This window comes from Bombina bombina, chromosome 5 (genome assembly GCF_027579735.1).
Source record: "Bombina bombina isolate aBomBom1 chromosome 5, aBomBom1.pri, whole genome shotgun sequence".
Classification (NCBI taxonomy): domain Eukaryota; kingdom Metazoa; phylum Chordata; class Amphibia; order Anura; family Bombinatoridae; genus Bombina; species Bombina bombina.
The window spans coordinates 619,054,347-619,198,525 of record NC_069503.1 but is presented as its reverse complement, the minus strand read 5'-3'; positions in this window follow the sequence as shown (position 1 = coordinate 619,198,525).

Here is a 144,179-nt window from a genome sequence, read left to right as displayed (position 1 = left end):
TTGCCTCTCTTCACCCCCCCCTATACCTCCAGACTGAGGACTGGCCCTGCTCCTCCACAGTGTGTTACCGATATGAGAAAGATAATTGACACAGAGCCGGCAAAGACAGGTAGCTTCACTGGCAGCTTCTAAGAGGGACTTACTCTGTGAATTGATGGCATACCTAGCAGCTTATTAGCCTCCGTCGGACTATAGCGCTTTGCTTCTTTGCTACTTATGCCCCATTGGACTCTCTTCACCCTCCCAGGTCAGCCAGACTTAATATACCTATAACTATAAGTACATATACCGGGGAGCTATGCCAGACTGCTTAGTCCAAAAACAGAAAGTTCACTTATACTCCTTAAGTGCGTTGCATATAGTAACTGATCTGTCTGTGGCCAATAGACATTATTAGGCCTATGTTAGGTTTTACCGGTCCAAGCTATGATGTTAGCTAGCTTGTGCGGCCTCCCTTCCGAATTGCTCCGGCTGTACCTCAGACTGGTTACCCCTGCCAAGAGATCTTGAGGCCGTGGACAAGAGTAGGTGTGCGTGCTTCAGCCAGTCCCAGGCTGCTTCCTTCTTGCCTCCGAGTTTGCTGTATATGCTGGCCGTGAGGAGCCCGAGGCGTAGTGGCAATCGGCAGTTCTAAAATTGCTGCTTAGGGCTTTTACCACTCTCCTCTCCGCATGTAGCTGGCGTGCTCGGTCGTACACTGCTGCCTCTGCTCTTCCATGCGCACCTACGTCACAGCGTGATCAGACGCCGTTACCGGAAGCCATCGAGTGTCCCCAACAGATAACATCATATGTCTGGGTGGACAAGTTTTCAAGGCACCATTTGTCAGTTAAAATATAAAATGTATACTGACAATCTGTCTCTGAAAATGAATGAACACCAGGCCAATGACTTCTCTAATTGGATAACAAATGTACAATGAGGAAATGTTTACTGATTTTGTTTTATTTTGTTATTTGTATGTGTCGGTATTGATAAATAAAGATTATATAAAAAAAAAAGAAATAGATTTGTCTGTTATCAGCATAAAGATGGCACTGGAATACAAAGCAGGTAATTCGATTTCTATGTTAGGAGGTTTAAATGGAAAAGAGGGGGACTCCAACAAACAAGGGAAGTGCAGAGAAATATACAGTGAAAGACCTCTTAGAGATGTAGAACTTGTAGTAGGAGAAGGCAGTTTCACACATTTCAAGGGCTCTATGAAGTTACAATATTCATAGGCATTAAACGGAAATGATCAATCTAAGTAGAAGTATAGACACATGGACTATATTTTCTCAGTGATAAGGCAATTTTGGACGTTAATGAATGTTTCTTCAGTGGAATTGAATGAATGGAAACAAGGCTGCAAAGAATCCAAAATGAAACTGGAGGACAGAAAGTGGATAAGGTGTTTATAAACTGCTTATACACTGCACAGGGGAGAAAGAGAGAGGGAGTGAGAGAGAGAGATAAAGACACACAGAAAGGGGGGGAGAGAGAGAAAAACGAGGGGGGGAGAGGGAAAGGCGCAGAGGGAGGGGGGAAAGAGAAAAAACTGAGGGAGGGGGAGAGAGAGAAAGGCACGGAGGGAGAGAAAGAGAAAGTGAGAAGCACAGAGGGAGGGAGAGAGAGGGAGGGGGGATAGAGAGGCACAGAGGGGGGAGAGAGAGAGACAGGGAGAGACACAGGTGGTAGAGAGAGACATGGGGGAGACACACAAAGAGGGGGAGAGAGAGACACAGAGGGAGGGATAGACACACAGGGAGGGGGAGAGAAAGGACACACACAGACAGAGGGTGGAGAGGGACAGACACACACACGGGGAGAGAGAGACACACACACAGGGGGAGAGAGACACACAGAGGGGAAGAGAGTGAAAGACACAAAGGGTAGAGAGAGAGAGACAGAGGAGGGAGAGAGACATGGGGGGACAGACACACACAGAGGGGGGAAAGAGAGGCACAGAGGGAGGGAGAGAGAGACACATAGATGGAGGTAGAGAGAGACACATGTAGGGAGAGAGACACACAGACAGAGGGGGGTTGAGAAAGAGAGACACACATTTACCTTTAGTATTGAGTGCAGTTCTGGGGACCGATCGCAAAAAAATATATAACAGAACTAGAAAAAGTTGGTCTTTTTTCTTTAGAAAAAAGGCGCTTGGCGGCTTGAGAGGTGACATGATTACTTTATATAAATATATTCAAGGCCCATATACAGAGATGGCAGAAGCTCTGTTTATTCCAAGAAAATTGTTTCTGACAAGAGGTCACAATTTAAGGTTGGAGGAAAGGAGATTTAATCTCCTGCAACGGAAACGTTTTTTCACTGTAAGAGCAATAAAATTGTGAAACTCATTACAAAATGAGGTAGTGAATGCCAATACCCTAGATACATTTAAAAATAGTCTGGATACATTTCTGTATATAAACAAAATTCATGGATATGATTGCTAGTATTAAATGGATCACCTTTTAGTGGGGTTATTTAAGCTTAACTGGAGCTTTTTGTTAGTATTTTTGATTTGTATATGTTGAACTCAATGGACTTCGGTCTTTTTTCAACCTCTTACTATGTTACATGGGGGAGAGAGACACAGAGGAGGGAGAATGAGAGACACACAGAGGGGGGAGAGTGAGAGACACAGAGGGGGAGAGAGTTAAAGGGACAGAGGGGGGAGAGAGACACACAGAGGGTGGAGCGAGAGACAGACACAGGGTGGAGAGAAAAAGAGACACAGCGAGGAGACAAAGAGAGACACAGAGGGGGCAGAGAGAGTGAAATAGAGGGGGAGAGAGAGAGACATGGAGGGGGAGAGAGAGACAAAGGGAGAGAGAGAGAAACACAAGAAGGTGAGAGAGATAGACAGAGGGGATGGAGAGAGACACACACATTTACCTTGAGTATGGAGTGGGGACCAATCGCAAAAAAAGATATAACAGAATTAGAAAAAGTTCCGAAAAGGGCCACAAAGCTAATAAGGGGATTGGAGAATTTAACCTATGACAAGAAGCTAGCCAAACTGGGTCTGTTTTCTTTAGAAAAAAGGTGCTTGAGAGGTGACATGATTACTTTATATAAATATATTCAAGGCACATATACAGAGATGGCAGAAGCTGTGTTTATTCCAAGAAAATTGTTTCTGACAAGAGGTCACAATTTAAGGTTGGAGGAAAGGAGATTTAATCTCCTGCAACGGAAACATTTTTTCACTGTAAGAGCAATACAATTGTGGAACTCATTACCAAAGGAGGTAGTGAATGCCAATACCCTAGATACATTTAAAAATAGTGTGGATGCATTACTGTATATAAACATAAATTCATGGATATGACTGCTAGTATTTAATGGATCACCTTTTAGTGGGGTTATTTAAGCTTAACTGGAGCTTTTTTTAAGTATTTTAGATTTGTATATGTTGAACTCTATGGACTTCGGTCTTTTTTCAACCTTATCTACTATGTTACTATGTTACATGGGGGAGAGAGACATAGAGGAGAGAGAGTGAGAGACACACAGAGGGAGGAGAGTGAGAGACACAGAAGGGGGGAGAGAGTGAAAGGCACAGAGGGGGGAGAGAGACACACAGAGGGTGGAGCGAGAGAAAGACACAGAGTGGAGAGAAAAAGAGATACAGAGCGAGGAGAGAAAGAGAGACATAGAGGGGGAGAGAGAGAGAGAGACATGCAGGGGGAGATAGAGACAAAGGGAGAGAGAGAGAAACACAAAAAGGTGAGAGAGATAGACAGAGAAGGGCGGAAAGAGACACACAAAGAGGGTGGGCACACACACTGCGGGGGAGAGAGACACAGAGGGGGGGAGAGAGACACAGAGGGGAGAGAGAGACACGGAAGAGAGACACAGGGGGAACAAGAGAGCGACACATGGGGGGAGAGACATGGGGGAGTGACAGAGGGGGGAGAGAGAGAAAGACACAGGGTGGAGAGAAAGAGAGACACAGAGGGGGGAGAGAAAGAGAGACACAGAGGGGGAGAGAGAGAGAGAGACATGGAGGGAGAGAGAGAGAGACAAAGGTAGATAGAGAGAGAGATACAAGAGGGGGACAGAGATAGACAGGGGGAGAGAGAGACACACAGAGGGAGTGGAAATGAGAGAGGCACGGGGGAGAGAGGGACACGGGGGGAGAGAAACAGGGGGAATGAGAGAGAAACACCCGGGGGAGAGAGAAAGAGAGAGACACACCGGGGGGTGAAGAGAGACACAAAGGGGAGAGAGAAACACAGAGTGGAGAAGAGACACAGAGTTCGGGAAGGCTAACTGTGTCTAATCAAGTGTCTACTTAAGTAATGAGTCTTGAATCACTCCATATGAGGCAAGTGGTCTCTGGAGTTTGATTACTTAAATAAATAGCAGGGAACAAGGCAATCATACATTCATTTTGTTCACACTCATCTTGTAGGTTAATTTATTACAAGACAGTATTGTACATTCCATAAATAATAAATCATTTTTTGTTTCTTTTTAATTTAAATCATCCTGTTTAACCAATCTCTTTGTTTCTGATATGTATAGATGTCTCATCTCAGTCACTAGCTAGCTGTAAAGCTGTAAATCCATTCTCAGGTCTATAATATGACTTATTCTCATAGCAACACCTGTTTAGATGGATACTAGTGAAATCAAGCAGCATCAGCTACTGAAGCGCAGAAACATAGGTTGGCTTCCCAGTGTGGATTACCAGATGGTAAACTTCCTCTAAGCACCAAGGTTGAAAGTGATCAGTGATACAGAATTTCAAACAAATGTCTAATTGCCTACTATATGCTCAATCTCATTCTAGTTTGTCAGTAGATCATTTTGCAACAGGATTGTCCACTTGCTAACAATACTATGCTATTTTCCCATCTGATTTTTTTATTTCAGACTTAAATTCTGATTTCTACCCTTTCTAATGCTTTTAAGGATTCTTTGGCTGCAGGCCACCTCCAAAACATCATTAATTTCATCCTTCAGGGTCAATTTATGTAGGTGCAAGCGGACATGATCCGATATAGCGGGTCATGTCCGCTGCACATCGATAAATGACGACAGCATATGCTGTCTGTATTTATCATTGCACCAGTAGTTCTTGTGCACTGCTAGTGCAACAGTGCCCCCTGCAGATTCACGGCCGCTAGCAGGGGGTGTCAATCAACCTGATCATATTTGATCAGGCTGATTGCTGTCCGCCACCTCAGAGGTGGTGGCCGAGTTAAGGAGCAGCGGTCTTAGGACTGCTGCTTCTTAACTTCCGCTTCAGGTGGACCTGAAGCGGAGTGGGTCGGAAGCAGCATCCGCTGCTTCCTAAATCGACCCCTTCGTCTTTACTTACTCAGTTCATTTATGTATACCACTCTGATGTGTCCTAACATAATTACCTGCATCTTTGTATTTCAAAATATCTTTTCAATGCTAGGCACTTTGGGATACCTAACCTATGTCTAGTCACTATTTTTTTTTAGATTCACTATTTTTTTTAATTTTATTTTAAAAGGAAGTTACACCCATTCAGCTTCCCATTCCTCTTGTTCAGTCTTAGCATATGTCGACTTTGTTGCCGTTGTGTAGGACTTTAAAACACTCATGCCTAGATTACAAGTGGAGCACAAAAACATTAGCATTAATGAGAGCTAACTCTGCTCAACTTAAATTAAAAGTGCCATTAATCTTCCACTTGAAAGTAGAATGTTAGCCAGCGAGTGAAAGCCCGAGGCGCTCTTACATATGGGGGTTTGACAGCACAGCCATGGAAAATTCCTTTCCCCTCAAACTTCTATGGGGTGCGCTACAAAAGCCTTTCCTGGCATTCACTCTCAAAAACCGAATGTACATTAAGAAATGCTTCAAATACCCATGTTCTTCACTTAGAAGAAAATTGTATTTATAAATATCTATATATTTATGTATGAATATTTTTATATATATATATATATATATATATATATATATATATATATATATCGAATATATATCAGTAGCTATATATATCTATGTGACTATATATATATATATATATATATATATATATATATATATATATATATATATATATATATATATATTTCGAATATATATCAGTAGCTATATATATCTATGTGACTATATATATATATATATATATATATATATATATATATATAATGTTCTGAGAAGATCAGCACACACCATCAATATACAACTTCCCGGTGCACTACCAAGTAACATGTAGCCAATACCTTTTGACAATCTGGATGCGGTGTAAATCACTGTGGATTCTCAAATAACGTAGGCACTCTGGGTATGAATCAAACACCTTAAATACATAAAAAGCATGCTGATATTCCATCACGTTTCGGCCCCAATCATAAGCCTTGTTCACAAGGAGGCAAATAAATATATGTACAATACACACCAAACAAGTCCTTATATATACCACTAAGTGTTACCTAAATTGGATCATGGGCCCCGCGAAACTGATTAAAAATTGGAAACACCTGTGTATCAAACAGGGGCACAGATGTCATCACTAAGTGATCGTTGCTATGGAGACGGTAAACAACCTGTCAGTGTTAGTTGCACAACACTCGCAACATGTAAATGAAAAATTGTCCGATGTCTCAAGCTGATGACATCATCACCGGGTGCCGTAACTATGGCAACCTCATAACAAATTTTCACATTAGCAACGCCATGATGAAATTACAAATAGTTTTGCGGGTTCCCATGACCAAATTACTAAACCTATAACAAACTAAAAAATATATATGGAACCACATGTTGCACTAACTAATAGACATAATGGCTACAGTATCACTGTCACTAGCTGATTTACTAAGCGCAATGTTATTAATGTTATACTTAAGTCATATCAAGTGGTCCACCAATTAAAAACAACGTGCCACAAGGACATGGTAGAAACCTCATAAGTAGAGGAGGGGATGCCCACAGTCTCATTTGTAGAAAAAACTGTAATCCACCATTGTGTTTAGCCCTCTGGGTGTTAATGTATCCAATGTGTGTATCCAATGTGTGTATCCATCTTGACTCCAACCTTAGCAGACCTTTCGCTCTATCACCAACACGTCTTGCTTTTGGAATATGGTCAATCAATATAGTCCTAATTGAGGAGATGGCATGGCCAGCTTGTTGGAGATGTCTTGCAACTGGTTGGTCAGACCCTCTTTTGTCAATTACCTGTAGAATGGCAGACTTGTGATTGGCTAGTCTTTTTCTGAAAGTGGCTATTGTTTTACCCACGTAATACAACGAACATGGGCAGAAGATGATGTAGACCACAAACTTGGAGGTACATGTTAGCCGATGCCATATCCAGAATGTCCTATTAGTGTGTGGGTGATGAAATCGATTACCTGTGATCATACCATTACATGTCGTACAATTGCGACATCTACGATATCCCTGCTTTCCTTGTTGTAGCCAAATGCACTTTTGATAGCATTGTACTGGGTCAGTTTTGACCAGTATGTCAAATAGGTTTCTCGATCTTTTATACACCATTCTTGGTGGTAATGTATCTACAAATGGTAGACTTGTGCACAAAACAACTATTGGCCAATTCTGTTTGATAATCTTCTGAATGGCACGTGTGTGTGGTGATAAAGTTGAGTCTGGTATTGTCTGGTTTGGGTTGTCTCTGGAAGAGATCCCTCTGTGTTAAACCATTGGCTTTATCGCATTGTTGGTGTATCAGTGTCCTTGGGTAGCCCCTATCCAGAAGGCGTTGGGACATCTTGTCCAATTGGATCTTCTTGTGGGTATCCTCTGTTATTTCGGACTACTCACAGTAGCTGTGAGGAGCTGACCCCAGTTTTTTTTAAATGTAGGATGAAAGCTTGAGAACTGTAGTAAAGAATTCTTATCAGTAGGTTTACTATATAGTGTAGTGTGTAACCTCCAACTTGTATGTGCTTCAACTTTATATATTTCAACATCAAGGAAGTGAATTTTGACCAAATCACTTTCCAATTTGAAGTGAACAGTAGACTCAAGCACATTCAAATAGTTAAACCACTGTGTTAATGTATCTATACCACCTCTCCAAATTAAAAACATTTTGTCGATATATTGACGATAAAACCTAATGCAATGTTGATTCTGACAAAGAATATTCTCTTGTTCATACATTGACATGTAAATATTGGCAAAAAAAATAGTTCATGATCCGTAGGTATGATGAATAAAAATAGACTTTATTGGTAACATCCATTAAAACACATGTTAGAATAAAAGACTAACAGGTTTTACGCGTTTCGGCAGGAGCCGTATTCATAAACCTGTTAGAACAAATGCATCACAAGTTTAAAAAGCATGTTCTCAGTAACTATTGGCCGGTGCTGAACACTCCTTCCAATAAGTTTAACTCATACCACTCCAAAGTCACATATACAAAACTAGAAGGTTGGATACAAAGGGAAACATCAGATAGAGGATATTAACAATGCATATATGACTGAACAAATGAATAATTGAATAAATAAATACATTCATTACAAAACAATGTTATGATAATAATAAATGAAAAACTGAAAAAAGTATGAGATAAACTCATAATTAATTAATTAATGTCATTATCATTTCAACCTTATAATTTCAAAATATCAAAATATCACTAAGTTATCAAAACAATATTCAAAATTCAGAAAATAAAAATTCAATCTGGCATATAACTGTCTGTGAGTGAATATATGATTAGTGATAAATATACATATATATAAGATATATATATATATATATATATATATATATATATATATATATATATATATATATATATATATATATATATATATATATATATATATATATATATATATATAAAAGGATGAATGTATGTAAAGCATAGAGACCTGAAAAAAGACATGAAAAAACAGCATAACAAAACTAAATAATGAGATGATAATATCAGTAAAAGCATCAGTGTTTGTGGAACACACAAGGATGGTTAACACTGTACGTAAAGCTCAGAACCTTAATACTCCTAGTGATAAAATTGCATATATATGTATCCACAAACTAAAAGGTGCTGATTATCAAGTCTTCATACTCAACACAAATGCATCAAAAAGATAATCATAACAATAAATGATAATGTATATTCACTTGTTTATTTCCAATGATTGATAATATCATATTCTGAATTAAAACCATGGGGGATTTGTGTTTTTAATTTCATAATCCAATAGACTTCTTGACGTGCTAAGATTTGATCTTTATCTCCACCTCTGGTGGGTAATGTTATTGCCTCAATTGCTCTCCATTTAAAGGAAGTAACATCCTTTTGATGTACTTCCAGAAAATGCCTAGACAGTGCTGAACAGGGTTTGTCGTATTTAATGTAGCCCAAATGTTCACGTATACGGGTTCTAACGTCTCGACTAGTCATGCCAACATACTGTCTTGAGTGTTCAATACACTCAATTAAGTAAATGACATAGCTAGTCGAGCATTTGACACAGCCTTTTGTGAGAAATGATTCGCGTGAGACACAAGAATAGAATTCTCGGCCCTCAGTCAGAAAATCACAGGCTTTACATCTATGGTTACCACATTTGTATGTTCCGTTTACTAATAACCAAGACCCTGTGTTTCTCTTCAAGCTTGGTAACTGGCTGGGGGCAAGAATGTTGCCCAAGGTAAGATTTCGAGAGTATACACACCTAAACCCTTTTTCAACAGTATCTTTTAAACCGATATCCCCCAACAAAATAGGGAAATATTTTTTTACAATATCACAAACTGAAGTATAATCAGAAGAATATTTTGTGATGAAAGATAAGTCCTTATCTTCAGTATTAATTCGAGACTGGTTACTTAAGGGAGGTCTGCCATCTTCCAGAGTTTTTTTAGCTATGTGGTTAAGCATTCTAAGCGGATATCCTCGTGATTTGAGTCTATCCTTAATGTTTGTACTTTCTGTTTCATAATCTTGTTCTCTGCTGCAAATCCTACGTGCCCTAAGGAATTGACCTTTGGCAATCCCTTTGAACACGTGTGAAGGATGAGCGCTTTTATTGTGCAGAATAGTATTGCCAGAGATTGGCTTCCTATAGAGTGTTGATTGAATTTTGTTACCTACATTGCCACCACTTAAGGTGATATCCAAGAAATTCACCTTATTCTTTTGCCACTCAAATGTAAAATTCAATCCATTATCACTGGCATTTAGATACTCAACAAATTCAGAAGCTCTAGCCTCTGTTGATGACCAGATGAAAATAAGATCATCTATGAAGCGTTTATAGACAACTATTTCTTCCCTGAAGGGGTTTCTCTCATCATACAGAAACATGTATTCAAGCCAGCCCATGAATAAGTTAGCAAAAGAGGGGGCAAATTTTGCCCCCATGGCTGTGCCCTGTTGCTGCAGATAGAATACCCCCTCAAAGAAGAAATAGTTGTGTTCCAAAAGAAATTGTGTTACTCTCATCAAAAATTCAATGGTTGTTTCACTCATGCTGGAATCTCTATGGAGAAAAAATGAAATAGCCTCCAAACCCATGTCGTGTGGAATACTGGAGTACAGCGAGGTCACATCAATGGTGAGCCAACTGTACTCCTGTCTCCATTCAATGTCATCCAGAATCCTCAAGACATGCGTAGTGTCCCTAATGTAACTGGGTAGTACAAGGACAAAAGGTTGTAAAATCTTGTCTAACCAGTCACAGAGGGGCTCCAGTAGTGAGCCAATACCTGATACAATTGGTCGGCCCTTAATGTCATTCAAACTTTTGTGGACCTTAGGCAGATGATGGAAGACCGGAGTAAGCGGATGTTTAACATATAGGGCATCTGCTGTTTGCTTATCCAAGATGCCCATGGCTACTCCGTCGTCCAGGATCTGCCCCAATTCATATTGAAACTCACTACTTGGATTCCTTTTCAAAACCAGGTAAACATTGGTGTCACTTAATTGACGTAAAGCTTCACCAACGTACTGTGTGCGATCCATGACCACCACACTACCTCCCTTATCGGATTGTCGTATCACGATCGATTCATTATTTTTGAGTGAGGCAATAGCCTCATTTTCCCGTTTAGAGAGGTTGTGTGATGGCTTGGTGTTATTTTCATTATTGAGAAGATGTAAATCTTCAATGACTCTTTTATGGAATGTTTCCAGAGCTTTTCCCCTATTGTGTATTGGGTAAAAGTCTGTACTTGGCTTCAACTTGGGTAGTTGACCATTAGTAGATTCTAAGTTGGTATCTGACTCTGCTGCTAGACTTTCCAAGGCTACCATACTACAAGCTTCAGTGAACCCAAAATCCGGATATCCAACACCAGAAGGAGTATTTTCTCTGATGGATTGGTCCGGATTACTTTTCGAAGAAAAATGTTTTTTAAGGGTTAATTTCCGGACAAAACGATTGACATCTATGATAGTTTGAAAGATGTCAAACCTTCTGTCAGGACAGAAACCCAAGCCATATTCGAGTACTTGTATTTCCATTTTATTAAGGGTATATGTGGATACATTAATCACATTACTTGATTTCATTGTGTGTTCATTCTGTGTTGTTGTTCCCTCAGTGTATAACGATGTGGTTGTGTCAACAATTGTTTTGGGGGAGGTTTTTGTGATTTTTGTTTTTGTTTCCCTCCTCCTCCTGTGTGTTTCTGAGCCACTTGAAAAACCTGAGGTGTTTGTTGTGAATTGGAACCCTGTTTAGATGTTATGGAAAGTGGTAAAGAATTCTTCTGTATGGCCCCCAATTTTGATTGTGTAGTATCACTGTTGCAGGGATCAAATGAGGAGGGCCCTTCTTTATCAATATCATTAAATGATTCAAATTCTGAATCAACACCTGAGCCCTCGTCACAAGATGTAGATGCAGCTTGAGATGACTGATCATCATCAGTCATTTCAGGATCTGAGAAGGTCACCTTTTTCTTATGATTCTTAGATTTGTTTTTCTTTTTCTTTGGTAAAGAAGAATCAGATTCTTCCCCTGAAGTAATGGCCAATGGTTCATTAGAAATATTGGTATCATTATTTTTATTTCTATTATTTTTAGTTCTATTATTGCCTGATTTCCTAGAGAAATTATTTCTGAACCTCTTATATTTCTGCCATATAAATACCTGTCCATCATTATAATCCTTTTGGTCGCGCAGGAATTTAGAATGTTTAATATGAATAAGGTCAGTTTTAGAAGTTTCCACTACCTCTCTGAGCATCATATCAAACCTTCCATATTCAGCACTATCTCTGTAGCAATTTAAATCAGATTGTAACTTAGCAATGTTATTCCTGACACAGTTTAACTGTTCTGTTTTATGTTTAATTAACATGGTCATCAATCTTAAGGAGCATTCAGAGAGGATGCTATTCCATTCCCTGATAAATTCAGTGTCAATTACTTCAAAATTGGGGATTTTTTTAACTCTCAAACCTCTGGGAACCATGTGTAATAGTAAGTATTTGTTGAGGATCCATGAATCTAATTTTAAGCGTGTTTCTTTGAGTCTCAAGATCTCAAGGTTATGAAATAAATCCCCCAATTTTACATCCTTAGAAACAGTAGAAAAGAACTCTTCTAATTCTAACCCTTCTAAATCCAAATCATTCATATCCTGCAATGAATAAAATTGGGTGGTATCGTGTTAATTCCATAATAAATAATAAAGGATGAAAATTACAAATAAACCAAATAAATTGTGTTAATTATAAAAATAAGCACAAAAATACAAATATAGAATTATGTGTCTATGTTTATATATCTCCAAAGTAAAGTAAATTTGCAGTTCAGTTAAAGTTCCATAGGGTGCTTTTCCGGTATGTATCCACGATCAAGGAAAAGGCAAAAAAGGAAAAGAAAGTACAAGGATACACATCCGGTAGATCACATCCAGCAAAGATATATGTATCAATGATGACAGTTCCCCATGAATGATCAATGGTTAAGTTCAAAAACCCGGCTAAATGCAGTTCGTAGAAAAATACGATGCTCAGTGTGCGTTAGCACAATATATAGTAAGGAACCAGTAGAAGCCACTCACCCACGTCTATACGACCAAACCCGGTGAGCATCCACTGCAGCGGAATGGTGCCCTTGAAGCTCCTTCTGCTCACCAGGCTTTGTTCAATCCTGTTGGTTGGAGACCGGAGATGTATCTTGCCACAGCCTGTTGAGCGAACACACAATCTCTCCGTGCGTGACCAGGCTCTGCGGCGCAAACTTTCTTCCGGTGCACTTCCCTGTGCAAATCTTCCAATCGCTCGAGATGACAGCGGTCACGTGGGTGGGGTGTCAGCCAATCAAAGTGGATGGTTCGTTATCCGGGTAAGATGATTCCATGTGGGGGTAGTCAGGAACAGAGAACCGCAAAGTGGAGATAAATGTCCCTACGGGATCAATGAAGGAGGAAGAACGCCTTGTCGTTCTTGTAGAAGCATAAACAAAAAAAATAGTTCATGATCCGTAGGTATGATGAATAAAAATAGACTTTATTGGTAACATCCATTAAAACACATGTTAGAATAAAAGACTAACAGGTTTTACGCGTTTCGGCAGGAGCTGTATTCATAAACCTGTTAGAACAAATGCATCACAAGTTTAAAAAGCATGTTCTCAGTAACTATTGGCCGGTGCTGAACACTCCTTCCAATAAGTTTAACTCATACCACTCCAAAGTCACATATACAAAACTAGAAGGTTGGATACAAAGGGAAACATCAGATAGAGGATATTAACAATGCATATATGACTGAACAAATGAATAATTGAATAAATAAATACATTCATTACAAAACAATGTTATGATAATAAATGAAAAACTGAAAAAAGTATGAGATAAACTCATAATTAATTAATTAATGTCATTATCATTTCAACCAATGTAAATATTGGCATAGGATGGGGCCATATTAGACCCCATCACAGTGCCTAAGGACTGCAAATAAAAATGATTCTCAAGCGATAATAATTCTTCTCCAGACAGAACTCCATCAGGTTATCAAAAATTCAATTGGTGAACCTTTATAGTGTTTATTCTGTTTCAGGATCCTCCTAGCCATCTAAAAAAACATGCTTATGAGGACTGATTGTGTATAAATTGAAAACATTCATTGTCACCAAGATGTTTGTCGATTGTATATAATCTAATAATGTTATCTGGGAGATGAGTTCAGAAGAATCTCTAAGATACGAAGAAGTGGCCTGAACTACAAGTTGCAAAAAATAATCAAAATATTCAGCTAACGGTTGAAACAGTGACCCCCTGGCAGACACAATTAGAAGCCCAGGGGGCTTATTTAAAGATTTACGAATCTAAGGTAAGAGATACAGTATAGGGCACATCTGTTTTTTATTGTTTAAAAATTGCAAGTATTATCATAAATAATGTTTCCGTTGTAAGCCAAACCCAAAATTCATGAACCTGTTTCTTGACATGTTGGTGGTATTATGTGTCTATTCCCAATACCAGACGGAAGACATACGACAACTTGAGGATGGACATACCTATCATTAACTGACACATAATCCCACCAACACATTCAAGAAACAGGTAGATGAATTTTTGGGTTTGACTTACAACGCAAACATTATTGGTAATGAAACTTTAATTTTTTTAACAGTTAATAAACTGATTTGCCCTATACTGTATCTCTTACTCAAGATTCATAAATCTTTAGATAATCCTTCTGGGCCTTAAATTATGTCTACATTATTTGAGAATCGACAGGGATTTACACCGCATCCGGATTATATATATATTTCAAAGTGTTTGACTGGGAAGGGCTCAAAATGATGTATATTTACTGTATATATGTATATATGTTTATGTGCACATACATTTTTACACATATAAACACAAAATATATATGTATACATACATGCCTACAAATATATAGACACATATATACACTTTTGAGCCCTTCCCAGTAAAACACCTTGGCATATACCATATCCCCTTTTATCCCTTTTTATCCATTTATTTCAATATTAAACTTATATGTTATATTAAATGTGTGTATCTCTCTCTCTCTCTCTCTCTCTCTCTCTCTCTCTCTCTCTATATATATATATATATATATATATATATATATACAATTTTTTATTTTAATGTTTTATATGTGTTTTGTAAAACTTTTATTCTAACCCTAACACTTTACTTAAATGGACATTAAACACTAAACAATTGCTAGATAGAATGATGCATTCAGACAAAAGATTAGGCTATGAATAATATGTAGATATATTAATTTATCATTTTAAATTTCCTCAAAGTGTTTAATGTCCCTTTAAGGTCTTAAGTCACTTTACACTTTCTAGTGCTGTTATGTGTTGTGCTCAAGCGCAACATATAACTTTCAACTTATAATCAGCAAGATTACAAGTATTGCAGTACGGCTATACTGCTTAAAAATTGGCCACTGCGCATGGAATATGCAGGTCTCTCGTATTACAAGTCGCTGCGGTACGGCTATACCACTAGCATTTTAGCCTTTACGCAACTCTGCATTCCGCACTCAAAAAATTACTTTTGAGTGTGGAATTTTTATTGCGCTCGTATTACAGGTTGTGCGGCCCGAACGATAGGTTTATGGCTTATACCGCCGCAATCCATTCCGTGATCTAAGACCAGTAGTTATGGATTTTGTGAAACAAAAATGTTTTACAAAACTCATAACAAAAATGTTACAAAGTACACTAACACCCATAAACTACACTATTAAACCCTAAACCGCCATCCTCATCATCGCAAATGCTATATAAAACCTATTAACCCGTAATCCGCTGCCCACCCACATCGCCAACGCTAAAGTATTAACCCTTAATCCGCTGCCCACCCACCAACATCGCCAACACTAAAATAAAATATTAACCCCTAAACCGCCATCCCCCTGCATCACAAATACTATAATAAACCTATTCACCCCTATACCACCACCCACGCACATCGCTACTACTATAATAAACCTATTAACCCCTAAACTGCTGACCCCCACATCGCTAATACTAAAGTAAAACTATTAACCCCTAAACTGCCAGCCCCCACATCATAACACACTAAATTAAACTATTAACCCCTAAACCTAACACCCCCCTAACTTTAATTTAAACTTACAATATAACTACCTTCAAATAAATAAAAACTTACCTGTAAAATAAAAAAAAAACTAAGATTAAGCTATATTCAAATCAGCCAATAGGATGAGAGCTGCTTAAATCCTATTGGCTGATTTGAACAGCCAATAGGATTTACGCAGCTCTCATCCTATTGGCTGATTTGAATATTTCAGCCAATAGGAATGCAACGGTACCCCAATATAAAAGTACCTTGCATTCAAACTTGAGTGTGCTGCGGACGATCGCATGCAGAGGATCCATGTCGCTGGAGACCACCGCCGCCGCAAAAGGGGACTAGCGCTCTGGATCCTCGCATCGCTGAAGACACCTCTGGGAAGAAGATAGAAGATGGTGCCACCATGGAAGAAGATCTTCGCCACCTGGATGAAGACTTTGCTCCGTCTGGACTTCAGGAACGGTGAGTACATTTTCTGGGGTTAGTTTTAGGTTTTTTTGGGGGGTTTTATTGTTTGTTTTTTTTAGATTAGGGCTTTTTTATGGGAGCAAAAGAGCTGATTGCAATGCCCATACAAATGCCCCTTTAGGGGCAATGGGTAGCTTAGGTTTTTGTAGACTTAGGTTTTTTATTTTTTGGGGGTTGCTTGGGTGGGGGGGGGGTTACTGTTAGGGGGGGGACTTTGTTATTTTTAGGGAAAAAAAGCTGATTGTTTCAGGGTTATACCCTACAAAAGGCCCTTTTAAGGGATATTGGTAGTTTATTGTTAGATTAGGGGGTGTTTTTATTTTTGGGTGGCTTTTTTTTAAAAAATAAATAAAAAAAACTAACATTACAAAAAAAATACACTTAAATTACAAAAAAATTAAAAAAAATCTAACATTAATAAAAAAAAAAACCACTAAAATTACGAAAAATAAAAAACGAAATTACCCCAAATAATAAAAATTAAACCTTATTTACCTTTGTAGATTAGGTTTAATTTTTATTATATTGGGTAATTTTGTTTATTATTTTTTGTAATCAAACCGCTAGATTTAGAGTTTTGTGGCCAAAGGGGTGCGTTAGCTACGCATGCTTTTTTTCTCCCGCACCTTTTAAATACCGCTGGTATTTAGAGTTCACAGAAGGGCTGCGTTAGGCTCCAAAAAGGGAGCGATAGAAGACTTCAGCCAGATGATGGACTTCTTCAGCGCCCGCTTGGATCAAGACTTCAGCCCGATGATGGACTTCTTCAGCGCCCGCTTGGATCAAGACTTCAGCCGGATGATGGATCTCTTCAGCCCCCGCTTGGGCTTGGATGAAGACTTCGGAGGCTCCTCTGGACGGATCGGTGATACCCGGCGTGGTGAAGATAAGGTAGGGAGATCTTCAGGGGCTTAGTGTTAGGTTTATTTAAGGGGGGTTTGGGTTAGATTAGGGGTATGTGGGTGGTGGGTTGTAATGTTGGGGGGGTATTGTATGTTTTTTTTTTACAGGCAAAAGAGCTGAATTCTTTGAGGCATGCCCTGCAAAAGGCCCTTTTCAGGGCTGGTAAGGTAAAAGAGCTTTTCTATTTGTATTTTAGAATAGGGTAGGGCATTTTTTTTATTTTGGGGGGCTTTGTTATTTTATTAGAGGGCTTAGAGTAGGTGTAATTAGCTTAAAATTGTTGTAATCTTTTTCTAATGTTTGTAAATTATTTTTTTATTTTTTGTAACTTAGTTCTTTTTTTATTTTTTGTACTTTAGTTAGTTTATTTATTTGTAGGTATTTTATTTAATTAATTTATTGATAGTGTAGTGTTAGGTTTAATTGTAGGTATTTTATTTAATTAATTTATTGATAGTGTAGTGTTAGGTTTAATTGTAACTTAGGTTAGGATTTATTTTACAGGTAATTTTGTAATTATTTTAACTAGGTAGCTATTAAATAGTTATTAACTATTTAATAGCTATTGTACCTGGTTAAAATAAATACAAAGTTACCTGTAAAATAAATATTAATCCTAAAATAGCTATAATATAATTATAATTTATATTGTAGCTATATTAGGGTTTATTTTACAGGTAAGTATTTAGCTTTAAATAGGAATAATTTATTTAATAAGATTTATTTCGTTAGATAAAAATTATATTTAACTTAGGGGGGTGTTAGGGTTAGGGTTAGACTTAGCTTTAGGGGTTAATAAATTTAATAGAGTAGCGGTGAGGTCCGGTCGGCAGATTAGGGGTTAATAATTGTAGGTAGGTGGCGGCGACGTTGGGGGCGGAAGATTAGGGGTTAATAAATATAATATAGGGGTCGGCGGTGTTAGGGGCAGCAGATTAGGGGTATATAAGTATAACGTAGGTGGCGGCGGTGTGCGGTCGGCAGATTAGGGGTTAAAAAAAATTTATAGAGTGGCGGCGATGTGGGGGGACCTCGGTTTAGGGGTGCATAGATAGTTTATAGGTGTTAGTGTACTTTAGAGCACAGTAGTTAAGAGCTTTATGAACCGGCGTTAGCCCAGAAAACTCTTAACTCCTGGCTTTTTGCTGCGGCTGGAGTCTTGTCGTTAGATTTCTAATGCTCACTTCAGCCAAGACTCTAAATACCGGCGTTAGAAATATCCCATTGAAAAGATAGGATACGCAAATGGCGTAGGGGGATCTGCGGTATGGAAAAGTCGCGGCTGCAAAGTGAGCGTTAGACCCTTTCATGACTGACTCTAAATACCACGGGCGGCCAAAACCAGTTTTGACGGCTAACGCCAAACTCTAAATCTAGGCGTTAGTGTTTTTTATTTAATGCTAGGTTTTTGAATTTTTTGAATTTTAAGTGATTGTTTTTGTAATGTTAGTTTTAATATTTTTTCGTAGTGTTAGTATTTTTTAAAATTGTAATTTAGGTTATTTTATTTTTTAAAATAGTAATGTTATGTTAATTTATAGTTTAATTTTAGTTTTTTTTGTATTTCACAGGTAAGTTTTTATTTATTTAAGGTAGTTATATTGTAAGTTTAATTTAAAGTTAGAGGGTGTTAGTTTTAGGTGTTAATAGTTTAATTTAATGTGTTGTGATGTGGGGGGCCGGTGGTTTAGGGGTTAATAGGTTTATTTTAGTAGTTGCGATGTGGGGGGTCAGCGGTTTAGGGGTTAATAGGTTTATTATAGTAGTTGCGATGTGGGGGGCCGGCAGTTTAGGAGTTAATAGGTTTATTTAGGTTTTAACGATATGGGGCGACAGTTTAGGGGTTAACAGTTTTATTTAGTGTCGGCGATGTCGGGAGCTGCGGATTAGGGGTAAATAGTGTTATTTAGTGTTGGCGATGTCAGGGGTCGGCGGATTAGGGGTTAATGTCTTTATTTAGTGTTGGCGATGTTGGGGGCAGCGGATTAGGGGTTTAATGTTAGGGTGCTAGGTTTTTACATAACTTTTTTTTTCCAATTGACATCAATGGGGAATGCGTTATAGCGATCGCAATTCCACACTCGCAGGTGTTAGGTTTTTTTTCTTTCTCTCCATTGATGTGTATGGGGAAAACGTGCACGAGCAGGTTAATTCAGGCCTTGGCTTTTGTGCGGTATGCAGCTTAACGCACCATATCGCACAACAAAAGAAGGTTTTTGTGAAACTTGCAATGGCAGCGCTATGGAGGGTGCAATACCGCTCATTTATTTGCGTTATTAACACACCGAGTTTAGCGCACAACTTATAATCTTGGTGAATATGAGCAATTTTTAGCACCGTTGCAATATCCATTAAAAGTATAGGGCGCTCTAAGGGGATGTCGTCGATGCTAAACATTCCCTTGCAATTTTTCTTTACCATGGACTTGTAATATGAATTTGCACATTAATCCTAGCGCTGTTCAGCGATATTGATAGCACACCCTGCACTATTAATAGCGCTTACTTGTAATCTAGCCCTAAGTATTTCAAAATCACTGTGATTAATTGCCAGATGCAACACAACCAATGATGTTCCTAAAATGTGACATGCTATAAAGTCAAATCGCCACACATAATGCGGCAATATTTTGCGTGAAACAGAAGCCAGGAAAAATTTTGCATCTTGCAGTATTACATCAGTGGTAAGCAAAGTCACAGCATAACACAAGGTTAAAGTTATGGCTAGGGTTAAAGGTTACAATTAGAACTAGAGTTTTGGCTACAGTTACAACAGCAATTTATTTCTTTTAAATCTATCACATTGTTATAATACCAAAAAATTATGCAAGAGAATCTGCTCTTAAAAAAATCCACATGATTCAATGAATTCATAGAAACCAAACATTAAGCATTTTTTTTAGGTATAAAAGAAAAACAAAATTGTAGTGGAAATAAATCAGGCTTTTTAATTATTGTTGCCTTCACGAAGCTGCTTTTGCTAAGAAAATAAAGCATTAAAACAAAGAAAATATCAAGTGGTTTCAGAATCATCAGCTATGTACATTTCCTACTGGAAATATGTGCGCAACTTGTAATTAGAAGAAAAAATATAACAGCTCATAGTTTCAAACAATATAATTCTGTAGTTCATTTCACGAGCTTATAATTTTGGAACATGTGGTTATAAACGTGTAGGCAATTACCTTTACAGAAATAAATGTGTGGTTTTGTCACTGTTTATTTGTTTTTTGCTGTATTAAACAAAACAGTTTCACATTGCGAATTAAAGTATAAAAATAAACCATATTTTTTAATCACTGTCAACATTTGAACACATTTTTCTTTCATTGCTTGATTGTAAAATGATCTTTTTTACATAAAAAATAAATAAGTCCTGTCTATCCAGTGAAAACCATTTCAAACCCTTTTGTACATTTTTTACATAGGCACTAAGGAATAATATATGATTTAGAAAAAAGATTCTTTGTAATAGATCATTATCTAAAGCTGTCAATATGTGTGCCTATGAAGATTAAAGATTAGATTAAATATTCTAATCAAATATACATGCACTTTTGTCTTTCTCCATTTGGTAAAGTCAACATATTTAGTGCTAGTTTTGATGAATTGGTAGTAGTGGTATTTTTGATTAATTGGTTTTAGTATTTTGGTTACTACAGTGTTCCACAATCTGTGGATTTGTATGTATGTATTTATATATATATATATATATATATATACACACACACCCATACATACACACACACTGTGGAACACTGAAGTCATCAACATACTAAAACCAATTCACCAAGAGTTAGTTACAGCATTTGGCCAAATGGTGATAGGCCCAGAACCACATCAAGGTTTCTCCCCCCCCCCCCCCCCCCCCACCAATTTGGGTCCTTAACCTTCAGCCATACAGTTTTTAATCTAGCTGTGTGCTTGCAGGAGAATGCCAGGCTTTCTATGTGTTATATATATAGTGTATATACTGATAAGCCACAACATTAAAACCACTGACAGGTGAAGTGAATAACATTGATTAGTGTCTATAAGTGCAAAAACACAATCACCAAAAATAATGAATATTTTTTAAAAACAGCAAAAAGTCCAATTGGCAAGAAAGGGAATAGTGTACAGCGCCAGAAGAATATACATACAAGCTCACTTAGATCTAAACGATTACCTAACTTAATTGATTAAAAATGAGTGTTAAAGGAGCGCCAAGAATTGGCTTAAGTGTGAAAGGTTAAAAAGATATACTTATTTATTCAACAACAAAGTTATGCATAGAAATTAAAAGTAAAGAATGCAATCTGAAGTATATTATGTTAATAAAAAAATAATGGTTTTAATGACCAGTGATCACTTGGTATGTGAAAATCACCCAAATAGGGTGTGTGCACAAAAAAGAATAGTGCTGTGTGAGCACCAATAGAAATCTGTAGAGATATATACAGATAAAAAAATATATAGAGTCCCAGAATTTTGACTCCCACTTGCCCATATATAGATTTGCATAGCTAGGTGCAAAATTGGTCCCCATCAAAGTCTTAAAGAGTCGTTTGTAGAAATTTCAGTTAAAATTGAAATAGTTGTGCTTTAAGATGTATTCTATTCCCTTTAGTATAAAATCTTTCTGGATAGAAGGCATATTGGGGTCTTTATTTAAGAAAAATTCTACAGCTGCTATGCCTTCTTGGTGGGGTATGTCGTATACATACCTCTCTAGTCTAAGGGCTGTCACTAAATGAGTGTTTAGCAACAGATGTATATGTATGATTCTCGCAAAAGAAGATAAAAATGAGATGCTTGTAAGAATTATTCTTAATATGGTTTAATTTCGCCTTGGTTAGACAAAACCCTAACTATAGACAAATATTTAATCTGGGTTATCTAACAGATTACATTAATACTCATATTTATCAAATATTAGTTGACATAAACTATTTATTAATCACAGCAAGATTAATTACATACCTTGAGATCTGAAGGCAGAAGATAACAATAGCTTCATACAAAGGCAAAGCTTATATACACATTTTAAGCCAATGAAATCAAAGCATACCATAAATGAAAATGCTATCTTTGTATATTTTAACTTCCTTAAAAGACTTTATAATTTTGGCTGACATATAGAAAATACTATTTTAACTTGTTCATGCGCAGTGCATTAGAGTGTTAATAATACTATGTGTCTAGCTAGCAGTATAGGTGTTTTGATTGACAACAGCAACTGAATGTAAATGTCACAGTTTTAAATACATTGTCTTTAAAACACTATTTAACCCATTACTAACTAAACTGACTAATCCTTTCTAAGTTAATTTAATTTATAACTTTTCCATATTCTATATCTTAATTTATATCTAAATGTTTTATCTATGAATAACATATTTAATGTGTAATTCTTCTTTGAAATTGTATATTTTCCTAATCATGATTTTATAATTTATTCTAATCATGATTTTATAACTCCACAGGGTATACAGGTATAAAGGGAGGTTACGTCGCACATAACTAAAATGTATTCTTTCTCCCATAGGGTATTGTTAAGGATATTTGTGACTTTGGTGGAGTCTCTTATATAGACGGGTAATTGTGTGACATATTTTTTAAGGTGTTTATCGATGTATTTAGACAAATTGCTTGAGATAAACTCTATCCCCGAGATTATAGGTCTACCGGGAGGTTGAGTTAGGGATTTGTGAATTATAGGTAATTGGTAGAATATAGGTATTTTAGGATGATTAATATTTTAATATCTATATATCTTTATCATTAATGATATTTGTATTCTTTGCTTCTAGTAGAAGCTTATCTAACTCTTATTTAAAAGGATTAGTTGGATCGAATCTGAGTTGTTCATACGTGTAGCCATCATTAAGAATTCGGAGTGATTCTTTAATATAATCATCTTTGTTAAGAATCACCAGACCTCCACCTTTATCGGCAGGTTTGATGATGATATTTTTATCTGTTTCCAGATTCCTTATGGTTTCAGTTTGTTTTTTTGGTAGGTTGTGTTGTCTATTGATGGACCTTTAAATCCCATAGGAAACTTGGGTTTCAAGTCGGTATGGATAAATTGATCACCTATTTTGGGTATGATTTTAACTTGGCTGTTTTTAAGAGGGGATCTGAGGAATAATCTCTTGAGAGTTAGTTTTCTCACCAGTTCCTTAGCACTTAGATATGTCTTAAATTTGTTTAATTTGGACGAGGGTGCAAAAGATAGGCCTAGACCCAAAACCTCTCTTTCTTTTATTGAAAGTTCTAAACTGCTCATATTGAAAATACCTATATTGGTATTTAAGGAATCTTTTTAGAACTAGATGTTAAATTAGAGTCTGAGGTATTAAAGATGGCTGGCTCTGTATTGTTATCTTTATTTTTAGTTCTGGTTCTTACCTCTTTCCTCCCCTTCTTCCTCTATGAACCTTCTTTTTTGTATGGTTTCTAATAGTCCACTTTTTCTTTTTGTTAATCTGCTGGGGACTATGATTGAACCATCCCCTAAAAAGGGGAATCTGAAAGAAGTGTTTTCATCCCTAAGGTGTTTAGCTGTATTGTTTTGGTTATTTTGAAGGTTATCGTCATCAAGTACTCTATATCTATTTGGAGTGGCTCTATAGGAGTCCTCCCAATTAGTATATTTATATCTTTGTGTCCCCTGTTGTCTCCAGTTGGGGTTATAGGAATAATTAGACCGATCATTTTCATAGTTCTCTGCGTTATTCCAAATATATTGTCTCCTTCTAGGGTAATAAGGGGCTGCATAATCCTTGTTAGTCTCATATCTGTTAGTGTGAGACCCATAATAGTTTTTATTATGTTTATGGTGTATCCTTTGTAGGTGGTATTGTTGTGGACCAGAGTATACTGGAGGGGAATATTGGTTGGAATGTGATGTGGGGTGTTGGTTCCTTCAGCAGGTGTTGGGGGTATTCTGAATTTTTAAAAGTCCCACGGTTATCTCTATTGTTTACATGTCTGGTGTTATTGGTTTCATTCTCTTCCCAATTGACATGTCTGTTATTTGATCTATGTATATGATTGGCCATTTGCCAATTGTCATCTAAACTTACATTCTTGCTTTGTAAATAAAGATACCAAGAGAATGAAGAAAATTTGATAATAAGAGTAAATTAGAAAGTTGCTTAAAATTGTATGCTCTATCTGAATCACAAAAGAAAAAAATTGGGTTCAGTGTCCCTTTAAGTGTATTCTCTCTATATTTAATAATGAGTCTCATTACATTTTCGGATGCTTCATGTGTGATTAGTGTCCATTCATCTGAAAATTTAGTAGTAGTGTTTGTGAATGCACATTCCTTATTGATGGCTAGTCCTTTAGGAACTAAGTTTAACTCTAAACACTTTTTGAGGAATGATACTTCTATATTAAAATACAAAAATGGGGTTTGTAGTTACCAAGCGCTCAGACGTGAATGCCTGTGCACAAAAGGCCTCCTAACTAGCCAAAGAAAGGTGAGAAGTAAAATTGATGTGTGTACAGCGCCTATGGCCAAGGGTATGGATAGTCAGAAAAAATGTGTTGTCTGACAGGTAATGTCAAAGAGTATTTATTAAAAATATTTATTAAAAATATGTCAAAGAGTATTTATTAAAAATAATGTCAAAGAGTGTTCTGTTCATGGATCCATGATAATGATATACATAAAAACTTAAATACTTGATTGTAAATACTTGATTGTAAATGTGGATTAGAATTAATATATTGAACCCAATAAATAATCTAAAATGGTAGCATTCACAATAAAAAATTGCACTGTTATCTGCACATGACTCTAGTCGCAAGAGCACTTGAGAAAACTTGAGAAACTTCAAGATGTTTCACATATGTGGTAATAACATAAATTGCAACAGTGAAATACAACAATGAAAAGTCAAGTGGGTATGAGTTGGCAAATCGTGCGGTCAGTGGTCAATAAAAAAGTAGGGGTATCAACCTTAATACACAAATAAATGGAAATAGTGCCCAAATAAATTAATGTGACAAATATTCAAACAGTACAATGGGTGGAACAAATGTTCATAAAAACAGAAAAAATAACAACAAAAATAGGAAACATCAAGATGCAAAAAGCAAAAAATCAAAAAGCAAAAAATAGTCCAGTGCATATAAAAACAAAAATGAAATCCAATAACAATAAAAATTCAAAATGTGGAACCTGTATACTTGATAGAGGTAATCCTCAAGAGAACCTGAGGGTCTTTAGAACTCCATGTCCAATTGCCAGTCTTGATAAAGGCCTTAGTAAAGGGCCGAAACGCGTTGACCCACCGGTAAGCACTACTCTTTTTAACTTTCAATTTTTGGACATATTACACTATTTTATGATCCTTTACAGGGACTATTTCTAAGGACAAGCAATTGGACATGGAGTTCTAAAGACCCCCAGGTTCTCTTGAGGATAACCTCTATCAAGTATACAGGTTCCACATTTTGAAGTTTTTATGGTTATTGGATTTCATTTTTGTTTTTATGTGCACTGGACTATTTTTTGCTTTTTGCATCTTGATGTTTCCTATTTTTGTTGTTATTTTTTCTGTTTTTTATGAACATTTGTTCCACCCATTGTACTTTTTGAATATTTGTCACATTAATTTATTTGGGCACTATTTCCATTTATTTGTGTATTATGGTTGATACCCCTACTTTTTCATTGACCACTAACCGCACGATTCGCCAACTCATACCCGCTTGACTTTTCATTGTTGTATTTCACTGTTGCAATTTATGTTATTACCACATATGTGAAACATCTTGAAGTTTCTCAAGTTTTCTCAAGGGCTCTTGCGACTAGAGTCATGTGCATATAACAGTGCAATTTTTTATTGTGAATGCTACCATTTTAGATTATTTATTGGGTTCAATATATTAATTCTAATCCACATTTACAATCAAGTATTTAAGTTTTTATGTATATCATTATCATGGATCCATGAACAGAACACTCTTTGACATTATTTTTAATAAATACTCTTTGACATATTTTTAATAAATATTTTTAATAAATACTCTTTGACATTACCTGTCAGACAACACATTTTTTCTGACTATCCATACCCTTGGCCATAGGCGCTGTACACACATCCATTTTACTTCTCACCATACTTCTATATTAAATCTTGTTTCTTTTGTCAATAATTTTCTAGATTTAAAAAGACAGTGTTAATGTCTATAATTTGGTTATTATTACTGTTCTCTTGCCCTAAGGCAGTGAAAATAACTGAACTTAAATCTTTCCTAAAATTTCTGAGAGAGGGATTAGCCTCATTCATAGTGGACATCTGCATAAAAAGAAAGGAAAAAGGAAGAAAGGGGAATATAGAAATGCTCTCACGGCTGCTATAATACTACTGTTAGGAAAAACCTAAGTTTACAAGAAAGGGAATAGTGTACAGTGTCAGAAGAGTATACACACAAGCTCACTTAGATCTAAACGATTACCTAACTTAATTGATAAAAAATGTGCAAAAGGAGTGTTAAAGGAGCGCTGAGAATTGGCTTAAGTGTGAAAGGTTAAAAAGATATACTTATTTATTCAATAACAAAGTTATACATAGAATTTAAAAGTAAAAAATGCAATCTGAAGTATATTTTGTTAATAAAAGAATAATGGTTTTAATGACCAGTGATCACTTGGTATGTGAAAAATCACCCAAATAGGGTGTATATATATATATACATAATCTTCAATATAACAGGAAACCAGCCAGGATTTTTTTAAAAACAGGGGTCAAAATTTTTTGACGTTTCGGGGGGAAAACTTCCCCTTCCTCAGAACATAAAGTGTACAAGCACACTGCACCTTAAATGAGCAAACAAATACAAAAACACCTCCCACTTCCTGTTCAGAAAGAGCGCCAAAAACACACTACTTCCGGTTTAACATGCATGACCCAGAAGTGCTTAATCGAATTACTCCAGTGTACATATCCTAATAACAGTAGTGCCATAAAAGTAATAAAATAAATGCCCACACACTATGTATACATTCTGTTTCTCTTATTGTGTCCTTAACATATTATAACATTCTGATCACATATAAAGCTCGTAAACCTTAGTGTGCATCATGACGATGTGTGTATATCCACACCCGGAAGTTACACAATCACTTTCAGTATGCCGTGACTAACGTTCTCTGTGCCTTACTTCTAATTAACATGTTGATCAAATGTGGTGCCTTACTGTGATCTAGTCTATGTGTCAATAGGGTCATAATCCTCGTAAAAGACCAAGGCCTAGATTTGGAGTTTGGCGTTAGCCGTGAAAACCAGCGTTAGAGGCTCCTAACGCTGGTTTTAGGCTACCTCCGGTATTTGGAGTCACTCAAAAAAGGGTCTAACGTTCACTTTTCAGCCGCGACTTTTCCTTACCGCAGATCCCCTTACGTAAATTGCGTATCCTATCTTTTCAATGGGATTTTTCTAACTCCGGTATTTAGAGTCGTGTCTGAAGTGAGCGTTAGACATCTAACGACAAAACTCCAGCCGCAGGAAAAAAGTCAGTAGTTAAGAGCTTTCTGGGCTAACGCCGGTTTATAAAGCTCTTAACTACTGTGCTCTAAAGTACACTAACACCCATAAACTACCTATGTACCCCTGAACCGAGGTCCCCCCACATCGCCGCCACTTGATTCAATTTTTTTAACCCCTAATCTGCCGACCGCCACCTACGTTATCCTTATGTCCCCCTAATCTGCTGCCCCTAACACCGCCGACCCCTATATTATATTTATTAACCCCTAATCTGCCCCCCTCAACGTCGCCTCCACCTGCCTACACTTATTAACCCCTAATCTGCCAAGCGGACCGCACCGCTACTATAATAAAGTTATTAACCCCTAATCCGCCTCACTAACCCTATAATAAATAGTATTAACCCCTAATCTGCCCTCCCTAACATCGCCGACACCTAACTTCAATTATTAACCCCTAATCTGCCGACCGGAGCTCACCGCTATTCTAATAAATGTATTAACCCCTAAAGCTAAGTCTAACCCTAACACTAACACCCCCCTAAGTTAAATATAATTTTAATCTAACAAAATTAATTAACTCTTATTAAATAAATTATTCCTATTTAAAGATAAATACTTACCTGTAAAATAAATCCTAATATAGCTACAATATAAATTATAATTATATTGTAGCTATTTTAGGATTAATATTTATTTTACAGGCAACTTTGTAATTATTTTAACCAGGTACAATAGCTATTAAATAGTTAAGAACTATTTAATAGCTACCTAGTTAAAATAATTACAAAATTACCTGTAAAATAAATCCTAACCTAAGTTACAATTAAACCTAACACTATACTATCATTAAATTAATTAAATAAAATACCTATAATTACCTACAATTAAACCTAACACTACACTATCAATACATTAATTAAATACAATATCTACAAATAACTACAATGAAATAAACTAACTAAAGTACAAAAATCAGCCAATCAGATTGAGCTCGCATTCTATTGGCTGATCGGAACAGCCAATAGAATGCGAGCTCAATCTGATTGGCTGATTGGATCAGCCAATCGGATTGAACTTGATTCTGATTGGCTGATTCCATCAGCCAATCAGAATATTCCTACCTTAATTCCGATTGGCTGATAGAATCCTATCAGCCAATCGGAATTCGAGGGACGCCATCTTGGATGAAGTCCTTTAAAGGAACCGTCATTCTTCAGTTGGACGTCGCCGGAAGAAGATGGGTCCGCGGTGGAGGTCTTCAGGATGGAGCCGGTCGTCATCGGATGAAGATAGAAGATGCCGCTTGGATCCAGATGGTTGCCGGTCCGGATCGCCTCTTCTTCCCGGATAGGATGAAGACTTTGGACCCTCTTCTGGACTTCTTCAGTGGATGTCTAGCCCCCGCTTGGGTTGGATGAAGATATCGGAGCCAGGACGGATCGGTGATACCCGGTGAGGTGAAGACAAGGTAGGATGATCTTCAGGGGCTTAGTGTTAGGTTTATTTAAGGGGGATTTGGGTTAGATTAGGGGTATGTGGGTGGTGGGTTGTAATGTTGGGGGGGGTATTGTATGTTTTTTTTTACAGGCAAAAGAGCTGAACTTCTTGGGGCATGCCCCGCAAAGGGCCCTGTTCAGGGCTGGTAAGGTAAAAGAGCTTTGAACTTTAGTAATTTAGAATAGGGTAGGGCATTTTTTATTTTGGGGGTCTTTGTTATTTTATTAGGGGGCTTAGAGTAGGTGTAATTAGTTTAAAATTGTTGTAATTTTTTTCTTATGTTTGTAAATATTTTATTATTTTTTGTAACTTAATTCTTTTTTATTTTTTGTACTTTAGTTAGTTTATTTCATTGTAGTTATTTGTAGGAATTGTATTTAATTTATTTATTGATAGTGTAGTGTTAGGTTTAATTGTAGGTAATTGTAGGTATTTTATTTAATTAATTTAATGATAGTATAGTGTTAGGTTTAATTGTAACTTAGGTTAGGATTTATTTTACAGGTAATTTTGTAATTATTTTAACTAGGTAACTATTAAATAGTTCTTAACTATTTAATAGCTATTGTACATGGTTAAAATAATTACAAAGTTGCCTGTCAAATAAATATTAATCCTAAAATAGCTATAATATAATTATAATTTATATTGTAGCTATATTAGGATTTATTTTACAGGTAAGTATTTAGCTTTAAATAGGAATAATTTATTTAATAAGAGATAATTAATTTCGTTAGATGTAAATTATATTTAACTTAGGGGGGGGTGTTAGTGTTAGGGTTAGACTTAGCTTTAGGGGTTAATACATTTATTAGAATAGCGGTGAGCTCCAGTCGGCAGATTAGGGGTTAATAATTGAAGTTAGGTGTCGGCGATGTTAGGCAGGGCAGATTAGGGGTTAATACTATTTATTATAGGGTTAGTGAGGCGGATTAGGGGTTAATAACTTTATTATAGTAGCGCTCAGGTCCGCTCGGCAGATTAGGAGTTAATAAGTGTAGGCAGGTGGAGGCGACGTTGTGGGGGGCAGATTAGGGGTTAATAAATATAATATAGGGGTCGGCGATGTTAGGGCAGCAGATTAGGGGTACATAGGGATAACGTAGGTTGCGGTGGTTTACGGAGCGGCAGATTAGGGGTTAATAATAATATGCAGGGGTCAGCGATAGCGGGGGCGGCAGATTAGGGGTTAATAAGTGTAAGGTTAGGGGTGTTTAGTACATGTTAGAGTGTTAGGTGCAGACGTAGGAAGTGTTTCCGCATAGCAAACAATGGGGCTGCGTTAGGAGCTGAACGCGGCTTTTTTGCAGGTGTTAGGTTTTTTTTCTGCTCAAACAGCCCCATTGTTTTCTATGGGAGAATCGTGCACGAGCACGTTTTTGAGGCTGGCCGCTTGCGTAAGCAACTCTGGTATCGAGAGTTGAAGCTGCGTTAAATATGCTCTACGCTCCTTTTTTGGAGCCTAACGCATCCTTTATGTGGACTCTCAATACCAGAGTTATTTTTATGGTGCGGCCAGAAAAAAGCCGGCGTTAGCTACGCGGGTCGTTACCGACAAAACTCCAAATCTAGGCCCAAGCTTGCATTGTTGATGCCTACCTCCGTGTTCACCTACGCTTACGTGTCCTGTGACCGCCACCGGAAGTTACATCACTCATTGCTCGTATTACAATGTTAAGCATGTCAAGTAGTGTAAATTTTGTATATCATAGCCTGAACAGGTACCTTACATTTTACTCATATAAATAGGGTGTTTAACAGCAACCATAGTGATAAAAATAAAAAACCACATTTGATCAACATGTTAATTAGAAGTAAGGCACAGAGAACGTTAGTCATGGCATACCGGAAGTGAATGTGTAACTTCCGGGTGTGGATATACACACATCGTCATGATGCACACTAAGGTTTACGAGGTTTATATGTGATCAGAATGTTATAATATGTTAAGGACACAATAAGAGACACAGAATGTATACATAGTGTGTGGGCATTTATTTTATTACTTTTATGGCACTATTGTTATTATGATATGTACACTGGAGTAATTTGATTAAGCACTTCCGGGTCATGCATGTTAAACCGGAAGTAGTGTGTTTTTGGCGCTCTTTCTGAACAGGAAGTGGGAGGTGTTTTTGTATTTGTTTGCTCATTTAAGGTGCAGTGTGCTTGTACACTTTATGTTCTGAGGAAGGGGAGGTTTACTCCCCGAAACGTCAATAAATTTTGACCCCTGTTTTTAAAAAAATCCTGGCTGGTTTCCTGTTATATTGAAGATTGTTTACTACACAGAACCTTCAGGTGGTTGGCTCATGGAGGGCGGATTCACATTGTGTGTTATATATATATATATATATATATATATATATATATATATATATATATATATATATATAAAATGAAATAAAAATAAATATGAAAATGTTGTTGTCAGCAAATTTTGATTTAGTTTTAGTCATAGTCTTTTGACTAAAATGCCATTTTAGTTTTAGTCATATTTTAGTCATCAGAATTTCTTTAGTTTTATACTCATTTTAGTCTAGTTTTAGTCGACGAAATTAACACTGCTGCCAGCTCTAGAGGTTGGATTATTATTTATAGGGCTCTGAGCCTATTAGAATAGGAGTGCGGGTTTTTGGAACACTCTTCTAGCTATTTTTGAAACTCTATTTTTTCATTTTTTATATTTTTTTTATTTCATCATATATATATTTTTTTTATCTGAATATATCTCTACAGATATTTCTATTGGTGCTCACACAGCACAATTCTTTTTTGTACACACACCCTATTTGGGTAATTTTTCACATACCAAGTGATCACTGGTCATTAAAACCATTATTCTGGGGGGACTTCCGGGCAGCGGCCATCTTAGGTCGCATATTTTGAGCTGCTCCTATCGTCTGAGAATTTTTATTAAATTAACCTACAATATTGGGAACCAAGAGGGTTCGGGACCTCAGAACCGAACGTATATCAGAAGTCTGCTTTGATTAAGCCCTTTATTGTTTTATCACGCAGCCCCAATATACCGGGATCTATTTTGTGGCCTCCGCCTCCATTAACCCCCCCAGCAGGAACTTGGGAACCCCTGCTGTACCGCAGTCTTTGGAATAAGCTGCAATCTCCCGACTAAGCATGGAAGAGATCTATGTGGCAATACAGACTTGGATGACTGACTTTGAGGATATGATGTGCGCTAAATTGGACTGCCTTATCTACTCCATGGGACGCACTCATGAGCAGATGGGGATAACTGAGTCTCACGAAAGCCCTCATACAGAAATGGAAGAATCGGAGGCTATACAAGTAAAAGAGATTCCAACCTCAGATGTTTGTGCACAGCGGCATACCGGGGGGGGGTGCAGACAAGAAGAAGATACCAGGGAGCAAGAGAGAGGTGAACGCAGAACACTCCCAATGTTGTGGTAATGTGCTGGAGGACTGGGACCCGCATGCTGCTACAGATATGCAGGTCAGTGTGAAGCAGGGACCCTGTGCAAGCTCCCTGTCTGCTCTGGTCCCTAGCCGGGGAGATGCGGCCGGCTCTCTGGTGGGGGATAGAAGCGAGAAGCCATTGCTCTGCCAGGGCCCTGGATTGCCAGAGGGTCTCGGAGTCAGATCGGTGTCGGATACCTCTTGGAGTGCGGTGAGACTTTGTAGACCTCCGGGCAGGATAATTACGAGTCCCTACAACAGGCAAGGTGTGGGCTAGGTTGCCGAAACGCCTCATGGAGGATTACAGATTTAGTGCCCTCATAGGACTTTGCTATTAGGATATCCTGGTCAAATTAAGTATCTACAAGGACCCGTGGAATGGAAATATGAGACTGTTATAATGTCCCCACTATTAGCTAGGTCACCTATTTATAAATCTACACTATGCTGGAGAGACATTCTCAGTGACATTTTCAATATAGAACATAAGTTAGGCCTCCACAAAATTCTTGGGTGCACCCCACTGCAGCGTATTATATTATGCATAGAGCCTGATAGCCAACTAGGTAGTTCTTAAGGTGGATTGTTAGTTTTATTAACTTTACTGCCCATTTGTTTAGGCTATATGTGAGCTCAAATTATACAAACATGATCGCTACCATTGTCACAATGAATAGAGTCTAGCGATATTATGTTGTGCTCTGTGAGGGGGTGCACATCTAAGTATGTGTTCAGTTGGTTTTCTCCTTTTTTTAATATGTGTTTAGCTAATATTCCTATAATGCAAATAGTCAGACAGTTATTTGTTCCACTATAAGAGGGATAGAATTGTACTGAACATAAAACAATTTTGAAGGGGTTGAGTGGGGTCTATATTTGTATAATTCTAAATATGCAGAACTTCTGGATCATTGTGGGAAATGATTTCAGTGTGGAATCTAGTCTGTCTTTCTTTAGAGCTCTGCCGCTGTTTCTATATTACAGTCATATTCAGCTGCCTATTATATACACTACTACCTGGTCCCATTCCTCACCTAGGCACACAACTGTCATTTTCATACTAGATGTCACTAATTAATTTTAGATCACTCAGTCCCCAGGCTTATATGTTATTCTATTCTGCTAATTGTGTATGAATAGGTTGGCCGATCAGTATAAGTTGTTAATTCATGTTAAATATATAGGTCCAAAAGTGACTTCTTTAATTTTTTCTCGTTCTGTTACATTTACCAGGGACAAGTTCAAGCCTATATATGCTATGACCTGGTCACTGACAGTGGGCTAATTCTAAGTTGACTGTCTTACCCTATGTTAACAGTCCTTAAAGAGAAATGGTGGTCATATATGCTATAGAAATTAGTAGATAAAGTCTACCTCATGGTAGAGAATAAGATGCTTATTATTATTGCCCATGTGTAGAGTCTACTGACTGTTATGTTAGGTTACTTGCTACTGCTAAGAGGTTAATGGTTTGATACCCCACATAACTATATAGTAATCTATCCGCAGACTTAGGTACGGGGCCTCTGAGTGGAGTCTCGGGTCTCACAGAATCTATCAATTTTCGTGGGTACGCCACTTAATTTATATTTTGACAAGAGGGTTATAGCTGTAACCTCAGAAGCTAATGGGCACAATTTAATCTCTTTGGGTATATTTAGTTGCATTTATGGTATGGACATATAAGACCTAATTCTTTAATTAGAGAGCTCTGTTACGAAATCTAGGTCGAATGATGATCACTTGTCATGTTACTTTTTCATGTCCATGTTTCCATGTTAATGTAGAAAAAGAGGTGCCGCACACGGCCCACTGTAACTCCTGTTGTGCAGGATCTCATACCGCTTACAGTTCTATGACATGCATGCGAAACACAGGATTTGATGTATGTATTTAGGCATGTTGCCGTGACACTGTCTGATGTTATTTGTATTTCATTGTTACCTCAATAAAAACTATTTTAAAAAAAAAAAAAAAAAAAAAAAAAAACATTATTCTTTTATTAACATAATATACTTCAGATTGCATTTTTTTACTTTTAATTTCTATGTATAACTTTGTTGTTGAATAAATAAGTATATGTTTTAACCTTTAACACTTAAGCCAATTCTTGGCGCTCCTTTAACACTCCTTTTGCACATAAAATCCAATTGGCTCACATGTAATTATAAGCACTGAAATAGTGCCATCCAGTACTATTATAGACCAATTAAGTCTACTTTAACAACAGTCCCGAATATGCAGTTAAATCTGCACACAGGCATCACTAATTGCTTGCAGCTCTTTGGTTGCAATGCAAACAATTGGGGGATGCTTGAGCTCTGTGAGTCAGGAGCCTAATGGAAAATAACTATACTACACATGATATAGGTGGTGCATACACATATGGGCTAACCTAATTTAGCATTAAATACCTAAAGAGGTAAAAGTGTCATATAGGATCATAACCATATAGCAGGGATTAACTCTTAGAGGTTGGATTCCGTACTCCAGCCATATGCTAAGTCGCAGTTGAGCCACCTTCAGGACACCTCGCATTTGCTGCTCTCCCTGGAGTAGGTGGTATGGCAACAAGGCTATGCCTGGATGGTAATCGATATAACATCCCTCTATACATCCATCCCTCAGAACCTAGGTATAAAGGCTGTTGAATTTTTTATGCAAAGAGATTCTTCTTTGGAAAAAGTTAAAATTCAGTATATTTGTGAGGTGCTCAGATTTAGTTTGTCACACAATTATTTTATGTTTAATAATGAGTATTTTCTCCAAACATGCGGCACCGCGATAGTTGCAAAATTTGTGCCATCATTTGCAAACATATTTGTGGCATGGTGGGAGCAACAATACATATATACCCTTGATAATCCTTGGTGTGAGGACATAGCACTTTTGTGCATTGTATAGATGGTCTGCTCTTCATTGTTAAAAAAACAGTAAATGACAAATTATTTTTGGAATCTTTGACCTTTTGTAATGACAATGAACTAGGTCTAAAATTTACTGGTGAATACATTGGAGAGCAGGTAAACTATTTGGATCTTACCCTTCAGATTGCTGACAAGAACATTGTCACTAAAACCTTCAGAAAACATACAGCAGGCAACACCATACTGCATGCGAAATACCAACATCCAGAACATCTTGTTCAGTCTATCCCTAAGTCTCAATTTCTGAGACTCAGAAGAAATACAGATGCTGTCTATGAACAACAGTCCATTGAACTTAGAGATAGACTGATCAAAAAAGGCTATAAATTTCATAGATTAGAAGAATGCAGAAATGCAGTTAAAACACAAGCACCTAGATTACAAGTTTTGCGTTCGTGTTTCAACGCTGAAAAAATGTCAATTTCCGCGTTAAAGCAGCACCGCAGCCATTACAAGTCTTGTAGGTATAGTTGTACCGCAAGCCTTTTAGCCTGTACTGCAACGTCAGTCCCGCACATGTAAAAATGAAAATTCAGAGAAGTTATTCATGAAACATGTATTGTGATACATAACATATTTTCTTAGCATGGATTCCATACCAACTCAAATATCACCCAACATTTTTACTATGAAGAAATTCAGGCACATAACATTTCCTTGGGATATGTCAGTAGGGAATGTTTTTTGTCATGGATGCATTTTGTTCAGTCTATCATCACACCACACTATAAAAGGGTAAATCATTTTTATTAAGGGGTACACTGTGAGTGCAAGATAATGGATGTTAAGCTAAGGGGGAGGTTAAGAGAGAAAGAAAGAGAGAGAGGGGAAAAAAGGTAGAGTATGACTAAGTAGGGACATAATTCAATCAGAATGTCCCTGTAGAAAGTTCCGCAGGAGACCTACTAGTTCTGCCCCAAACCTCCCCCTGGACACTGCCTCCATTGGCTCGATATGTAATAGTATTGACAGCACCTGGCCCCACCTTGGGCCCTTGCGTTGGCGCCATGCCCTGGAAATTGCCAATTTGACCGCCATGGAGACATATACACATAGCTGTCTAATATGACGGGGAAATTTGTTGGGTTGCAAATGGAAGAGCACCAATTGGGGACATTTCTGGCCTTCTACACCCAGGCTTTTATAGCAGTGAAAGGCTCTGGACCAAACTCGTTGAATTTTAGAGCATTCCCACCACATGTGCAGGGGGGTACCGATTTTGCCACAGTCCCTCCAGCACAGGGGGGAGTTTCTATCTGAGATTTGAAATAGTCATAATGGTGTATAATGCCACTGAGTTAGAACTTTAAAGTGAAGTTTGTATAAGGTGGTGCAATGCACTGACTTCGTTGTGAATATGGTTGCCAGTGGTCCTTTGTTGCTTCAAATTTCAAAGATCTTTCCCAGTTTTTAATATAGGCATTTTTATAAAAGGGGGGTGAATTTATGATGTCTGAATATGCTAGGGAGAATATTTTCATAGGTAATTTCCCAGTCACCCAACGGGATTCCTATGCAGTTAGTTGTCTTAAAGGGGCGGTTAGAAAGCCGCAGGATTTCAGAAAGTTTTTGAGCGTGAAGAAATCAAATTTTAACAATGGAGTTGGGGAGAATTTGTTTTGTAACTACATATCCTTGAGTATAGAGCCCTCTAGGGATAGGTGTCTTATTTGTGTAATGCCTAGGGCTGACCATGCAGTTTGGTGTTAGTCTGAGATAGCTTGAAGTAAACCTGAAATGTGATGAATCGGAGAAGGGTGTGGTGATATTCTACTCCCATGTCGAATTTTATCCCACAATTTGAGGATGGATGAAATGATATAGTTTAGTGAGAGATCTGTACCCGTGGGTGTTTTGGTATCCAAATGTGGTCCCTAAGTGTGATTCCCTTTGGGAGTGAGGCTTGTTCAATTTCAGCCCACCTACTGGTAGGGGAAGTCTCACCCCAGGCTGATATGTGTGCTAAGCGAGATGCTTCATGATAGGTAAGCAAGTTGGGCATCGCTGCCCCACCTGCATACACAAGGGTGGATAGAATTTTCTTAGCCACTCTTGAGCGTTTATGATTCCATACAAATTCCTTAAGTAGTTTATGGAATTGCGTAATAATGGATTTAGGTATAGGAATTGTCAAGCATCGGAAAAGGTAGGTCAACTTTGGCAAGAGGTTCATCTTAATAGCAGCCACCCTGCCCCACCATGATAAGTTTGGTGAATTACACCGGGTTATATATTCTTTAAATTTACTTAGCAATGGGTCAAAATTAGATGAAATGATTGTGGATATCTTGTGAGATAGGGTTACCCCTAGGTGTCTTAGAGCAGTAGTGGACCAGTCAAAGGGAAACTGCTGTTTTAATAGGAGAAGCTCCGGGTCTGGAATATTTAGGGCAAAAGCCACAGATTAGTGTAATTGAGTTTGTAATAACTAATCTTAGGAAATTCTTCAATCAGTGAAAACAGTTTTGGGAGCGATTTAAGAGGATCAGAGACTAAGACTGTCAAATCATCCACGAAGAGTGCTACCTTCTGTATAGTATTATGGAGCTGTATCCCTGTGATGTCCGGCGAACTTCTAATAGCCGCTGCCAGAGGCTCCATCACAAGAGCAAAACAGAGTGGGGATAATAGACACCCTTGACGGATGCCATTAAAAATTTGGAACTGAGGTGAGCAAATGTCGATCCCTCTCACCATAGCAGAGGGTACAGAATACAATGCCATAATTTGAGTGCTGAACTTAGACGAAAACACGAAGTGACCCAGAACCTCTCTCATGTATAGCCAGTCGACTCGGTCAAATGCTTTCTCAGCGTCCAAAGAAATAACTACGCACTGATGAGCGAGCCGACTGGCTTCTAGGAACACATTTAACATTCTCCTTGTGTTATCTGGGCCCTGTCGTCCTAACGTGAAGCTAACCTGAGGTTTAAACAGAATCATTCCACCAGGTATGAAATGATTCTGTTTAAACGGTTTGCAAGGAGCTTCGCATATAATATGTCGTCTATATTTAGAAGGTAAATGGACCTAAATGGTTTGGGTAAGGTGATTATGGAAGCTTGCAAGAATTCTTCTGGGAAGAGTTCCTTATTTCCCGCCAAACTAAAGACCCGAAGTAGTATGGGCACGAGTTGCGGACTAAAAGCTTTGTAAAAAGTATCAGTGTACCCGTTTGGACCTGGGGATTTCCTCTCTTTTAGTTTTGATATGGCCTTTGCAATCTCCTCCTCAGTAAACGGGTATCTAACGATTCTATATGTGCAGGGGTCAGCTTTTTCAGGGGTAAAGGTGCCAAAAAGGCACGTATAAGATCAGGGGTTGGAATTGCCTGTTCACTAGTGGTAGGCAGGTTATATAGCTGGGAATAATAATTAGCAAATGTAGCACCTATATTCTTTGGGTTAGTGACCATGTGTCCTTTAGTGTGCAGAGCAGATATCCTGGCTTGAGCAACCCTCTCACGTAAATGACGTGCAAGAAGATAATCCGGTTTATTGCTTTTAGAGTAAAAGAGGCATTTGGTTTCCCTAAATTTATCCTGAACTTTCTGATTCTCCATGACCTGAAGTTTTTTTCTAGTAGATAGGATTGGCCTGAAGTTTAATAAAAAGCCCTCTGAGAAAGGCTTTCAATGCCCCCCAATGGCAAAAATCATCAACATCCCCTTTGTCATTAGACTGGAGAAAATGCTGAATCTCTTTAGTTATATTGTCAATGGCACCAGGAATCTAAAGTAAAGAGTCCCGCAGGCGCCAGGGTGGTCTGGGGGTGGGAGACAATAAACCAGACATACGAATAATCACCGGGTCGTGAACTGACCAAGACACATTTCCCAGTGTTGAGTTTTGTATTTTATCAAGCAGCCCTGGATTACAGAAAAAAAATATATCCTTAAATAGGAGTTGTGGACCTGTGAATAGTAAGTAAAGTCCTTTGCTGTGGAATGCAAGGAACGCCAGATGTCATATAAATTGGCTTGGGCTAGAAGGGAATAAAATGTATTTGATGTGTCCAGAGTAGCTTTATCTGGAAGTCTAATTTTGGAGAGCCTCTTATCTAGACTGGGGTCTACCACCATGTTAAAGTCCCCTGCTAACAAAAGGAGTCCCTGTTTAGTTTTGTCTAGGTGGTACATAATTTTTAAAAAATGTCTAATTTGAGAAGTATTTGGGCCATAATATGATACTAGCGTGTACAAGTTACCATCTAATTTACAGACTATAATGAGAAAGCGTCCCATGGGATCTGCAACTGTGTGTATCCCTTCATAGCCAACATCTTTATGGATTAGGATGGCCGTACCCCTTGATTTTTTGGAAAATGAAGCTGTCTCAACTACTGGAAAAAGAGGGGAACGAATAGGAACTGGGTCTCCCTGTCTCCAGTGGGTCTCCTGCAGAAAAACTATCTAATATGGCTTGTAAGTATTTAATCAATCAAAATAGTAGGTATTGTTTAGTGGGGGAATTAAGACCCCTCACATTATGTGAGGTACATATAATGGCCATGGGGGAAGAGCCAGGGCGTGAAAAAAAAGGGGGTAGAGAGGGGAGGTGAAAGTCAGTCTAGGGTGTACTCAATAGCTCAACTTTCCAGGAATGTCTACCATAAACAGTTATGGTGGAAACTATATATAGAAACAGAGGAATAATCTCTTTGTTGGGAAACAGGTTAATTATTGCAGAGATTGCAAGGGAAACCGCACCTTTAGTCTCTGGCTACGATATAGGCCAGAGAACTATAATTTTAATGCAAAAAAGAAGGTAGTCCAGTGTAGCCTTAGAAAATTAAATCACCTTTATTAAACGTAATAAAAATGTAGTGGAGACATCAAGGAAGGAGCCTCAAAAAGTAGCCAGCAAAAAGTCTGACCGGTTTTGGTCGCAAAGACCGTAATCATAGACACAAATTAATACACATGTTCACTTACTTTTAAAAGGGTAAACACATACACCTAGATTATGAGTCTTGCATTAGGCTTAAAAAGCAGCATTGGCCGGTCCCAACGCTGCTTTTCAACACCCGCTGGTATTACGAGTCTTGAAGGTACAGTTGTACCGCTCACTTTTTTGTCCAGACTCGGAAATACCTCAAATCCACTTACGTCAATTGCGTATCCTATATATTCAATGGGACTTGCATAGCACCGGTATTACGAGTCTGCCAAAAAGTGAGCAGTAGACCCTCTCCTGTCAAGCCTGGTACCGCATTTAAAAGTTAGTAGTTAAGAGTTTTACACTACAACGCTGTAGCATAAAACTCTTAACTAAAGTGCTAAAAAGTACACTAACACCCATAAACTACCTATTAACCCCTAAACCGAGGCCCTCCCACATCGCGAACACTAAAATAATTTTTTTAACCCCTAATCTGCCGAACCGGACTTCGCTGCCACTATAATAAATATATTAACCCCTAAACCGCTGCACTCCCGCATCGCAAACACTATTTAAATATCATTAACCCCTAATCTGCCGGCCCTAACATTGCCGACACCTACCTACATTTATTAACCCCTAATCTGCCACCCCCAACGTCGCCACCACTATAATAAAGTTATTAACCCCTAAACCTAAGTCTAACCCTAACACCCCTAACTTAAATATAATTTAAATAAATCTAAATAAAATTACTACAATTAACTAAATAATTCCTATTTAAAACTAAATACTTACCTATAAAATAAACCCTAACGGCTAGATTTGGAGTTTTGTCGGTAACGACCCGAAAATCTAACACCGGCTTTTTTCTGGCCGCACCATAAAAATAACTCTGGTATTGAGAGTCCACATAAAGGCTGCGTTAGGCTCCAAAAAAGGAGCGTAGAGCATATTTAACGCAGCTTCAACTCTCGATACCAGAGTTGCTTACGCAAGCGGCCAGCCTCAAAAACGTGCTCGTGCACGATTCCCCCATAGAAAACAATGGGGCTGTTTGAGCTGAAAAAAAACCTAACACCTGCAAAAAAGCCACGTTCAGCTCCTAACGCAGCCCCATTATTTGCTATGCGGAAACACTTCCTACGTCTGCACCTAACACTCTAACATGTACCCCGAGTCTAAACACCCCTAACCTTACACTTATTAACCCCTAATCTGCCGCCCCCACTATCGCTGACCCCTGCATATTATTATTAACCCCTAATCTGCCGCTCCGTAATCCGCCGCTACTTACATTATCCCTATGTACCCCTAATCTGCTGCCCTAACATCGCCGACCCCTATATTATATTTATTAACCCCTAATCTGCCCCCCACAACGTCGCCTCCACCTGCCTACACTTATTAACCCCTAATCTGCCGACCTGAGCGCTACTATAATAAAGTTATTAACCCCTAATCCGCCTCACTAACCCTATAATAAATAGTATTAACCCCTAATCTGCCCTCCCTAACATCGCCAACACCTAACTTCAATGATTAACCCCTAATCTGCCGACTGGAGCTCACCGCTATTCTAATAAATGTATTAACCCCTAAAGCTAAGTCTAACCCTAACACTAACACCCCCCTAAATTAAATTTAATTTACATCTAACGAAATTAATTATCTCTTATTAAATAAATTATTCCTATTTAAAGCTAAATACTTACCTGTAAAATAAATCCTAATATAGCTACAATATAAATTATAATTATATTATAGCTATTTTAGGATTAATATTTATTTTACAGGCAACTTTGTAATTATTTTAACCATGTACAATAGCTATTAAATAGTTAAGAACTATTTAATAGTTACCTAGTTAAAATAATTACAAAATTACCTTTAAAATAAATCCTAACCTAAGTTACAATTAAACCTAACACTATACTATCATTAAATTAATTAAATAAAATACCTATAATTACCTACAATTAAACCTAACACTACACTATCAATACATTAATTAAATACAATATCTACAAATAACTACAATGAAATAAACTAACTAAAGTACAAAAAATAAAAAAGAACTAAGTTACAAAAAATAAAAAAATATTTACAAACATAAGAAAAATATTACAAGAATTTTAAACTAATTACACCTACTCTAAGCCCCCTAATAAAATAACAAAGACCCCCAAAATAAAAAATGCCCTACCCTATTCTAAATTACTAAAGTTCAAAGCTCTTTTACCTTACCAGCCCTGAACAGGGCCCTTTGCGGGGCATGCCCCAAGAAGTTCAGCTCTTTTGCCTGTAAAAAAAAAACATACAATACCCCCCCAACATTACAACCCACCACCCACATACCCCTAATCTAACCCAAACCCCCCTTAAATAAACCTAACACTAAGCCCCTGAAGATCATCCTACCTTGTCTTCACCTCACCAGGTATCACCGATCCGTCCTGGCTCCAAAATCTTCATCCAACCCAAGCGGGGGCTGGCGATCCATCATCCGGTGGCTGAAGAGGTCCAGAAGAGGCTCCAAAGTCTTCATCCTATCCGGGAAGAAGAGGCGATCCAGACCGGCAACCATTTTGATCCAAGCGGCATCTTCTATCTTCATCCGATGACGACCAGCTCCATCCTGAAGACCTCCACCGCGGACCCATTGAGCTCGCATTCTATTGGCTGATCGGAACGGCCAATAGAATGCGAGCTCAATCTGATTGGCTGATTGGATCAGCCAATCGGATTGAACTTGATTCTGATTGGCTGATTCCATCAGCCAATCAGAATATTCCTACCTTAATTCCGATTGGCTGATAGAATCCTATCAGCCAATCGGAATTCGAGGGACGCCATCTTGGATAACGTCCCTTAAAGGAACTGTCATTCTTCAGTTGGACGTCGCCGGAAGAAGATGGGTCCGCGGTGGAGGTCTTCAGGATGGAGCCGGTCGTCATCAGATGAAGCTAGATGATGCCGCTTGGATCAAGATGGTTGCCGGTCCGGATCGCCTCTTCTTCCCGGATAGGATGAAGACTTTGGAGCCTCTTCTGGACCTCTTCAGCCACCGGATGATGGATCGCCAGCCCCCGCTTGGGTTGGATGAAGATTTTGGAGCCAGGACGGATCGGTGATACCTGGTGAGGTGAAGACAAGGTAGGATGATCTTCAGGGGCTTAGTGTTAGGTTTATTTAAGGGGGGGTTTGGGTTAGATTAGGGGTATGTGGGTGGTGGGTTGTAATGTTGGGGGGGGTATTGTATGGTTTTTTTTACAGGCAAAAGAGCTGAACTTCTTGGGGCATGCCCCGCAAAGGGCCCTGTTCAGGGCTGGTAAGGTAAAAGAGCTTTGAACTTTAGTAATTTAGAATAGGGTAGGGCATTTTTTATTTTGGGGGACTTTGTTATTTTATTAGGGGGCTTAGAGTAGGTGTAATTAGTTTAAAATTGTTGTAATATTTTTCTTATGTTTGTAAATATTTTTTTATTTTTTGTAACTTAGTTCTTTTTTATTTTTTGTACTTTAGTTAGTTTATTTCATTGTAGTTATTTGTAGATATTGTATTTAATTAATGTATTGATAGTGTAGTGTTAGGTTTAATTGTAGGTAATTATAGGTATTTTATTTAATTAATTTAATGATAGTATAGTGTTAGGTTTAATTGTAACTTAGGTTAGGATTTATTTTACAGGTAATTTTGTAATTATTTTAACTAGGTAACTATTAAATAGTTCTTAACTATTTAATAGCTATTGTACATGGTTAAAATAATTACAAAGTTGCCTGTAAAATAAATATTAATCCTAAAATAGCTATAATATAATTATAATTTATATTGTAGCTATATTAGGATTTATTTTACAGGTAAGTATTTAGCTTTAAATAGGAATAATTTATTTAATAAGAGATAATTAATTTCGTTAGATGTAAATTATATTTAACTTAGGGGGGTGTTAGTGTTAGGGTTAGACTTAGCTTTAGGGGTTAATACATTTATTAGATTAGCGGTGAGCTCCGGTCGGCAGATTAGGGGTTAATAATTGAAGTTAGGTGTCGGCGATGTTAGGGAGGGCAGATTAGGGGTTAATACTATTTATTATAGGGTTAGTGAGGCGGATTAGGGGTTAATAACTTTATTATAGTAGCGGTGCGGTCTGCTCGGCAGATTAGGGGTTAATAAGTGTAGGTAGCTGGCGGTGACGTTGAGGGGGGCAGATTAGGGGTTAATAAATATAATATAGGGGTCGGCGGTGTTAGGGGCAGCAGATTAGGGGTACATAAGGATAACGTAGGTGGCGGCGTTTTGCGGTCGGCAGATTAGGGGTTAATAAGTGTAGGTAGCTGGCGGCGACGTTGTGGGGGGCAGATTAGGGGTTAATAAATATAATATAGGGGTCGGCGGTGTTAGGGGCAGCAGATTAGGGGTACATAAGGATAACGTAGTTGGCGGTCGGCAGATTAGGGGTTAAAAAAAATTAATCGAGTTGCGGCGATGTGGGGGGACCTCGGTTTAGGGGTACATAGGTAGTTTATGGGTGTTAGTGTACTTTAGAGTACAGTAGTTAAGAGCTTTATGAACCGGCGTTAGCCCAGAAAGCTCTTAACTACTGACTTTTTTCCTGCGGCTGGAGGTTTGTCGTTAGATGTCTAACGCTCACTTCAGACACGACTCTAAATACCAGAGTTAGAAAAATCCCATTGAAAAGATAGGATACGCAATTTACGTAAGGGGATCTGCGGTATGGAAAAGTCGCGGCTGAAAAGTGAGCGTTAGACCCTTTTTTGAGTGACTCCAAATACCGGAGGTAGCCTAAAACCAGCGTTAGGAGCCTCTAACGCTGGTTTTCACGGCTAACGCCAAACTCTAAATCTAGGCCTAAGATAGCTACAATATAACTAATAGTTACATTGTATCTAGCTTAGGGTTTATTTTTATTTTACAGGCAAGTTTGTATTTATTTTAACTAGGTACAATAGGTATTAAATAGTGATTAACTATTTAATAACTACCTAGTTAAAATAAAGACAAATTTACCTGTAAAATAAAACCTAACCTAAGTTACAATTACACCTAACACTACACTACAATTAAATGAATTACCTAAATTAAATACAATTAATTACAATTAAATAAAATTATCTAAAGTACAAAAAAAACAAACACTAAATTACAGAAAATAATAAACAAATTACAAGATTTTTAAACTAATTACACCTAATCTAATCCCCCTAAAAAATAAAAATGCCCCCCCAAAATAAAAAAAAACCCTACCCTACCCTAAATTACAAATAGCCCTTAAAAGGGCCTTTTGCAGGGCATTGCCCCAAAGTTATCAGCTCTTTTACCTGAAAAAAATTACAGATCCCCCCAACATTAAAACCCACCACCCACACAACCAACCCTACTCTAAAACCCACCCAATACCCCCTTAAAAAAAAATCTAACACTAACCCCTTGAAGATCACCTTACCGGGAGAATTCTTCACCCAACCTGGCCGAAGTCCTCAACGAATCCGGCAGAAGTGGTCCTCCAGATGGGCAGAAGTCTTCATCCAGATGGCATCTTCTATCTTCATCCATCTGGCGCGAAGCGGCTCCATTTTTAAGACATCCGATGCGGAGCATCCTCTTCGGCCGACGTCTTCTTGCTGAATGAAGGTAGTGACGTCATTCAAGATGGAGTCCCTTAGATTCCGATTGACTGATAGAATTCTATCAGTCAATCAGAATTAAGGTAGAAAAAATCCTATTGGCTGATCCAATCAACCAATAGGATTGAGCTTGCATTCTATTGGCTGATTGGAACAGCCAATAGAATGCCAGCTCAATCCTATTGGCTGATTGCATCAGCTAATAGGATTTTTTCTACCTTAATTCTGATTGGCTGATAGAATTCTATCAGCCAATTGGAATCTAAGGGACGCCATCTTGGATGACGTCACTTAAAGGTACCTACATTCAGCAAGAAGACGTCGGCCGAAGGGGATGTTCCACGTCGGATGTCTTGAAGATGGAGCCACTCCGCGGCGGATGGATGAAGATAGAAGATACCGTCTGGATGAAGACTTCTGCCCGTCTGGAGGACCACTTCTGCCCGTCTGGAGGACCACTTCTGCCGGATTTGTTGAGGACTTCGTCCCGGTTGGGTGAAGACTTCTCCCGGTAAGGTGATCTTCAAGGGGTTAGTGTTAGGTTTTTTAAGGGGGTATTGGGTGGGTTTTAGAGTAGGGTTGGTTGTGTGGGTGGTGGGTTTTAATGTTGGGGGGATTTGTAATTTTTTTTACAGGTAAAAGAGCTGATTACTTTGGGGCAATGCTCCGCAAAAGGCCCTTTTAAGGGCTATTTGTAATTTAGTGTAGGGTAGGGCTTTTTTTATTTTGGGGGGCTTTTTTATTTTTTAGGGGGATTAGATTAGGTGTAATTGGTTTAAAAAATCTTGTAATTTGTTTATTATTTTCTGTAATTTAGTGTTTGTTTTTCTTGCACTTTAGATACTTTTATTTAATTGTATTTAATTGTTTATAATTTAGGGAATGTATTTTATTATAGTGTAGTGTTAGGTGTTAGTGTAACATAGGTTAGGTTTTATTTTACAGGTATATTTGTATTTATTTTAGCTAGGTAGTTATTAAATAGTTAATAACTATTTAGTAACTATTCTACCTAGTTAAAATAAATACAAACTTGCATGTAAAATAAAAATAAATCCTAAACTAGCTACAATGTAACTATTAGTTATATTGTAGCTATCTTAGGGTTTATTTTATAGGTAAGTATTTAGTTAAATAGGAATATTTTTATTTTTTTTAAATTCGCTTTTTATTGAGATATTAAGTAGATACACAACATAACTTTTGTCCAATTACATCTATGAAAGAGAAAAAAAAAGAAAAAAAGAAAAAAGGTATGCATGACATATGCAATGGCTAATATGAGAAATAAATGGTTACATAATATAGTAGTCGGCTTATTATGACAATGGATATAACAAACACAAGTACTTTCTCAGAACATGGATGTCTATAGGGAGTGTCTTAACTGGAGTAGTAAACAGATTTTCAATTCAGTGCAGATATACTCCTTTATACTACCATAAATGACTATGTAAAGATGTAATAAAACCTTTTTAAATAAATTGTTTCCATTCAAAGCTATTGATCATTCCTGTCCTTGAAGATGTATATGGACTAAGGATAATGAGATCTCATTTTTTAATTGGGTTGAGATTAAGTACGTAATAATAGATGAAAAATTAGGGGGGTGTCTGCAGTCCAGAGCTGCACATATGTTTTAGGGATAAGGATGGGGGTACGTGTCCGGGAGGTCTGATAAACCAGTAAAAGAGGGAATCTAACTTGGGCTCAATAAGGAACAGCTCCCTGTCTAGTATAAAACATTATTGAAGTGTGAGTTTATGAGCCAAATAGTCGATTTTCTAAAAGTGGGGTGATGTTGAGAGGCATTTCCCCCTGGGGTTATATAAAGGGTTAGGTATAGTAGTGTCCAGATGTGAAAATGGGTCTTGCTATAGGTCCTATGGATCTCAAGAGGCTCGATGTGAATGTTATTAATTTTAAGCAGTGAGATAGGCCTTAGGGTAACAGGAGAGGTCAAGTTCTCTAAAGTATAGGGCATGAACCTACACATAAGAAGTGTAGGAGTAGATGTATCTAAAATCTTATCGCCCATAGCTGAGCGAATATAGTGAGAGACTTCATTATGACCTCCAATTATCATTTCCGTCGTGTGTACCAGTTGTGTAAACTTTTTATTTGTGAGAAATCCTGAGAAGAGCAAATAGTGGAATTAAATTAACTCTTGTGTTGGCTATATCATTCATTCAGGCTATACCTATCTATCTCGGCTAGAGACAGAGTTCTCAATGGGTAAAATAGTAGAATATTATCCAGTTACATAGATATGCCTAACATATTTAAAATAAGTTAATCTCAGGACTTTGAATACCTAGGGAGCATGGTGTTTGTGTTAGCAAGGTAATTTGGAAAAGTTACAATAAGAATCAAGCGGGGGATAAGAAATATAGCCTTTCGCTGTTATAGTTAAATGAGCCATGTACTTTAGAGAGAGTTCAGTTGTAAAAAGCAGATATAAAACCAATGTAGTTATAACTCAATAAAACAACAGTTGAAACTTAGTTGATACGTACAAATAAATCTTCTACAGGATAGGAAAAAGTATAATATGTAGGCCTATAAACAAGGCTATTTTCTGACATAGCATGTAGAAAGCTACCTCTAATTTTGTGCAAGTGATCTATACACCATTACCCTACTCTTGTTTTCCTATATTCCATGTAAACTGGACTGCAACTTAATTGTAAATAATAGAGTTTTGTACATTAACATTTGGAGGGGAGATAGGAGGTATGCTATAATATTCCTGCAGGTCATCGTTCTTTGATACATAGAAAAGGTGAGTCTTTTCAGGTTTAAGTCTCTGCAAGGTAATCAGGAAAGTTTCAAATTTGCTGCATATGGTCTAATTAGAACTCTTTACTGTTGGGCGCTATCGTTGTATAGAGGTGTAGTTTCAGCGCCATGTCCAGTTATAGAGGTGTAGTTTCAGCGCCATGTCCGCCCAGAAAGAGCAGAAGGCACTCTACAGTTATCAAGGGACCTCAGCCCAAACCTTCTTTAATCCAGGCAGGTGAATAGGGAAGAAGGGAACACCAGCTCCTTGTATAATAGTGCCCATATGAGATTGTGTATGTCAGGGTTCTAAAAGGGAACATCCATGCTTCGCTTAGGAATAGATTACCCCTCTGAGTGTCCCTCAAATTACCAGTTGTGGAATCTTGAATCTTAAGAGAGAGGCCAGCACCTCCGTAGCCAATGCGGCTGGAATGTCCGTTCCACCGAGGATCCCTTATTGCTGAAGGTGTCCACAGACTGCTGGGCCTCAGCAATAGGAGGGGTCGGAAAATCCAGTGACATCTGAGCGGTAGGTAAGGGCCCAGCAGACCGGTTGGTGGTTTTATACGGGTTTGCAGCTTGCATGTCCGTTTGAGGGTCCGCTGCGTCACACGCCTGAGGGCTGATCGCAAACCCCTCTGTGCGTGCTATAGCCATGTGTGGGAACTGTGCTACCCGGGAGGGCAATTATGGGACATCAGGCTCTGCTCCCCTTCTCCTCTCTGTAAGTATCGGAAGATCCTTCTGCCGATCTAGGTGAGTATCCCTCTCTGATATGTGGCTCGAGGGAGATCGAACTGTACTGGGATAGTGTTTCTTCCAACTCTGCGCCAGATCCCTCAGCATTTTCTGTATGTCAAGGTAGCTTTCCTCGCTGCTGAGTTCCATGGTCAGCCTTTATGTCTAGATCCGGTGGTGGTGCTTTAGGTTATTCTGTTAGGAGTGAGGGTGCTTAGGCCTTCATAAGCGCGGCCACTGCTAGGCTGGATTGATCCAACTTCTGCGTTAGTGCTTCTTGTAAATATAAAATCATTAGTCAGTTGTAGATATTATATTATACTGTTTTCAAGCTTAGATTATAGAATGCATATCCCATATTTGATGAATATTCAGGATCGTTCTTAGCGGACAAGTAAAATGCTGGCAGCCATGACAGTGATCCGGACACGCCCCCTTAAATAGGAATAATTTATTTAATGCTAGGAATATTTATTTAGATTTATTTAAATTATATTTAAGTTAGGGGGTGTTAGGTTTAGGGTTAGACTTAGATTTAGGGGTTAATAAATGTAATATTGTGCCAGCGGTGTGGGGGGTGGCAGATTAGGGGTTAATAAGTATAATGTAGGTAGCAGCGGTGTAGGGGGCGGCAGATTAGGGATTATTAAGTATAATGTAGGTGGCAGCGGTGTAGGGGGCGGCAGATTAGGGGTTAATCAGTATAATGTAGGTGGCGGCGGTGTAGAGGGCAGAAGATTAGGGGTGTTTAGACTCGGGGTACATGTTAGGGTGTTAGGTGTAAACATTACCATAGGAATCAATGGGATATCGGGCAGCAGAGGACATAAGCTTTCGGTGCTTTCAGACTCTCATTGATTCCTATGGTATCCGCCGCCTCTAGGGCGGCGGATTGAAAACCAGGTACACTGGGCCGGAATAGTGGCGAGCGTACCTGTTAGGTATTTGTTAACTAGCAAAAGTAGTCAGATAGTGCCAAATTTGCATTCAAAACATCTGTAGTGACGTAAGCATCAATCTGTGTCGGACTTTGCCCGGCGGATCGTATGTTACGTCACAAAATTCTACTTTTGCCGGTCTGTAGGGTTTGATAACTAAGGGGAATCAGGCTCGCCACAAATACACTGCGGAATTCCAGCGTATTTGCGGTTGCTGGCTTGATAAGTAGATGCCATTGTCTTGTGTCTGACTTTTTATTTGGAGATTATGTTACTTTGAATGAGCTGAAGTACCTGGAGGGAGGCCAGTTTGGCCCCTGCGACTATGAGGCTCGATCTCCTACCAAAAAGTCCTCTGATTTCTACCCTGTACAGTCTAGGGGTCAACATTTGAATCTCACATCAACAGAAAGAGATGCTTTGCATACACTTAGATCCAATGAAGACATAGTCATTAGACCATCTAATAAGGGTGGTACTGTGGTGGTTATGAACAAAAACGTATATACTTCGGAAGCTAATCGCGCCAATTTAGAGATACATCTAAGTATAGACGACTACATAGAAATGCTACTCATTAATTTAAAGTCAAGTTGCAACAGTTACTAGATCAAGCTGTAGCGTTAGGAGTAATGACACATGACCATGTTAGATTTTTGGTTCCTGAATATCTGTAATGCATGTGAATTCTGGAAATCAGAATACATGTGTGAACCATAACTACGGAGAAACTAACCTTGGCACATATGCATTTTAACAATTTTAATTTTAACAGTTGCTAATTTAGAGACATTGCAACATAAGTAGTAATTATTGATATGTAGCTCAACCAGTGTGAAGCAAATTTTATTTTGCAGACAAACATATCTAAGAGTTAAATCTTAGTTGTATGCAAATAGTAGCATTTACTTTACTGTGAAATTACTCACTCACACTATTGCTATGGACACATTAATAGTTGGATAGATACAAAGTAGTGAGGCTGATAATAATTATACTGTGAATTCTAAAGAAATTAATATAAATACGGGTTGACAATAAAAACGAAGCGGATAGTTGAAAAGAAGCCGGTTCTATCTTACTGTGCTCCGTGAGTGAAAGACTGCAAGGAAGCTGTGTGGAACTGATACAGTGTGTCCGCTGCGGATGAGGATGGCGTCACAGGAGGGAGTTCCAGATAAGTGTTGAGCTAAGCGTTGTTTAGGTCTGTACTGAATAATGCTTATTTACTTAGGCAAGTTTTATGGCTGTGCTGTATTTTACCTTCATAGCCTGAGGGAGTATAACTGTAGCAGATTTATACAATGAGAGGAGCTCTGTGGAAATGCTCGTTACCAAGCTGAGTATCTTCGTAGTAAACAGAGTTTAGATAAACTGACAGGAAGGCAGTTAGAGTATACAGCTGAACTCTACAGGAAAAAGGAAACAGGGTAAACTAAAGGAGCTACAAACTAGTATACACAGCTTGGAGAGAAAATGCCAAGCAGTGATGATTAAAAATGGGCAGGCTTCATAGTGCTGATTTGTCATGGAGACCTCCCATATTTAAAGGAGAAGGAAGATAAAAAATTATGATATGACAATATCCTTTGATGCCTATTTTTCACCATTTGCCCAAAACCCATAGGAGTCTTTCTTTACCACCAGGCCATCCGATTATCTTGAGAATTGGTTCTTTGTTTGAACCATTATCGGAGTGGGTGGGCTCATTACCTCAGCCATTAGTAAAACATCTGAATAGCTATTTGAGAGACTTCACCCATCTCCTGCAAATTTTGCAGAATGTGCAATGGAATCATGAGTATAGATGGATTGTGGTGGATGCCACTGTTTGTATGTTTAACAATGACAACCTTCATGTTGTGGCACCGCGATGGGGGGACATTTGCCCCATCTTTTGACAATTTATTTTTTGGATGGTGGGAGAATTTCTTTTTGTACAATAATTCTAACCCTTTTGCTAATCAAATTATTAAATATATGAGATTTATTGATGATTTGATATTTATAGTAAAGGCACCCTTTGACTTTGCATTGTTTTTTAATTATTTGAACAACAACAACCTTAATTTGAGATTTGTGGGTGATTTATATTAAAGTAGCGTGAATTTTCTGGATCTCACTCTCATGGGTGATGTGGGGTCGGGTAAAATTCTTACAGATACGTTTTGTAAACCAAAGTCAATCCTGCATTCGAAGTCTTGCCATCCACCACATTTGATTCACTCAATCCCTAGGGGTCAATTTATATACCTGAGAAGAAACATTTATTATAATCTATTCTTTGATAAACAAGCAACAGCACTAATAAACAGATTAAAGCAAAGGGGTTACAATGATGAAACATTAAGAAATACTGCTACAGAGGTCAGAGACAAAACACAGAATGAACTTATGTATAGATCAGAGAGGAAACGTACTCTATCTCAGCAATCTGTTGTATTTTTAACCGAATATTCCAATCAGTTTCAAAATATTTGTTATATACTCAAAAAGAACATGCATATATTTCAAGATGACAAGTCTTTAGCAACAATTGCTGGTTCATGTAAATCTGTGCCCAAGAAACCTCCGACTTTGGCCTCAAGGCTGGCTCCTAGTCTAGTGTGCTCCAGAAGTCAAGAGCAACTGGATAAGGAAGAAGGGCACTTTTAGTTGTGGTACAGGCTCATGTATTACTTGCAGTGTTCTCCATATTGGTAGTTCTTTCACAAGTGTAACATTAACTTATTTCATTGTATCTGTTTTAATGTTATTTCATGTTTTTTTTTTAATTGATTTAAATTTGATTAGCAATTTCACCTTTAAATAGGGGGTTGTGCTATGCTTGTTATTCCTATGACTAAGTGCCAAGTGTCGGCACGAAACACATAAGGAGTAGCACATTACATGTCTCTGTGCATTTTTAACTATGCTCAATAAAAAGTTATTTTTTAATTTCATGGGAGCCTATTTTTTAGTGCAGCCGTTTTCTTTTTTTTTTAGTGCCATCAATAACCTTCCAATTTCAGCATGAAGGTCCGTAGTCTATCGTGGAAATTACAAGTGGCGCACTGACTGCAGGTGCGTGCAATAAGTTTTGTCTTTAGGCTCCCTCAAGTGTATTTAGCCTCCTTAGCCTTGCTAGTCATTATGTTATTAAACAGTATTTAATAACATAAGGACTGGTGAGGCTAGAGAGGCTGAAGACGCTCAAGGGAGCCTAAAGAAAAAATATATTGCACGCGCTCTGCAGTAAGCGCGCAACTTGTAATCTTGCCGTATGTGTGGTGTCACACCTTACATCAAATTGTTCAGTGAATAGCTGCCTATAGAGTTTATGCTTAAATTGAGTAACAGATGGGGCTTTCCTAACTGTCCAAAGACACAAAATACATTTTCTGGCTAATAGCATTATTAAAGTAAGTAGGTTATACAATTTATTAGATATTCCCTCCCACCTGAACATACATATCTGCTCTATCTGTAGGGTGACCATGATTCCAAGTGTTTTTTGAATCCAGAAATATAGTCAGGACCAAAATTGGTAGATCAACGGACAGTAGGCAAAATAGTGAAAAACATCAGGGGCCCCAAAACCACATTTAACACATCTATTTGCTAGCATTGGTCTCCATTTGGAGAGGCAATTAGGAGTGATGTAATCTAGGTGTAGCATTCTAATTTGTGCTTCTCACAGAGGAGCAGCAAGGTTGGCTTTTTTGGTCAGTTCTGGATATCTTGTACTGAAATCTCTTTGCCGGCCACATTATGCCAACTATCCATTAAGGGTACACATATCTTTTTTGTAGCATTACGTTGAAGAATCTGATAAAAGCCTGATAGGGAAAAGATACCAACTTTGAAGCCCATCTGGGATATGCCAACAGGAGGGTTATTCCAAATGTTTGGATAAGCTGCTTTAAGATTGTCAATATAATCTCTCATTTAAAGATATGCATAAAAGTGTTTATTTGGGATTGTATATTAAAGGCTTAGTTCATGAAAGGTTTTTACCATGTGCTATCCTGAGTCCAGGGCATCCCTAATTATTCTCAGTCCCAACATGCCTGCCGGAAAGTCAATATTACCCACCAATGGAATAAATTTATAAGATAGGCGATCAGCTCCCATATATCTATGGGCAGAGTGCCAAGCAATATGAGGATCCCTATATAGGATGGAGGATCATAGCTGGGGGCTGAGGATCTCACTCATTTTAGCATACGGGAGATAGGAGATGTCAAAGGGTTTTACTATTGACTGTTCCAGGTCAAAGTCACTAAAGTATTTGGTATTTAGCTAACAGTCCATGACTAGCCGCATTAGTGCTGCCCAGTTATAAAATGTAAGATTTGGGAGAGCCAGGCCACCAGTCACATAAGAGGGGTGATGTTTATGGCAATCCAGGGCTTACCTCCATGCCATATGAATACCCTAATAGCCTTGTTCATCATGGAGAGATCACATTTAGTTAGGAGAAATGGGGGCATAAGTAGAGGGTAGAGAATATAGGGTAAGGTGACCATCTTTACCTGACTAATTCGGCCCATGAGTGAGAGCGGCAGATTTCTCCAGTGTTGTAACTAATTACAGAGAGTAGAACATTGCATGGTGACGTTTAAGTCATACCAGCGATGTGGATTTCAGTGAAGCTGAATGCCCAAGTAGGTGAACGAATTCTCCACCTCTACAAAGGGATATTGGGTGGCTTTATTTGTGTGCTTATTCAGCCAGAGAATCTCCAACTTAGTCAAACTAACCTTATAGCCCAAGAAATTGCCTAAATCTTCTATAACTCTCAAGATGTTGGAAATGTGTAGGGCTGGGTTTTCTACAAATAGTAACATATCATCAGCATACAGGGCCAACTGGAGAACTGTGTCCTGTCACATAATCCCTGGAAAGCATTGTCACAGTTTGAGGGCTAGGGGCTCCAGAGCAAGATTGAAATCAGGTAGCAAAGAGGACATCCCTGCCTAGTGCCCTGTTGTAGCATCACTTCATCAGAGAACATTCCATTTACAAGGATGCGGGCTAGTGGTTGAGAGTAAATGTTCTGGAGTATCTCAAGAAACGTGCCTTTTATATGAAAATGTTGCATCGTGCCAAACAAATTGGACCACTTGACACGGTCAAAGGTCTTCTCATCTAAAGAGAGCAGGAAGGCCTCCGGAAGATCATTCCCGTGTCCCCCTTTCTTGCACCGCCAAAAATGATCAATGACATGTAGGACCCATCTAAGATTGACCACTGAAGTTGTCTTATAAACAAAACCTGTTTGGTCAGCATGTATAAGCAATGGTAAAAGCTGCTTCAGATGATTTGCTAGAATGGACATAAAGATCTTTTAATCCAAGTTTAAGAGTGATATGGGGTGGTATGACCCAGGTAGGGAATGGTTTTTTTCTACCTTGGGAAGCAGAGTTATATGGGCAGCTGTGAAGTTTTTCGAGGGTCGAATTCCATTTTAAAAATAGTCATTAAACAATTTGGTAAGAGTTTGTGATAGTTTAGGATGTAGCAAGCGATACAATTTAATAGGGAGGCCTGCCACCTTTCCCCAGAGCCAAGGAGGAGGGTGCGATTTAGCTCTTCAACCGAGATGGGGGAGTTAAATTGAGTGTTATCATAGAAAAAAAATATTTTGCGCTTAAACAAATAGACACTATCACACTGGAGGTATACTGACAAACTATGAAAAGTGATGCGTTAAAAATATAAAGAATATACGCCTAGATTTAGAGTTCTGAGTTAGCCATCAAAACCAGCGTTAGGGGGTCCTAACGCTGGTTTTTACCGCCTGATGGTATTTAGAGTCAGTCAGGAAAGGGTCTAACGCTCACTTTCCAGCCGCGACTTTTCCATACCGCAGATCCCCCTACGCCAATTGCGTATCCTATCTTTTCAATGGGATCTTTCGAACGCCGGTATTTAGAGTCTTGGCTGAAGTGAGCGTTAGAAATCTAACGACCATCTTCAAGCAGCCGACGCGGAGCCATCCTTCTTCACCGACGGACTAACGACGAATAAAGGTTCCTTTAAGGGCCGTCATCCAAGATGGCGTCCCTCAAATTCTGATTGGCTGATAGGATTCTATCAGCCAATCGGAATTAAGCTAGGAAAAATCTGATTGGCTGATTGAATCAGCCAATCAGATTCAAGTTCAATCCGATTGGCTGATTGGATCAGCCAAACAGATTGAGCTCGCATTCTATTGGCTGATCGGAACATAATTGAACTTGAATCTGATTGGCTGATTCAATCAGCCAATCAGATTTTTCCTAGCTTAATTCTGTTTGGCTGATAGAATCCTATCAGCCAATCGGAATTCAAGGGAAGCCATCTTGGATGACGTCCCTTAAAGGAACCTTCATTCGTCGTTAGTCCGTCGGTGAAGAAGGATGGCTCCGCGTCGTCTGCTTGAAGATGGTCCCGCTCCGCGCCGGATGGAAGAAGATAGAAGATGCCGCTTGGATGAAGATGTCTGCTGGTCCGGATGTCCTCTTCTGCCCGGATAAGATGAAGACTTTGGACCTTCTGGAGGAGCTCTTCTTGCCGGATAGGAGGAAGACTTCGGACCCTCTTCTGGACAGATCGGTGATACCCGGCGTGGTGAAGACAAGGTAGGAAGAGCTGCAGGGGCTTAGTGTTAGGTTTATTTAAGGGGGGTTTGGGTTAGATTAGGGGTATGTGGGTGGTGGGTTGTAATGTTGTGGGGGGTATTGTATTTTTTTTTTACAGGCAAAAGAGCAGAATTCTTTGGGGCATGCCCCGCAAAAGGCCCTTTCAAGGGCTGGTAAGGTAAAAGAGATTTACAATTTTTATTTTAGAATAGGGTAGGCCATTTTTTTATTTTGGGGGACTTTGTTATTTTTTTAGGGGGCTTAGAGTAGGTGTAATTAGTTTAAAATTCTTGTAATCTTTTTTTATTTTTTGTAATTTAGTGTTTGTTTGTTTTTGTAATTTAGTTTAGTTGATTTAATTGTAGATAATTGTAGGTAGTTTATTTAATTTATTTATTGATAGTGTAGTGTTAGGTTTAATTGTAACTTAGGTTAGGATTTATTTTACAGGTAATTTTGTAATTATTTTATCTAGGTAGCTATTAAATAGTTATTAACTATTTAATAGCTATTGTACCTGGTTAAAATAAATTCAAATTTGCCTGTAAAATAAATATTAATCCTAAAATAGCTACAATATAATTATTATTTATATTGTAGCTATATTAGGGTTTATTTTACAGTTAAGTATTTAGCTTTAAATAGGATTAATTTATTTAATAATATTTATTTTATTTCGTTAGATTAAAATTATATTTAATTTAGGGGGGTGTTAGTGTTAGGGTTAGACTTAGCTTTAGGGGTTAATACATTTATTAGAGTAGCGGCGAGGTCCAGTCGGCAGATTAGGGGTTAATACTTGAAGTTAGGTGTCGGCAATGTTAGGGAGGGCAGATTAGGGGTTAATACAATTTATTATAGGGTTTTTGAGGCGGGAGTGAGGCGGATTAGGGGTTAATTACTTTATTATATTACCGTTGTGGTCCAGTCGGCAGATTAGGGGTTAATAAGTGTAGTTAGGTAGCGACAACGTTGGGGGGGGGGGCAGATTAGGGGATAATAAATATAATATTGGGGTCGGCGATGTTAGGGACAGCAGATTAGGGGTACATAGCTATAACGTAGGTAGTGGCGGTGTACAGAGAGGCAGATTAGGGGTTAAAAATAATATGCAGGGGTCAGCGTTAGTGGGGGCGGTAGATTAGGGGTTAATAAGTGTAAGGTTAGGGGTGTTTAGACTAAGGGTACATGTTAGGGTGTTAGGTGCAGACATAGGAAGTGTTTTCCCATAGGAAACAATGGGGCTGCGTTAGGAGCTGAATGCTGCTTTTTTCCAGGTGTTAGGTTTTTTTTCAGCCCAAACTGCCCCATTGTTTCCTATGGGGGAATCGTGCATGAGCACGTTTTTGAAGCTGGCCGCCTCCGTAAGCACCGCTGGTATTTAGAGTTGCAGTGGCGGTAAATTATGCTCTACGCTCCCTTTTTGGAGCCTAACGCAGCCCTTCTGTGAACTCCAAATACCAGCGGTATTTAAAAGGTGCGGGGGGAAAAAAACACGCGTAGCTAACGCACCCCTTTGGCTACAGAACTCTAAATCTAGGCGATAGAAATTTATAAAATAAATATATAAAAATTCTCTTCACTTTGAAGCAATAATGAAAAACTCTCTTCACTTTATAAAAAACAAGAGATTTTACTTAAACAATAGAATCAATTACAAATACATATTAAAAATTAAAAAACCACCGGTGGTGTAGGATTATACCAATTCTAAAACTTATAGAATATCTATCTACAATACAATTATTAGCAATATAAAATATAAAGTGCAATATCAAACGAAGTGCATCTTTAAAGGGACACTGAACCCAAATTTTTTCTTTCTTGATTCATATAGAGCATGCAATTTTAAGCAACTTTCTAATTTACTCCTATTATCAATTTTTCTTCGTTCTCTTGCTATCTTTATTTTAAAAAGAAGGCATTTAAGCTAAGGAGCCAGCCAATTGTTGTTTCAGAACCCTGGAGAGCACATGTTTATTGGTGCTGTCCAATCAGCAAGGACAACCCAGGTTGTTCACCAAGAATGGGCTGGCATCTAAACTTACATTCTTGCTTTTCAAATGAAGATACCAAGAGAATGAAGAAAATTTGATAGTAGGAGTAACTTAAAAAGTTGCTTAAAATTGCATGCTCTATCTAAATCCCAAAAGAAAAAATTTGGGTACAGTGTCCCTTTAAGCAAGGTGCAACTAAATAAAGGGCATCTTATGAATGCGCAAGTAAAACAAAACATATCTCCACTGCCTGATTCTAAACAAACAACCTATGCGTATATAAGAGCAGATAATAAACACTCCCTTTTGGAGAGAACAGTAAAAGTCTCTTAAAGTGTCTCTTCAAAAGCTCCGTTATATATCTTTTCAGATGAATGTCTTAAAACTCCAAATTTGGTAATGTTCCAAGTTAACAGACTCCAGTCTGATCAAAATATGACAGAAAAAAACGTAGTACAACATAGTATCTTCAAGTATACACCTTCCCTCCGTTCTTTACAGATCACTTACCTCTTGTTCCACTTTGGGTATTGGTTGTGTAGTGGTATAAACCTGTATTTGACAGACCACTTACCCACCTTCCTGTGTGATCTAGGTATTTAGTGAGAGCTGTCTTCTCCGGAGTGGTGCAGTGACTCAGCGGTGCAGTTACTCAAGTTAGCATTCTCCTCTTGTCTCTCGTCAACTCCTTCCAGGTTTGTGACGTCACTTAGTTACGTGATCTTCTTACAGGAAATGGTGGTGCTTAAATTCGTCAAGCAAACAACAGAGCGCTCTGTTTGTTCGAATTTCGGACCTTTGAGTACCATCTACGCATTTTAGCCTCAGCCTTTAGTGTGGTCCTTTGCTTCTTTTATAAGTGTTTCTTCATAAGTGGCTTTTTTCAGTTAGTAGCTAGCTCCAAGTAGTGCAGTCTACGTTGTCAAATAACTCTTTCTCGTCACTCATTCACCGTCAGTTGAGTGTTCTTGGGTGAGCACAGGAGTTGTAGTGTGGCCCAAAAAGCCTCATGCGAGGTGGTAGAGTCCCCAGCCTGGGAGGTATAAAGGTGGGAGTAAAATTGAGTAAAACCATTAGTCTCTTCCAGTGGGGAAGTATAAAATCTGCCCTGATATTTAAGGGAGGCGAAGTCCCTCCTTGCTGTTTGTTGTCTCACCCAAGAGACAAGCAGTTTGCCAGAGCGGTTACCAAATGGGTAAAATGTTGCTGCTGTTTTAAGAAGCCCTGATGCTTTAGGAATGCATCTAGGTCCTCATTGCTCATGATGTAATGATTATAAGACTCTTTGGTTCGGAAGGCGCAATATAGTTGGTACGCTGTGCTGAGTTGTTTTTGAAGAGCGACATATCGTTGCTGAGTGCGATGGTGGAGGTTAGCTACATATGAGATAATATTACCAGTTAAGACTACTTTTGCAGCTTCCCAAAAAACTTGTGTGTCATCAAAGTGTACATCATTGTCTGTACAAGAATTGGTCCAAGATTGATGGAAGATTTTTTTTTTAAAGGAATCTGAGGAGGGGCACACAATTTTAAACAACTTTCAAATTTACGTCTATTATCATGTCTGCAACACAATATGGCAGCAGTTTTGCTACAATGTTATACATAAGCATGAGCACTAGATGGCAGCACTATTTCCTGTCATGTAGGGCTCCAGACATGTGCCCGCTACGTATCTAGATTTCTCTTCAAAAAAGAATAACAAGATAAAAAAAATTGAATATAGAAGTAAATGGGGTTTCATGTCTCTTTAATGTCTGCTATATGAAGAAGCCTTGATATTTTTATGCATGTAATACTAATGTGGGTTAGCCCTTATATATATGTACCACCAACATCATAGGTAATAAAGTGAAGCTATTTTTCATTAGTGACTATTACTGATTGAATTCAAGACTCATGACTCACAGAGTTCTAGAAGTGCCAGATTGTTTACTTAGCAGCCAAAGAGCTGCAAGCGATTAGTGATGACTGTGTTCAGATTTGACTGCATACTCAGGACTGTTGTTAAATTAGGTTTATTTGGCGCTACAATGTAGTACTGAATGGTGCCATTTTAGTTTCAGTAGAGCCAATTATACTATATGTTGTTAAAAATATGAATTGTTTTTGGTGATAGAAACCACTTATAGACACTATTTAGGATATCATGTGTTCATTTGGGGTTAGGAAGGAGCAGGTTTGCTCTGTCACTGTCTCTTTGTATACTATTCTGTAAATAAACTTTACAGCCTATTATATTACGGACCATTGAGTGCATATTTCATGCTTTTACACACACACACACACACCACCACACACACCCACACACATATATATATATAATTAGGTAAAGTGGCACACACCATGTATCCAGCAGCCTGGTGCACTGCAACAGAAGTAAATACAGGCGAAGTCCAGAACACAAACCTGGCTTAAGGGTATATTGTGTCCAGAGAAAAGCAGACAACACAGGAAACTTTGTAACAAGCCTTTTAATCCAGGCTTTTAAAAGGCTTGTTACAAAGTTTCCTTTGTTGCCTGTTTTTCTCTGGACACAATATACCCTTAAGCCAGGTTTGTGCTATGTACTTCGCCTACATATATATATATATATATATATATATATATATATATATATACAAAACGAGGAAAAAGGAAAGCTGAGTCTTGAAGTAAGTTAACAGAGTTTATTAGGAGCAGGCTTCCATAAGACACAGGGTAAGCTCCTATCTAACGCGTTTCATGCATGGGCACATGCACTTCATCAGAGATATTAGTCTCTGCTGGTCAGGATCCTTATAAAGGTGGAAGGGGCCAATCAGAGGGTGTGTGGTATTAACCATTTAGGTGTGTGAAAGACCGTTGTAAGATTGGATTGTAAAAAGCATCACACTCACTTGTTATATGGGTCCTGGGCAGCAAGAGACATGCAAGGACAGATAACTTCTATAGCAATTGCCAATACATAACACTTATTTACAGAAAATGTGTTAGTTGTAGGCCAAAAAGTTAATGTGTTCACTTAATGCATTTAAGTTGGATGTTGGTATATATATATTTGTAGATAGTAGGTCGAAAATTGCAATTGAGCAATTAGAGCGATTAAGTGAACACATAGTTAAGTTTTTCTACTTATGCTAGAATAGACCTAAATGGTCAGCATTCAAGGTAATCAAGAACATGTGGACAACAATAAAACAAAAGCAACATATAATACATAGTTATTGGTTAAAATGATTAATAACATTCAGAGATAATGTAAAACAAGCATTGTAGGGGCTCTAGAGTATACATCTCTATATATGACTCCTAAACTAGTGTTAGACTTTTTTTTATTATTATTTAGTGTTTAGTGTGTATCTCATGACTTTATTTTAAAATTTCATGAGAGACAGTATGGTTGTCATTATTTTTTAATGAGGGAAATACACTCAAAGTCTTTTACTAAGTGAGGAATATTTTAGAGATAAATGCTGGAGTGTATTATCTAAATTGTCAGCAGCTAGAATAGAGGTAACAATGCAAGATGGAAGATTATAAACAATACATTGATTAGGTAAAAACATTTTCTTATTAGGTAATTGGCGAAAACTATAGTTATAGGAGGAAGGGTTGGAGCAACCCCTGGGGGTGATCTGGGAAGATTCATTCATTGGCTGTAAGATTATGGTATATTCTGTCAGATTCTTGCCTAACACATTGTATGGATAAGTGGGCTAGAGTATTATGAGAAAAATGGGGGGGAAAATAAAAGCTGGTTTTGTGGATTACATTGCAAGTTGATGTAATGGATAGTGCTATTGTAGCTGAAGAAGAATAATGGGGTAACACTATAACTGAAAATCTATGGACAAAGAGTTATAGCATGTTGTTTTATCCGTATCAGATAAAGGTCCGGTCAACAAGGAACAATTAGTATAAAAACTAAGTTTAGCGTGTATATACCAGGAGAGCCAGGACTAAAAAGATAGGGAAAAAACACCATGCTAAGGAGTTTTTTTATTATTATTATTTATTTAATTAATTAATTAAAGGTGGTTAACTTTATGTTTATAATCTTGTTGTGTGTAGTTTTATTTTATTATTTATATGTTATGTATAGTTTTATTTTATTGTTTGTATATTTTGGGGAGTGGAGTACTGGAGAAGGATAGGCGTACCTTAGTTAATATGAATAGATTAACATCATATCTCTTATTCATGCCTTGTGGTACTCTAGTTTGTAGTGTGAATATCCAGTATACTTCTCTTTTGGATAGTGTCTTGTTCCTATCTCCCCCTAGTGGATTGTTTGTTATTTGTTCTATAGCCTTGAATGAAAAATGAGTAAGTTTGTGTTCATGTGTGTGAAAGTGTTTGGCCACTGGTGTCCTAGGGAGTTCCTCTTCTATTGATAAGAGATGTTCTCTTATACGATCTTTTAGTGGAGTGTCGTTATGCCTATGTATTGTTGTTGGCAATGCGTACACGTAATTAGATATATAATATAGGTGGATGTGCAATCCATTCTAGTGGTTATGGGGTATGATTGTTGGTTTGTGAAGAAGTAAAAGTGAAACTTTTGTTGGTATATTTGCAGCTTTTACACGGTACATGACCACATTTGTAGTTCCCTTTAGTGGGGGTTAGCCAATTGGTAATAGGTAGGATTTTGTTGTGGAATTTTTGTGTGATCTTATCACGTATAGTTGGTGCTTTTTTGGCTGCAAATCTTATGTGTTTTTGTAGTTTGTTTCTCAAGATGATGTCACTATTAAGAACTGGTAAATATTTTGTTATGATTTTTGTAATAGTATAAAACTGATTGTTGTATTTGGTTACAAAACATATGTCTTCCCTAGGTGTAAGTTTTTTTTTATCGCTGATGAATGTTCTTTTTACTGCTTTATTATTTAGAAGTGTAGTCCTATCCATCCTTGCTACTTGGGATTTGATTTTAAGAAGAACACTCCTTTTATAGCCTCTGGCTATTAGTCTGTGAGTAAGTTCCTCTGCTTGTTTAATGTACAGGTGAAGGGAACTGCAGTTTCTCCGCAATCTTAGATAGTTGCCCTTAGGAATGCCTTTTTGCATATGTGGAGCATGGCAAGAGTCTGCTCTAAGAATGGTATTTCTTGATAAAGGTTTTCTGAAGGTGCTAGTTGTTATTTTGCCTTCGCTATTATGTTCTAGTGTAAGATCCAGAAAGTTAATCATATGGTCATTGTTTTGATACGTGAACGTCAGATTTAGTGTGTTGTTGTTAAAGAAATTGATGATCTCCTGAATAGTTAGTTCAGTATTTTTCTTGTAGATAAGGATGAGATCATCAATGAATCTACCATACACCACTACTTTGTCGTCGAGGGCCAATCCACCCCCAAAAAGATAAAGGTGTTCAAAGTACCCCATATACAGGTTCGCATATGCGGGGGCAAACTTGGCCCCCATGGCCGTACCACATTTTTGGAGGTAGTAGTGGGCCTCGAAGACAAAGTAGTTGTGTGTTAGAAGAAATCTTGGGAGTTCTTCAAGAAATATGATAAATTCTTCTGGATAGCTGGTGTGTCTTTTTAGCATATATGTGAGAGCTTTGAGGCCTTCCTCATGGGGAATGCTCGAATAAAGAGCTGATACATCAATGGTAAGCCATGTGTAATTTTCCTGCCATGTGATTGATTGGATTTGCTGTATGAGATGTGTGCTGTCACGTATGTACCCTGGTAGGGACTTAACAATAGGTTGTAGCACATTGTCTAGCCAATTCCCTATCCTTTCGCATAGTGAACCTCTGCTGGCCACAATGGGCCTGCCTGGTGTATTAATGAGGGTTTTGTGTATCTTCGGTACTATGCGAAAGGTAGGGATGATGGGATGTTCGACTAGACAATGGTCTGCTATTTCTTGATTTAGAAATCCTTCTTCCACTGCAGAGTCTAACAATGTGTGAAGCTCTTTTTTATATTTATTGGTTGGATTGAAAGTCAGTTTTTGATATGTATCCCTATCACTCAATTGTCTGTAAGCTTCTCTTTTATAGTCTTCGGTGTTAAGGATGACTACGGCTCCCCCTTTGTCCGCCGGGGTGACTACTATATCCTTATTATTGCTAAGTGACTTAAGTGCTCGTTGTTCACTAATTGATAAATTGTGCTTGCTGATGGGATTTATGGTTGTAGTGGATGCAGACTCTAAAGTAGAGTGCAAGCTAGTGAGTTCTAGTTCTATGAGATTTTGAACATCTCAATTGCTTCACTCCTACTGTAAACTGGATAGAAATAAGATTTGGAGTGAGAAAGAGTTTTAAATGTAGGGATAGTGTCATAAGTGCTAGCTTCTCTGAATGTTGTAGCTTGTAGTGAGATGAGCGTGTTCAAGTCACATAGATCAGTGAACTGTAGACCTATGGGGTGTTCAGCTTTATGTGCAGTATTTTCTATTGGTAAATTGTTGTTTTGTTCACTTGTTGTGTGTGTTATTTGTGAAAAGTGTTTGTAAAAGGTGATTTTCCTAATCAAGGCATTGACATCTAATATAGTGGAAAATAGATCAAAGTGAGTAGATGGTGCAAAGGATAGTCCTTTGTTTAATAAAGTGATTTGTGGACTAGTGAGAGAGGTGCTAGACAAATTTATTACTGATCCTACTTCTTCTGTATTGTCTTTTTTATCCTGCTTGGATAGCGTAGTGGTAGGTCCTTTTTGGGTGTACTACTGGTGATAGGTGTTTGTACTAGTGTTGATAATTTAGTCCTGCCTTCTGAGGTGCTAGGGCTAGCTGTTTCTTCATTGGAAATATGAGCTTGTGTATCTTCTGTAGTCAATGAACCTTCTGTATTGTCTGTATCAATGCTCGAGAATGTTACTCGTTTAGCATTGGGTGTGTGATTAAAGGTGCCCTTTCTTTTATTTTTGTTTTTGTTCTCATTTTTATGATTGCTGTGTTGGGGGTGATTCTTTTGTCTATTTGGTTTATTTTTTTGCCATGAATATACAATGTCTAGTTCGTAATTTTTTACATCCCTTTGGTATTTACTGACTTTTCTTTCTGACAGTGTAGAATCTAATTGTTGCATAGTGGAATCTAGTTGTGTTTTGTAGTCTATGTATTTCTTAGTTTGTTCAAATGGTTTGAGTGACTCAACAATTTCTTCAATCTGCACTTATAGGGAATCCCTTTCTTCTTTTTTATGTTTGAGCAGCTGCTTCATCAAAATGATGGAGCAGTTGGTCAAATCGTTGTTCCATTCATCCATGAAGTCTGGGTTATGTAGTGCAAATGAGGGATATTTTTTCATCCTCAGTCCCCTAGGGACTTTTCTTTCGTTAATATAGAGTTCTAAAAATTATATATCCCACCAGAGGTTGCTTTCTTTGTATTTCTTATTTTCTAAATCAGAGAAAATAGTCATTAAATCCCCCTCCAAAGGTTCATCTGTTCTAATGGAGTTACCTTTTAGTGCTGTGTTCATTATAAGCTTTCTTCTATCTATGTCCACTACCCCTGTGGGAATATTACTTTCAGCCATAATGAATAGCAAATGTGTCTATGTATACTAATATACTTGTGTGTGAGTAAGAATAAAGAAAATGAGGCATTATGGGGAAGCCTGGAAAAAGTAAGAAACTAAAGAGGCTGAAGATCCTTACGAAGGGATCAGAAATAATAGTTTCTTAACTAGAAGCTGGCTCACTATGTGTGAGGTTAAACTGGCAGCACAAGTGATGGAAGTTACTACTTAATTAGTTGTAATTAGAGGCTCATATTATTGAGATAAGCTACATATATATTGGTGTAGTTACTTAATAGATTTGGGTGAAAGATTACACCTCCTTTGGTTTAATACTATATAGTTAACAATGATAGCAATATTAATCAGTTTGAGTAGGAGTTGGTACAGTTGATAACATAAAGGTACTTAGCTATAAAACAAGGCTATTGAATTACTGTTTTGGAATAGGCTGTCGGTGCAGAGCTAATGGTAAAAACAACCTATTCCTTCAATAACACCTGCAAAGAGATGCAAGGTTAGAAAGTTTATATCAACTCCAGTGAACAGTCCTGCTCAGTAAGTAATAAACAGGATGTCCATAGTTTCACAAGGGCTCTGCACACAGGGCTCTGCACACACTTTTTTCATTACAACTGCCCAGGGTGAATTTAAATAAAAAATCCAGCGTACAAAAGTAGAAAGCACTCACCAGGTCTTCACAAATAAATAAACATTCCATTTATTAAATCATAGCAGTGACATTTCGGGGATATCATCCTTCAGACCATATAAAAAAATAAAAATAAATGAAGACCTGGTGAGTGCTTTCTACTTTCGACTTTTGTACGCTATATATATACTGTATATATATATATATATATATATATATATATATATATATATAAAGTATATATATATATATATATATATATATATATATATATATATATATATATATATATATACAGTATATATATATATAGGCACCTATTTATCAAAGGTCTTGCGGACCTGATCCGACAGTGCGGATCAGGTCTGCGAGACCTCGCTAAATGCGGAGAGCAATATGCTCTCCGCATTTAACATTGCACCAGCAGCTCACAAGAGCTGCTGGTGCAACGCCGCCCCCTGTTGACTCGTGGCCAATCAGCCTCCAGCAGGGAGCTGTCAATCAACCTGATCGTACTCGATCGGGTTGATTTCCGGCGATTCCTGTCCGCCTGCTCAGAGCAGGCAGACAGGGTTATGGAGCAGCGGTCTTTAGACCGCTGCTTCATAACTTGTGTTTCTGGCAAGTCTGAAGACTCGCCAGAAACACGGCCCTTCAAGCTCCGTTCGGAGCTTGATAAATATGGGCCATAGTCTTAGAATAAGATAGCACTCACAGAATTTAAAGTAAAACTTAGCTTTTATTGTAGTAGATCAGTATAAAAAATGTCCCATGACGTTTCGGTGCCAATTAGCACCTTTTTTTCAAATGGATCAACCGTTCATCAGGCAGATGACATAACCTGACATTTTTTATACTGATCTACTACAATAAAATCTAAGTTTTACTTTAAATCCAGTGAGTGCTATCTTATTCTAAGACTGTTTGTACCAGTGATACAGCACCCTGGTGGATAATTCTCAATATCTGAGACCTGGAGTGCAGGCCCTTACTTGCTATTCTATATATATATACATTTAAACTACTGTGCAAATTTTAGCAGGTGTAAAAAAATGCTGTAAAATCTATATTTTTTAAAGCATTCTTACTTTACAGCATTTTCACACACACATATATATACATACATACACTTTTCATATAGATGGCACACTCCTTTGCAACACAACACTCCTGGTGCTCATGCCGTTTCAATTACTGTCCACATACAGAGCCTCTGAGGGATAGCCACTTTCTCATTAGTGAAATCTCCAAAGTAAGCACTCAGGATAGAAATTTCAAGCGTTAATGATATCAAAGTTGTTCTATAGCATTTCGATCCCAACTGGAACCTTTTGTCAAATGGAACAGATAAAAATTCATGTCAAACAAACAAATAACCTCACCTTTATAACCCCACACATAATTCAGACTGTTGCACGCATTCTGGGTCTCATGATCACCGCATCAGACTTACACCATCAAAACTAGACCATTACAAAAAAATCACAGAAACCAAAAGAAGCGCTTCAGTCTAATATTAGAATATGAGACAATGAGATCAATTTATCAAGCTCCGTACAGATAATGCCCTGTGTTTCTAAAGACTGCTGCTCCATAACCTGTCCGCCTGCTCTGAGGCGGCGGACAGAAATCAACCCAATCGTATACAATCGGGTTGATTGACACCCCCTGCTAGCGGCCGATTGGCCGCAAATCTGCAGGGGGTGGTATTGCACCAGCAGTTCACAAGAACTGCTGGTGTAATGATAAATGCAGACAGTGTGTGCTGTTGGCATTTATTGATGTGCAGCCGACATGATACGCTACATTGTATCATGTCCGATCGCACTTTAGTAAATTGACCCCAATAAATCAATTTCTTTTCAACACTGTAACAGTCTTACTTTGAGAAGTATACAAAGTTCGGTAATTCAGTGGTAGATATTACTCTTCATTACCACCACTACATATTTCACAGCACACAAAATCGCCCGGCAAACTTGAAGCTGCAGCTCCAAGAGAAATGACTGCTTATCCTACAGCCAGCAAAAGTACATCACAGGGGAGATCTAGAGCGCAGGATCAAAAAAATACCACAAGATAGTGTAAGATCAAACAAACACCTTTAATATACACAAGATTAAAACTACTTGCAAGCATAAATGCATAAAAAGCGTTTCACAAGTATCAACTTGTATCAATTGGATAACCAGAGTGCAGAGGATCTCCAGAGTCTGAGATAGATACAGCGGTGTCGACAGTACCGGCGTGCAATGTCACCACCTGGATAAACAGCGTGTTGGCCAGACTTCACCTTCTCTCTCAGATGCACACTGGAAACCGTCACTCACAGTCTTAACGCGTTTCCCCGCCTCCACTGGCGGCTTTCTCAAGAGTACTGAGTAACTGTCATGAACCGGCTTTTCAATGATTGGGATAATACTTCCCTCTATTGTACATCATTAGTTATCATTACAACTTACACTATCACCTCTCACAAAAGCATTACAAAATTAATCAATTTGTTAAAAGCAGATGATTAAAAATAAACTTAATAGTAATATCATCCTATTGTAAAATTACAATATAGGCACTAATATTTTAACATGTTAAAAAATACATACAATTTATTAAAACAATTTAAATCCTAAAAAGTCATTAAAAATCTTATATACCACTACTTAAAATATATTTAAAAAACATGAATGCATATATAAAACACCAAAGAAATTAATTTGAGAGGAAAATGAATTGACATAAATACACTAATAAATGAATTAATTAGTTAAAACCCAAACATATATATAACAACAGAGAATAATTCATTATATGAATGCAGCAATGTCTATATCCACATTAAGACCCGCAGGTGTAAGGGTCCCTAGTTTGTGGATCCAAAAAGTTTCTCTCTTCCTGAGAGACAACAGGCGGTCTCCACCTTTAGGGTCTTTTGGCACAATCTCTATCCCTTTAATGGTCACTATGGATGGATCACAATTATGCTTTTCACCAAAGTGTTTAGGGACACTGTTTGAATAGGGGTTTCTTAATGTTGGCAAAGTGTTTACTAAAACTTTTGGACAGGTGTCTCTTTGTGCGGCCTACATATTGTAGGCCACACCACATTGCAATAAATAAACTACGTATGTACTTTTCCAGGTAATAACATTTCTAACTTTAAATTCCTGTCCAGTTTTTTTAGATACCACTAGTGATTTGCAAATCGGGCACCTGCTCTTATTACATTTGTAAGTTCAATTCAATTTCAAAAAGTTGTAATTTTTATTTAAACAACACTTATCCTTTAGTTTACTAGGAGCTAGCAAATTCCACAAGTTAGTATTCTTTTTAAAAACCAAATTAGGCCTACTATCAAGAGAGCCATTTAATAAAGGATCACTGGTTAATACGGACCAATATTTATTGAGGATACCTTTTACTTTCCCTACCCCTTCACCATATTAGGTTATAAATATAACCGTAGAGGGATTTTGTTTGCTGTACCCTTGGCTTTTTTTTGTTTGTTAATAGCATATCCCTGTCACTTGCTTCGACTACAGACTTACGGCTAGATTACGAGTTTTACGGTAACAGGGGTGCGGGGCTAACGTGCAGTTTATTGTCACCGCTCACTTACATGCAGCACTGGTATTACGGGTTTTTATAAACCCGGTGTAAACAGACAAAAAGTGAGCGTAGAACAAAATTTTGCTCCACACTTCACTCCAATACCAGCGCTGCTTAAGTCAGCAGTGAGCTGGTTGAACGTGCTCGTGCACGATTTCCCCATAGGAATCAACGGGGAGAGCAGGCTAAGAAAAAGTCTAACAACTGCAAAAAAAGCAGAGTATAACTCAGTAATGCAGCACCATTGATTCCTATGGGAAAATAAAATTTATGTTTACACCTAACACCCTAACATGAACCCCGAGTCTAAACACCCCTAATCTTACACTTATTAACCCCTAATCTGCTGCCCCGACATCACGACACCTAGATTATACTTATTAACCCTTAATCTACCGCTGCGGACATCGCCGCCACTATAATACAAATATTAACCCCTAAACCGCCGCACTCCCGCCTCGCAAACATTAGTTAAATATTATTAACCCCTAATCTGCCGTCCCTAACATCACCGCCACCTACCTACATTTATTAACCCCTAATCTGCCGTCCCCAACGTCGCCGCCACTATATTAAATTTATTAACCCCTAAACCTAAGTCTAACCCTAACCTAACACCCCCTAACTTACATATAATTTAAATAAATCTAAATAAAATTACTATCATTACCTAAATAATTCCTATTTAAAACTAAATACTTACCTGTAAAATAAACCCTAAGCTAGCTACAATATAACTAATAGTTACATTGTATCTAGCTTAGGGTTTATTTTTATTTTACAGGCAAGTTTATATTTATTTTAACTAGGTAGAATAGTTATTAAATAGTTATTAACTATTTACTAACTACCTAGCAAAAATAAAGACAAATTTACCTGTAAAATAAAACCTAACCTATGTTACACTAACACCTAACACTACACTACAATTAAATAAATGAACTAAATTAAATACAATTAAATAAATTAAATTAGCTAAATCACAAAAAAACCCCACTAAATTACGGAAAAAAATAAACAAATTACAGATCTTTAAACTAATTACACCTAATCTAATAGCCCTATCAAAATAAAAAAGCCCCCCCAAAATAAAAAAAAAAACCCTAGCCTAAACTAAACTATCAATAGCCCTTAAAAGGGCTTTTTGCGGGGCATTGCCACAAAGAAATCAGCTCTTTTACCTGTAAAAAAAATACAAACACACCCACCAACAGTAAAACCCACCACCCACACAACCAAACCCCCCCAAATAAAATACTAACTAAAAAAACCTAAGCTCCCCATTGCCCTGAAAAGGGCATTTGGATGGACATTGCCCTTAAAAGGGCAGTTAGCTCTTTTGCGGCACAAAGCCCTAACCTAAAAATAAAACCCACCTAATACACCCTTAAAAAAACCTAACACTAACCCCCTGAAGATCGACTTACTGTTCTGAAGACCAGACATCCATCCTCAAGGATGCGGCAGAAGTCTTAAACCAACCAGGCCAAAGTCCTCAACGAAGCCGGGAGAAGTCTTTATCCAAGCCGGGCGAAGTGATCCTCCAGACGGGCAGATGTCTTCATCCAGATGGCATCTTCTATCTTCATCCATCCGACGTGGAGCGGCTCCATCTTCAAGACATCCGATGCAGAGCATCCTCTTCATCCAGAGTCTTCTTACTGAATGAAGGTTCCTTTAAATGACGTCATCCAAGATGGCGTCCCTTAGATTCCGATTGGCTGATAGAATTCTATCAGCCAAACGGAATTAAGGTAGAAAAAATCCTATTGGCTGATGCAATCAGCCAATAGGATTGAAGTTCAATCCTATTGGCTGATCCAATCAGCCAATAGGATTGAGCTCACATTTTATTGGCTGATTGGAACAGCCGATAGAATGCCAGCTCAATCCTATTGGCTGATTGGATCAGCCAATAGGATTGAACTTCAATCCTATTGGCTGATTGCATCAGCCAATAGGATTTTTTCTACCTTAATTCCGATTGGCTGATAGAATTCTATCAGCCAATCGGAATCTAAGGGACGCCATCTTGGATGACGTCATTTAAAGGAACCTTCATTCAGTAAGAAGATTCCGGATGAAGAGGATGCTCCGCGTCGGATGTCTTGAAGATGGAGCCACTCCGCATCGGATGGATGAAGATAGAAGATGCCGTCTGGATGAAGACTTCTGCCCGTCTGGTGGACCACTTCGCCCGGCTTGGATAAAGACTTCTCCCGGCTTCGTTGAGGACTTCGGCCTGGTTGGATGAAGACTTCTGCCGCTTCCTTGAGGATGGATGTCCGGTCTTCAGAACAGTAAGTCGATCTTCAGGGGGTTAGTGTTAGTTTTTTTTAAGGGTGTATTAGGTGGGTTTTATTTTTAGGTTAGGTCTTTGGGCCGCAAAAGAGCTAACTGCCCTTTTAAGGGCAATGCCCATCCAAATGCCCTTTTCAGGGCAATGGGGAGCTTAGGTTTTTTTAGTTAGTATTTTATTTGGGGGGGTTTGGTTGTGTGGATGGTGGGTTTTACTGTTGGGGGGTTTTTTGTATTTTTTTTTACAGGTAAAAGAGCTGATTTCTTTGGGGCAATGCCCCGCAAAAGGCCCTTTTAAGGGCTATTGGTAGTTTAGTTTAGACTAGGGTTTTTTTTATTTTGGGGGTGCTTTTTTTATTTTGATAGTGCTATTAGATTAGGTGTAATTAGTTTAAAGATCTGTAATTTGTTTTTCATTTAGTGTTGTTTTTTTGTGATTTAGCTAATTTAATTTATTTATTTGTATTTAATTTAGTTAATTTATTTAATTGTAGTGTATTGTTAGGTGTTAGTGTAACTTAGGTTAGGTTTTATTTTACAGGTAAATTTGTCTTTATTTTAGCTAGGTAGTTAGTAAATAGTTAATAACTGTTTAATAACTATTCTACCTAGTTAAAATAAATACAAACTTGCCTGTAAAATAAAAATAAACCCTAAGCTAGCTACAATGTAACTATTAGTTATATTCTAGCTAGCTTAGGGTTTATTTTACAGGTAAGTATTTAGTTTTAAATAGGAATTATTTAGTTAATGATAGTAATTAGATTTATTTAAATTATATTTAAGTTAGGGTTAGGGTTAGACTTAGGTTTAGGGGTTAATAAATTTAATATAGTGGCGGCAACGTTGGGGACGGCAGATTAGGGGTTAATAAATGTAGGTAGGTGGCGGTGATGTTGGGGGCAGCAGATTAAGGGTTCATAAGTATAATGTAGGTGGCGGCTATGTCCGGAGTGGAAGATTAGGGGTTAATAAGTATAATGTAGGTGGCAGCGATGTTAGGGGCGGCAGATTAGGGGTTAATAATATTTAACTAGTGTTTGCGAGGCAGGAGTGTAGCGGTTTAGGGGTTAATATGTTTATTATAGTGGTGGTGATGTCCGGAGCGGCAGATTAGGGGTTAAACATTTTAATATAGTGTTTGCAATGCGGGAGGCCATCGGTTTAGGGGTTAATAGGTAGTTTATGGGTGTTAGTGTACTTTTTAGCACTTTAGTTATGAGTTTTATGCTACGCCATTGTAGTGTAAAACTCATAACTACTGACTTTAAAATGCGTTAGGAATCTTGATGGGGTAGGGTGTACCTCTCACTTTTTGGCCTCCCAGGACAGACTTGTAATACCGGCGCTATGCAAGTCCCATAAAAAAAGACTTTACGAAAAATAAAAAGTAGTTATGCTCTAATACATCTTTCAAGGAAGACAATATTTTAGTCTGGAAATATGCCTTTCTTTTGTAAAAAGTATTTGCATGCCTCTATACCTAAATTGTGGGGGATAATAGTATGAAGCGATGTAACGTTACACATAATAATAAGGTATATTCTTTCTTTCCAATTAACATCAGTTAATATGTGTATCAGATATATACTGTCCCTCAGATGTGACCTCAGTTCCAACACTAATGGATTAAGAAAATAATCTATATAACTCGATACATTTGCAGTTAGGGAGTAAATTCCAGACACTATAGGTCTTATATATTTTCGGTAGATGGTACATGACCGCTAGTTTAGAAATTTAGTTATTATTTTTCTTTTACTCCATTATTTAATAGTACATTTAATTCTGACAAAAAACATTAGTAGGATTTGATTTTAACTTAGTATATGTACTATTATCATTCAAAAGGCGTAATGCCTCTGTTACATACACCTCCCTATCCTGAATAACTATTCCCCCACCCTTGTCAGGTGGACGAATACTAATATTGACATTTACTATTAATTGGTTCAGGCTCTTCCTTTCATTCTTAGTCAAGTTATTAGGATAATCCTTCTTTATAGGTAATTTTTTTAAGTCTCTCTCCACAAGGTTCTTAAATGTTTTAATATACTCTCCTTGTGCGTATATTGGATAAAAAGAAGACTGCTTTCTCTTATTACTATGAATATATATATCTCACCATCAACTCTGGCATTAAATTCAATATTATCCAAATCTTGCAATATCTGTAAAGTTTCAAAAGTAGTAATATCTTCTCCAGTAAGAATACTTTTCTTTCGGCTAGATTTAGAGTTTGGCGTTAGCCGTCAAAACCAGCGTTAGGGGCTCCTAACGCTGGTTTTGGGCTACCGCTGGTATTTAGAGTCAGTCAGGAAAGGGTCTAACGCTCACTTTGCAGCCGCGACTTTTCCATACCGCAGATCCCCCCTACGCCATTTGCGTATCCTATCTTTTCAATGGGATCTTTCTAACGCTGGTATTTAGAGTTTTGGCTGAAGTGAGCGTTAGAAATCTAACGACAAAACTCCAGCCGCAGCAAAAAGCCAGGAGTTAAGAGCTTTCTGGGCTAACGCCGGTTCATAAAGCTCTTAACTACTGTGCTCTAAAGTACACTAACACCCATAAACTACATATGTACCCCTAAACCGAGGCCCCCCCACATCTAACCCCTAATCTGCCGAACGCACACCGCCGCAACCTACGTTATCCCTATGTACCCCTAATCTGCTGCCCCTAACACCACCGACCCCTATATTATATTTATTAACCCCTAATCTGCCCCCCACAACGTCGCCGCTACCTACCTACAATTATTAACCCCTAATCTGCCGACCGGACCTCACCGCTACTATAATAAATGTATTAACCCCTAATCCGCCTCACTCCCGCCTCAATAACCCTATAATAAATAGTATTAACCCCTAATCTGCCCTCCCTAACATCACCGACACCTAACTTCAAGTATTAACCCCTAATATGCCGACCGGACCTCACCGCTACTCTAATAAATGTATTAACCCCTAAAGCTAAGTCTAACCCTAACTCTAACACCCCCCTAAGTTAAATATAATTTAAATCTAACGAAATAAAATAAATCTTATTAAATAAATTATCCCTATTTAAAGCTAAATACTTACCTGTAAAATAAACCCTAATATAGCTACAATATACATTATAATTATATTGTAGCTATTTTAGGATTATTATTTATTTTACAGGTAACTTTGTATTTATTTTAACCAGGTACAATAGCTATTAAATTGTTAATAACTATTTAATAGCTACATAGTTAAAATAATTACAAAATTACCTGAAAAATAAATCCTAACCTAAGTTACAATTAAACCTAACACTACACTATCAATAAATGAATTAAATAAAATACCTACAATTATCTACAATTAAACCTAACACTACACTATCAATAAATTAATTACATAAAATACCTACAAATAAATACAATTAAATAAACTAACTAAAGTACAAAAAATAAAAAAGAACTAAGTTACAAAAAAAAAAATAATAATTTACAAACATTAGAAAAATATTACAACAACTTTAAGCTAATTACACCTACTCTAAGCCCCCTAATAAAATACCAAAGCCCCCCAAAATAAAAAAATTCCCTACCCTTTTTTAAAATAAAAATAGAAAAGCTCTTTAACCTTACCAGCCCTTAAAAGGGCCTTTTGTTGGGCATGCCCCAAAGAATTCTGCTCTTTTGCCTGAAAAAAAATAATACAATACCCCCCCAACATTACAACCCACCACCCACATACCCCTAATCTAACCCAAACCCCCTTAAATAAACCTAACAATAAGCCCCTGAAGATCTTCCTACCTTATCTTCACCACGCCGGGTATCACCGATCGGTCCAGAAGAGCCTCCGAAGTCTTCATCCAAGCCCAAGCGGGGGCTGAAGAGATCCATCATCGGGCTGAAGAGGTCCATCATCGGGCTGAAGAGGTACATCATCGGGCAGAAGTCTTCATCCTATCCGGGCAGAAGAGGACATCCGGACCGGTAGACATCTTCATCCAAGCCGCATCTTCTATCTTCATCCATCCGGAGCGGAACCATCTTCTTCCAGCTGACGTGAGCCCATCCTCTTCTACCGATGCCTACTCGCCGAATGACGGTTCCTTTAAATGACGTCATCCAAGATGGCGTCCCTCGAATTCCGATTGGCTGATAGGATTCTATCAGCCAATCGGAATTAAGGTAGGAAAATTCTGATTGGCTGATGGAATCAGCCAATCAGATTCAAGTTCAATCCGATTGGCTGATCCAATCAGCCAATCAGATTGAGCTCGCATTCTATTGGCTGATCGGAACAGCCAATAGAATGCGAGCTCAATCTGATTGGCTGACTCCATCAGCCAATCAGAATTTTCCTACCTTAATTCCGATTGGCTGATAGAATCCTATAAGCCAAACGGAATTCAAGGGACGCCATCTTGGATGACGTCATTTAAAGGAACCGTCATTCGGCGAGTAGGCGTCGGTAGAAGAGGATGGATCCGCGTCGGCTGGAAGATGGCTCCTCTCCGGATGGATGAAGATAGAAGATGCGGCTTGGGTGAAGATGTCTACCGGTCCGGATGTCCTCTTCTGCCCGGATAGGATGAAGACTTCTGCCCGATGATGGACCTCTTAAGCCCGATGATGGACCTCTTCAGCCCGATGATGGATCTCTTCAGCCCCCGGTTGGGCTTGGATGAAGACTTCGGAGGCTCTTCTGGACCGATCGGTGATACCCGGCGTGGTGAAGACAAGGTAGGAAGATCTTCAGGGGCTTAGTGTTAGGTTTATTTAAGGGGGGTTTGGGTTAGATTACTGGTATGTGGGTGGTGGGTTGTAATGTTGGGGGGTATTGTATGGGCTTTTTTTCAGGCAAAAGAGCAAAATTCTTTGGGGCATGCCCCGCAAAAGGCCCTTTTAAGGGCTGGTAAGGTAAAAGAGCTTTTCTATTTTTATTTTAGAATAAGGTAGGGCATTTTTTTATTTTGGGGGCTTTGTTATTTTATTAGGTGGCTTAGAGTAGGTGTAATTAGCTTAAAATTGTTGTAATCTTTTTCTAATGTTTGTAAATTATTTTTTTATTTTTTGTAACTTAGTTCTTTTTTTATTTTTTGTACTTTAGTTAGTTTATTTAATTGTATTTATTTGTAGGTATTTGTATGTAATTAATTTATTGATAGTGTAGTGTTAGGTTTAATTGTAGATAATTGTAGGTATTTTATCTAATTAATATATTGATAGTGTAGTGTTAGGTTTAATTGTAACAGGTTAGGATTTATTTTATAATTATTTTAACTAGGTAGCTATTAAATAGTTATTAACTATTTAATAGCTATTGTACCTGGTTAAAATAAATACAAAGTTGCCTGTAAAATAAATATTAATCCTAAAATAGCTACAATATAATTATAATTTATATTGTAGCTATATTAGGGTTTATTTTACAGGTAAGTATTTAGCTTTAAATAGGAATAATTTATTTAATAAGAGTTAATTTATTTCGTTAGATAAAAATTATATTTAACTTAGGGGGGTGTTAGTGTTAGGGTTAGACTTAGCTTTAGGGGTTAATAAATTTATTGGAGTAGCGGTGAGGTCTGGTCGGCAGATTCGGGGTTAATACTTGAAGTTAGGTGTCGGTGATGTTAGGGAGGGCAGATTAGGGGTTAATACTATTTATTATAGGGTTATTGAGGCGGGAGTGAGGCGGATTAGGGGTTAATAACTTTATTATAGTAGCAGTGAGGTCCGGTCGGCAGATTAGGGGTTAATAAGTGTAGGTAGGTGGCGGCGACGTTGGGGGCGGAAGATTAGGGGTTAATAAATATAATATAGGGGTCGGCGGTGTTAGGGGCAGCAGATTAGGGGTACATAGGGATAACATAGGTGGCGGCGGTGTACGGAGCAGCAGATTAGGGGTTAAAAAAAATATGCAGGGGTCAGCGATAGCGGGGCAGCAGATTAGGGGTTAATAAGTGTAAGGTTAGGGGTGTTTAGACTCGGGGTACATGTTAGGGTGTTAGGTGCAGACATAGGAAGTGTTTCCCCATAGGAAACAATGGGGCTGCGTTAGGAGCTGTACGCTGCTTTTTTGCAGGTGTTAGTTTTTTTTTTTAGCTCAAACTGCCCCATTGTTTCCTATGGGGAAATCGTGCACGAGCACGTTTTTTAAGCTGGCCGCGTCTGTAAGCACCGCTGGTATTGAGAGTTGCAGTGGTGGTAAATATGCTCTACACTCCCTTTTTGGAGCCTAACGCAGCCCTTCTGTGAACTCTAAATACCAGCGGTATTTAAAATGTGCGGGGGGGGGGAAAAACAGCGTTAGCTACGCGGGTCGTTACCGACAAAACTCTAAATCTAGCCGTTTGTTTGCAAAAAATCTTTTTAACGTAATATTCCTTATAAATCTCTGAAAGTCAGTATAAACTTGGAATTTATCAATTCCTTTTTTGGGGGCAAAAGATAAAACTTTACTTAATTGTGCTAAGGAACTGTTATCCAATTTATATGAAGATAAGTTTTATATATTCGCCTTATTCTGACTATTTAGTTCCACCTTGCGTTTTTGTAATTGCTTTTTCCTTCCCCCTCTGCATCCTCATTTTGACTGTACCTTCTTTTTCTGAACTGTCTCTCTTGTTCTCTTACATAATTTCCCCCTTCTTGATACCAATCCCCACTTGGGTATGGGTTTTGTTCCCATCTCTGCTATCTCCCTGTCTCTACATTTGGCTTCCATTTGGTCATTTTCTTTGGGGACTTTAAAAAATGAGCCATTGGTGGTCTAAAGGCTGTGACACACTGCAAGCGATGCGGCGCGAGGCGATGCAGCTGCTTCGCTCCGCATCGCATCGCTTCTGAAGATCAAATATTTCATCTCTGAGCGCTTAGCTACGCGACCTGACGCAGCAGAGTGCTCAGAGATGAAAAGGCAGGACACACTGAGTGCACACAGCCGCATCTACACGCTGCGCGCCGCTCCGCTTGCAGTATGTCACAGCCTTTAGTTTATTATTATCATTACTTGCTTTAGGTCTTGCTCCTTCACTATACATATCTCTATTTGAATCACTTAAACTTTTATATCTATTGCCACTAATCTGATTACTTTGTTTATTAGTTGAAGTATCAGTACCCTTCATTGCTTTTATTTTGCTATTTTTTCCATTATTAACTGATTCCTTATTTTGATCAGTTCTAAGGATTTTTTTTGTCTTTCTGTCCTTTATTATTTTTATTATTTGCTGTCTGCATGTTGTGTTTCAGATCATCTATATAATTAATTTGTCTATATTTAGGTTTCCAATTATATTTTTGTTCATTCTTATAATCAAATTGATCTCTCTTAAGTTTGTTTGCCTTAGCAATAATTAATTCCTTTGTCAGTTTCTCCACACCTTTTATTATATTATCATATAATGTTCTTGTTTCATCATTAATAAGTAACTCATTTATTTTCTCCTCTATTTTACTGATTTTAACCTGTGTTTTTTTCCAATCTATTTTCTCTATATTTAACAAATTAATCAAATTAATAGAGAATAGATCCAAAATAGATTCCCACTTTGTCAAGAATTCAACTTCATCAAGGGCAAAGGCTGACTCTTTTAACATACGCAAACCTCTAGGAGGCAAATTTATCATATGTTTGTCAGACCTGATCCGACAGTGCGGATCAGGTCCGACAGACATCACTGAAGGCGGAGAGCAATACGCTCTCCATATTCAGCATTGCACCAGCAGCTCACAATCAGCCGCCAGCAGGGTGCTGTCAATCAACCCGATCGTACTCGATCGGGTTAATTTCCGGCAATTCCTGTCCGCCTCATCAGAGCAGGCGGACAGGGTTATGGAGCAGCGGTCTTTAGGCTCGCCAGAAACACAGGGTGTCAAGCTCCGTACGGAGCTTGATAGATAGGCCCCTTGGTATAATGTTATGCTTGATATAATTTTCTAACAGGATAATATCCTGCCAGTCCTTTGCATCCTGTATCAGCAATTTTTTATATTGTTTAAGTGTTTGTGTGGGATTGCTAGCGTTTTCAACATGGTTTACATAGGTAAAGTAATAATGCACTACTGGGAGCCAGCTGGTGATTGGTTACTGCACATATATGCCTCTTGTCATTGGTTCTCTTGATATGTTCAGCTAGCTCCCAGTAGTGCTTCTAAGCCTACCTAGGTTTACTCTTCAAAAAGGATATCAAGAGAAAAAAAATAAAAACAAAGGGCCAGATTATGAGTGGATTGCTAATTCCGCTAGAAGTAAACTTTTTGCGCACATCTGGCTGCGCTCATATTACGAGTTTAAATTAAAGAGTTACCACTCTCACGCTAACCAGACGCTCGCACACTGCTTACTTCTAGCGCAATTAGAATATTGCGCGAGATAACCTATTCCCCCATAGAAGTCAATGGAGAAAATCACCCTACACGCTCACTAACCCAAATTCATGTTCTCAAGGACGCTAACCCGACATGAAAATATGAATATTTCACATTTCAATGTTCTCCACATAGAAAATTTTATATTTATATATATATATATATATATATATATATATATACATATATATATATATATATATATATATATATATATATATATATATATATATATATGTGTATTTTGGTACAATATATATCTATACCTATATATATATCTACATACATGATTATATATAGGTATAGATATATACAGAAATATATAGGAATATATATTTATAAATACTTAGAACATATTCTGTTATGTGCAGAACATTGGAATGTGAAATATTTACACTAAATACACAAACACTTTATTAAATACTAGTCCTAAAGCCCGTGCACATGGGCCATTTTCTGCAGTGCAGCGGACCCACCTGATTGCGCTCCCGCCCGGCCTCCCCGCCATGCCGCTCCTGCCCGGTCATGCCTCCGATATGCTTGCTCCACCGGTAACGCCCCCAACATGCCCCCATCACACCTGCTCTCGCCCACCCTCTCTGCTGTCTGATCCTCAGTTACGTTGTCAACAGCCAGGTATGTTTGTCCTCACACCGGCCTCTAGTTATGAAGCCGTCTACTTTCCTGCATTCGCCGGCCCAATACGCTCACCTAAGCTCGCCTACCATCGCTGCCGCGGACCTGAATACGTTCGCCAAAGTTATCAAGAAAGCTGTCAAGAAGCCGCGCACCAAGTACGGAGCGATGAGCAGCGGACTGTTGTTAACTAACAGTCATCGATCACGCTGCTCATCGGCTTCTTCGCAGCTCTCTTGCTAGCCTGTCACTAAGCACCCACACTAAACTACACTTTTTTACCCCCTAAACCGCCGCTCCCGGAGCCCCCGCAACTAAATAAAGTTATTACCCCCTAAACCGCCGCTCCTGGACCCCGCCGCAACTCTAATAAATGTATTAACCCCTAAACCGCCGTTTCCGGACCCCACCGCAACTAAATTAAACCTATCAACCCCTAATCTGCCGTCCCCTATAGCGCCGCCCCCTATATTAAAGTTATTAACCCCTATCCTGTGGATCCCAGACCCTGCCGCAACTAAATAAATTGTTTAACCCCTAAACCACCACACCCGGAGCCCACCGCCACCTACATTACATTTATTAACCCCTATCCTGCCCCCCACTACACCGCCGCCACCTACATTAAACTCATTAACCCCTAAACCGCCGCTCCCGGACCCCGCCGCAACTAAATTAAATGTTTAACCCCTAAACCACCGCTCCCGGACCCCGCCGCCACCTATATTAAGCTTATTAACCCCTATCCTGCCCCCCTATACCGCCGCCACCTATATTAAACTTATTAACCCCTAAACCTAAGTCTAACACTAACACCCCCCTAACTTTAATATTATTTTAATAAATCTAAATAAAACTTACTATTATTAACAAAATTATTCCTGTTTAAAAATAAATACTTTCCTGTAAAATAAACCCTAAGATAGCTACAATATAATTAATAATTATATTGTAGCTATTTTAGGATTTATTTTTATTTCACAGGCAACTTTGTATTTATTTTAACTAGGTACAATAGTTATTAAATAGTTATTAACTATTTAATAACTACCTAACTAAAATACTTACAAAATTACCTGTAAAATAAATCCTAACCTAAGTTACAATTAAACCTAACACTACACTACCATTAAATTAATTAAATAAATTAACTACAATTACCTAAAATTAAATTCAATTAAATAAACTAAACTATAGTACAAAAAAACAAAACTAAATTACAGAAAAAAAAATACAAGACGTTTAAACTAATTACACCTAATCTAAGCCCCCTAATAAAATAATAAAGCCCCCCAAAATAAAAAAAATGCCCTACCCTATTCTAAATTACAGAGTAATCAGCTCTTTTACCCGCCCTTAAAAGGGCTTTTTGCGTGGCATTGCCCCAAAGTAATCAGCTCTTTTACCTGTAAAAAAAAATTCAACCCCCCCAACATTAAAACCCACTACCCACATTCCCCTACTCTAACACACCCAAACCCCCCTTAAAAAAACCTAACACTAACCCCCTGAAGATCTCCCTACCTTGAGTCGTCTTCACTCAGCCGAGCCGAATTCTTCATTCAAGCGGGGCAAGAAGAGGTCCTCCATCCGGTAGAAGTCTTCATCCAAGCGGGGCAAGAAGAGGTCCTCCATCTGGTAGAAGTCTTCATCCAAGCGGGGCAGAAGAGGTCCTCCATCCGGTAGAAGTCTTCATCTAAGCGGTGTCTTCTATCTTCATCCAACCGTGGCTCCATCTTTCAGACCTCCGACGCGGAACATCCTGCTGGCCCGACGGACTAACGACAAATGAAGGTTCCTTTAAGGTACGTCATCCAAGATGGCGTCCCTCAAATTCCGATTGGCTTATAGGATTCTATCAGCCAATCGGAATTAAGGTAGGAAAAATCAGATTGGCTGATTCAATCAGCCAATCGGATTGAAGCTCAATCCGATTGGCTGATCCAATCAGCCAATCGGATTGACCTCGCATTCTATTGGCTGTTCCGATCAGCCAATTGGATTTGTCCTACCTTAATTCCGATTGGCTGATAGAATCCTGTCAGCCAATCGGAATTTGAGGGACGCCATCTTGGATGATGTCCCTTAAAGGAACCTTCATTCATTGTTAGTCCGTTGGGCCAGCAGGATGTTCCGCGTCGGAGGTCTGGAAGATGGAGCCGCGGTTGGATCAAGATAGAAGACACCGCTTGGATGAAGACTTCTACCGGATGGAGGACCTCTTCTGCCACGCTTGGATGAAGACTTCGGCCGGATGAAGGACCTCTTCTTGCCCCGCTTGGATGAAGAATTCGGCTCGGCTGAGTGAAGACGACTCAAGGTAGGGAGATCTTCAGGGGGTTAGTGTTAGGTTTTTTTAAGGGGGGTTTGGGTGGGTTAGAGTAGGGGTATGTGGGTGGTGGGTTTTAATGTTGGGGGGGTATTTTTTTTTACAGGTAAAAGAGCTGATTACTTTGGGGCAATGCCCCGCAAAAAGCCCTTTTAAGGGCTGGTAAAAGAGCTGATTACTTTATAATTTAGAATAGGGTAGGGCATTTTTTTTATTTTGGGGGACTTTATTATTTTATTAGGGGGATTAGATTAGGTGTAATTAGTTTAAACGTCTTGTATTTTTTTTATTTTCTGTAATTTAGTGGGGGGGTTTTGTACTATAGTTAAGTTTATTTAATTGAATTTAATTTTAGGTAATTGTAGTTAATTTATTTAATTAATTTAATGATAGTGTAGTGTTAGGTTTAATTGTAACTTAGGTTAGGATTTATTTTACAGGTAATTTTGTAAGTATTTTAGCTAGGTAGTTATTAAATAGTTAATAACTATTTAATAATTATTGTACCTGGTTAAAATAAATACAAAGTTGCCTGTAAAATAAATATAAACCCTAAAATATCTACAATATAATTATTAGTTATATTGTAGCTATCTTAGGCCTAGATTTAGAGTTTGGCGGTAGCCGTGAAAACCAGCGTTAGAGGCTCCTAACGCTGGTTTTAGGCTACCGCCGGTATTTGGAGTCACTCAAAATAGGGTCTAACGCTCACTTATCAGCCGCGACTTTTCCATACCGCAGATCCCCTTACGTAAATTGCGTATCCTATCTTTTCAATGGGATTTTTCTAACTCCGGTATTTAGAGTCGTTTCTGAAGTGAGCGTTAGACATCTAACGACAAAACTCCAGCCGCAGGAAAAAAGTCAGTAGTTAAGAGCTTTCTGGGCTAACGCCGGTTTCTAAAGCTCTTAACTACTGTACTCTAAAGTACACTAACACCCATAAACTACCTATGTACCCCTAAACCGAGGTCCCCCCACATCGCCGACACTCTAAAAAATTTTTTTAACCCCTAATCTGACGACCGCCACCTACATTATACTTATGTACCCCTAATCTGCTGCCCCTAACACCGCCGACCCCTATATTATATTTATTAACCCCTAATCTGCCCCCCTCAACGTCGCCTCCACCTGCCTACACTTATTAACCCCTAATCTGCTGACCGGAACTGAGCGCTACTATAATAAAGTTATTAACCCCTAATCCGCCTCACTAACCCTATCATAAATAGTATTAACCCCTAATCTGCCCTCCCTAACATCGCCGACACCTAACTTCAATTATTAACCCCTAATCTGCCGATCTTGCCGCTATTCTAATAAATTTATTAACCCCTAAAGCTAAGTCTAACCCTAATACTAACACCCCCCTAAGTTAAATATAATTTAAATCTAACGAAATTAATTAACTCTTATTAAATAAATTATTCCTATTTAAAGCTAAATACTTACCTGTAAAATAAACCCTAATATAGCTACAATATAAATTATAATTATATTATAGCTATTTTAGGATTTATATTTATTTTACAGGTAACTTTGTATTTATTTTAACCAGGTACAATAGCTATTAAATAGTTAAGAACTATTTAATAGCTAAAATAGTTAAAATAATTTCAAATTTACCTGTAAAAGAAATCCTATACTATAGTACAAAAAAACAAAACTAAATTACAGAAAAAAAATACAAGACGTTTAAACTAATTACACCTAATCTAAGCCCCCTAATAAAATAATAAAGCCCCCCAAAATAAAAAAAATGCCCTACCCTATTCTAAATTACAGAGTAATCAGCTCTTTTACCAGCCCTTAAAAGGGCTTTTTGTGAGGCATTGCCCCAAAGTAATCAGCTCTTTTACCTGTAAAAAAAAATTCAACCCCCCCAACATTAAAACCCACTACCCACATTCCCCTACTCTAACACACCCAAACCCCCCTTAAAAAAACCTAACACTAACCCCCTGAAGATCTCCCTACCTTGAGTCGTCTTCACTCAGCCGAGCCGAATTCTTCATCCAAGCGGGGCAAGAAGAGGTCCTCCATCCGGTAGAAGTCTTCATCCAAGCAGGGCAAGAAGAGGTCCTCCATCTGGTAGAAGTCTTCATCCAAGCGGGGCAGAAGAGGTCCTCCATCCGGTAGAAGTCTTCATCTAAGCGGTGTCTTCTATCTTCATCCAACCGTGGCTCCATCTTCCAGACCTCCGACGCGGAACATCCTGCTGGCCCGACGGACTAACGACAAATGAAGGTTCCTTTAAGGTACGTCATCCAAGATGGCGTCCCTCAAATTCCGATTGGCTTATAGGATTCTATCAGCCAATCGGAATTAAGGTAGGAAAAATCCGATTGGCTGATTCAATCAGCCAATCGGATTGAAGCTCAATCCGATTGGCTGATCCAATCAGCCAATCGGATTGACCTCGCATTCTATTGGCTGTTCCGATCAGCCAATTGGATTTTTCCTACCTTAATTCCGATTGGCTGATAGAATCCTGTCAGCCAATCGGAATTTGAGGGACGCCATCTTGGATGATGTCCCTTAAAGGAACCTTCATTCATCGTTAGTCCGTTGGGCCAGCAGGATGTTCCGCGTCGGAGGTCTGGAAGATGGAGCCGCGGTTGGATCAAGATAGAAGACACCGCTTGGATGAAGACTTCTACCGGATGGAGGACCTCTTCTGCCACGCTTGGATGAAGACTTCGGCCGGATGAAGGACCTCTTCTTGCCCCGCTTGGATGAAGAATTCGGCTCGGCTGAGTGAAGACGACTCAAGGTCGGGAGATCTTCAGGGGGTTAGTGTTAGGTTTTTTTAAGGGGGGTTTGGGTGGGTTAGAGTAGGGGTATGTGGGTGGTGGGTTTTAATGTTGGGGGGGTATTTTTTTTTACAGGTAAAAGAGCTGATTACTTTGGGGCAATGCCCCGCAAAAAGCCCTTTTAAGGGCTGGTAAAAGAGCTGATTACTTTATAATTTAGAATAGGGTAGGGCATTTTTTTTATTTTGGGGGACTTTATTATTTTATTAGGGGGATTAGATTAGGTGTAATTAGTTTAAACGTCTTGTATTTTTTTTTATTTTCTGTAATTTAGTGGGGGGGTTTTGTACTATAGTTAAGTTTATTTAATTGAATTTAATTTTAGGTAATTGTAGTTAATTTATTTAATTAATTTAATGATAGTGTAGTGTTAGGTTTAATTGTAACTTAGGTTAGGATTTATTTTACAGGTAATTTTGTAAGTATTTTAGCTAGGTAGTTATTAAATAGTTAATAACTATTTAATAATTATTGTACCTGGTTAAAATAAATACAAAGTTGCCTGTAAAATAAATATAAGCCCTAAAATATCTACAATATAATTATTAGTTATATTGTAGCTATCTTAGGCCTAGATTTAGAGTTTGGCGGTAGCCGTGAAAACCAGCGTTAGAGGCTCCTAACGCTGGTTTTAGGCTACCGCCGGTATTTGGAGTCACTCAAAATAGGGTCTAACGCTCACTTATCAGCCGCGACTTTTCCATACCGCAGATCCCCTTACGTAAATTGCGTATCCTATCTTTTCAATGGGATTTTTCTAACTCCGGTATTTAGAGTCGTTTCTGAAGTGAGCGTTAGACATCTAACGACAAAACTCCAGCCGCAGGAAATAAGTCAGTAGTTAAGAGCTTTCTGGGCTAACGCCGGTTTCTAAAGCTCTTAACTACTGTACTCTAAAGTACACTAACACCCATAAACTACCTATGTACCCCTAAACCGAGGTCCCCCCACATCGCCGACACTCTAAAAAAATTTTTTAACCCCTAATCTGACGACCGCCACCTACGTTATATTTATGTACCCCTAATCTGCTGCCCCTAACACCGCCGACCCCTATATTATATTTATTAACCCCTAATCTGCCCCCCTCAACGTCGCCTCCACCTGCCTACACTTATTAACCCCTAATCTGCTGACCGGACCTGAGCGCTACTATAATAAAGTTATTAACCCCTAATCCGCCTCACTAACCCTATCATAAATAGTATTAACCCCTAATCTGCCCTCCCTAACATCGCCGACACCTAACTTCAATTATTAACCCCTAATCTGCCGATCTCGCCGCTATTCTAATAAATTTATTAACCCCTAAAGCTAAGTCTAACCCTAATACTAACACCCCCCTAAGTTAAATATAATTTAAATCTAACGAAATTAATTAACTCTTATTAAATAAATTATTCCTATTTAAAGCTAAATACTTACCTGTAAAATAAACCCTAATATAGCTACAATATAAATTATAATTATATTATAGCTATTTTAGGATTTATATTTATTTTACAGGTAACTTTGTATTTATTTTAACCAGGTACAATAGCTATTAAATAGTTAAGAACTATTTAATAGCTAAAATAGTTAAAATAATTACAAATTTACCTGTAAAAGAAATCCTATACTATAGTACAAAAAAACTAAATTACAGAAAAAAAAATACAAGATGTTTAAACTAATTACACCTAATCTAAGCCCCCTAATAAAATAATAAAGCCCCCCAAAATAAAAAAAATGCCCTACCCTATTCTAAATTACAGAGTAATCAGCTCTTTTACCAGCCCTTAAAAGGGCTTTTTGCGAGGCATTGCCCCAAAGTAATCAGCTCTTTTACCTGTAAAAAAAAATTCAACCCCCCCAACATTAAAACCCACTACCCACATTCCCCTACTCTAACACACCCAAACCCCCCTTAAAAAAACCTAACACTAACCCCCTGAAGATCTCCCTACCTTGAGTCGTCTTCACTCAGCCGAGCCGAATTCTTCATCCAAGCGGGGCAAGAAGAGGTCCTCCATCCGGTAGAAGTCTTCATCCAAGCGGGGCAAGAAGAGGTCCTCCATCTGGTAGAAGTCTTCATCCAAGCGGGGCAGAAGAGGTCCTCCATCCGGTAGAAGTCTTCATCTAAGCGGTGTCTTCTATCTTCATCCAACCGTGGCTCCATCTTCCAGACCTCCGACGCGGAACATCCTGCTGGCCCGACGGACTAACGACAAATGAAGGTTCCTTTAAGGTACGTCATCCAAGATGGCGTCCCTCAAATTCCGATTGGCTTATAGGATTCTATCAGCCAATCAGAATTAAGGTAGGAAAAATCAGATTGGCTGATTCAATCAGCCAATCGGAATGAAGCTCAATCCGATTGGCTGATCCAATCAGCCAATCGGATTGACCTCGCATTCTATTGGCTGTTCCGATCAGCCAATTGGATTTGTCCTACCTTAATTCCGATTGGCTGATAGAATCCTGTCAGCCAATCGGAATTTGAGGGACGCCATCTTGGATGATGTCCCTTAAAGGAACCTTCATTCATCGTTAGTCCGTTGGGCCAGCAGGATGTTCCGCGTCGGAGGTCTGGAAGATGGAGCCGCGGTTGGATTAAGATAGAAGACACCGCTTGGATGAAGACTTCTACCGGATGGAGGACCTCTTCTGCCACGCTTGGATGAAGACTTCGGCCGGATGAAGGACCTCTTCTTGCCCCGCTTGGATGAAGAATTCGGCTCGGCCGAGTGAAGACGACTCAAGGTAGGGAGATCTTCAGGGGGTTAGTGTTAGGTTTTTTTAAGGGGGGTTTGGGTGGGTTAGAGTAGGGGTATGTGGGTGGTGGGTTTTAATGTTGGGGGGGTATTTTTTTTTACAGGTAAAAGAGCTGATTACTTTGGGGCAATGCCCCGCAAAAAGCCCTTTTAAGGGCTGGTAAAAGAGCTGATTACTTTATAATTTAGAATAGGGTAGGGCATTTTTTTTATTTTGGGGGACTTTATTATTTTATTAGGGGGATTAGATTAGGTGTAATTAGTTTAAACGTCTTGTATTTTTTTTTTTTCCTGTAATTTAGTGGGGGGGTTTTGTACTATAGTTAAGTTTATTTAATTGAATTTAATTTTAGGTAATTGTAGTTAATTTATTTAATTAATTTAATGATAGTGTAGTATTAGGTTTAATTGTAACTTAGGTTAGGATTTATTTTACAGGTAATTTTGTAAGTATTTTAGCTAGGTAGTTATTAAATAGTTAATAACTATTTAATAATTATTGTACCTGGTTAAAATAAATACAAAGTTGCCTGTAAAATAAATATAAACCCTAAAATATCTACAATATAATTATTAGTTATATTGTAGCTATCTTAGGCCTAGATTTAGAGTTTGGCGGTAGCCGTGAAAACCAGCGTTAGAGGCTCCTAATGCTGGTTTTAGGCTACCGCCGGTATTTGGAGTCACTCAAAATAGGGTCTAACGCTCACTTATCAGCCGCGACTTTTCCATACCGCAGATCCCCTTACGTAAATTGTGTATCCTATCTTTTCAATGGGATTTTTCTAACTCCGGTATTTAGAGTCATTTCTGAAGTGAGCGTTAGACATCTAACGACAAAACTCCAGCCGCAGGAAAAAAGTCAGTAGTTAAGAGCTTTCTGGGCTAACGCCGGTTTCTAAAGCTCTTAACTACTGTACTCTAAAGTACACTAACACCCATAAACTACCTATGTACCCCTAAACCGAGGTCCCCCCACATCGCCGACACTCTAAAAAAATTTTTTAACCCCTAATCTGACGACCGCCACCTACGTTATACTTATGTACCCCTAATCTGCTGCCCCTAACACTGCCGACCCCTATATTATATTTATTAACCCCTAATCTGCCCCCCTCAACGTCGCCTCCACCTGCCTACACTTATTAACCCCTAATCTGCTGACCGGACCTGAGCGCTACTATAATAAAGTTATTAACCCCTAATCCGCATCACTAACCCTATCATAAATAGTATTAACCCCTAATCTGCCCTCCCTAACATCGCCGACACCTAACTTCAATTATTAACCCCTAATCTGCCGATCTCGCCGCTATTCTAATAAATTTATTAACCCCTAAAGCTAAGTCTAACCCTAATACTAACACCCCCCTAAGTTAAATATAATTTAAATCTAACGAAATTAATTAACTCTTATTAAATTAATTATTCCTATTTAAAGCTAAATACTTACCTGTAAAATAAACCCTAATATAGCTACAATATAAATTATAATTATATTATAGCTATTTTAGGATTTATATTTATTTTACAGGTAACTTTGTATTTATTTTAACCAGGTACAATAGCTATTAAATAGTTAAGAACTATTTAATAGCTAAAATAGTTAAAATAATTACAAATTTACCTGTAAAAGAAATCCTAACCTAAGTTACAAATAAACCTAACACTACACTATCAATAAATAAATTAAATAAAATACCTACAATTACCTACAATTAACCTAACACTACACTATCAATAAATTAATTAAATACAATTGCTACAAATAAATACAATTAAATAAACTAGCTAAAGTACAAAAAATAAAAAAAAACTAAGTTACAAAAAATAAAAAAATATTTACAAACATAAGAAAAATATTACAACAATTTTAAACTAATTACACCTACTCTAAGCCCCCTAATAAAATAACAAAGCCCCCCAAAATAAAAAAATGCCCTACCCTATTCTAAATGACTAAAGTTCAAAGCTCTTTTACCTTACCAGCCCTGAACAGGGCCCTTTGCGGGGCATGCCCCAAGAAATACAGCTCTTTTGCCTGTAAAAGAAAACATACAATACCCAAGCCCCCCAACATTACAACCCACCACCCACATACCCCTAATCTAACCCAAACCCCCCTTAAATAAACCTAACACTAAGCCCCTGAAGATCATCCTACCTTGTCTTCACCATACCAGGTTCACCGATCGGTCCAGAAGAGCTCCTCCGATGTCCTGATCCAAGCCCAAGCGGGGGGCTGAAGAGGTCCATGATCCGGCTGAAGTCTTCATCCAAGCGGGGCAGAAGAGGTCTTCCATCCGATTAAAGTCTTCATCCAAGCGGCATCCATCCGGAGCGAATCGGCAGCATCCTGAAGACCTCCACCGCGGAACATCCATCCTGGCCGACGACTGAACGACGAATGACGGTTCCTTTAAATGACGTCATCCAAGATGGCGTCCCTCGAATTCCGATTGGCTTATAGGATTCTATCAGCCAATCGGAATTAAGGTAGGAATATTCTGATTGGCTGATGGAATCAGCCAATCAGAATCAAGTTCAATCCGATTGGCTGATCCGATCAGCCAATCAGATTGAGCTTGCATTCTATATGCTGCCGCTTCGCTCCGGATGGATGCCGCTTGGATGAAGACTTCAATCGGATGGAAGACCTCTTCTGCCCCGCTTGGATGAAGACTTCAGCCGGATCATGGACCTCTTCAGCCCCCCGCTTGGGCTTGGATCAGGACATCGGAGGAGCTCTTCTGGACCGATCGGTGAACCTGGTATGGTGAAGACAAGGTAGGATGATCTTCAGGGGCTTAGTGTTAGGTTTATTTAAGGGGGGTTTGGGTTAGATTAGGGGTATGTGGGTGGTGGGTTGTAATGTTGGGGGGCTTGGGTATTGTATGTTTTTTTTTACAGGCAAAAGAGCTGTATTTCTTGGGGCATGCCCCGCAAAGGGCCCTGTTCAGGGCTGGTAAGGTAAAAGAGCTTTGAACTTTAGTCATTTAGAATAGGGTAGGGCATTTTTTTTATTTTGGGGGGCTTTGTTATTTTATTAGGGGGCTTAGAGTAGGTGTAATTAGTTTAAAATTGTTGTAATATTTTTCTTATGTTTGTAAATATTTTTTTATTTTTTGTAACTTAGTTCTTTTTTATTTTTTGTACTTTAGCTAGTTTATTTAATTGTATTTATTTGTAGCAATTGTATTTAATTAATTTATTGATAGTGTAGTGTTAGGTTAATTGTAGGTAATTGTAGGTATTTTATTTAATTTATTTATTGATAGTGTAGTGTTAGGTTTATTTGTAACTTAGGTTAGGATTTCTTTTACAGGTAAATTTGTAATTATTTTAACTATTTTAGCTATTAAATAGTTCTTAACTATTTAATAGCTATTGTACCTGGTTAAAATAAATACAAAGTTACCTGTAAAATAAATATAAATCCTAAAATAGCTATAATATAATTATAATTTATATTGTAGCTATATTAGGGTTTATTTTACAGGTAAGTATTTAGCTTTAAATAGGAATAATTTATTTAATAAGAGTTAATTAATTTCGTTAGATTTAAATTATATTTAATTTAGGGGGGTGTTAGGGTTAGACCTAGCTTTAGGGGTTAATACATTTATTAGAATAGCGGTGAGTTCCAGTCGGCAGATTAGGGGTTAATGTTTGAAGTTAGGTGACGGCGATGTTAGGGAGTGCAGATTAGGGGTTAATACTATTTATGATAGGGTTAGTGAGGCGGATTAGGGGTTAATAACTTTATTATAGTAGCGCTCAGGTCCGGTCAGCAGATTAGGGGTTAATAAGTGTAGGCAGGTGGAGGCGACGTTGTGGGGGGCAGATTAGGGGTTAATAAATATAATATAGGGGTCGGCGATGTTAGGGCAGCAGATTAGGGGTACATAGGGATAATGTAAGTAGCGGCGGTTTACGGAGCGGCAGATTAGGGGCTAATAATAATATGCACGGGTCAGCGATAGCGGGGGCGGCAGAATAGGGGTTAATAAGTGTAAGGTTATGGGTGTTTAGACTCGGGGTACATGTTAGAGTGTTAAGTGCAGACGTAGGAAGGGTTACCGCATAGCAAACAATGGGGCTGCGTTAAGAGCTGAACGCGGCTTTTTTGCAGGTGTTAGGTTTTTTTTCAGCTCAAACAGCCCCATTGTTTCCTATGGGGGAATCGTGCACGAGCACGTTTTTTAGGCTGGCCGCGTCTGTAAGCAACTCTGGTATCGAGAGTTGAAGCTGCGTTAAAAATGCTCTACGCTCCTTTTTTGGAGCCTAACGCAGCCTTTATGTGGACTCTCAATACCAGAGTTATTTTTATGGTGCGGCCAGAAAAAAGCCGGCGTTAGTTTTTCGGGTCGTTACCGACAAAACTCCAAATCTAGCGGTTAGGGTTTATTTTACAGGTAAGTATTTAGTTTTAAATAGGAATAATTTAGTTAATAATAGTAATTTTTATTTCGATTTATTTAAATAATATTTAAGTTTGGGGGGTGTTAGGGTTAGGGTTAGACTTAGGTTTAGGGGTTAATAAGTATAATATAGTGGCAGCGGTATAGGGGGGGCAGGATAGGGGTTAATAAATTTAAGATAGGTGGCAGCGGTATAGGGGCGGCAGATTAGGGGTTAAACATTTAATTTAGTTGCGGCGGGGTCCGGGAGAGGCGGTTTAGGGGTTAATAAGTTTATTTAATTGTGGCGGGGTCCGGGAGCGGCGGTTTAGGGGTTAATAAGTATAAAGTAGGTGGGGGCGGTGTAGGGGGGGGCAGATTAGGGGTGTTTAGACTTGGGGTATATGTTAGGGTGTTAGGTGCAGACACTTCCCATAGGAATCAATGGGATATCAGGCAGAAGCGAACATGAGCTCTCGCTGCTGTCAGACTCCGCCGTCAGATCCGCCACCTCCAGGGCCCGGAATAGTGGCGAGCGTACCTGGTAGGTATTTGACAACTACCAAAAGTAGTCAGATTGTGCCAAACTTGCGTTCGGAACATCTGTAGTGACGTAACCATCGATCTGTGTCGGATTGAGTCCGGCGGATTGTAGGTTACGTCACTAAATTCTACTTTTGCCGGGCTGTAGGGCTTGATAACTACAGCGAATCAGCCTCGCCACAAATACGCTGCGGCATTCCAGCGTATTTGCGGTTGACGGCTTGATAACTAGAGGCCACAGTCTCTACTGCGCATGACAGCTTCGGACAAACATATATATTTATATATATTTATTACATAAATATGAGTTTACATGTTTTCATCTACTTAACTGCAAAGGGCTCTAATGCACATATATACACATATATAGACATTTATATATACATACATTTACATTTAGACATGTATATGTATGTATCTCAATGTTAAAGCCCTTTGCCTGCCTTTTTTTACTAACATATGAGATCTCATAGAGCCTTTATAACTTTTGTGTGCAATATTTTTTTGTGAATAATTTTTATTAGATGGTGTAATAAGTGTACATGTACTTTGTAATGTCTTTTTGATACGTTTTGTGCAACTTTTATGTTTCGCAAAACAGTTAACCAGAGCTCTGATGTCATGGTAGTCATTCTAGCGTAAATCGTGATTATGCTCAAGCGATAGCGTTTACTTTCAACTCGTAATACCAGCCCAATTTAACCTGTGCACAAACGGTCGCGAAAACCAGATATCGCTTGCACACAAACATTTGCGTTCCACTCGTAATCTGGCCCAAATTAGATAAGTGAATTAAATTGTAATCACATGCTCTGTATGAATCATTAAAGTTTAGTTTTGTTTTTACTGCCCCTTAGCAAAACAGCTTAAAAAATGTACCATTGCAGATAAATGTACCATTTGTTCATAAAAAAACAACAATTTTTTAATGAATCAAACTCTTATTGCTGCCAAATTCTGATTAATTAAGATTTTTGAATGTCAATGCAGTTCCTTCTTCTTGAAACACGTTTTGCTGACTAATGCTCATATATAAGAACAAAAAACAACAATTTTTTAATATCTATAAGGAGTTTAACATTTTAGAACATCTGAAGCAGATGAAAAATATTTTGTCAAGAAAAGAGTTGACGGTTTTATTTAATTGTTGTGATGATATCTAAAACTGCAGTTATACCCTAAGCATTTAGAGGGACATCAAACTGCTGGATGCTTGCAGCTTTATTTGAAGTCATTCTAGTATTTTTAACTCTTACAGGCCAGAGATAGGCAAGGTGTCCATACACAGACACTGGTGTCCGTGACTAGCCCTTGCAGTGTCCGCCACAACCTTAGTATATCTTTTCTTTCTGATTAAAAATAGGAATTAAAAATAAAATTAGTGACTTGTCAAGAGACTGCTAGCTATATTGGGTGATAAGTTATGGAATAAATAAAGCCTGAGTGAAATACTGGATGTGTATCTGCATCTGTATAATAACACGCAGCTCTATACAAAGATACAGTAGTGACACTGGCACATGCGTATAGCAAGACGAGGGCTGGTTATAGGGTCAGTGGTATCTGCATCAGTATAATAACACCCAGCGCTATATAATGACACAGTAGTGACACTGGCTCATAGGTATAGCCAGAGGAGGGCTGGTTATAGGATTAGTGGTGTCTGCATCAGTATAATAACACCCAGCTCTATACAAAGACACAGTAGTGACACTGACACATGGGTATAGCCAGAGGAGGGCTGGTTATAGAATCAGTGGTGTCTGCATCAATATAATAACACCCAGCGCTATATAATGACACAGTAGTGACACTGGCACATGGGTATAGCCAGAGGAGGGCTGGTTATCAGTATAATAACACCCAGCACTATATAATGACACAGTAGTAACACTGGCACATGGGTATAGCCAGAGGAGGGCTGGTTATAGGATCAGTGGTATCTGCATCAGTATAATAACACCCAGCACTATATAATGACACAGTAGTGACACTGGCACATGGTTATAGCCAGAGGAGGGCTGGTTATAGGATCAGTGGTATCTGCATCAGTATAATAACACCAAGCACTATACAAAGACACAGTAGTGACACTGGCACATGGGTATAGCCAGAGGAGGGCTGGTTATAGGATCAGTGGTATCTGCATCAGTATAATAACACCAAGCACTATACAAAGACACAGTAGTGACACTGGCACATGGGTATAGCCAGAGGAGGGCTGGTTATAGGATCAGTGGTATCTGCATCAGTATAATAACACCCAGCACTATATAATGACACAGTAGTGACACTGGCACATGGGTATAGCCAGAGGAGGGCTGGTTATAGGATCAGTGGTATCTGCATCAGTATAATAACAGTATAATAACACCAAGCACTATATTATATATATATATATATATATATATATATATATATATATATATATATATATATATATATATATATAAAATATTATAATATTGTTTTTAATTTCAAATGTACCTTGGTGTCCTTCACTAAGGTCTGTACTTTGGAAAATGTCCGACACAGCCTTCGTCTGTGCCTATCCATGTTACAGGCGTTTGTTGCTTAAGCTCTGTTTCTTCACTACCATCTGTATCAGTGACATTACTGACTTTTTGACAGCTGTATCAGGCACTTTAGGTTCGTATGCATGATACAGAGTGGGAGTTTTCCATTTGTGAAGCAGGAGTTAAGAAGCAGCGGTCTTAAGACCGCTGCTCATTAACTTGTCCGTCACTTCTGAGGCGGCGAGCAGCAATCATCCCGATCGGATAAGATCGGGTTGATTGACACCCCCTGCTAGCAGCCGGTTGGCCGCGAATCTGCAGGAGGCAGCATTGCACAAGCATTTCACTAGAAATGTTTGTGCAATAATAAATGCCGACTGCATATGCTGTCAACATATATAGATGTGCGGCGGACATGATCTGCTACAATGGATGATGTCCGCTGCACTTTGATAAATTGGCCCCATAGGTGTATTAAATAGTATTTAATTTCTAAATCTATTTTACAATGTAGAATCTCTGCACATACAAAAGTTGCACATTAAATAATTGCACATAAAATACATTGACAGATTTCTACAAAAGTATGTAATAAATCTCCCATCTTATTTAAGGGATTCAACAAACCTATTGACAATTCTAGACAATATACAATTGAAATCCAACTATATTTTGGTTACATGTGATGTTACGTCACTGTATACCTGTATCAAACATACAAACGGGTTAAATATTTTAACACTTGAATGTACTTGGCATATTATTATACTTTTTTGACGATCAAGGGTTAAATGGATTAATTGTTCAATTAATGTCCAGCCCAACAGGAGATTAGATGACCCTATAAAGGGGGTATGTATTTAAATTTAATTTTATCATCTAGGAGTATGGCTAACCACTGAAATGCATCACCGGTATGGCTAATTTCCTACCATTGTCTTGTCCTAACTGTTCATGTGTGTTTTAGATGTATTGACAACTTTTCAATTTGCCACTAATAAAGGACCATTTCACTGCTTGCTGCTCCTATCTGCTGTGTTATTTTGCTTATCCTTTTGACCAAGTGAGCAATGTTTGTATCTCGTGGAGTTCCATAGGAGTTCCAAGGAACTGGTTTGAGTACTCGTGATTGGAGGCCAGAGTCTGATGTACACCTTGGCCTAGATTTAGAGTTCGGCGGTAGCCGTCAAAACCAGCGTTAGAGGCTCCTAACGCTGGTTTTGGCCGCCCGCTGGTATTTGGAGTCAGTGATTAAAGGGTCTAACGCTCACTTTGCAGCCGCGACTTTTCCATACCGCAGATCCCCCTACGCCATTTGCGTATCCTATCTTTTCAATGGGATCTTTCTAACGCTGGTATTTAGAGTCGTTTCTGCAGTGAGCGTTAGAGCTCTAACGACAAGATTCCAGCCGCCTGAAAATAGCAGGAGTTAAGAGCTTTCTGGCTAACGCCGGTTTATAAAGCTCTTAACTACTGTACCCTAAAGTACACTAACACCCATAAACTACCTATGTACCCCTAAACCGAGCTCCCCCCACATCGCCGACACTCGATTAAAAATTTTAACCCCTAATCTGCCGACCGCCACCTACGTTATACTTATGTACCCCTAATCTGCTGCCCCTAACCCCGCCGACCCCTATATTACATTTATTAACCCCTAATCTGCCCCCCACAACATCGCCGCCAGCTACTTAAAATAATTAACCCCTAATCTTCCGACCGCAAAGCGCCGCCACCTACGTTATCCCTATGTACCCCTAATCTGCTGCCCCTAACATCGCCGACCCCTATATTATATTTATTAACCCCTAATCTGCCCCCCACAACGTCGCCGACACCTACCTACACTTATTAACCCCTAATCTGCCGAGCGGACCTGAGCGCTACTATAATAAAGTTATTAACCCCTAATCCGCCTCACTAACCCTATCATAAATAGTATTAACCCCTAATCTGCCCTCCCTAACATCGCCGACACCTACCTTCAATTATTAACCCCTAATCTTCCGATCGGAGCTCACCGCTATTCTAATAAATGTATTAACCCCTAAAGCTAAGTCTAACCCTAACACTAACACCCCCCTAAGTTAAATATAATTTACATCTAACGAAATAAATTAACTCTTATTAAATAAATTATTCCTATTTAAAGATAAATACTTACCTGTAAAATACACCCTAATATAGCTACAATATAAATTATAATTATATTATAGCTATTTTAGGATTTATATTTATTTTACAGGCAACTTTGTAATTATTTTAACCAGGTACAATAGCTATTAAATAGTTAAGAACTATTTAATAGCTACCTAGTTAAAATAATTACAAATTTACCTGTAAAATAAATCCTAACCTAAGTTATAATTAAACCTAACACTACCCTATCAATAAAATAATTAAATAAACTACCTACAATTACCTACAATTAACCTAACACTACACTATCAATAAATTAATTAAACACAATTCCTACCAATAAATACAATTAAATAAACTAGCTAAAGTACAAAAAATAAAAAAGAACTAAGTTACAGAAAATAAAAAAATATTTACAAACATAAGAAATATATTACAACAATTTTAAACTAATTACACCTACTCTAAGCCCCCTAATAAAATAACAAAGCCCCCCAAAATAAAAAATTCCCTACCCTATTCTAAATTAAAAAAGTTAAAAGCTCTTTTACCTTACCAGCCCTGAACAGGGCCCTTTGCGGGGCATGCCCCAAGAAGTTCAGCTCTTTTGCCTGTAAAAAAAAACATACAATACCCCCCCCCCAACATTACAACCCACCACCCACATACCCCTAATCTAACCCAAACCCCCCTTAAATAAACCTAACACTAAGCCCCTGAAGATCTTCCTACCTTGTCTTCACCATCCAGGTATCACCGATCCGTCCTGGCTCCAAGATCTTCATCCAACCCAAGCGGGGGTTGGCGATCCATAATCCGGTGCTGAAGAGGTCCAGAAGAGGCTCCAAAGTCTTCCTCCTATCCGGCAAGAAGAGGACATCCGGACCGGCAAACATCTTCATCCAAGCGGCATCTTCGATCTTCTTCCATCCGGTGCGGAGCGGGTCCATGTTGAAGCAGGCGACGCGGATCCATCCTCTTCTTCCGATGTCTCCCGACGAATGACGGTTCCTTTAAGGGACGTCATCCAAGATGGCGTCCCTCGAATTCCGATTGGCTGATAGGATTCTATCAGCCAATCGGAATTAAGGTAGGAATTTTCTGATTGGCTGATGGAATCAGCCAATCAGAATCAAGTTCAATCCGATTGGCTGATCCAATCAGCCAATCAGATTGAGCTCGCATTCTATTGGCTGTTCCGATCAGCCAATAGAATGCGAGCTCAATCTGATTGGCTGATTGGATCGGCCAATCGGATTGAACTAGATTCTGATTGGCTGATTCCATCAGCCAATCAGAAAATTCCTACCTTAATTCCGATTGGCTGATAGAATCCTATCAGCCAATCGGAATTCGAGGGACGCCATCTTGGATGACGTCCCTTAAAGGAACCGTCATTCGTCGGGAGACATCGGAAGAAGAGGATGGATCCGCGTCGCCTGCTTCAACATGGACCCGCTCCGCACCGGATGGAAGAAGATCGAAGATGCCGCTTGGATGAAGATGTTTGCCGGTCCGGATGTCCTCTTCTTGCCGGATAGGAGGAAGACTTTGGAGCCTCTTCTGGACCTCTTCAGCACTGGATTATGGATCGCCAACCCCCGCTTGGGTTGGATGAAGATCTTGGAGCCAGGACGGATCGGTGATACCTGGATGGTGAAGACAAGGTAGGAAGATCTTCAGGGGCTTAGTGTTAGGTTTATTTAAGGGGGGTTTGGGTTAGATTAGGGGTATGTGGGTGGTGGGTTGTAATGTTGGGGGGGGGGTATTGTATGTTTTTTTTTTACAGGCAAAAGAGCTGAACTTCTTGGGGCATGCCCCGCAAAGGGCCCTGTTCAGGGCTGGTAAGGTAAAAGAGCTTGTAACTTTTTTAATTTAGAATAGGGTAGGGAATTTTTTATTTTGGGGGGCTTTGTTATTTTATTAGGGGGCTTAGAGTAGGTGTAATTAGTTTAAAATTGTTGTAATATATTTCTTATGTTTGTAAATATTTTTTTATTTTCTGTAACTTAGTTCTTTTTTATTTTTTGTACTTTAGCTAGTTTATTTAATTGTATTTATTGGTAGGAATTGTGTTTAATTAATTTATTGATAGTGTAGTGTTAGGTTAATTGTAGGTAATTGTAGGTAGTTTATTTAATTATTTTATTGATAGGGTAGTGTTAGGTTTAATTATAACTTAGGTTAGGATTTATTTTACAGGTAAATTTGTAATTATTTTAACTAGGTAGCTATTAAATAGTTCTTAACTATTTAATAGCTATTGTACCTGGTTAAAATAATTACAAAGTTGCCTGTAAAATAAATATAAATCCTAAAATAGCTATAATATAATTATAATTTATATTGTAGCTATATTAGGGTTTATTTTACAGGTAAGTATTTATCTTTAAATAGGAATAATTTATTTAATAAGAGTTAATTTATTTCGTTAGATGTAAATTATATTTAACTTAGGGGGGTGTTAGTGTTAGGGTTAGACTTAGCTTTAGGGGTTAATACATTTATTAGAATAGCGGTGAGCTCCGATCGGAAGATTAGGGGTTAATAATTGAAGGTAGGTGTCGGCGATGTTAGGGAGGGCAGATTAGGGGTTAATACTATTTATGATAGGGTTAGTGAGGCGGATTAGGGGTTAATAACTTTATTATAGTAGCGCTCAGGTCCGCTCGGCAGATTAGGAGTTAATAAGTGTAGGCAGGTGTCGGCGACGTTGAGGGGGGCAGATTAGGGGTTAATAAATATAATATAGGGGTCGGCGATGTTAGGGGCAGCAGATTAGGGGTACATAGGGATAACGTAGGTTGCGGCGGTTTACGGAGCGGCAGATTAGGGGTTAAAAAAAATATGCAGGTGTCAGCGATAGCGGGGGCGGCAGATTAGGGGTTAATAAGTGTAAGGTTAGGGGTGTTTAGACTCGGGGTACATGTTAGAGTGTTAGGTGCAGACGTAGGAAGTGTTTCCCCATAGGAAACAATGGGGCTGCGTTAGGAGCTGAACGCTGCTTTTTTGCAGGTGTTAGGTTTTTTTTCAGCTCAAACAGCCCCATTGTTTCCTATGGGAGAATCGTGCACGAGCACGTTTTTGAGGCCGGCCGCGTCCGTAAGCAACTCTGGTATCGAGAGTTGCATTTGCGGTAAAAATGCCCTACGCTCCTTTTTTGGAGCCTAACGCAGCATTTGTTTTAACTCTCGATACCAGAGTTAAATTTATGATGCGGCCAGAAAAAAGCCCGCGGAGCGTTAACAGCCCTTTTACCGCCAAACTCCAAATCTAGGCCCTTGAATGGCCCATCACAGCTCCACTTGAGTCCAACCTGAATGACGTCTGAAAGAGGAGACGAGTTCCTGGAGTTTTGAGTCCTCTGTATCTGACCGTCGGGAGCGTGGGCATGGCTGGTGGGAATGTGGGCGTGGTCAAGGTCATGGTCGGGCCTGGTTGGCGTAAGAGAGAGGGGAGAGAAATAGAAAGAGAGGGGGGAGAGAGAAAAAGAGAGGGGGGAAGAGCAAAAGAGAGAGGGGGAGAGAGAGAGCAAAAGAGAGGGATGGAGAGAGAGAGCAAAAGAGAGGGGAGAGAGACAGAGTAAAAGAGAGGGGGGAGAGAGAGAGCAAAAGAGAGGGGGGAGAGAGAGCAAAAAAAGGAGAGATAGACAGAGCAAAAGAGAGGGGAGAGAGAGAGAGCACAAAAGAGAGGGGGAGAGAGCGCAAAAGAGAGGGGGAGAGAGAGCGCAAAAGAGAGGGGGAGGGGGCGGAGCCAGCCTAGGAACTGAACAGTCGCTTTTTGCTTCAGCTCTGCTAAAACAGCTTCTAATTTTACTTAATTGACCGTTCAGCCTAGCTCAAATTAATTCTACGAGCATTCCTGAATATCTAGAGGGGACCAGGAATATCTGGAATATTGATTTGCAACTGCAAGGAAGAAATAGCAACTTTTTTATTTACAGGCCGACAACAGATTGGCATTCCCGAGAGCAACCATTTCCCTTCACGCGTGGTAGCTTTTTATTACTGAAGCTGATCTGGCGATTGTATTTTCTTAGGGACTGAGGCCATTTATAATTGCTAGAAGAGACGTGATTAAGCCTCGAATCAAGCTGTGGACATGGAGGATATAGCTGTGGGCTGGATTGCAAGTGCTCAGTGCTTACTGCGTAGCCATTTTCAAAAACTTGAGGAAGAATAGACTTTGGCTTTTTCTTTTTTGAACAGCGGAGAGCCCCTTAAGAGATCTCAACAATCCCTGCAGCCACGCAAGGTCCCGCAAAAACTTACTGGCAGACTACAGATTGTTACATGCAGGTCAGATTCCCTGGTGGTAGCCTTTGGGGATTACGGATGGCCTGATATGGCTCAATTGACTCACACTGCCGATCCAGGACAATTACAGGCTGTACCAGAACCCCGGTTACCGGAGGAAAGCAGAGTTGAGCAAGCAAGCATTGATCTCAGAGGACACAAATGATGTAACGGGCCGCTCTATATCTACTTTGTCCAAGGATATAGGGGAGGAGATGTTAAATGAGAGTAAGCCCCATGCGAAGCAGACCCCATATAGAAAGACAACAGCTTTTCTCCCATGGCGTCTCAATCCATATCACCCAAACAACACCAGCCGATTTCTACAACACATCCAGTGTGAAAGACTGTCTGTGAGCCACTCATTGCACATTAACTATTATGAGATGGGATAGATCTGGAGATTATTGGGACTATTATCACGCTAGTTGATCCCTAAGGTTCTGTCATAGTCACGGTTTGAAGAATTAAGTATAATAATTCTCTGTTTGCTGAATTTCACTACTATAGGCTATTTAGCTAGGTTGAGCGCCTTTTTTGTTTTCCTCACATGTTCCAAAGTTAGTTAATTAAGCACAATGTTTTACAGATGAGGAGTGATAATTCTCTTAACATTAACTCCATTTCACTTAAAGCTGTACCTTACATTCTCTGTGCCATCCTATTTATCTATTATATATCACATAGTACTACGAGATAAACTACCCATAGCAGAAGTTGGGCTTATTGTTATCCTAGTCCATATATCGGCTTCTAACCCAGTTATGATCTTCAGAGTTAAATTAACTCCTTACATGGTTGCAGCCCACTACATGCTGCTTAGATTGCACAGATGTTGCCTAATGTGCTATAAAAATGTCGGCTATCTGTTGTTTAGCGTACTATGCGACTGTGTATTTACAACAGTGTGCTTTGCAGTAAAAGCTGCTATCACTCTTCTTCTTTAACCCTAATGGTGTATTTTGCACGAAAGTTGATAATTTACTTAACACTGTTAAAGCATATATACTTAAAGGGACATTAAACCCGAAAATATTCTTTCATGATTCAGACAGAGAATACAATTTTATACAAAATTCCAATTTACTTCTATTATCTAATTTGCTTCAATATTTAGATATCCTTTGTTAAAGAAATAACAATGCACATGAGTGAGCCAATCACATGAGGCAAATATGTGTAGCCACCAATCAGAATCTACTGAACCTATCTAGATATGCTTTTCAGGAAGGAATATCAAGAGAATGATGCAAATTAGATAACAGAAGTATATTAGAAAGTTGTTTAAAATTGTATTCTCTATCTGAATCATGAAAGAGAGAATTTGGGTTTAATGTCCCTTTAACGTGAGATGAGAAGTGTATAGTCCAAGTCCACCAGCCGATTTGCCATATGGCAGCTCTCTATTTCTAGTATACTATAACTTAGCTATTTGGCATTGGTGCTGTGGGCTTTCCCTTGTAAAAATATAAGCTGAGTCCCTGTATTTGGAGTGATAGGCAATAGTATTTATCATAACCTGTTTGCAAAAGTATACGTTTCCTGCGAAAGTTGTTAGCTCAGCATAGAAAGTATATTATGGTGTCATTGAGGATCCAGCTAACTGCCTATCAATATTTTGTTTATGTATCTATTTCTTTACACAACTTTTATAGTTAATTGACACTGAGGGCCGAAATATAATTTGATATGGTGTCCCATACTAGTCTGAATGTTCATAGGGGCTTGGATGTCTGCGGCCGAGATATCTGAGCCTTCTTACTCCAATATTCATAGTCATGATAGGTAACACTCATGTAGATTGGAGACCACATAGCTAGCTCATCATCATTAGATATATGCATATGCCCTTGCAGATAGTTCCAGATTTTTGCTTACTATCAAAGCCTAACGTGAAGCCATAGATATGTTAAAAGTATAGTAAAAGACAGGATAATGTTTCTATATAAGATGGATTCTCTTTTTTTTTTTTATGTGATATTATGTGCTGGGCTCTTAACTTGTAACTGCAGCTGATATTATGCTATTATGTGCAACCTCTCACTAAAGTGTTTATCATGTATATTGGCGCAGGCTGGTCTTGCATCATGTATAGTCTCCCTCCTCATAATACCAGGGCTGAGCTAAATAACTTATGTTAAATTTATTTGTTGAGATTTTTGGGCTCTAGTATATCGGGTGTGGCATTGACCCAATATACAATTATACAATTAGTCCTTTTTATGTATTTTCTAGTAACCCATGTGTTCAGGAAACTCTTTACATAAATATGATACCTTGTTTTATTGAAGCAAGTTTACTTTAAAGTTATAATATTACAGCTTCCCTTGCCTTTTTCGGATGGCTTGGTTTCTTGATAATTTTGGCTTATCATACTAAATTTACCACCTCCCCCCCCCCCCCATAATTTACCTCCTATATTGGGAGGGTTAATCATGCGGTTTCTCTTGCCTATGCCGCACTCTAACGACCTTCTTTATGAGTATACCTCGCAGCACAATAGTATATTGAACTTATTTCTCCCCTTCTAATTCTAATTGTTCAGCAAAATAATAAAACATTTTGAGGTCTCATCATTGAGATCCATAAGTGATCTCCTCTAATCCAGATAGTCCTTTGTAAATCTCATTGTACTATAAGGTGTGGGGTCCTAGAGAGGCCTCCTAAAGGGCATAGAGGGCTTTGTTCTTTGTTATTGGCATGTCCTTTTTTAAATTGTTGTATTTCTACAGCAAACCCTTTATTTACTAACCTTATTCCATATAGTCAACAGACATTGCTCACGGTATATGTACTTATAATATGCAACTTGGGTTTAACACTTTTGTTATAACAGTTATGGTTCATGGTGTATGTTTCCTTTTTCCTTGTTATAAGCATCCTTGCGTCTAGATTTAGAGTTCTGCGGCCAAAGGGGTGCGTTAGCTACGCTGGCTTTTTTCTGGCCGCACCTTTTAAATACCGCTGGTATTTAGAGTTCACAGAATGGCTGTGTTAGGCTCCAAAAAAGGAGCGTATAGCATATTTACCGCAACTTCAACTCTCGATACCAGCAGTGCTTACGGACCAGCTTCAAAAACGTGCTCGTGCATGATTCCCCCATAGAAAACAATGGGGCTGTTTGAGCGGAAAAAAAACCTAACACCTGCAAAAAAGCCGCGTTCAGCTCCTAACGCAGCCCCATTGTTTTCTATGTGGAAACACTTCCTACGTCTGCACCTAACACTCTAACATGTACCCCGAGTCTAAACACCCCTAACCTTACACTTATTAACCCCTAATCTGCCGCCCCCACTATCGCTGACCCCTGCATATTATTTTTAACCCCTAATCTGCCGCTCCGTACACCCCCGCCACCTACATTATCCCTATGTAACCCTAATCTGCTGCCCTAACATCCCCGACCCCTATATTATATTTATTAACCCCTAATCTGCCGCCCCCAACGTTGCCTCCACCTAACTACACTTATTAACCCCTAATCTGCCGACCGGACCTGAGCGCTACTATAATAAATGTATTAACCCCTAATCTGCCTCATTCCCGCCTCAATAACCCTATAATAAATAGTATTAACCCCTAATCTGCCCTCCCTAACATTGCCGACACCTAACTTCAAGTATTAACCCCTAATCTGCCGACAGGAGCTCACCGCTACTCTAATAAATTTATTAACCCCTAAAGCTAAGTCTAACTTTAACCCTAACACCCCCCTAAATTAAATATAATTTAAATCTAACGAAATAAATTAACTCTTATTAAATAAATTATTCCTATTTAAAGCTAAATACTTATCTGTAAAATAAACCCTAATATAGCTACAATATAAATTATAATTATATTATAGCTATTTTAGGATTTATATTTATTTTACAGGTAACTTTGTATTTATTTTAACCAGGTACAATAGCTATTAAATAGTTAAGAACTATTTAATAGCTAAAATAGTTAAAATAATTACAAAATTACCTGTAAAAGAAATCCTAACCTAAGTTACAATTAAACCAAACACTACACTATCAATAAATAAATTAAATAAACTACCTACAATTATCTACAATTAAACCTAACACTAAACTATCAATACATTAATTAAATACAATACCTACAAATAACTACAATTAAATAAACTAACTAAAGTACAAAAAATAAAAAAGAACTAAGTTACAAAAAATAATAAAATATTTACAAACATTAGAAAAATATTACAACAATTTTAAACTAATTACACCTACTCTAAGCCCCCTAATAAAATAACAAAGACCCCCAAAATAAAAAAAATGCCCTACCCTATTCTAAATTAAAAAAGTTCAAAGCTCTTTTACCTTACCAGCCCTGAAAAGGGCCCTTTGCGGGGCATGCCCCAAAGAATTCAGCTCTTTTGCCTGTAAAAAAAACACATACAATACCCCTCCCCAACATTACAACCCACCACCCACATACCCCTAATCTAAAGCAAACCCCCCTTAAATAAACCTAACACTAAGCCCCTGAAGATCTTCCTACCTTATCTTCACCTCACCGGGTATCACCGATCGGTCCTGGCTCCAAAATCTTCATCCAACCCAAGCGGGGGCTGGCGATCCATAATCCTGCGGCTGAAGAGGTCCAGAAGAGGCTCCAAAGTCTTCATCCTATCTGGGAAGAAGAGGCGATCCAGACCGGCAACCATCTTGATCCAAGCGGCATCTTCTATCTTCATCAGATGAGGAACAGCTCCATCGTGAAGACCTCCAGCGCGGATCAATCTTCTTCCTCCGACGTCCAACTGAAGAATGACGGTTCCTTTAAGGGACGTCATCCAAGATGGCGTCCCTCGAAGTCCGATTGACTGATAGGATTCTATCAGCCAATCGGAATTAAGGTAGGAGAATTCTGATTGGCTGATGGAATCAGCCAATCAGAAAAAAGTTCAATCCGATTGGCTGATCCGATCAGCCAGTCAGATTGAGCTCGCATTCTATTGGCTGTTCCGATCAGCCAATAGAATGTGAGCTCAATCTGATTGGCTGATCGGATCAGCCAATCGGATTGAACTTGATTCTGATTGGCTAATTCCATCAGCCAATCAGAATTTTCCTACCTTAATTCCGATTGGCTGATAGAATCCTATCAGCCAATCGGAATTCGAGGGACGCCATCTTGGATGACGTCCCTTAAAGGAACCGTCATTCTTCAGTTGGACGTCGTCGGAAGAAGATTGATCCGCGCTGGAGGTCTTCACAATGGAGCCGTTCCTCATCGGATGAAGATAGAAGATGCCGCTTGGATCAAGATGGTTGCTGGTCTGGATCGTCTCTTCTTCCCGGATAGGATGAAGACTTTGGAGCCTCTTCTGGACCTCTTCAGCTGCAGGATTATGGATCGCCAGCCCCTGCTTGGGTTGGATGAAGATTTTGGAGCCAGGACCGATCGGTGATACCCGGTGAGGTGAAGATAAGGTAGGAAGATCTTCAGGGGCTTAGTGTTAGGTTTATTTAAGGGGGGTTTGGGTTAGATTAGGGGTATGTGGGTGGTGGGTTGTAATGTTGGGGGGGTATTGTATGTGTTTTTTTTACAGGCAAAAGAGCTGAATTCTTTGGGGCATGCCCCGCAAAGGGCCCTGTTCAGGGCTGGTAAGGTAAAAGAGCTTTGAACTTTTTTAATTTAGAATAGGGTAGGGCATTTTTTTATTTTGGGGGGCTTTGTAATTTTATTAGGGGGCTTAGAGTAGGTGTAATTAGTTTAAAATTGTTGTAATATTTTTCTAATGTTTGTAAATATTTTATTATTTTTTGTAACTTAGTTCTTTTTTATTTTTTGTACTTTAGTTAGTTTATTTAATTGTAGTTATTTGTAGGTATTGTATTTAATTAATGTATTGATAGTGTAGTGTTAGGTTTAATTGTAGGTATTTTATTTAATTTATTTATTGATAGTGTAGTGTTAGGTTTAATTGTAACTTGGGTAGGATTTATTTTACAGGTAATTTTGTAATTATTTTAACTATTTTAGCTATTAAATAGTTCTTAACTATTTAATAGCTATTGTACCTGGTTAAAATAAATACAAAGTTACCAGTAAAATAAATATAAATCCTAAAATAGCTATAATATAATTATAATTTATATTGTAGCTATATTAGGGTTTATTTTACAGGTAAGTATTTAGCTTTAAATAGGAATAATTTATTTAATAAGAGTTAATTTATTTCGTTAGATTTAAATTATATTTAATTTAGGGGAGTGTTAGGGTTAGGGTTAGATTTAGCTTTAGGGGTTAATCCATTTATTACAGTAGCGTCGAGATTCGGTCGTCAGATTAGGGGTTAATAATTGAAGTTAGGTGTCGGCGATATTAGGGAGGGCAGATTAGGGGTTAATACTATTTATTATAGGGTTATTGAGGCGGGAGTGAGGCGGATTAGGGGTTAATAACTTTATTATAGTAGCGGTGCGGTCCGCTCGGCAGATTAGGGGTTAATAAGTGTAGGCAGGTGGAGGCGACTTTGAAGGGGGCAGATTAGGGGTTAATAAATATAATATAGGGGTCGGCGGTGTTAGGGGCAGCAGATTAGGGGTACATAGGGATAATGTAGGTAGCGGCAGATTAGGGGTTAATTATTGTAGGTAGCTGGCGGCGACGTTGTGGGGGGCAGGTTAGGGGTTAATAAATATAATATAGGGGTCGGCGGTGTTAGGGGCAGCAGATTAGGGGTACATAAGTATAACGTAGGTGGCGGTCGGCAGATTAGGGGTTAAAAAAAATTAATTGAGTGGCGGCGATGTGGGGGGACCTCGGTTTAGGGGTACATAGGTAGTTTATGGGTGTTAGTATACTTTAGAGCACAGTAGTTAAGAGCTTTATAAACCGGCGTTAGCCCAGAAAGCTCTTAACTACTGACTTTTTTCTGAGGCTGGAGTTTTGTCGTTAGATTTCTAACGCTCACTTCAGCCACCACTCTAAATACCGGAGTTAGAAAGATCCCATTGAAAAGATAGGATACGCAATTGACGAAAGGGGATCTGCGGTATGGAAAAGTTGCGGCTGAAAAGTGAGCATTAGACCCTTTAATGACTGACTCCAAATACCAGAGGGCGGTAAAAACCAGCGTTAGGAGCCTTTAACGCTGGTTTTGACGGCTACCGCCCAACTCTAAATATAGGCCTTGGAATGCAATTGTATAATGTTGTAAAGCTTATTGTGTATGCCAAAAATTTTACCTCAATAAAAAATTATAAAAAATAAAAGAGAGGGAGAGAGAGAGCGCAAAAGAGAGGGGGGAGAGAGAGAAAGAGAGAGTGCAAAAGAGAGAGAGAACACAAAAGAGAGGGGTATAGAGAGAGAGCGTAAAAGAGAGGGGGAGAGAGAGCACAACAGAGAGGGGGGAGAGAGCAAAAGAGAGAGGGAGAGAAAGCAAAAGAGTGGGGGAGAGAGGGAGCAAAAGAGAGAGGGGGAGAGAGAGTGCAAAAGATAGAGGGGGAGAGAGAGAGCGCAGAAGAGAGGGGGAGAGAGAGAGCGCAAAAGAGAGGGGGAGAGAGAGCGCGCAAAAGAGTGGAGAGAGAATGCAAAAGAGAGGGGGGAGAGAGGGCGTAAAAGAGAGAGGGTAGAGAGAGCGCAAAAGAGAGGGGGAGAGAGAGCAAAAGAGAGGGGGAGAGAGAGCAAAAGAGAGGGGAGAGAAAGTAAAAGAGAGGGGGAGAGAGGGAGCAAAAGAGAGGGGGAGAGAGCGCAAAAGAGAGGGGGAGAGAGCACAAAAGAGAGGGGGAGAGAGAGCAAAAGAGAGAGGGGAGAGAGCAAAAGGGAAGGGGAGAGAGAGAGAGCAAAAGAGGTGGAGCGAGAGAGAGCGCAGAAGAGAGGGAGAGAGAGCACAAAAGAGAGGGGGAGAGAGAGAGCAAGGGGTGGGACCGCTGTACTGCAAAAAATGGCCTGTGTGAATGGGCTTTAGGACTAGTTTTGTAATAATTTACTATGAAAATGCAACTCTGTTGTGAGAGCATTGGGCTCCTATTTTGTAATAATTTAGTATGAAAATGCAACTCTGTTGTGAGAGCATGGGATCCTGAAGGATTGTGGGAGATCATGGGTGGAGCAATGAGACTGTTTTTGTTTCACCTCATAACCATTGAGGATTCTGTGAAGCGCACACCCATTCTCCTTATTATTTCCTGTTTTAACAGGTATGCATAAAGAAATACCACACAAAACACTTCAGATGTAAAAGAGATATTTTATGTACAGCTTTATTACATGTGCAAAATGTCAGATGGGAGAAAATAAGAGAGATATGTTAACATTTCTGTATTTATTGAATCAGTTGATCTGTAAATATGTCTGAGGTAATCAAAATAAGATTGTAAGGCTCCAGTTACTTCTAAATTATTTTATTAATGTATTATTTATTCCAGTTACTTCTCACTCTCCCCCCCTCTGTTTTGAACGCTCTCTCTCTCCCCTCTTTTGCGCTCTCCGCCTCTCTTTTGCTCTCTCCCTCCCCCTCTCTTTTCCTCCCTCTCTTTTGCGCTCTCTCTTCCCCTCTGTTTTGCGCTCTCTCTTCCCCTCTCTTTTGCTCTCTCACTCCCCCTCTCTTTTGCTGTCTCTCTCCCTCTCTTTTACTCTCTATATCCCCCCTCTTTTGCTCTCTCTCTCCCCTCCTCTCTTTTGCTCTCTCCCCCTCTCTTTTACACTTTCTCTATCCCCCCTCTTTTGAGCTCTCTCACGGCCCCGCCCGACCCCGCCCACGGCACACCCTGCCCCATCCGCGTCACGTCTGGTCCTGCCCAGCCTGCGTCACGCCCGTCCCGTCCGTGTTACACCCGGCCCCGTCCGCGTCTCACACCCGGTCCAGATGCCAGGAGGTCAGTATGTAGAAGGCCAGGTGTGTTTGTCCTCATGCAGTCTCTAGTGCGCATGACAGCTTTGGACAAACACACTTTGCCTTTTATATTTTAGGATTTATTATTACTTAAGTTACTTTTAAATTATTGTATTAATGCAGTATTCTTTGGTGTTAAATGCTATATAATGTTAATGTTAATATTAAATGTGTATTGGTAACAGCACTGTCTGACATAGAGACAGTTATTTACAGTTAAATGTACTTTATATGCAGATAATCTCAAATACATTGTTGTCTTCTATTAGAAAAGATTTATTACATTCCCTGTTATGTATGACATTCCCTTGTATAGATAAGAATGTAAAGTTTGTGAGGTTGATTTACATGAAAGTGATAGAGGAATACTGTAGGGAAAAATGAATATGTGCATGTTTAATATTTATGATAAATAAGCACAAATGACGTTACTTGGTTATTAAGATTGCAAAACTTTATTGTTCGAATACAATTGCAAACAAATATAAGTTTAATAAATATAACCATTGAGGATTCTGTGAAGTACACACCCATTCTCCTTATTATTTCCTGTTTTAACAGGTAACATTTAATCTGCTTACTGGCCTCCCGAATGGGGTCTGTAACACAAACCTCTTCTGTCACCCAGTGCAAGGAAACCTAAGGTGTTAATGGGTGTGGAGATAAAGCGCTAAATAAGCACAAGCGTATTGTAAGCTAAAACCTATATGAAAAGGGAGACTATGGGGCCGATTTATCACGGCCCTAAAGGGGCTTTATATACCTTTTTCCACGCGAGCCTTTAGGCTCGCTGGAAACAGGAGTTAAGAAGCAGCTGTCTTAAGAGCGCTGCTCCTTAACTTGTCGGCCACTTCTGAGGCAGCGGATGATCGGGTTGATTGACACCCCCTGCTAGATTGGCCGCGAATCTGCAGGGGGCGGCATTGCATAAGCATTTCGCTAGAAATGCTTTTGCAATGATAAATGCCGACAGCGTATGCTGTCAGCATTTATCGATGTGCGACGAACATGATCCTCTACAGCGGATCATGTCCGCTCCACTTTTGATAAATCGATCCCTATAGGTGTATTAAATAGTGTTTAATTTATAAATCTATTTACAATGTAGAATCTCTGCACATAAAATAGTTGCGCATAAAAAAGTTGCACATTAAATAATTGCACATAAAATACAAAAATACATTGACAAATTTCTACAAAAGTATGTAATAAACCTCCCATCTTATTTAAGGGATTCAACAAACCTATTGACAATTCCAACTATATTTTGGTTACATGTGATGTTACGTCACTGTATACCTGTATAAAACATACAGACGGGTTAAATTCAGTGAGGCATTTTTAGACAGAATTCAGGGGATGAATACAGAACAAAAATAATTAATTCTAGAAGGGATTTTATTATAACACATAATTATTTTCTGTATAATGGATTATTCTATGAACAGGTTTGTGGAACAGTCATGGGGACAAAATTTGTCCCAAGTTACGCAAACCGGTTTATGGGAAATTGGGAAGAAAGCTTTATGTAAAATAACATTTATAAAAAACACTTTATTCTATATAAGAGATATATAGATGATCTCTTCTTTATTTGGGAAGGATCCAGCACAGATCTGGCTATGTGTCAAAACGACAAGAATCTGGTATTTACGTACAAATTTAATGACAAAAAGGTACACTATTTAGATCTAGAATTAGAGATAAAACAAGAAATGATCACCACAAAAACTTACTTCAAAAAGGTAGATGCAAACAATTATATTCATTCGAGCAAATGCCATCTAGAGATATGGAAGCAAAACATACCCAAAAGGGCAATTCTTAAGGTTAAAAAGAAACTGCAATCTGGATGCAGACTTCGAATCCCAGTCTACAGTATTGAAAAATAATGTCTTGGAAAGGGGCTATAATGAATTAGAAATAGAAAGGGAAGGAAAAAAATGTTAAAGGGACACTAAACCCAAATTTTTTTCTTTCGTGATTCAGCTAGAGCATGCAATTTTAAGCATTTTTCTCATTTACTCCTATTATCAAATTTTCTTCATTCTCTTGCTATCTTTATTTGAAATAGAAGGCATCTAAGCTAAGGAGCCAGACAATTTTTGGTTCAGACCCTGGACAGCAATAGTTTAATGGTGGGTGCATTTAGCAACCAATCAGCAAGCACAACCCAGGTTGTGAACCAAAAATGGGCCGGCTTCTAAACTTACATTCTTGTTTTTCAAATAAAGATAGCAAGATAATGAAGAAAAATTAATAATAGGAGTAAACTAGAAAGTTGCTTAAAATTCTTAAAAGACTCGTTAATACCGCAAATCCACTTACGTAAATTGCGTATCCTATACTTTCAATGGGACTTGCATAACGTCGGTATTACGAGTCTGCAAAAAAGTGAGCGGTACAGCCTCTCCTGTCAAGACTGGTAACGCATTTAAAAGTCAGTAGTTAAGAGTTTTATGGGCCAACGCCGTAGTATAAAACTCTTAACTAAAGTGCTAAAAAGTACACTAACACCCATAACCTACCTATTAACCCCTAAACTGAGCCCCCCCGACATTGCAAACACTAAAAAAAAAATGTAACCCCTAATCTGCCGAACCGGACATCGCCGCCACTATAAAATATTTATTAACCCCTAAACCGCCACCCTCCCACATCGCATACACTAGTTTAATTTTAATAACCCTAATCTGCCGTCCCTAATATCGCCGACACCTACCTACATTTATTAACCCCTAATCTGCCGCCCCCAACATCACCCCCACTATCCCCCTACTATCCCAAATGGCTATTGTAGCTAGCTTAGGGTTTATTTTATAGGTAAGTATTTAGTTTTAAATAGGAATAATTTAGTTAATGATAGTTATTTTATTTAGATTTATTTAAATTATATTTAAGTTAGGGGGTATTAGGGTTAGGGTTAGACTTAGATTTAGGGGTTAATAACTTTAATATAGTGGTGGCGATGTTGGGGGCGGCAGATTAGGGGTTAATAAGTGTAGGTAGGTTGCGGCGACATTGGGGGTGGCAGATTAGGGGTTAGAATATTTTTCTCTCAATCAAAGCGATACTATTAGCCCAAAAGTAGTCTGGGAGGATTAGGGGTTAATAAATATAATGTAGGGGGTTATTAGGCAGTTATTAGGGGGGAGTTTTTAAAGCACAAAGCGTTTTTAACGAGGTCTAGAAGGCAGGAGTATAGCAATCTCTTAAATAAACTAAAGGAGATTGATAACAAGCATGTTAGCTCCCCGCAGGATATAGCCATAATCGAAGATTTGGCTAAAGCTAGATCCGAGTTAAACTCATTCCTGAATAAGGAGGCAACGAGGAAAGCTTTTTTCCTAAAAAGAAGTATTTTACAGAAGGCAACAGGTCAGGCAAATTATTGGCTAGGGCCCTGAGACAAAGAACACTTAACTCATTTATACATTGCTTATCCAGCCCTGACGATAGCAACATTACAGATAGCAGGGGAATAGCTGCCACATTTAGGAACTATTACCACTCATTATACAACCTCTCACCAGTTGATACCCTACAAGACATTCAGATGATGGAGGCATATGTCAATAACGCTAACTTTTCTACCCTTTCAAAAGTAGATTCGGAATTCTTAGATGCACCAATAGAAATATCAGAAGTTCTAGGGGTGATTGAGTCCCTACCGTCGCAAAAAAGTCCAGTCCCGGATGGGTTCTCAAACCAATACTATAAAAATTTTAAACAGTTCATCGCACCACATTTAGTAAAAGCCTTTCAAGACGTAGACAAAGACGGAGGCTCTTTCTCTCGAGAAATGCTGTCAGCTCATATTACCCTTATCCATAAATTAGGTAAGACCCCGACGGATCCTGGAAGTTATCGCCCCATTTCCCTTATAAATATAGATGCGAAAATCTACGCCAAGATACTGGCGAACAGATTGAATACATTTTTGCTGCAGCTTATTCATGTAGACCAGGCTGGCTTCATTCCGCTTCGGGGGACCAGGGACAACACGATCAGGACTCTTCACCTGATAGATCACACGCACAGTACAGGGCTGGAGATGGTCCTGGTCTCTACCGACGCGGAGAAAGCCTTTGACCGTATTAACTGGTCATAGCTTAAGTCTGCACTGAAGGGATTCGCGGTAGGGGACCTTATGATAAAGAGAATATTTAGTTTATATAGGGAACCCACAGCAGGAATAAAAGTTAACAGGGTTATCTCGGATTCTTTTTCTATTAAGAATGGTACTAGACAGGGGTGTCCGCTCTCACCCCTGCTGTTTGCCATGGCTATGGAGCCCTTAGCGGGGCATATTAGACGAAACCAGGAAATTAAGGGGGTTAGTATAGGGCCCAATGATTACAAAATCAGTCTTGAAAAAGGCCCTGCAGTGGGCCGAAATGCATTGACAGATATATGGTGAGCTCTATTTCAATTATTTGTGATTTTATCTAAAACAATACTGTGCTATGTTATCTTTTTTCTATTACAGGATTTGAAGATTTTAAACCATATTTTTTCACTTTTATTTGGAGTACTTTTAATTTGGAGTATTTTGGTTCAATTTATTTTTAGTTTGTTCTGTTTTTCTATCTTATTTTTGCTTGAACATCAATGAACATTACTTAAGCGTTTTGGGAATATTTGTAACACTTCTTTCGTTCATCACATTGGATTATATACACTATTAATTTTTTCAACTCTTTTTAGAAGTTCCTTTGGATGTTGACTGCACACATAAAAACTTTTTTATTGAAATTTTAAATTGAAATATTTATTTTTTATTTTTTGCACATTCCTCGAGAATTTTTGATTTGCTTGAATATTGTGGACACTGTTTGATATTTTAGTTTAACACCATTGGAGAACATTTTACCACATCTTTTTATTTTATTATTCACTTGCACTTTGGATTTATCAAGCCAAAGGAGGGCTGTATATACACATGGTCTGGACACATTTAAATTTTAACCGATTGTTCAATTATATTTGTATATATCTCATTGTCAGTAAGATAGGTTTATCCATTTAAGATCCAATTTCCTAGTACATATTGTTCATTGCACACTGTTATAAGCTTTGTCGACCATTGATCTTAATTTTTTAGATGTTTACATATTTTTATACTAACAGTCATGGGTCCATGCACTAGATTGTAGTCCATTTGTTGTTTTAACTATTTCATTTGTATATTCATTTGTAAATTCATTGATTGATATCTGTTGATTGATTTTACCCTGTGTTATTAAAATACCATTGTTTTTAAATCTTTAAACACATTGGAACCTCTGTCTCTAGTTTAGACCTTGCCTATCTGTGGCGCTCCTTCAGATATTTCACTTGACCAAATACAAACAACCTTAAATAGGTTTGTGTGGAATAGACAAAAACCCAGAGTGGCTAGGAACACTCTGTATAGATCCAGACAAAACGGCGGGCTAGGCATGCCTCACGTCCTGAGGTTCTATCAAGCTAATGTACTTCAACGCGTTCTAGATTGGCACACGGGGAAGGAGGACAAAGCTTGGATACCTTTAGACTTCCATATCCTTCGATCTCCTGATCTGGGTCCCATATGTTGGCTCCCATCCAGGTGCAGGTCTAATCGAACCAAAACATCCCCCCTCTATAGACACATTTTTTCAACCTGGGATAGTATTATCAAATGCACTTCTGGAATCTCCACCCCATTCTCCCCCATGTCTCTGATTTACCAAAATGCAGAATTGTTAGCAAATGTATATACAGCCATTAGTAACACAAACTTTACAGATCTAGGCCTCTCCTCCCCTCTGATTGACTTACTACAACATGGGAAGTTGAAACCAATACATGATTTAGCAGACATTCTAGACGGAGTCTACACCAACTGGCTAAAATATCGCCAGCTTCAGAATCTTTTGCAATTCTCATCACATAAGGCCTCATTGCGAAGCCATTTGAGAGTCTTTGCAGGCAAGGCACAGCTTTGAGAGGCTCATTATCCATAGCCAGGAAGTTAATTGATGACCAGTTATATAGAGCATTACCTAGTTATACTAGAGATTGGCATAGGGAGTTGTCAGAGGAGATACATTCAGACAAGTGGGCTAAACGTTTTGAACTCGCATACAAATCATCTACATCCACACAAATTTTGGAAATGAATTACAAAATTTTGTCAAGGTGGTATCTTACACCTATGAGATTGCAGCTGATTTATGGTTCCGCATCCTGCTTTTGCTGGAGGGGTTGTGGGGAGTCTAGAACTCTTTAGCATATTTGGTAGTCCTGCCCAAACCTGTCGAGCATCTGGATATCGATTGAGAGAATTTTAGGTAGATTGTTGGAACCTACATTCAAACTTACCCCATTTTTAGTGATGTTCAACGACAGGCCTAAGTGTAGATGTAAAATTAGATTGCTTCTTTTCCAAATCTGCCTTAATGGAGCACAATCCCTCATAGCTAGGAGATGGAAGTCAGCAGTAATCCCCACTGTAGCAGAATGGAAATTGCGGACTCACGAATTGATTCTGTTAGAGGAAAACGCGTACTCCAACACGAATAGAAAAGACATAATACAAAATGTTAAATTTTACTGGGAATCGATCACCACGACTGAGGTAGACACAGCTGAAAAAAAGGATGGGGAATCCCCCACCCTTTTTCCCTTGCCCTCCTCCCTACCCCCCTCTTACCTTACTCTGTTTCTTTCTTTCCTTTACTTTCCTTTTTCTTTCAAATTGATGCTTAAATGTTGAGCTATTGTTTAGTAGGATTAATGGACACTGGAAGTCTGTACAGATCTTAATACCTCATTTATTGCAAAACAATTTTCATTTCTCTTTGTTCTAACTGTTTGAATTGTTTTATGATTATCAATGTCATTTAAAACTCAATAAAAATCTATAAATTAAATTAAAAAAAAAAAAAAAAAAAAGTGTTTCCCCATAGGAATCAATGGGGCTGCGTTAGGAGCTTTACGCTGCTTTTTTGCAGGGTTTTTTTCAGCCGGCTCTCCCCCATTGATTCCTATGGGGAAATCGTGCACAAGCACATTTTGCCAGCTCACCGCTACCGTAAGCAGCGCTGGTATTGTGGTGAGATGTGGAGCTAAATTTTGCTATACGCTCAGTTTTTTGCGGCTAACCCCGGGTTTGTAAAAACCCGTAATACCAGCGTTGTCTGTAGGTGAGCGGTGAGGGAAAACTGCTCGTTAGCACCGCACAGCATTACCGACAAAACTTGTAATCTAGGCGATTGTTTTCAGGATGTATAACAGTACTAGGTTCACAATTTGATGTTGGGACTACTACAACATCTCCTATTTTAAATAAGGAACTTTGTATAACGGCACTAAAAAGCAGTCAGAAGAACTTTTAAATACCAGTGGATACCACATTCCGATAAGAAACTTTAGTCCCCACTCATACAATTTTAAATAGACATCTTACACAGTTAAAATTAGAGTAAGGGATAAGATCCCGAAACGTCACCTGTCTGTCTCCCATTATTCTATGAATAAATACGAATTTGCTGTCACCTTTGCATGCTTCAAAATTAGAGGTTGGCCAACCTTGCCTAGCAGTTTTGGTATTTTTGAATTTTATGTGCAACTTTTCTATGTGCAACTATTTTATGTGCAAATATTTTATGTGCAGAGATTCTACATTGTAAAATTGATTTATAAATAAAACACTGTTTAATACCCCTTTAGTCTCCATTTTCATATAGGTTTTAGCTAAGAATAGGCTTGTGCTTATTTAGCACTTTATCTCCACCCCCATTTGCCCCTTTACGAATTATGTGTTAGAGGAACACAACAAGTAGGTAGAGTTTATCTATATCTGCAGTGCAAAAACAAAGCAATTTTCCATATACATTTAAGGATATCTAAGTTACAAGATGGAGATGCCCTGCATTGTTTTACCAACTGGGATCTGTAAAGGGTTAAATAGGAGAAAAACTTTGAAGAGAGCTGCATGCACAGAAAATAAAACAAATAGAAAGTGAGTAGTAACCATGCTATTGTAGTTGTGCCCACCAGTTTAATGTCCCTTTAACCCCATAGTGACAAGACCATTTTGTAATTTACTTACCGTTGAGGACCAGGGATGTTTTTACATTTCTGTGTTGTTTAGCTGTAATTTTCCTCTTACTCATTTACTCACACATATTATATACCATTGTCCTTGCCTTTAAATGGACTTTCTAAAGATACCATTATTTTCATCATATCATATAATTTACTATAAAAAATATAAAATATGATGAAAAAATTGAAAAAAACACACTTTTTCTAACTTTGACCTCCAGAATCTACACATATACAACCACCAAAAAACACCCATGCTAAATAGTTTGTACACTTTGTCCTGAATTTAGAAATACCATATGTTTACATGTTATTTGCTTTTTTGCTAGTTATAGGGCAATAAGTACAAGTAGCACTACGCTATTTCCAAACCAATTTTTTTTTTAAAACGTTACTTTGTAACTCTGATATCTCTCTGGAATCCCTGAATAACATAACCCTTCACATATATATATATATATATATATATATATATATATATAAAACAAACTTTAGGTTTCTAACTGAAATTATTTACAAACAGCCTGTGCAATTAGTGCAGAAATGGTTATAAATGCTTCTCTGGGATCCCCTTTGTTCAGAAATAGCAAACATATATGACTTTGGCAATGCTTTTTGGTAATTAGAAGGCCGCTAAATGCCCCTGCACACCACACTTGTATTATGCCCAGCAGTGAAGTAGTTAATTAGGTAGCTTGTAGGGTTAATGTTAGCTTTAGTGCAGAGATCAGATTTTATCTGCAAATAAAAGGAACCGCGATGGGCACAAGGTTTGCACCCAGTTATGCTAACCTATTCATGGGGCTATTCGAGAAAACTCATATAATAGAATCCCCATGGGGTGCAAACCTTGTGCTCTTCAAGCGTTTTATAGATGATCTATTTATTATATGGGATGGGGATTTAGAACTTTTAGATTTATTTTTTGAAGATCTTAACCTAAACGAGTGGGGCCTCAATTTTACTTATGAGTGTAGTAAGGTATCCATTAATTTTTTAGATGTAAAAATAAAAATTATTGACAACAAAATAGTTACAGAAACATATTTTAAACCTGTGGATGCTAACAATTATGTCCATAAAGAAAGTTGCCATTCTGAGACATGGATAAAAAATATTCCAAAAGGCCAGTTCCTAAGAATTCGAAAAAACTGCACCACTGAGGAAGATTACGAAAGACAAGCAGAATTACTACAGAAATTTTTTTTGGATAGAGGATATGACACAAATCAGGTTAGGGAAGCTAAATTTAGTGCAAAAGAATGTAATAGAACAGAATTACTAGTTAAAAAAACTGTAAACAAAAAGAATATGAATAAAGTGAGATCTAACAGACCTTCATTTATAACTAATTATAGTCAAGATCATAAACTGATTCGTCGAATCCTTAATAAACACTGGCACTTAATTAGAAAAGATCCCCTACTAAGTGATCTAATAGAAGAACATCCTTCTATTATATATAGAAGATCAAAAAACCTTAAATCCATTTTAGCACCAAGTCAATTTAATAAAAAAATAAAATCTGATTTAGATCTACAAGGACAAAAAATTCAAGGTTTCTTTCCATGTTTTACATGTAAATCTTGCAAGTTCAGTAAGAAAACCAAAAAAGTCTCGTGAACTAAAAGTAAATACATTCATTCTATCAATGAAAATATAAAATGTACAGACAGGAATGTTATATATTTGATACAGTGTTCCTGTGATTTTCAGTACTTGGGAGAAACGAGTAGACCATTAAGAGACAGAATTTGTGAACACCTCCTTAACATCAAATGGGGCAATGAAAAACACTTACTGTCAAAACACTTCAAGGAGGTCCATAATCAGAAACCAACAGATCTAAAATATTGGGGAATTAAAAAATTAACAAAAAATAGAGGTGAAGTACTTGAGAAAGATCTACTACGAGCTGAAGCGGAATTGATATTTAAATTCAAATCACTTACACCTAATGGATTAAATGCAGATTTTGATCTGAATCCATTTATCTAACTACAAGTGACATATATTTCCGTACATAATAAATAAAAAATAATTTATATATATATATATTTTTTTTTACATTCCTATTTTATATTCCGAGATAAGAACCCAATACCTGGGAGTACACAATTTGATTAGATATTATTCATACTATTTATATTTTTATATTTTTAATTCTGTTATTATAAACACTAACTAGTTCCCTTTTTTAGCCTAAAATAAGATACAAAAAGGTTTTTTCAACTTACCTACTATTTTATCTTATATGTATACATTTTCATGTTAACTTATTAGATATTATAAGTATTTAAGTATAGTAATCCAATATGGTGATAACAGGCTCTTAGTTTCATTTGTTTTATTTATTTATATTTTTTTTCCAGTAGGATCTTTAATTTATTCACATATATTTATCTATGTTGTAATCTGTACAAATAATCCCTAATACCTGACTATATTAATACCTTACAATTATTCTTAGCAAGTATATATCCCTCCTAGAAAAGAAAATAAATAACACCAAGGAGTTAATTTTCACACGGAATAACAATTAACAATTACTCTGGACCAATCCAAATTCAAAGAAGGAGACCATTGACTATAAAAATATCACACATTGCATCCACCAGTATGAAGTCTTTTTGATAAAGGCGCATGAGCTAGCGCCGAAACGCGTAATTGAGGATCAGTACTTGTGGATGCTATTGGTAACAGTGCACTGTACCCATCATATCATCTTTTTTGAACAAAGGATACGATTTCAAAGCACCCCCCCGCACTCCGTTTCTTCCAAGAGTCCCATACTGAAGAGCCAATCCTGGTTGTTGGAGCATTCAGGTGATCGGGGATTGAACGTGCTGACGCTGCGTAGACGCCGAAGTCCGGTGCTCAGAATCTACCAAGAGCGGAGAAAGAAAGGTCCGCAGCTGCACGGCAGAAGAAAAAACTCGCCAACAAACGGAGGTCCGGTAAGAGGAGAAGTGGGGGTCATCGTATTAACATCAGTCTAAGACTTTTCTAATTGAAACAAGTGAATATTGAATATGACTTTTTTGTCCAGTTAACGGTCTTCTTTGAAAAGAGACTTATCTAATATTTGGAAAGGACTCCAACTTAGATATATACTTATTCATATCCTTCTGGACTATTCGAATTATCATCTCCTATTTGAACTATTTTAAAATTGATGTGTGGCCACACATTTACGTTCTTAAAATTGGGATTCTGTTTTTATTGTTTAAAGTTTATTGGTGTACCTATTTAACTTCATGCACTTAATATATGCACTTTATATTTAGCATGCACTACATAACTTATAAGGAATTCCTTATACTTAGTATTTCTTCATAATTAATACTATTGCAGTCCTTACACTAGCTAGCACGGCACTTTCACAACACATACTCTTTCTTATTAGTTATATTTATAAGTATGTATTTCCTATGTTAATAAACGTTTTACATATCGTAGTTTATTATAGACTTTTTTGTACCTAGCTTTTTTAGCGCTCCTCTTTATTTTATATTTTAGAGATCAGACTCATACCTGACACATTCCACCCCTGATCCCTCCATAATCCCTCTCAAACAGCTCTCTTCCGTCCCCCACCCCCAAAGATTACTTCCATCTTAAGTACTAGCAGAAAGTCTGCCAGTAAAAAAATAATTTTTTTTTATATATATATATATATTTTCTGCAGGGTAGTATCCCCCCTTACCTCCCAACCTCCATGACCCCCCCCCCCCCCCACGCAAATCGATTAACCAGAGCTCTGAGGAAGCGGTAATCAGTCTAGCATAAATCAAGATTGCACTCAAGCGGTCGCCTTTACTTTCAACTTGTAATATGAGCGGTAAACCTGACCACCCACGATAAACCCCTTATCGCTTGCATGTAACTGTTAGTGCTCCATTTGTAATCTGGCCCAATATCTTTTGTAATAAAATACTTTAAGCTTGAGTAAAGCTATTTCTGTTTGATTAGCGATGCAGAATCTAATTTGGAATAGAGCAATGTAAGGCAGTAACTTTTAAAGACCACGCCAAGAAACACCTGTGGGCAAACGTTAAATCATAGCACGTGCTTTTAGCATGAACGGCAGATGCAGTGAAATTACCAATAACCTGGAAAACATGATATGACATCAATGATAATAATAAGTATTTCCCCCCATAGGAATATGAACATGTTTAGACAATATTACAGCCTAAACTACTTCACAAACTTTCATGACAGATAGATAAGATATAAAAGAGTAATCTTATGTAGGTCTGAATATATTCCTTAATTCCCACTTGTGCAAAAGGCAATTTATAAAAGCAGATCTCGATACTTTGGGGCCAATTGAACGGACAGAGTTCGCTTCCTCGAACTTGTCCAGCTGGGATTGCAGAAAGCAGGCAGCAATATGATGCCCACATTTATCATTGCACAAGCATCTGCCGTCTGCAATGCCTCGCCTGGTAACTGTTTATATATATATATATATATATATATATATATACACAATATATATATACAATATATATATATACAATATATATATATATATATATATAAAAACAGCCAATACTTATACTAATACTACACAGACAAGTTTGCTATTAAAAAATTGTTTAATAAAAGTATGATCAGTTCCCTTTGAAGAACTTGGTATGTTTTTTCCCTTTTATGATTTGTTGCTTCGGCCTCCAAGGCTTAACCAGTTTGTCAATCATTCTTTTTTAATTTAATTTGCATTGTGCTAAGGGATTTTCCTATTTGTGTTTATGTAAGTATGACCATTGCACATGGCCAATCTCCTTATGCACATGTAATATCATAGAAAGTTATTGGTCATCCTATTGGTAGTTCCACTCTGTCTAAGCATTATTCATGTTCCATGTTTCTGCTTCTCATATAGCTATCTCTTTATTTGTCAACAATTATTTCCTTGAGGTTATGCTTCACATCTTCAGTCACTGGCCTCTAGTTATCAAGCCGTCAACTACAAATACGCTGGAATTCCGCAGCGTGTTTGTGGCGAGGCTGATTCGCCATAGTTATCAAGCCCTACAGACCGGCAAAAGTAGACGTAACCTACGATCCGCCGGACTCAGTCCGACACAGATCGATGGTTACGTCACTACACATGTTCCGAACGCAAGTTTGGCACTATCTGACTACTTTTGGAAGTTATCAAAGAACAACCAGGTACGCTCGCCACTATTCCGGCCCAGCGTACCTGGTGTTCAATCCGCCGCCCTGGAGGTGGCGGATCCCAATAGGAATCAATGGGAGTCTGACAGCAGCGAGAGTTCATGTTCGCTGCTGCCCGATATCCCATTGATTCCTATGGGAAGTGTCTGCACCTAACACCCTAACATGTACCCCGAGTCTAAACACCCCTAATCTGCCCCCCCTACACCGCCGCCACCTACATTATACTTATTAACCCATATTAACCCATAATCGGCCCCCCCTACACCTCTGCCACCTACATTAAATACTTATTAACCCCTAAACCGCCGCTCCCGGACCCCGCCGCAACTAAATAAAATGTTTAACCCCTAAACTGCCGCTACCGGACCCTGCCGCAACTATAATACATTTATTAACCCCTAAACCGCTGCTCCCAGACCCTGCCGCCACCTACATTATACCTATTAACCCCTAATCTGCCGCCCCCTATACCGCCGCCACCTACATAAAGTTATTAACCCCTAACCTGCCGATCCCAGACCCCGTCGCAAATAAATTAATCGTTTAACCCCTAAACCACCGCACCCGGAGCCTTTCGCCACCTACATTACATTTATTAACCCCTTTCCTGCCCCCCCTACACCGCCGCCACCTACAGTACATTGATTAACCCCTAATCTACCCCCCCTACACCGCTGCCACTATATTAAATTAATTAACCCCTAAACCTAAGTCTTACCCTAACACCCCCTAACTTAAATATAATTTTAATTAATCTAAATAAATATTCCTATAATTAAATAAATTAATCCTATTTAAAACTAAATACTTACCTATAAAATAAATCCTAAGATAGCTACAATATAACTATTAGTTACATTGTAGCCATCTTAGGATTTATATTTATTTTACAGGCAAGTTTGTATTTATTTTAACTAGGTACAATAGTTATTAAATAGTTATTAACTATTTAATAGCTACCTAGCTAAAATAAATACAAAATTACCTGTAAAATAAATCTTAACCTAAGTTACAATTACACCTAACACTACACTATCATTAAATAAATTAAATTAATTAACTAAAATTAGCTAACATTAAATAAAATTAACTAAAAATATCTAAAGTACAAAAAAACAAATCTAAATGACAGAAAATTTAAAAAAAATTACAAGAAGTTTAAACTAATTACACCTAATCTAAGCCCCCTAATAAAATAAAAAAGCCCCCCAAAATAATAAAATTCCCTACCCTAAACTAAATTACAAATAGCCCTTAAAAGGGCCTTTTGCGGGGCATTGCCCCAAAGTAATCAGCTCTTTTACCTGTAAAAAAAAGAAATACAACCCCCCAACATCAAAACCCACCACCCACACACCCAACCCTACTCTATAAAACCCCCCCAAACCCCTCTTAAAAAAATCTAACACTACCCCCTTGAAGATCACCCTACCTTGAGATGTCTTCACCCAGCCGGGCACAAGTCTTCATCCAATCCGTCCTAACACTGAATGAAGGTTCCTTTAAATGACGTCATCCAAGGGTAGGGAGTTTTATTATTTTGGGGGGCTTTTTTATTTTATTAGGGGGCTTAGATTATGTGTAATTAGTTTAAACTTCTTGTAATTTTTTTATTTTCTGTAATTTAGATTTTTTTTTGTACTTTAGTTATTTTTAGTTAATTTTATTTAATGTTAGGTAATTGTAGTTAATTAATTTAATTTATTTAATGATAGTGTAGTGTTAGGTGTAATTGTAACTTAGGTTAGGATTTTTTTTACAGGTAATTTTGTATTTATTTTAGCTAGGTAGCTATTAAATAGTTAATAACTATTTAATAGTTATTGTACCTGGTTAAAATAAATACAAACTTGCCTGGAAAATAAAAATAAACCCTAAAATAGCTACAATATTATTCTATATTGTAGCTATTTTAGGGTTTATTTTATAGGTAAGTATTTAGTTTTAATTAGGATTAATTTATTTAATTATAGGAATATTTATTTAGATTAATTTAAATTATATTTAAGTTAGGGGTGTTAGGGTTAGACTTAGGTTTAGGGGTTAATTCATTTAATATAGTGGTGGCGGTGTAGGGGGGGTAGATTAGGGATTAATCAATGTACTGTAGGTGGCGGTGGTGTAGGGGGGGCAGGATAGGGATTAATAAATGTAATGTAGGTGGCGGTGGGCTCTGGGTGCGGCGGTTTAGGGGTTAAACAATTAATTTATTTGCGGCGGGGTCCGGGATCGGCAGGATAGGGGTTAATAACTTTATGTAGGTGGCGGCGGTGTAGGGGGCAGCAGATTATGGGTTAATAGGTATTATGTAGGTGGCGGCAGGGTCCGGGAGCGGCCGATTAGGGGTTCATATATTTATTATAGTGGCGGTGGGGTCCGGGAGCGGCGGTTTAGGGGTTAATATATTTATTATATTTGTGGCGGGGTCCGGGAGCGGCGGTTTAGGGGTTAATATCTTTATTTAGTTGCGGGGGGCTCCGGGAGCAGCGTTTTAGGGGGTAAAACAGTATAGTATAGTGTGGGTGCTTAGTGACAGGCTAGCAAGAAAGCTGCGAATAAGCCGATGAGCAGCGAGATCGATAACTGTCAGTTAACAATAGTCCGCTGCTCATCACACCATACTTGGTGCGCGGCTTTTTGACAGCTTTCTTGATAACTTTGGAGAACGTATTCAGGTCCGCGGCGGCGATGTTAGGCGAGTGTATTGGGGCCGGCAAATGCAGATAAGTAGACACGTTGATAACTAGAGGCCACTATCTTTAGTGAAGTTCTCTCTTATACACTACAATTACAATTTAGGTATGAATTATACATTTTGTGTAGAATTCTGTCTACTTTTTTGTTTTTGAATATTTTTGTTGTTGTTTTATTTATTTTCTTTGCAGTATATGTTCATAATGTTAGAATTTATTTAAAAATTATATTATTTATGCCTATACCATTTTTGAAAGGAAGATTTAAGTAATTTTGGTGCATATGACATTTCCACACTTTATACAGGTTTTAGGTAATAGCAAGTTTTCCCTGAAAAATGATCAATTTATATTTTTGCTTATGATACAGAGAATTATTTTTTACATCACTGTTGCATTTAATTGTCTAAGGCAGATTACTTTTAACAGTTGAAAACAATTACATGTCAGACTGAAAAGGATATTTTTCATTGGGAGTTTGCTTTGGACATCTGGTAAACCTGACACTTGATTTATGTCAAATATTTTACCTCTGCTTCTAATCTATCAATAGAAACCCATAGGTATTCTTTATTCCATTTAAGACTAGTCAGATTCTAAATCAAATCAATACTATCCCTGTGATAGCATTGACTGTTTTAGGTAAAAGTCGATATACTAAGAGAATAATATATCAAGCTCTAATAAAATATTTATATGCTACTTATGAACTGTGTATGATGACAATGAAAGTTTTAGAAAAACAACATACTTCAATAATTTGCTTGCTAAAATTTGTCTATCATGTTCTTAGTGTTTATAAAATCTGCATTAAAAATAGCTATCTGAGTTTTTTTTAAAGTTTGTTATTACAGTTAGATTGTGTTTAAATATGCTATGTGGGAGCTGAGTGATATTTTTTATTATTGATAGAAATACCAAGATGTTGATGCCCCACCTAAGATATAAGCAGTTCTAGACTTTGTCTGAGCAAATATTACTCAAGATAGGGACTCATCATAATACTGTACTAAGAAGAGCAGATGGCCCTTACAGGAGCCTGATATAAAAAGAATGAGTGTTTACTTTATCCAAGAAAAATAGGTAAAATGTTACTATAATACTATTCAAATTAGTTTTGTAAGCTAAAGCATAAAAATAATTTTATAAATTCAGAACGACTTCAGTCTTCAGAGTGTCTTTTAATATAGCCAATCAGTAAATAGGAAATCTGTTCTCTTCGAAACACCAACATTTCAAAATTAAAGGGAAGTAAAGACCATCGCCTAGATTTAGAGTTTTGCGGCCACAGGCATATTTACCGCCACTGCAACTCTCAATACCAGCGTTGCTTACAGACGCGGCCAGCTTCAAAAACGTGCTCATGCACGATTCCCCCATAGGAAACAATGGGGCAGTTAGAGCTGGAAAAAAACCTAAGACCTGCAAAAAAGCAGCGTTCAGCTCCTAACGCAGCCCCATTGTTTCCTATGGGGAAACACTTCCTAAGTCTGCACCTGACACCCTAACATGAACCCCGAGTCTAAACACCCCTATCCTTACACTTATTAAACCCTAATCTGCCGCCCCCGCTATCGCTGACCCCTGCATATTATTTTTAACCCCTAATCTGCCGCTCCGTACACCGCCGCAACCTACGTTATCCCTATGTACCCCTAATCTGTTGCCCCTAACACCGCCGACCCCTATATTATATTTATTAACCCCTAATCTGCCGCCCCCAATGTCGCTGCCACCTACCTACAATTATTAACCCCTAATCTGCCGACCTCACCGCTACTCTAATAAATGTATTAACCCCTAAAGCTAAGTCTAACCCTAACACTAACACCCCCTAAGTTAAATATAATATTATTCTAACGAAATAAAATAATTCTTATTAAATAAATTAATCCTATTTAAAGCTAAATACTTACCTGTAAAATAAACCCTAATATAGCTACAATATAAATAATAATTATATTGTAGCTATTTTAGAATTAATATTTATTTTACAGGCAACTTTGTATTTATTTTAACTAGGTACAATAGCTATTAAATAGTTAATAACTATTTAATAGCTACCTAGTTAAAATAATTACAAAATTACCTGTAAAATAAATCCTAACCTAAGTTACAATTAAACCTAATACTACACTATCAATAAATTAATTAAATAAACTACCTACAATTATCTACAATTAAATCAACTAAACTAAATTACAAAAAAAACAACACTAAATTACAAAAAATAAAAAAAGATTACAAGAATTTTAAACTAATTACACCTACTCTAAGCCCCCTAAAAAATAACAAAGCCCCCCAAAATAAAAAAATGCACTACCCTTTTCTAAAATAAATATTTTACAGCTCTTTTACCTTACCAGCCCTTAAAGGGGCCTTTTGCGGGGCATGCCCCAAAGAATTCTGCTTTTTTGCCTGTAAAAAAACATACAATACCCCCCCAACATTACAACCCACCACCCACATACCCCTAATCTAACCCAAACCCCCTTAAAAAAACCTAACACTAAGCCCCTCAAGATCTTCCTACTTTGTCTTCACCACGCTGGGTATCACCGATCCGTCCAGAAGAGGGTCCGAATTCTTCATCCTATCCGGCAAGAAGAGGTCCAGAAGAGGGTCCGAAGTCTTCATCCTATCTGGCAAGAAAAGGAGATCCGGACCGGCAAACATCTTCATCCAAGCGGCATCTTCTATCTTCTTCCATCCGGCGCGGAGCGGGACCATCTTGAAGCAGCCGACGCGGATCCATCCTCTTCTAACGACGTCCTAAGTCCGAATGAAGGTTCCTTTAAATGACGTCATCCAAGATGGCGTCCTTCAAATTCCGATTGGGTGATAGGATTCTATCAGCCAATCGGAATTAAGGTAGGAAAAATCTGATTGGCTGATTGAATCAGCCAATCAGATTCAAGTTCAATCCGATTGGCTGATCCAATCAGCCAATCAGATTGAGCTTGCATTCTATTGGCTGTTCCGATCAGAAAAGAATGTAACTTAGGTTAGGATTTATTTTACAGGTAGTTTTGTAATTATTTTAACTAGGTAGCTATTAAATAGTTATTAACTATTTAATAGCTATTGTACCTAGTTAAAATAAATACAAAGTTGCCTGTAAAATAAATATTAATCCTAAAATAGCTACAATATAATTATTATTTATATTGTAGCTATATTAGGGTTTATTTTACAGGTAAGTATTTAGCTTTAAATAGGATTCATTTATTTAATAAGAATTATTTTATTTCGTTAGAATAAAATTATTTTTAATTTAGGGGGGTATTAGGGTTAGAGTTATACTTAGCTTTAGGGGTTAATACATTTATTAGAGTAGTGGAGAGGTCCGGTCGGCAGATTAGGGGTTAATACTTGAAGTTAGGTGTCGGCGATGTTAGGGAGGGCAGATTAGTGGTTAATACCATTTATTATAGGGTTTTTGAGGCGGGAGTGAGGCGGATTAGGGGTTAATACATTTATTATAGTAGCAGTGAGGTCCGGTCGGCAGATTAGGGGTTAATAATTGTAGGTAGGTAGCGGCGACGTTGGGGGGGGGGCAGATTAGGGGGTAATAGGGATAATATAGGTTGCGGCGGTGTGCGGTCGGCAGATTAGGGGTTAAAAAATTTAATAGAGTGGCGGCGATGTGGGGGGGCCTCGGTTTAGGGGTACATAGGTAGTTTATGGGTGTTAGTGTACTTTAGAGCACAGTAGTTAAGAGCTTTATGAACCGGCGTTAGCCCAGAAAGCTCTTAACTCTTGGCTTTTTTCTGCGGCTGGAGTCTTGTCATTAGATTTCTAACGCTCACTTCAGCCAAGACTCTAAATACCAGCGTTAGAAAGATCCCATTGAAAAGATAGGATACGCAATTGACGTAAGGAGATCTGCGGTATGGAAAAGTCGCGGCTGGAAAGTGAGCGTTAGACCCTTACATACAAGACTTTAAATACCAGCGGTAGGCCAAAACCAGCGTTAGGACCCCCTAACGCTGGTTTTGACGGCTAACGCAGAACTCTAAATCTAGGCGTTAGTTATTACATTTTTCTGCAGACTTGTAGTAAATTAACTTATTAGGTTGTATGATTTTTTTTAAAAGGACACTCAAGTCAAAATTATTCTTTCATGATTCAAATTAGGCATGCAATTTTAAAAACTTTCCATTTTCCTCCCATATACAAAATTTGCACAGTCGTTTTATAGTTACACATTTTGAGTCACCAGCTCCTACTGAGTATGTGAAAGAATTCACAGAATATACGTAGTAACATAGTAACATAGTAGATAAGGTTGAAAAAAGACCGAAATCCATCGAGTTCAACCTATACAAATCTAAAATACTTACAAAAAGCTCCAGTTAAGCTTAAATGACCCCACTTAAAGGTAACAAATTTAATACTAGCAATCATATCCATTAATTTTGTTTATATACAGAAATGTATCCAGACTATTTTTAAATGTATGTAGGTTACTGGCATTCACTACCTCCTTTGGTAATGAGTTTCACAATTTTATTTCTCTTACAGTAAAAATATGTTTCCATTGCAGGAGATTAAATCTCCTTTCCTCCAACCTTAAATTGTGACCTCTTGTCAGAAACAATTTTCTTTGAATAAACAGAGCTTCTACCATCTCTGTATATGGGCCTTGAATATATTTATATAAAGTACTCATGTCACCTCTCAAGCGCCTTTTTTTTAAACGAAAACAGACACAGTTTGGCTAGCCTCTCCTCATAGGTTAAATTCTCCAATCCCCTTATAATCTTTGTGGCCCTTCTCTGAACTTTTTCTAGTTCTGCAATATCTTTTTTTGCGATCGGTCCCCAGAACTGCACTCCATACTCAAGGTGAGGTCTTACCAGAGCTTTATATAGTGACATAATTATGCTTTCCTCCCTTGAATCAATGCCTCTTTTAATACATGCTAGCATCTTATTGGCCTTTGAAGCCGCTGCTCTGCATTGTGCACCCATCTTTAGCTTCTTATCTATTCTACTCCCAAATCCATTTCCTCCTCTGTTTGGCTAAATCTTGTCACATTTAAAAAATACGTTGCCTGCTTATTTTTACTTCCAAAATGTAGAACCTTGCATTTTCCCGTATTAAATCTCATTTTTCATTTACCTGCCCATACTTCTATTTTTTGCAGATCCCTTTGTAATGAAAGTTCATCCTGCTCTTACCTAATGACTTTACTTAACTTAGTATCATCTGCAAAAATAGAGATGTCACTATGTACTGTATATGAATTTGTGAATGGCTGATGGCTGTCACATGATACAGAAGTAGAAATAGATATAACTTTAAAATTTGTCAGAAAAAATTATACTACTCATTTGAAGTTCAGACAAAGGGGTAGATTTATTAAGCAGTTGATGCTGCAATCTACCCCCGGAGTTTCCAGCTCGCTAGAAACAGACTCTTAGGTGGCGGACTGCAATCATCCCAATCCGATAGGGATGACTGACACCCCCTGCAAGCGGCCAATTGGCCGTGAATGTGCAGGGGGCAGCATTGCACAAGCATTTCACAAGAAATGCTTGCGCAATGTTAAATGCTGACAGCGTATGCTTTTCGACATTTAGTGGTGTCGGGTGGACATGATTCGCTACAGTGAATCATATCCGCCTGCCATTTGTTAAATCAGCCACTAAGGCCCTGATATTCAAAACCTCTCCGCCCAGGTGAGATATTCTAAAATAATCCTCCAGCACTGCAAGATCCCTAGTGAAATGTTCAAAAGGCAGATTTTGCTTTACTTTTCCAAGAGGTGTTCCCTGCATTTATGTATGTGAAGGAGAGATAAGCCCAGTGCAATATAGCACTGCATGACATGAGAGTCTTACTGCATTTACAATTTGTGCTTTTTATTTTATATCACTTCAGATAAAATTTTATTACATTTAAACGTTGCACTTTTATTTAGGATTGTGATTTTTCAAATTCTGATTATGCCATTGGGTTCATACTTTGTGTGTGTGTGTGTGTGTATATATATATATATATATATATATATATATATATATATATATATATATATATATATATATATGTATATATATATATATATATATATATATATATGTGTTTGTTTCTTTTATAAATTAGATTGCACTTTGCATGTCTTTTTTTTTTTTTTTATTAAAACTGAAAAACTGTCAGCTTCAGTTTCCCAGAGAACGTCATTACTTACTATGGGCTAGATAATCAAATATTCTCTAATTTGGAGAGAGAATATAGTGCTAACTTCACAGGGGTAGAACTCACTGAATTTTCTAAGAAAAGTGGAGGAACCTGGAAATCTCAGAGAGATGAGAGATGCCTTCCATAGAAAGTAATGAAGATATTTGGGATACAAAATTTTACATGGGAGAGAGTAGGTAACTGGAGAACCTTTTGGGGCAGATATAAAGAGGCCTATATATCAAGCCATCAACTGCAAATATGCTGGAATTCCACAGCGTAATTGTGGAGAGCCTGATTCCCCTTATTTATCAAAGCCTACAGACCGGCAAAAGTTGAAATCTGTGACGTAACATACGATCCGCCAGTCTCAATCCGACACAGATCGATGCTTACGTCATTACAGATGTTCCAAATGCATATTCGGCACTATCTGACTACTTTTGTTAGTTAAAAAATATCTAACAGGTACACTCGCCACTATTTTGGCCCAGCGTACCTGGTTTTCAATCCGCCGCACCGGAGACAGCAGCGTCTGAAAGCAGGAGTCTGAAAGCAGCGAAAGCTTATGTTCGCTGCTGCCCGATATCCCATTGATTTCTATGGGAGAATAAAAGTAATGTTTACATCTAACACCCTAACATGTACCCCGAGTCTAAACACCCCTAATCTGCTGCCGCCACCTACATAATGTTATTAACCCTTATTCTGCCGCCCCGACATTGCCGCCACCTACATTATACTTATCAACCCCTAATCTGCTGCCCCGACACCACCGCCAACACCTGCATAATGTTATTAACCCCTATTCTGCCGCTCTCGGACCCCGCCGCCACCTAAATAATGTTATTAACCCCTATTCCGCCGCTCCCGGACCCCGCCACCACCTAAGACATCCGGTGTGGAGCATCCTCTTCTTTCGACATCTTCTTCAACAATGAATGTTCTTTTAAATGTCGTCATCCAAGATGGCGTCCCTTAGATTCCGATTGGCTGATAGAATCAGCCAATCAGAATTAAGGTTGAAAAAATCCTATTGGCTGTTGCAATCAGCCAATAGGATTGAGCTTTTATCCTATTGGCTGATCCAATCAGCCAATAGGATTGAGCTCGCAAAAGGCCCTTTTAAGGGCCATTGGTAGTTTATTGTAGGCTAGGGTTTTTTTTTTATTTTTGGGGGGCTTTTTTATTTTCATAGGGCTCTTAGATTAGGTGTAATTAGTTTAAATATTTGATCATTTATTTTTATTTTGTGTAACTTAGTGTTTGTTTATTTTTATAACTTAGTGTTTGTTATTTTGTGTAACTTAGTTGTTAGTTTTTTGTAACTTTGTAATTTTTAGTAGATTTAAATTATTTGAGTAGGGTTAGGTTTTTAACTATATAATATATTTAATTTACTATGTAGTTTAATATAATTTTAGTCTAATAGTTAGGGTAGATTAATTATTAGTTTAATATAGTTTAATTTAAATCTAAAGGTAAGTTTAAATTTATTATAAGATAGGGATGAGTTAATATTTAATATAAAGTTAGCGGGTTGTTAGGTTTAGGGGTTAATAGGTTTCATTTAGTTTATGGCGATGTGGGGGGCTGGCGGTTTAGGGGTTAATGGGTTTAATAAGTGGTAGTGATGTGGGAGGCCAGAGGTTTAGGGGTTAATACATTTACGGCTAGATTACGAGTTCGGCGTTAGCTTTAAAAAGCAGCGTTAAGGGGTCCTAACGCTGCTTTTTAACGCCCAATGGTATTACGAGTCAGGCAGGAAAGGGTCTACCGCTCACTTTTCTTCCGCGACTTTTCCATACCGCAAATCCCCTTACGTCAATTGAGTATCCTATCTTTTTAATGGGATTTTCCTAACGCTGGTATTACAAGTCTTGGAAGAAGTGAGCGGTACAGCCTCTACTGCCAAGACTCCTACCACATATAAAAGTCAGTAGTTAAGAGTTTTATGGGCTAACGCTGGAACATAAAGCTCTTAACTAAAGTGCTACAAAGTACACTAACACCCATAAACTACCTATTAACCCCTAAACCGAGGCCCCCCCACATCACAAACACTAAAATAAAAATTTTTAACCCTTAATCTGCCGACCGGACATCGCCGCCACTATAATAAATTTATTAACCCCTAAACCGCTGCACTCCCACCTCGCAAACACTATAATACATTTTATTAACCCCTAATCTGCCGTCCCTAATATCGCCGCCACCTACCTACAATTATTATCCCCTAATCTCCTGCCCCCAATGTCGCCGCTACTATAATAAAGTTATTAACCCCTAAACCTAAGTCTAACCCTAACACCCCTCCTATGTTAAATATAATTTAAATAAATCTAAATAAAATTAATATAATTAAATAAATTAATCCTATTTAAAACTAAATATTTACCTATAAAATAAACCCTAATATAGCTACAATATAACTAATAGTTACATTATAGCTATTTTAGGATTTATATTTATTTTACATGCAACTTTGTATTTATTTTAACTAGGTACAATAGCTATTAAATAGTTAATAACTATTTAATAGCTACCTAGTTAAAATAATTACAAAATTACCTGTAAAAAAAATCATAACCTAAGTTACAAATACACCTAACACTACACTATCAATAAATTAATTACAATTATTAATTGTAGTTAATGTATTAACTATTTAATAGCTATTGTACCTAGTTAAAATAAATACAAATTTGCCTGTAAAATAAATATAAATCCTAAAATAGCTACAATGTAACTATTAGTTATATTGTAGTTATATTTGGGTTTATTTTATAGGTAAGTATTTAGTTTTAAATAGAAATAATTTATTTAATTATAGAATTTTTTTTTAGATTTATTAAAAATAGATTTTAGTTAGGGGGTGTTAGGGTTAGGGTTAGACTTAGGTTTAGGGGTTAATACATTTAATATAGTAGCGGCGACGTTGGGGGCAGCAGATTAGGGGTTAATAATTGTAGGTAGGTGGTGGCGATGTTGGGGGTGGCAGATTAGGGGTTAATAAATATAATATAGGTGTCGACGATGTTAGGGGCAGCAGATTAGGGGTTCATAGGGATAATGTAGGTGGCGGCAGTGTCCGGAGCGGCAGATTAGGGGTTAATAGTATAATGCAGGTGTCGGAGATTTCGGGGCGGCAGATTAGGGGTTAATAAGTGTAAGATTAGGGGTGTTTAGACTCGGGGTCCATGTTAGGGTGTTAGGTGTAGACATTAAAAGTATTTTCCCATAGGAAACAATGGGGCTGCGTTAAGAGCTGAACGCTGCTTTTATGCAGGTGTTTTTTTTTGTGTGTTTTTTTTTCAGCCGAATCAGCCCCATTGTATCCTATGGGGAAATCATGCACGAGCACGTTTTGCCAGCTTACCGCTACCGTAAGCAACGCTGGTATTACAGGTAGAAGTGGTGCTAAATTTGCTCAACGCTCACTTTTCTGAGGCTAACGCAGCCATTCAGAAAACTTGTAATACCAGCGTTGTTTAAAGTGTGCGCTGGAAAAAAAAGGCTCGTTAGCAACGCAAGTTTTTACAGACAAAACTTGTAATCTAGCCGTTAGTTGCGGCGGAATAGGGGTTAATAAGTTTATTTAGTTGTGGCGGGGTCCAGGAGCAGCGGGATAGGGGTTAATAACTTTATTTAGTTGCGGCGGGGTCCAGGAGCGGCGGGATAGGGGTTAATAACTTTATTTAGTTGCAGCGGGGTCCGGGAGTGGCGGGATAGGGGTTAAACAGTTTAGTATAGTGGCGGTGTTTAGTGACAGGGTATAAATAAAGCTGTGAAAAAGTTGAATAGCAGCGAGATCGATGACTGTTAGTTAACAACAGTCCGCTGCTCATCGCCCCGTACTTGGTGCGTGGCTTTTTGACAGCTTTTTTATTAAATATGGAGAGCGTATTCAGATCCGCAGCCGCAATGTTAGGCGATGTCAGGCGAGTGTATTGGTGCCGTTGAATGCAAGTAAGTTGACGGCTTGATAATTAGGCCTCAAAGACTGTTTGCATCTATTCCAAATAAAACTGAAATGTTTTCACTACAATTTAACTTGCTTTTGTCTATATTTTAGTATATATTACTTTTCTTGGTGTTAAAATAAATGTATTGTGAATATTGAGAAAACTTTACCTGCATACAGCTGGCAAGACAAATCAGTGAGACCAGCTTGTTTAAAATATTAGAAATGTTCACAAGACTGGTGAGAGAGCTTCAAACATACCCTGAAAACTCCCCTGTTCAGTCCAGGGAACTGCCCTGTTGGTTTTAGTTTGCAATCCAGCAAATACAAGGTGCAATGTAATTTATAAAAGCTACAAGGAGATTTACAAAGTATGACCCTAAGTTATTAAAGTAACACAGACACTTTCAAAGCATAATCAGAATGTGTAAAATCACTACTAGATCAAAATTTAAATGTATTAAATTACAAATGAGAAAGTGCAAAGTTTAAATGCAATAATACTGATAGGACCCAATCTGAAATGTATAGTAATATAAATTGCAATGCACAAGGTGTAAGTGTAACAAAACTCTCATATCATGCAGTGCTATATTGCACTGGGCTGGTCTCTGCTTAACATACATAATTGACAGAGATATTGCCGTGCTGGAGAGTTCCTTCTTTTTTCTTTTGAGAATTCAGTGTGTTCAGCCTTTGCGAAGTCTGAACTACAATTTCTTAAGGCTTAAATGCCTAGCTGTTCAATCCCAGAATTTTACCTTAACTTAACCGACTACATTTGAACTTAAGTTGAACTTAGCTTAACTTAACTAGCAATAAAAACACAGACACTTAGGTGGAGGAAAAGACCGTGACTGGTCGCATATATTAACAATTTGAACGGTTATGAACCTGCAACTTTTATATCGAATGTCTATATAATCAATAAATAACAAGATGGCTGCAATGGAGTCTCTAATTCCTCAGCACTACTGGGGGTCAGTGGCCACGGGGGAAAGTGGTCAAGTTCAGCTCTGTTATGTCTTAAATAAAAGACTTTGTTAATAAGATTCTGTAACTTGATATAAAATAAAGGTTGTGTTGCTCTTTTATGATCTAAGCAGAAAATGAAGTTTTGAATTATCTGCTTAGGCAATGTGAGCAAAATTATTATGAAATCTTATTACAGACCATAGGTAAATATTCAGATTGGAGTTTAAATCTGTATAGGTAGAATGCTTGTGCAGTAATACATATGATAATCTCAGGTTCAGAGAAAAGGATTAATGTATTCCACTTCCTGTCTTCACGCACACACACACTCAAACTAAAATATATACAAATCCAGTCAAAACACACAATCCAAGAAATTCAGTATATGTAAGGTAAATCTTTAAGTAAGGATTATGGCAAGCTGAGATACGATACTGAGTTTGGTAACAGGTACTGCTGTATGAGAGATAATGAAGGTTCAAAGCAGGTTCGGTCACATGAGATAAATATGCGTATTGACAAAGGTAAGTATAGCAAGCATAACATATGGTTGTTCCCAGTTGTTAACTTATGTAGTATACGATACCCAACCACTTTGGAGAGGAGCTCTGAAAGATCACAGCCGTTAGCGGTCAGAGGCTGTGTGTGTGTGCGGCTTAGTTCCGGGACGCGGAGAAAGAAGATCCGGCAGCGTAGTGATAAGGTTCAAAAGATAGAAAGTTCAAAGATGACTGTAGTTGAATCCGATGAAACTTTAGAGGTACAAGTATTGAACTTGTCGAGGTATGACCTGATGGATGAAAACTGGAAGCTAACAAGTGTTAGCAAACAATACACTTCAATTTTCAGGCAAGGAATTATAGTAGATTGCCGCCTTATAAAGGGAGGAGAATAAGCTGGGAGGGGATAGCCCTTAAAGGGATATCACAGTTCCCCCCCCTCAAGGAACCGCCCCCGAAGACCCCAAAGAAGGTCTCCCAGGATAACGTAAGTGAAAGTTTCTCACCAATCGGGGAGCATGAATGTCAGTAGAGAGTTGCCAGGAATTATCCTCGGATCCGTAACCCTTCCATTTAACCAAATACTCCAGACGCCGCCGTCGCAATCTAGAGTCCAGAATAGACTCAACTTCAAATTCTTCCTGATTGTTAACAAGAATAGGTGATGGATGAGACTGACCATGAGTAGTAGGGTCAGCGGTATAAGGTTTCAAAAGCGATACATGAAATGTAGGATGGATTTTATAAGATTCAGGTAATAGCAACCTAACAGCGTTAGGATTAACAATTTTGTCAATAGAAAAGGGTCCAATAAATTGATTAGCTAACTTTTTACAAGGAACTTGTAATTTGAGATTTCTTACAGACAATAAAACTTGATCCCCTATTTGGTATGGTGGACTTGGTCGGTGATGTTGATCATAGTAACGTTTTTGATAATTTTTTGCGTTTGATAAATGAGATTTCAGAATGTCTAACCTTTCCTGAAGGTTATTTGTAAATTCTTTAGCATAAGGTGAACTAACCTCAGTCTTTGTAACAGATATGGTGTTTGGGTTATACCCATAAGTAGCAAAAAAGGGTGTCATCTTAATGGAGGCTGAAAGAGAATTGTTGTACGAGAATTCTGCCATTGGAAGATAAGTTATCCAATCATCTTGTAAGTGGGTGATGAAACATCTTAGGTATTGTTCTAATGTTTGATTTACTCTTTCAGTTAAGCCATTGGTCTGTGGGTGAAATGCTGTGGAATATCTAGAGTCAACTTTAATTAGTTTGCATAAAGATTTCCAGAAAGAAGAGGTAAACTGTGTCCCTCTGTCAGTGATGATTATATCGGGTAACCCATGTAATTTCACTATATAATCCAAAAATGTTTTAGCAGTAATTAATGCTGAAGGTAAACCTTTCAAAGGTATGAAATGTGCAAGACGTGTTAAATGATCAATTACCACTAAAATTGTAGTAAAATGTTGTGAGTTAGGGAGGTCGACAATAAAATCCATGGAAATGGTACTCCATGGAATTGGCAGAGGTGTTAAGAGGCCTATAGGTTTTTTATGTTCAATCTTATTTCTTGCACACACGTCACAATTAGATACATAATTGTAAATTGTGTGATTCATTTCTGGCCACCAGAAAGTTCTTCTGGTTATTTCAATGGTTTTTTGAATACCAGGATGACCAGATAGGGTACCATCATGGGTTTGTTTTAAGATGGAGCTTCTGAGTGTTTGGGGTATAAACAGTTGAGAGTTATGATAATATAATCCAGTCTTTGTATCTTTGGTACAGGACGGGGGGATCTCAATGTTAGTTTTTAAGACCTCACTTATTTCCCTTTCTAGAGTTGTCAGAACTCATATGAATCTTTCTTCAGGTATTATAGAATCATGTTTTATATAATGGTTATTGTCATGTATCCTGGATAAGGCATCTGCCTTTGTATTTAAATTACCAGGTTTGTAGATAATAAGAAAATTAAATCGGTCTAAGAATATAGACCAGCGGGCTTGTCTTGAAGTAAGAGTCTTGCTCATCTTTAGATATTCAAGATTTTTGTGGTCTGTGTAAATGATAAATGGGAGACTAGATCCTTCAAGTAGATGTCTCCATTGTTCTAATGAACATTTTATTGCAAGGAGTTCTTTATCTCCTATACTATAGTTGGTTTCGGCTTGAGTCAACATCCTTGAGTAGAAAGCAATAGGATGAGTCTCGGTATTTTCTTTATTCCTCTGTGAAAGAATAGCTCCTATTCCAGTATTAGAGGCATCGACTTCAAGTATAAACTGAGATTCAAAATCTGGGATTGCAAGCACTGGAGCTGTGGTAAATTGTTTCTTTAGGGAATAAAAAGATAACTGTGCTTCATCTGTCCATTTATATTTTTGTTTTTTACTAGTTAGTGTTGTAAGTGGTTTAACAATAGTTGAGAAATTATTTATAAACTTTCGGTAAAAATTTGAGAAACCGATGAATCTTTGTAAAGCCTTGACAGTAGTTGGAACTGGCCAATTAAGTATTGAAGTAACCTTTTCTGGGTCCATTTGTATCTTATTAGGTGTAATGATATAACCTAAAAATTTTATCTCCTGAACATGGAAAGAACATTTTTCCATCTTAGCATACAACTTATGTTCCTTTAACCTAGTGAGCACCCAGCGTACATGTTTTACATGCTCTTCCAAATTTTTGGAATAAATGAGTATGTCATCTAAGTAAATTATAACACATACATCAGTTAGATCACGGAAGATTTCATTAATGAAATGTTGGAAGGTTGCTGGTGCGTTGCTTAACCCAAATGGCATTACATTGTATTGATAAAGGCCATATCTTGTTCGGAAAGCAGTTTTCCATTCGTCACCTTGTTTGATTCTTATAAGATTATAAGCCCCTTTTAAATCTAGTTTGGAATAAATGGTGGCTCCATGTAACCGTTCAAGGAGTTCCGGTATTAGTGGTAGAGGATATCTATTTTTTACCGTTATGTTGTTTAAAGCTCTATAATCTATGATGGGTCGTATAGTACCATCCTTGTTTCTAACAAGAAACATACCTGCTGCTGCAGGAGAGGTAGAATGAGAGATGAACCCTTTACGTAGGTTCTCATCTAGATATGATCTTACGAAAGTTAATTCGTTTTGAGAAAGGGGGTATATCTTTCCATGAGGTATCTGACTGCCAGGTATTAAATCAATTGGGCAGTCAAATTCCCTATGTGGAGGTAGACTCTCTGCCTCTTTCATGTCGAAAACCTCTGCCAGATCCTGATAAGGTCTGGGTAGAGCATTCTCCAATGAAGCTAAAGTACAATGTGGATAGCATGTTTTTAAACAGTATGGAGAGTTTAGTTTTAATTTGTTCACCTTCCAGTCAATGCTGGGATTATGCTTTTGTAGCCATATGTAACCAAGAATAAAAGTGTGTAATGAAATGGGAATTAGATCAAATGTGATATACTCAGTGTGCCCATCTTTTGTGGTTATGAGTAGCGGAATAGTATGATGGGTGATGGGTCCATGTTGTGTAAGTGAACCATCTATCAATTTAACAAATACAGGTTTTGCCTTGCACACAATTGGAATTTTATTATTTTTAACAAAAG